At 48.0% G+C, this 107,417-nt stretch overlaps 2 protein-coding genes and 1 long non-coding RNA gene across 5 annotated transcripts; 1 reads left to right on the top strand and 2 right to left on the bottom strand.

The window, feature by feature from the left end:
• Positions 1–12,798: 12,798 nt before the first annotated feature.
• Positions 12,799–79,062, bottom strand: LOC310828243. 2 transcript variants are annotated; one of them, XR_014556773.1, is made up of 3 exons: positions 78,864–79,062; positions 17,493–17,709; positions 12,799–13,437 (listed from the first exon to the last, which is right to left on the bottom strand). It is a non-coding gene; the product is annotated as an uncharacterized lncRNA (long non-coding RNA). The 2 variants fall into 2 exon arrangements; XR_014556774.1 differs by lacking the exon at positions 78,864–79,062 and adding an exon at positions 69,261–69,472.
• Positions 71,420–77,186, top strand: DLX6 (distal-less homeobox 6). Of its 2 annotated transcripts, XM_083705388.1 has the most exons (4): positions 71,420–72,152; positions 74,072–74,265; positions 75,647–75,797; positions 76,453–76,550. In XM_083705388.1, the coding sequence occupies exons 1-3, from the start codon at positions 71,573–71,575 to the stop codon at positions 75,779–75,781; spliced, it is 909 nt and encodes a 302-aa protein (XP_083561514.1). In that variant the 5' UTR covers positions 71,420–71,572; the 3' UTR covers positions 75,782–75,797; positions 76,453–76,550. The 2 variants fall into 2 exon arrangements, with proteins under 2 accessions (XP_083561514.1, XP_083561513.1); XM_083705387.1 differs by lacking the exon at positions 75,647–75,797 and having other exon boundaries at positions 76,453–77,186.
• A 9,734-nt stretch (positions 79,063–88,796) lies between the features above and the next one.
• Positions 88,797–93,859, bottom strand: DLX5 (distal-less homeobox 5). Its single transcript, XM_083706188.1, has 3 exons — positions 93,363–93,859; positions 91,292–91,476; positions 88,797–89,701 (listed from the first exon to the last, which is right to left on the bottom strand). Exons 1-3 carry the CDS (start codon positions 93,721–93,723, stop codon positions 89,375–89,377), a joined length of 873 nt encoding a protein of 290 aa, XP_083562314.1. The 5' UTR covers positions 93,724–93,859; the 3' UTR covers positions 88,797–89,374.
• Positions 93,860–107,417: the final 13,558 nt, after the last annotated feature.

Raw genomic sequence — 107,417 nt, forward strand, 5'->3', positions numbered from 1 at the left:
CTGGACGCCCCGGTCGGACACCACACGCTCAGGTAGGCCATCAGGCGGAAGACATGCTGAAGGTACAGCTGAGCGGTTTCCTTGGCTGTGGGTACAGATGGGCAGGGGGCACAGTGCACCATCTTAGTGAAATGGTCGGAGAAAACTAGAAGGCAGGTACAGCCACGAGACGGGGGTAAGTCCACTACAAAGTCCAGCGAAACTGTGTACCAAGGACGTGGTGGAACTGGCAATGGCTGAAGTAGGCCGGGGGGTCGCCCGGTAGGGCCCTTGGCCCGCCGGCAGACATCACAACCAGCAACGTAGCGAGCCACATCAGCCTTCAGGCGGGGTCACCAAAACTCACGGCTTACCAGATGGGTGGTCCGATACCGCCCAAAGTGCCCCGCTGCTGGGGCATCATGGGTCATCCGGAGAACCTCCAGCCGCAGTGGCCCTGGCGGGATGTACAGGCGACCGTGGTGCAGCAGAAGACCCTGATGCAGGACCAGCCCCGGATACTGAGGGCTGGACCCTTCAGCCAGCTCCCGGAGTCGTTCCTGGGCCCAAGCGTCGACCCGCTGCTGTTCCCACACTCGAGCCTGCAGTAGCTCAGCCTCCTGGGTGGCCAGGAATGCAGCTGGTGGTAGGATCGTGGTGGGTACTGCTTGCTGTACCGTGTCTGCGTTGTCTTCAGGTTTCCGGGACAGGGCATCCGCCTTCTGGTTTTGGGAGCTAGGGATGTAGCGGATCCGGAACTGGAACCGGGAAAAGAACAACGCCCACCGGATCTGCCTTTGGTTCAGCTTGCGGGTGGTCTGGAGGTACTCCAGGTTCCGGTGGTCGGTTCTCACCTCCACCGGATGTCGTGCCCCCTCAAGATGGTGGCACCAGACCTCAAAGGCCACCTTGATGGGCAGTAGTTCCCGCTCCCACACGGTATAGTTACACTCCGCTGGAAGGAGCTGGCGGGAATAGAAGGCACAGGGTAAGAGTGACGCTTCAGGTCCATACTGCTGAGACAAGACGGCACCGAGAGCCGTACTGGAGGCGTCGGTCTCCACCACAAAGGGTCGAGAGGGGTCAGGATGTTGCAAGATCGGCGCTCTCTGGAAACAGGCCTTCAACCCCTGAAACGCCTCCTCTGCCTCCTTGTCCCAGGAAAACGGCGTCTTGGGGCGCAGTAGCCGGGTCAACGGGGTGGTGCGATGAGCATAATCTGCAATGAAGGTCCGGTAATAGTTGGCGAACCCCAGGAAACGCTGTAGGTCCTTGCAGTTCCGAGGTGCCGCCCATTCTCGAACCGCTGCCACCTTCCCAGGATCCATCTGCACCCCATCTGGAAAGAGCCGGTGACCTAGGAAGTCCACAGACCGCTGATGGAACTCGCACTTGCTGAGCTTTGCATACAAATGGCGCTCGCGCAAGCGCTGCAGCACGGTCCGGACATGTCCCTCATGGCGAGCCGGGTCACGGGAGTAAACCAGAATGTCATCCAAGTACACCACCACGTACTTGTCTAGCAAGTCCTGGAACACGTGGTTGATGTACCGTTGGAACACAGCAGGCGCGTTGCACAAACCGAAAGGCATAACCAGGTATTCGAACTGCCCGTACCGGGTCCCGAATGCTGTCTTCCACTCATCCCCGGCTCGGATCCGAATCAAATTGTAGGCCCCCCGGAGGTCTAGCTTGGTGAACACCTGTGCCCCTTGCACCCGCTCCAGCAGCTCCGAGATAAGGGACAAGGGATACCGGTCTGGGATGGTAATTTTGTTCAGGGCCCGGTAATCATGGCAAGGGCAGAGCTCCCCACATTTCTTCTTAACAAAGAGCACTGGCGCAGCGGTGGGCAAGGTAGAAGGCCTAATGAAACCACGCTCCAGGTTCTTGCGCAAGAAGTCCTGCAAAGCCTCGCGCTCTGGCTCTGTTAGAGAGTATAAGCGACTCACCGGTAGGGGCGCTCCAGGCTGGAGGTCTATGCTGCAGTCAAAAGACCGATGCAGCGGCAGCTGGTCTGCCCCCCGTTCCTCGAACACGTCTTGGTAGTCCCGGTACACGGCTGGGAGCGTGGGTGCTGCCTCCTTCGTGGGCGCGGGCGCTAGCATCTCGGACTGAGCATGGGAACATGGGTCTGGGAAGTGCACAGTCCATTTGACCCAGTCAATCTGAACGTTGTGAGCCTCCAGCCAGTCCATCCCGAGCACTAGGGGGAACCGAGGCATGGAGGCAATGTCCAAAGTTCGCATCTCCGGTGCTGCTGGAGACACAGGACCAGGGGCTGGGTCTCCTGAGTAATGGCACCTGAACGAAGAAGCCGTCCGTCAATTGCTTCCACCTATACCGGTTCTGGCTTGTTCCGAAGTGGCACCTGATGATGGGCAGCAAAAGCAGCGTCCATATAGGAGCGGGTTGCCCCCGAATCCACCAGAGCATGGGTAAGAATCCAGGGCCCAGCTGGAGGGTATAGACGTACCAGAACCATAAGGTGTTGCAATTCAATTGGTGCGGCCCCATTCTGTGCTGTTTGGGACCCCAGGTAGCCAGGGCCATCAGCTACTGAGGTTGGCGGTTTCCCCTGTGGCTGGCGCTTCTCAGGACAGGACCGGGCGTAGTGTCCGCTTCCGCCACAATAGAGACATAGATTCCCCTCCCGACGCCGTGTCTTCTCCGCGGGGGAGAGGCGTGTCCGTGCTGCCCCAAGCTGCATAGGCCCCTCCGATGACTCGGCTGTGGCCGTGGAGCTGCTGGTAGAAGCTGGTGCCGAGAACTGGAAGTGCCGGCGGCCCCGGGCCTGACGACGGTCCTCTAGCCGATCGTCTATCTGTAGACTCCGTTGAATGAGGGTGTCTAGCGTGGTGGGGCGTTCCATTGTGGCCAGCTGGTCCAGTATCTCGTCTGAAAGCCCCTCGAGATACTGGTCCCGAAGAGCAGAGTCATTCCAGGTCAAGTCCTGTGCCAGCAGCCGGAATTCTGTGGTGTATGCAGCCACAGTGGACTTGCCCTGTTTCAACCGCCTGATTGCCCGGTTGGCTTGACTCCCCTTCTGGGGGTTGCTGAATGCGGCCTCCAAATGATTGCAAAACCCCATATAGTCTGTCAACAAGGGGGAGTCTTGCCTGAGCAGTGGCAACGCCCACTTGGCCGCCTGGTCCTTTAACAAACTAATCAAGAAGTGCACCTTGGTGCGGTGGTCAGGGAAGTTCCGGGCTCGCCCCTGAATATACAACTTGGCCTGGGCAAGGAACATGGGAATGCTGGCCGGGGCTCCATCAAATTTCTCAGGCAAAGCCACTGGGTACTTGCCAGGAGCCGGGGCGTCGGCCCCAGGAGCCGGTAGGGCGTCCAAGCACTGCTGAAGTGCCGTAACCGCGTTGCTGAGCTGCTGCACGGTGTGAGTCAAGGCCTGGTTCTCCTGGGCTATTGCCAGCAGCGTAGCCGCTTGGTCGGCCATGGCTTCTGGCTCTTCCCGAACGCACCCCAACAAAGAGGGAGAGCGGGAGGGGGCGGGAGCAAACTGTGCTGGTCCCTGGGGGAAGGTACCGTTACCGTAGACTGAGTTCACAAGATGAGAGGCGAGGTCCGAAACAGGGAGCCGGGCGGGGAACAGGAACGCTGGAAGGTCAGAAGCAGGAGGCCGGGCAGGGAACAGGAACACTGGAAGGTCCGAAGCTGGGAGCCGGGCGGGAACAAGAATGCTGGAAGGTCAGAAGCAGGAGGCCGGGCAGGGAACAGGAACGCTGGAAGGTCAGGAGCAGGAGGCCGGGCAGGGAACAGGAACACTGGAAGGTCCGAAGCTGGGAGCCAGGCGGGAACAAGAATGCTGGAAGGTCAGAAGCAGGAGGCCGGGCAGGGAACAGGAACGCTGGAAGGTCAGGAGCAGGAGGCCGGGCAGGGAACAGGAATGCTGGAAGGTCAGGAGCAGGAGGCCGGGCAGGGAACAGGAACACTGGTAGGTCTGAAGCCAACAACGACGTTGCTCCCGCAACCTGGGACTGGGCTGACTGACCTTTATCTTCTTCTAAGGCCAGGGGCGGCCCCGGCCCCCAGGAGCCCCGCCTCCCTTGGCCTTAAGGCGAGCACTCCTGAGGATCTGACACAGGTGCAGGCTCCTCAGAATCTAGGCCTTGCCCCAGTTCAGCCGGCCCTGGAGGCGGGGACTCCTGTGCAGGCTGGGATTCCTCTGGTTCAGCCTCTGAATCGGAATCCCAGGCCATCACAGTAGAGAACAGAAGGTACAAAGTCCCTGGGACCACGACCAGAGAAGCAGGCAGGGAAAGATGCACCAGGGATAACAGACCCAAGCAAGCTCAAGGTTAACAGTTGCTGAAGCAAAGCTCATTCCTGAGCTGGAAGCTTTTATAGTCCTTCCAGGTCAAGGGAAGCCAGGTGGCCCTCTGGATAGGTGGATCCACCCTGGAGGCTGGGCTGAGAGAGGCCATCATACTCCTGCAAGCTTTCCCATCCACAGCTGCCCATAATCGCTCCTTATAAGCAGCGTCAGAGTTCAGTTCCACACAGTTCCTGATTCTTGCTTTGCTGGTTCCTGACAACAAAACAGTAGCACACAAGGAATGTTTGCCAAAGATGCAAATGCTTGTGACTCCTGGTTTTGTTTTGCCTCTCTATTTTGTTGTGAGATGTTTTATTGTATTGTAATTTTTAAAGGAAATCTTAAGGAAATCAGCCGTGAGTGCTCACTGGAAGGACAGATTGTGAAGTTGAGGCTCCAATACTTTGGCCACCTCATGAGAAGAGAAGACTCCCTGGAAAAGACCCTGATGTTGGGAACACAGATGGAGGGCACAAGGAGAAGGGGACGACAGAGGACGAGATGGTTGGACAGTGTTCTCGAAGCTACCAGCATGAGTTTGACCAAACTGCGGGAGGCAGTGGAAGACAGGAGTGCCTGGTGTGCTCTGGTCCATGGGGTCACGAAGAGTCGGACACGACTAAACGACTAAACAACAACAATTTTTTTTAAATGTACATTGTCCTGCAAGCCTTGGTCATCTTAATAATTAAATAAGTAACATTGTGTGGACTAGATTTTTATTGTTTATTTACAAATGGGACTGAGAGGGTTTCTTACCTCTGGCTAATTCAGCTACTTGGACTGAAGAATAAGGATGAAACAAAAAATACGGAACCGTCAGGCATTTACACTGAATGATGGCTCCCCAGACAAAGTCCCAGGTTTGAAACCCTGGCAATAACTATATTGTACTTAAAAACCATCTGTGGGTGGGTGTTTTTTAAAAATTATTTATATAGTGGAAAGTGTCTTAAAGGTTTGTTTAACATAATTTGATTGGTAGCATACCTGAATTCCAGGTTCTGTCTTTCATCAGTATACAAACATAAAGGAATCACACTGTAAAATAATATTTAGAGGGGTTACCTAATACTCTGAGGATTAAAGAGGAAATCCTACATTTACTCAGATGTATGTCCCTTTATGTTCAACGAAGCTTATTCTCAAGCAGGTGTGCACGGGATTGCAGCCTAAGTACCACTCTGGGGAATTGCTGAGGAATAGATGGTCCGCTTCGTACATTGATGCATACATGATGGAAGGGATGCCTTAAAATCAAGTCTTGATGAAAAGGTGTGTTGAAAATAAAATATATAACCATCCGTCAGCTTTATAAAGATCCCACTGTTTTACACCTAGAAAATGTTAGGTTAACAGTAAAGAAAAGGAGTGGATATATTGTTTACTAATTGCAATCTTGTTTCACTATTTTTACCGTATGCCTAGATCCTTGCCTTCAGTTACTTTTTGGATCAGTAGTGCCAAGATTTCTGTAGAACTGATTTCAAACTTTTATCAAACACTGAAGGCATACCGCAAAAGATTAACTTTTAAAAAATATGGGTGCCTTTTAGTAGACAACAACAGGATTTAGTAAACAACAACAGGATTTGTGTTGCCCATTCTGGATATGCTTTTGGAGAAATGGCTTGCCATTCTGTCCATTATTGCAAAAATGAAGGAAATGATGGTGACTATTCCTTCCCCCCCCCCCAATTTAAATAAAGCCTAGTTGCTGTGTCAATGAATATGAGTTTATTTAAAACACACAGAGAGAGGACCTTTTGCTTTTTTTGTGAAAGTCAAAAGTGGTCCAATTCCAAATGTGTTTAGGGTTCTTTGCAATTTATGCCATGCCTCAGGCATCTGACTTGCATCCATAGGAGCTACAAATAGGGTTGGAGGTGATGGCGTCACTTATAGTGTTGGGTTTCTGTGGCTCATCCTGTGTGACCTATAGCATATACTATTATACTACTGTATCTGTAGCTAACAGCCCACAGGGGAGACACAATCTTATGACCTACCATATTTGCTCATTGTTATTCCACCATAGGCATCAGGGTGGAGCTGGATTCACATCTAGGATGAGCATGAGAACTGCTCTTCAATGACTTGTTTCCTGCTTGGCAGGGGGTTGGACTCGATGGCCCTTGTGGTCTCTTCCAACTCTATGATTCTATGACTTCAGAACTGGAAACTCTGGCTTTCAGAAATGTCCCTTCAGTTAGTGGTTGGCAAGCATCCTTTGCATCTAGCACAGCGTCTCTGCACCATGTGATGCTGCTTGCCAAGAATTTCATGAAAGATCAGCATGTATGTTGCATACTTTCCAATATCTGGCAGCCCCAAACTGGGATGCTTACTTTTGGGTCTGGGGCTCTGCACGAGCCAGCTGATTCCCACCAGAGCACTGGACCAAAAGATGGGACATTCCAGGATCCAATCAGAAGCTGGGATGGCTTCTTTAATTCCAGAATATCCAACTTAAATTGGGGCAGTTGATATTGGTGAAGGGCCCTGAGGCTCCTGCCACCTGTTAGGAGCAGATTAAATAAGTTTGCCCCAATACAGAGTGACAAGATGACACATTGCATGGTCAGGAAGAAGAGAAGGACAGAGGAATTTGAACCCGTAGAATCATAAGAGACCCCAAGGGCCATACACATGTGGTCTCCCATCCAATTTGAAACCATCCCAGACCCTGCTCAGCTTTGCAAATGTGCTAGCAGTTTTATTGCTGCACCACTAGGAATGGTTCCAAAAGCTATCCATACTTCTCACATTCACTCTTAATCTGGTAAAAAATAATATTAGCCCTGTGGGTGAAATGTGCATACACAGAATAATTGCACCTGGTACCTGCTTTTCATACGCGGGTGGCGCTGTGGGTAAAAGCCTCAGTGCCTAGGACTTGCAGATCAAAAGGTCGGCGGTTCGAATCCCCGCGGCGGGGTGTGCTCCTGCCTTTCGGTCTCAGCGCCTGCCAACCTAGCAGTTCGAAAGCACCCCCGGGTGCAAGTAGATAAATAGGGACCGCTTACTGGCGGGAAGGTAAACGGCATTTCCGAGTGCTGCGCTGGCTCGCCAGATGCAGCTTTGTCACGCTGGCCACGTGACCCGGAAGTGTCTGCGGACAGCGCTGGCCCCTGGCCTCTTAAGTGAGATGGGCGCACAACCCTAGAGTCGGACACGACTGGCCCGTACAGGCAGGGGTACCTTTACCTTCACCTACCTGCTTTTCATGTCCTTCCATCAGAGGTTCTCCTACCGACCTGCTGTGCCAAACTGGTCATTTCAAAGGGAGGCACAAGAGGAACACAAATGACGCCGCTCAAACGCTTCCTTGTCAGAGTGGATTGAAATAACACGGATGCCATGGAACCTTTTACTTTCCCATGTAATCATTGCTATCATTACACTGGTATGGTGCATTCGGAATGCATGTCAGCCTGTTCTCTTTTTAACTCAGAGGAGAGGAGAAGGTGCTGTTATTGCAGGGTGCCTTGTGAAAAGCTCAGCAGACGGTGTTATTATTATATCTGCTGGGCGCAGCACAGAGAGCACACAATAATGCATGCTTATTAAGAGGCAGAGGAAGCATGGAGGAAATGCATTCGGCTGTTGTCAGGGAAGCCGGGGGCCTGGAGGCACCGGAGGAGAGTTTAGTACTGTAAAAAATGAAAGGGGAAAGAGAGGATGGATTCACTTTTTCCAGCTAACACCACCCAGTGGTACCATTGGAAATGGTGCAGTGGAGGCAGGGAGGCCGGCAGTACATAGAGACAGTGTCAATAGCAGTTGGAGCCAACTAATTCTAGTCTTGTTCCCATCGACCTCCCTGCTGAGTTTGACAAGGGGGCAACAATGAGACTAAGAAGGAGGAAGGTGACAAGCAGAGCTACCTCCTGCAATGGAAGTACTGTAAGGTAAAGTAAAAAAGTAAAGGACCACTGGACCGTTAAGTCAAGTCAAAGGCGACTATGGGGCTGTGGCACTCATCTCACTTTCAGGCCGAGGGAGCCGGCGTTTGTCCACAGACAGCTTTCTGGGTCATGTGGCCAGCATGACTAAACCGCTTCAGGCGTAACGGAACACCGTGATGGAAACCAGAGCGCACGGGAATGCTGTTTACCTTCCCGCCACAGTGGTACCTATTTATCTACTTGCACTGTTGTGCTTTTGAACTGCTAGGTTGACAGGAGCTGGGACAGAGCAATGGGAGCTCACCCCGTCATGGGGATTCGAACCGCTGACCTTCTGATTAGCAAGCCCAAGAGGCTCAGTGGTTTAGACCACAGTGCCACCCACTCCCTCAAATGGATGTAAGACGGCAGGCAGGCAGGGGCTGGCTCAGGGTGGACTGAGGTTCGTGAGGCAGTGCCCCAATCATCCTAAGGGGTGAGTCTCTACTACTGAAATCCAAGGTGTTAGCCGACTCTGACATCAGTAAGAACAAAGAAGCCTCACTATCAAAACAATTGCTTGGTATGATGGCTTAGGGGGTAGGCACCTATAATCAGGGAGGAAATGTGGACATAAGAGGTAGAGTTTTATAACTAATTCAAATCAGACTTGCACAAATTCTTTCAAAGAGCTTAAAGGCACATTGGGGAAAGTAGCAGCTTCCTAAGGAGCTTTAATGTGTCAGAAATGGTGCTCTGGTGGGTTCTGGTAGCTAGGGGAGAGGAAGGCCACTTCTAGCCTCTGGGTCTGCAGTTCCCTACCCCAGTATAGACACACTGCTGAAGGCTCAAATGGTCTGGCTTGGTACAAGCTAGCAGCTTATGCTCCAATTCCCCTCGCAAGCCCAGGCCAGCTAGGATGGCGTTTGGAAAGGGAGGACAGAATTTGCTGCTCTGTGGTTTGTCATGCTATCCTGAAAGAGAAGTGTGTGTGTGTGTGTGTGTGTGTGTGTGTGTAATCTTCTGCTTTCCTTCTCTGCTCTCTCCCCTCCTTCCACCCCCTCTCACTTGCTTCTGTGCAGAAGCCCTAACTAGCCTAATGAAAAACGCAGCCTGGAAGGGAGACCGCAGCTCACACAGGTCTCTCTTGGCATGACAGACTATCTCGGAGGCCTAATGTCAGCAAGGGGCTGGACGAGAAGCAGCCTTTCATTGGGTTTGTCTTACTGAGAGGAAAAACAGCTTTGTGTAATAACTTTATGGCAACTGTTGGCAGAGGATTTTGCGCTGCATACTGAAAAGGGAGACATTTCTGACCGTAACCCGACGAACCGCACTTGTTTACTCTGGCTCCCGGCCATTAGTTGTTCATAGGCTTTCTGTCTCTGCTCAACATGTTCCAGTCTTGGGGGCTAAAAGTTATTGCCAGCAGTTTCCAGGACATTCCGCTAGGCTAAGCAAAATTGCCCTAAGCAATAGTCAGAAACCACGGGGGTAGTACTTTTTAAACATAGGCCATTTTCGGAAGAAGGAGGAAGAAGGAAGGAAGGGGGGAGGGCAGCGAAATGAAAGATACTGAACATCCTCCCTGCCTGGCTTGTGGTCTCTCTCTGCGTGTTTTAGAATACCACGTAGGAGGAGAGATTAACACCCTCCATCTGAACAATATGCAGATATGTCTATGTCACACAGAGTGGCATCCACTCATGCCACTGCGGAAGCCTTGTGGGCCGAGGCAACAAGGGAGAAGATTGTTCGGTTACTTTCAGCTCCATCACAGCAGATGAGTGCCACATGTCTGGCAGGCTTGCCTGTGCGGGGAGAGATGGCTTCATGTGGTGCCTGAAATGCTGTGTATGTACGTGACTCATCCTTGTGTCAGTTGCAGTCAGCTATTTCATCACAGTAGGCCTGTGTTGCCCTTAGGAACTTCATGCCAGAGATGGGGAAGCCTGAGGCCGTTCTAGATGCTGCTAGGCAACAACTGCCATCATCCCTGACTACTGCGGGCATCTGATGGGAGTTGGAGTCCAACAACTTCTGGAGGACCTGTACACCTCTGAATACCTGTAAGGATGTTGCCTAGTGGAACTTGGAAGGAGTATTCATGGAGGAGAAAGCTATTGGTGGCTACTAGCCACAATGGCTGTGCTCTGTCTTTGCTGTCGGGGGCTTTAAGCCTTGGAGTACTGGATGCCTGGAATTGCAAGGAGGCAGAGTATGTTGCACTCAGACCCGGATTGCAGGCTTCCCATCAGCATTTGGTTGGTCCCTGTGAGAACAGGGTTCTGGATTAGATGGGCCTTTGGTCGATCCAGCAGGACTCTCCTTATGCTCTCATGACCTGAGGTTCCTTACTTTATGATTCAGCTCCCACCTAAATTAGCATAAGTTGTCACACAAAGGGCAGGGGGCGTGTCAGGGATGTACTATAGCTCTAAGGGCTTTTTTGCACAATCACAGGAGCATAGACCAGGCCGGAATGTTATGTTAATAAAATATATGCAAATTTGAAAAGAATGACTAAGGCCCCCTCCAGACATATTTTTCTTTTTCATACGTTTATTAGGATCTGTACTCATGACACTTTGGGGGGGGGTGCAATCCAACTTTCAATAGTTTGTGTCTGCAAATATTTTGGGGCGGTCACACAGCTTCCTGTCTAATTGGTGCATATCCCATAACTTCCTGCTGAAACCCCATTCCTTTTTATACCACAGATGTTCAAGTTTCTTTCAGCCCTGCTTTTGTTGTGCTTTAGCCTCTCTGGACAGCAATCCTGTGGTAGCACTGGGGACTCATCAATGAACTATTATACACTATTATCGTATCCAGAAAATGTTACAGAATGCACCGTCAATAAAACTCCACTCTGGAAGGGCCCTGTAATTGAAACAGAAGTGTACTACACTGTGGCAGAGAATACTGAAGTAACCTGTGTGCTTTCTCAATCTGCTGACTGTTGGCGGGCAACTTCAAGAGCCCTCCTGTTCTTCATCTCCAAAATGGACTTTGGCTGGGCAGCCCTTCAAATAGAGGACTGTCCACTGCATGGTAGGACACTCTAATAGGCAATACAGGACCAGGTGAATAAATGATCTGATTTGGTGTGCTGATAGCTTTTCAGTGGCACCCAGCTGAGGTCTCTCCCCCAAGTGTTAAGAGTGAACAGGCCCAAAGTATGTCTTGTTTATGCTTTGAACCTCTATGTCTTTCAAAACCCACCCCAGCCCTATTCATTGATTGGTCTCTTCCACATTCGTTGCCATCTGCTTAATGCAGCTGTCTTTTGAAGTAAAGGAAAAGAGGCTTCTCTGGAAAAGGAGAGCCAAGGCAGGGGAAATTCACCAAAAGTTTGTAGCTATTTGTGGGCTTCAGAGAAAACTGTGGAGTCTAAGCCAGGTTTCTGCAACTCAGTGCCCTCCAGATATTGTATGACTACAACTTCCATCACCCCTGACCATTCGGACTGGGGCTGGTGGGGGGGTGGAGATCAAAACATCTGGATCACCAGACTGAAGAAAGCTGACATTTCATTTCTTCCTTTCCTTGAATGTACTGCAATCAACTGATAATAACACACCAATTAAAATGTGTGTGCACCCCCCCCACTGTCCTTCCTGCAATTTTTATTGACGTTGGACATTTTAGCTTTCAAAAGTAGACAGCAGCCAAGGAGGAAAGGTAGACAGGTGGGGGGGTTGAGTAAAGCAAGTGGTCACATCAAACTGGAGGCGAGGAGAAACATTTGACACCTCCTCCAGCTCTGCTCTCTGTTTTTCATTTCCCTAAATCACTCCCGGCTGGGGATTGTATATTTTCAGTGGCCTCTCCCAGAGATGTGGAGATGGCAGGGCTCCGAACACCAGCTAAACCCATCTGAGGTGCTGCTACATATTTATAGGACGTCGGTCCATACCAAGCTTTGGGGGACTCAGATCTGGAAACTCAAGGTCGCCGTCCCCTGTTCCACCTCCCACCTCCCTGATATCCTTTCTGATTGTATTCGTGATGATTTGTGCTCAATATATTTTTATTTATTATGTTCATGTCCCACCTTTTTCTCCAAAGAGCTCAAGGTGGCATACATTGTTCTTACCCTCCTCATTTAATCTCGACAACAACCCTGTGAGGTAGGTTAGGCTGAGAGGCACCCAGTGAGCTTCATGGCCTTTGGGGGAATTTGAACCCTGGTCTCCCAGGACTTGGCTCTTATAACAAGGTGGTTATATACCTTCAATTCTCTTTTCACCTGCAAAAGTTTCCGAGTGGACATGTTGCTTCCTATTGCTGTGGGTGCATGCCCCATAGCTTCCTGCAAAAATCCTGGGATATTTCACTTCACAAATGCTACAGTTGGAAGTGTGTGTGTTTCTCCAGCTTTTGTGGTACTATAATGCAATAATATCCCTCTTTGCTATCTGTTTATTTGTTGTGTGTGTGTTGTTTATTAATTGAGGTTTCTTTTATTTTGTTTGGTGGTAATTGTTTTTCTTGTTTGTTGCAAGCCGCTTTCAGAAGCCCAAACTGTAAAAGTGAGATGTAAGCAATAATAATAGTAATAATAGTAATAATAATATCCCCCTCCCTTTTCACATTTAAATGATTTTAGTTCATACTATGAATTTATGAATGCACATTGTTAATCTGGTTTTACAGTAGCTATAATCCAGCACTAATTGCAGTGGCTTCAGTCACAGAATATACCGTAACAACTGAAAGCTTGAATGGTGCAACCAAATCTGTCCTTCATTTGCACAAACTGGTGTCTGGATTCCATTTCTCTCTGCTCTGTGTGGGCTTCCGTCTTACTGGAAGAATTATGAATGGGTGTACAACTGTTTGCAGTTACATAAATAAAGCAGACACTCTTCATTACCATTGCTGTCATCCATTTGTTGCCACATTCTCAGCAGATGTCGGTGGGTAGCATGTTTACTTTCAGATAGGCAAATAAACAAAGTTCCATGTTTTAGCTGGTGAAAATAATTTATTTATTATGAATTGTGCCTATTAATTAACATGGTGCCAGTGATGAAGTCCGGGTAGATTAGCAGGCACCCCACAAGAAAGAGACATATTTACACAGAAGCCTGCTGATTGATATCATGTCATAGAGTATCAGAAGGTTACAGTTGTGATTTAGCATTTCTGCATGATTTATTGCATGTTAATACATACATATTTGTGCATCTCCAACTTGCTTTCAATCAGCGTGAACTTCCCTCATGGCTCTGCCTTGGGAAGAGAGAAGAAGAAAACATGGATTATTGTACAAAATGCTGGTACACATTGGACCTGAGGATTTCCCTGAAGTGACCCTGCTCTTCTAATGCCCAATTCTGTGTCCTGTTCTATATATGAAGCCTTTCACTTTGTGGAACAAAAAGGGGGACATTATTTGGTGCATGGCTGTTGCAGTTTAGGGCAGGAGCTGCCAACCTGGTGCTCAGGGTCCCACAGAGACACCCTTGGCACCCACAAAGTCTTCTCCGACTGCTGAAATTAGGCTTGAATGAAGGATTGCATCTCAGGCAACAGAACAAGCTGTGGTGTGTGCCTGACTGTTGCATGTGTGTGGTGATCACAGCGCGCGCACACACACACACACCAACTAATCAACAATGTGGCAGCCAGACTGGTGACTGGGAGTGGCCACTGAGACCATATAACACCGGTCCTGAAAGACCTACATTGGCTCCCAGTATGTTTCCAAGCACAATTCAAAGTGTTGATGCTGCCCTTTAAAGCCCCAAACAACCTTGACCCTGTATACCGTCTCTACCCTCATCGTTCAGCCCGGACACTGAGGTCCAGCTCTGAGGGCCTTCTGGCAGTTCCCTCATTGCAAGAAGTGAGGTTACAGGGACCAGGCAGAGGGCCTTCTCGGTAGTGGTGCCCGCCCTGTGGAACACCCTTCCATCAGATATTAAGGAAATAAACAACTATCTGACTTTTAGAAGACATCTGAAGGCAGCCCTGTTTAGGGAAGTTTTTAATATTTGATGTTTTGTCATGTTTTTAATATTCCACTGAGAGCCACCCAAAGTGGCTGGGGAAAACCAGCCAGATGGGCGGGGTATAAATAAGAAATTATTTGTGTGTGGGGGGGTATGTAGTATGTATATGTAACTGTAAATGTAAATCTAACCCAGTTTTGAATACGCTAGCTGGCTGGGAGTGACTCTCCAAAGATACCTGAGAACCATTGGCAATATTAGTAATGATGGACCAGTGATTTTACTCCAATATAACGCAGCCACATCTATTTAATTCCCATATATATTTTATGAGGACAGTGACATAGACACAGCCTAGTAGGAATGCAAACACTTATTCCAGAAGGTCCCTTTTGAGAAAAAGTATGTGTATAACCAGTTAGAATATCATCCCGCCCCCATGTATGTATTCTGGGATCATCTCCAAATGTCATCCCGTAGGTGCCAAGCATTACAGCAGCGTTAATTCTCCCTGCGGTTCTATCACTGTGGGATATGGGATTCAGAAGCATTGGGGATTGGGAATGTTACAGATTTTGGCTACCCACAGATTACTTGGTGTCCAGTGCAGTGTTAGCAGACAGAAGAAAATTTCTGGCATTCAAGCATTATGACCTTCATCTTGAAAGGACTGAGTGGGGGATATGATGCCAGTATATGATGCAGAAAGGTGGTGAATGGAGAAAAAGGCATATTTGTGGTGAAGAAGACAGGGGAAGCTATCAAGAACATGATTATCCTCCCGCCATAGCCTAGTCTAGAATGTTGATCGTATAACAGAAAAAGTTTGCTCACCTCTGGTCTAGACATGTCACTGCGATACAATGATTGAAGCATTGAACTAGGGCCTGAGGAACCAGGTTTCAAATCCCCACTGGATGGCCTTGGGCCAATCACTATCTTTCAGCCTAACCTACTTCAGGGTTGGTGTGCAGTTAAAATGGAAGAGTGGAATCATGTCCATTTAGGAAAGGTGAGTTGTAAATGCCATAAATATGCAGAAAAACAAATGGGGATATAAGTGTCCTTAGGGTATAAGAGGTCCTGACTTCTGTGGGGTGTGAAACACAGAGCAGTTAAATACAACATTCCTAGAGTGGACATGTTTAGACATGAAGAGGGATGTTTGTCCAGCCAGTAGATAAACTTCCTGTTTCCTCCTCTGCCGGCACAAACTTCCTCTACATGTGACCAGAGGTGAGTGTGACTTTACCTGTGCAGGTAACAAAAGCACAGGACTGGCCACCACATCTCTCTCTTCTCCATTTTGCTTTCATCGAAGAAGCATCAGCCTGAGATGCTCTCTTAGCCAAAGAGGACAAAGGAACTATCTCCTTATGGGATGGATTCCAAGTGTATATATTTTGTAACTTAAGCCTGCCTTCAGGGATCCTTTTGTGAACTGAATGAAACTGTGAATAAACTATTTTATACAAGACTGTGTTGCATCTATCTTTTTAGGAGGGAATAAAAGGGGAATTACCAGGAAACTTATTTTAGAGGCTTAAACAAGCCTGGCAAAAACATTATCCGCTGTGCAAGTTTAAAAATGGGAATGTTACTCTGCTAAATTGTAGAACTTGTTAACACAAATTGGGAAGGATATAATTAAACAATATATCCTCTCCTGCCTCCCTGAACATCCCCACAACTTCAAATTCAGCTAGGGGGATAGAGTGGCTGTATTTTTGTAGTTGGGGCCCAGAGCTGTGTGGCAGAACACATACGTTACATAGAAATCATGCCAACGTTCAATCCCTTGGCAAGGAGCAGGAGGTAAGAATGACTTCTACTCTACCTGAGTCTCTGAGGAGACTCTGGATGATAGACAATACAGGGCTAGATGGAGCTGTTGCTCAGTTTAGCAGATTCTTATGTCCAGTCTGAACTGAGGATTCCTGGCTGATATGTGACTGAGATAACTCTGTCTCATAACCTACATGAATGTGAGTGTCCTGACTCTCCCTACCATCCCATGAATCCTATGATCTGTAGTTTGGCAATTCCCTGCTCTTTCATAACTCTAGGGAGAGGTAATGGATATTAAACCAATCTGGACTGTAGTGTGGTCTCACCACCCAAACCAATCCCAGGTCAAAGTCAAACACTCTGCCTGTTAATAAATGCTGGCTCTGAATCAGCTCCCTGTCACATCTGGGAAAAACTTGGTCCTTTCACAGCTGCTGACAGATGGTTTTGTCCAAAAGAGTTAAACCATAGCAAAGAAGAAGAAGAAACTTCTTCAGCCAGTTAGCTGGGCCCAAGAGTAGAGTTAAACAGGCCCAACTCCGAGAACACACAAGATATATAAAGGAATCGCCAGCAGGGAAGGAATGTGTGCACATCCTCTGCCAAAACCAATCCCACCATGGGAAGGAGAACAAACCGATGGCTTCTTTTGCAAAGACAGATTCTAGAACCTTCTAGACCACAGTGGTCTCTTCAGGCATGGACTTGTGTCAACCCAGCTATGCTGACAGAATGAAAGAGCTCAGTTCCCCTGCTGAAGGGGAGCATGGGGGATGGTGTTGTCATCATGCAAACATTTTTCCAGGGGTGTTCTCCACATAGATTCATTTATGGTCTGAGTCACTGGAATTGCTTCACATGGATCTCCATTGCCTCATCCAGTGACCCAGTTTAAACATGGACTATATGCACACAGTACACTTAAAATACAGTCAAAGCATGTGGATTTCCCCCCAAGAACCCTGGGAACTGTAGTTTACCCCTCACACCACTACAGTTCCCAGCACCCTTAACAAACCACAGCTCCGAGGGTTCATTGGTGGGAGCTATGTGTTTTAACTGTGTTTTAAATATATGGTGTGTACACAGCTTAAATGCTGTTATACAAAAAGCAGTTATCTGTATTGGCATCTTATATAGCCACACCAGGGCCATTGCTAGAAGTGCTTAAAAGGCTTGGGGCACAGGCCCATGATACAAATTTGCATAATATTTGCATATGTTGATGTCCCCCTGAGGCTCCCCTTAACAATGCCCCTGATCCACACCATGGGTAAAAGGCACTTCTCACATGAAGCAGCCCATGTTATGCAGCATTATTTGCACTTCAAAGATCCGTGGCCCAAAGGAATGCACTGACTGCGCACAAATCCTTCCCATGTATATGATACTCCAGCTACCCTGATAAGTGATGTCGGCAAGGCAGCATCAATCATGTCTGAATCAGGACGTAAGATATATTGACATTTCAAATTGCATGGCCCATTTCATTTCAGGTGACTTGCGCAAGCATCAAGGTGGGTATTTTGAAATCAATGCAGTTACCTTGGCCGACACATTAGATGCACAATGAATGAATGCAGCTTTGCTGAAAGAAATGGGAGTCCAACACACTCCTCATTACTTAGAGGACTTTAAAATATCCAAGGAATTGACTTTCCTCTGCTGAGACACTGGGAGCAGCAGAAAAAGAACATGGCAGAAGGATGCTTGAAGATTAAGGGTGTGCTGTCCAGGAACGCCAATTTCTTCTCCAGCAGCTCTAAAATAAAATAATAATATTAATAAAACAAATCTGAGATGAATCTGTTATTGGTGAGTGCAATTCAGAGAGCTTGATACATTTGCAAGCTAATTCACCCATTGTGTTAAATTGGTTTTTTAATTCTTGCTCTGCCCTGATGTGAATGTTTGAAACCCATTGGTTATTACAGGTAGATCAAAATACTTGGTCCAATCAGATTGCCTTTCAAAAAAAATTAATGCTCTTTAATGGATCTTCTGTTTTTCTGTCATCTGACTTGTAGATTTTTAATGTTGCAAGTACAGTGTAATGGTTAGAGCAGGGGTGAAGGAACTGTGACTCTCCAGGTGTTATCATAGTACAGCTCCAATCATCCCTGGCCCCTGCTCTCATTCAATTCCCAGTCATCTGAAGCGACTTCTGCTGAAGATTGTACCTTTGGTCTGTTGCTTTTGCACACAAGAAGCAGATATCCCTCCCTGGTGGACACACCAGTGCCAGCAAAAGGAGCACTGTGGATGACATGGCCTGTCACTCATAGAAGCCTTGTCATGGGGCAGCAGAAGATCAGAGGAGGCTGATACCAGATGATGTGCTATATAAGCGCATTGGTTACTCAAAATAACTCCGATATAGGCTTCCCCTACAAGGTGTTATCAGCACTTCCAGGTGTATTTCTCAGTCCCCATCCCACTTTAAGGCACCATGTTTGGTACAGGATTCACCATCCAGAGAATCATTTGCCTGGTCTACATGAGCAGAAGGCAAGATGTTGAAAGAGTTTGTGGACATTCCTAGGCTAGAATGCATTTCTACATAATATAAAACTGAAGGACCAGTGACACGATTCTGTGTCAAGCTGCACCCTGTCATTCTAAATCTCAGAAGTTAGGGTACAGGAGAGGTTGTTTGGCCTATAGAAAAGGCTCCCTCTGCCATGCAAAATCATTTCTGCAAACCAAGATAACACACACACACACTTGCTTTTTTTGCAGAATGTATACAGGTTACAGAATTCATCACGGCATGGTGATCTTTTGTAAGCACAAAGTTTCCATTGGTCTGGTTATAGCTGAAATGGGAAGAATACACGAAGCTACCAACCACCAAGTCAGAGTTTTGGTCCATCTAGCTGAGCTGACAACTCTTGGCTGACAGAGGCTCTCCAGAGTTCCAAAGAGAAGTCTTCCCCAACTTCAACCAGAGATAAGAAGAGCCTGTTCAATTTGATGCCTGTGGGAAACCCACAAGCAGGACCTGAGAACAAGAGCACTTTCTCCTTCTGTGGCTTCCAGTAACTGGTATTCAAAAGCATTACTGCCTCGGATCATAGAGGCAGAGCATAGCTGTCATGACTAGTAGCCATTGACAAGCTTTTCCTCCATGAATTTGTCCAATCCCTTTTAAAGCCATCAGTTTAACCATGTTGTCAGGACTGCCGCTAGGTCCCAGCTCACAGAGGACCAACGCCCAGTGGATGTTATATACAAAAGTCTTTATTAAAGTTTAGTTTCCATTTCCAAGCTCTGGGCGCGCAGACCCACGTCTCGACGCTAGACCGGCTAAGTCCCCTCTGACTCACTGCTCCACCCACACCAGTTTAAGATTCTAGCCCGGCTCCACCTCTTACGCTGTTCTTTCCTTCGCTGGGTCCTTCTGCCCTCTGGGGTTTCCTCCTTCCTGGACTCCTCTGACGCTGAGCCTCCTGAGTCTTGCCCCTCCCTCCGGCGGGCTTTAGGACCTGGCTCCCTTCCCGGGCTCCCCGCTGTGCCGCGCTCCTGTACATTTGAACTTGGCGCGCGCGCCCAGCCGGTGACTTTCCTTCTGACCGTTTCCCCGCTTCCTGATGTGGGCGTTGCCAAACCTGACTCCTCTCCTCCCTCTGGTGGTGAGGACACTGGTCCCGACTCCTGGGACTCCCCCTCCCCACTGCGCTCTGGTGGAGAAGCTGGTCCTGATTTCCAACTGCTGCTCAGGGACTCCCCGCTAGCCCCTTCCTCCTGGGGCTTCCCCCCTGGAGCCCCCCTCGCTCTGCCCACCGGCGCTCCCTTCTGTGAGTCCTCCGATTCGCTAGAGAGGCTTGTGGAATAACTCTGGCCACTGTCACTGCCTGCGCCCCCCTCATACTCCTCCTCCTCACTCTCCATTTGCTCCCCCTCCTGTGTCTCTCCTTCTGAACCCCTGACATCCATTCCCCCCTCGAAGCCCCCCCTTCCCCCTCCCCCTCTTCAGGTGCGGGTTCCGGGTGCTCTAGAGTTGTCGGGGTGAGTTCAGGATACAGTTCGTCCCCCGAGGCGTGCAGCCATCGTGATAAGTCCGGAAAGTCCTCCATGGGCTCGTCGACTGCGATTCCCTCCGCTTCCATCTCCTGGGCGGTGTGTTCGAAATCTGAGGCCGCCCCCAAATCACTCAAAACCCCTTCTCCCCCTGTCGCCTGAGGTGACGCCACTTCCCAGGGTCCCTCCGGCATGTCTCTGCGCCATCCCACTTCGGGTTGGTCCTCCCACCAATAAGATCCCCCCGTGCCAAAACCTGAGAGCGATCCCTCTGGGGAGCTGCCTCCCGGAGCCGAGTCCTCCGCTGACGAGAAACCCCGGAAAGTGCTGGCCGAGAGTGTGGGTGTGAACAGACAATCATCGAAAAAGCCCGTCGGCATAGGCTTGTGCGGGAAAAGTGTATGGAATTCTTCCTTGAGCAACTGCTCCTCCAATGCGTAATCCGGCACCCACCTGTTGGCGCTGGCCGGGGTGTCCTCTGTGGCGAGAAGATATTCAATCCCGTCCTCCCCCCACCTTGAGTCTAAAATCTCTGTGGCTTCGTTGAGTGGCCCCCTTCTCGGCGACCCCCCCTTTTTGGGCGCTTCCCTGAGCGGGTCTGGCGCTGTCCCTGGTGCCTGAAACCTGTGGGGCTCTTTGTAGGGTGTGAGCACTGATCTATGAAAGACCAGGTGCATTCTGGACCCCTCCGGTAGTGTTAACCGGAAGGCCACTGGGTTGATCTGCGCCTCTACTTGGTAAGGCCCTAGCTGCTTGTGCCCGAGCTTCTTCTTGGCCAACGATCTGGCCGGAACCGCCTGGGCTGCTAACCAGACCCAGTCTCCTACCCGGATGTCTTCCCCAACCCTCCTGTGTCGGTCTGCCTGCACTTTGTAAGCCTGTTTCGCCATCTCTAACTGCCTCCTGAGCTGCTCGTGGATCTCCTGCAACTCCGCTGCCACGGCCTCTGCTCCCTGCGGCTCCCCCTCCCTCACTTTCTCTAAACCCGGGAAGGTTCTGGGATGCCGCCCATTGTTGGCGAAAAACGGTGTCACCCCCGTGGACATGTGTTTCGTGTTGTTGTAGGCAAACTCGGCTAGCGGTAGGTAGTCCACCCAGGTCGAGGGCTGCTGGTTCGCGTAGCATCTCAGGTACTGCTGCATGATGGCGTTGACTCTCTCCGCCTGTCCGTTAGTCTGCGGGTGTCGCGCCGACGCCAGGCTGACCTTGACGTTCAGGAAACCCATCAGCTTTTGCCAGAAGTTGGATATGAACTGGCGCCCCCTGTCGGACAGGATGGACCGTGGTAGGCCGTGCACCTTGAACACGTGGTCTATAAACAGCTTGGCGGTCTGCTCGGCTGTGGCCACCTTCGCGCAAGGAATGAAGTGGGCCATCTTGGTGAACAAGTCTACTACCACGAGTACTGCCGTCTTGCCTCTCGAGCTGGGCAGATCCGTGACAAAGTCCAGGGCCACCCTCTCCCACGGTTCGAACGGTGTCTGTAGCGGTTCCAACAGGCCCGCCGGCGGCTGGTGTACTGGTTTGGCCCTTTGGCAGGTGTCGCACCTCTTGACGTATTCCGCGACATCCCCCCTCATCTTGGGCCACCAAAAGTCTCTGGCTACAAGGTCCACCGTCTTCTCCTTGCCAAAGTGTCCCGCGCTGGGCGCGTCGTGCAGCTGTTGCAGGACCCTCGCGCGGAGGTTGTCTCCTGGCACGTAGAGGGCTCCTTTGCGGATGAGCAGGCCGTCGCGTATTTGGAAGTCGTCGTCCCTCGCCGTGCCGCTACGCACCTCCTCCATCTTGGCTCGCGCGAAGGAGTCCGTCTGCAGCGCGCGACACACTGCGTTCAGGTCCACCGTGGCTGACGCGCATGCCCACGCCTTTGGTGCGAAAATATGCTTGGCCGGCGCCGGCGCCTCTTCTTCGAGATACTGCGGTTTCCTGGACAGCGCGTCCGCCATGATGTTGTTGTTTCCAGGGATGTATTCTATTCTGAAGTCGAAATCTGCAAAGAACTCCGCCCAGCGGATGTGTCTCTGGTTCAGGAACCTCGCCGTGCGCCAGTACTCCAAGTTCTTATGGTCTGTACGGACCTGCACCGTGTGTTTGGCCCCGACGAGGAAATGCCGCCACGCCTTGAAGGCTGCATGTATGGCCAGTAACTCCCTGTCCCAGATGGTGTAGTTCTGCTCCGACTTGCTGAGTTTCCTGGAGTAGAAAGCGCACGGCCTCCAGTCCCCCTGGTGGTCTTGCTGCAACAGGACGGCCCCCACGGCCCTGTCTGACGCGTCCGTCTCCACTCTCATGGGCCTGCTGGGGTTCACGTGTAGCAGGTGTTCCTCGGACGCGAAGAGGTGCTTGAGCTTCTGAAAGGACTGCTCTGCCTGCTCCGTCCAGATGAACTTCTTCTTCTTGGAACTGAGGGTGTCAGTGATGGCCGCTGTCTGCATGGCGAAACCTTTGATGAACTTGCGATAAAAGTTGGCAAAGCCGACAAATCTCTTTCGATTGCGTGGGCTCTTCCAGTCCAGCACTGCCCGTACCTTGGTACTGTCCATGGCGAGTCCCTTGTTGGACAGTTTGTAGCCCAGGAAGTCCACCTCCGTCTTGTCGAACTGGCACTTCTCCAGCTTGGCGTAAAGCCGGTGCTCCCGCAGCCGCTGCAGTACTTCCCTGACATCTCTCTCGTGAGCCTCCGGCGACTCCGAGAAGATGAGGATGTCGTCCAGGAAACAGACGCACTTCTTGTAGAGAAGACCCGCCAAGACATGATGCATGAATGCTTGAAAACAGTGGGAGCCATTTTGTAATCCAAAAGGCATAACTCTATATTCATAGGTACCCAGCGGCGTAAACATGGCCGTTTTCCACTCGTCACCTTCCCTCATGCGAATGAGATTGTACGCTCCGCGCAGATCCAACTTGGTAAAGATGCGACCCTTCCTCACCGTCGCCAGCAGGTCATCGATCTTGGGCATAGGGAAGGCTGAGGGCTTAGTTTTCGCATTTAAGACGCGGTAATCAACTACAAGCCTCTTTTGGGGCGTGTCCCGCTTCTTTACAAAGAATACAGGGCTGCCCCCCACCGCCTTGGACTCTCGGATGAATCCCCGCTTCAAGTTGTGATCTATGAACTCCCTGAGCTCCTGCAATTCATCCTCAGACATGGAATACAGCTTCCCCGTCGGGAGCGTCGCCCCCGGCAGGAGGTCAATCTTGCAGTCGTAGGGTCTGTGGGGAGGCAGCTTGTCCACTTCTTTCTCGCAGAAGACCTCCAAAAACTCTTTGTACTTGTTAGGTACCGCTTGCAACATGCCCAAGTTCAGCTGTGGTCCATCCTCGTGCCCCTCATCGTCCAAGTCAGCCAGGATGCAGTTTTCTGCGCAGTAGGAGGAGCCGAAGGTCAGTTGCCGCTGGTACCAAGCTAATGCCGGGCTGTGCCTATCCAGCCAACTCATTCCCAACACTATGGGCGTGTCTGACAGGCGGGTGACGTTGAAGCTGATGACTTCGCGGTGATTACCAATGCGCATCACCATTGGCGGCGTCTGCTGTAGCACTTGCTCTCCCAGTAGCTCCCTGCCGTCCACCGTGACGACGTTCAGAGGTACCGTCGCTGGCAGAAGGGCTATGCCATGTTGCTGGATGAAGTCCATGCCTATAAAATCTGCATTGCTCCCAGAGTCAATGGTAATGGGGATTTCCACAGTGAGCCCATTGGGAAGTTGAAGGGATGCGGTGAGCTGCACTACTGGTTTGGGTGGGAGGGGGTCTGTGGGCTGTAACATTACTGGGGATTGCTTCACTGACTTGTCTGGCTGGCCCCCAGTGGCTCCATTTCCAGCCAGACAGTGGAGTTTTCCTGCTGTGATTCACTCAGCTGAACTGCTTCTGTTACTGTCGCTGCGGCTGCAGTGTGCTTGTGAAACCGCTGGGGACACTCTTTCGCCATGTGTTGAGCACTGTCGCAGATGTAGCACTTCCTGGTCCCTCTAGGAGGCTTCATTTTGACTGCTCCCGGCGTTAGGGCTCCGTGTGCTGACTGAGCCTTAGCACCACCTATCTCCATCGGCTCCTCTCCCCCTCCCAGTGAAGGCAGGGATCTAGCGCGCGCCGCTTCCTTGGGAAAGGGGGGTGGTGCTTTCGTTGGCGTGCGTCCCCAATGCCCTTCCTCTTTGTCCCAAGGGCGTCCTTCCAGCCTAACCCCAATGGTGAGTGCCCTCTCCACAATGTCCTTGGTGGTTTGGGGTCTCTCCCCCCTTGCAATTTCGTCTTTCACAGCTCCGTTCAGCCCCTCCCAGAACAGATCTCTGACGGCAGACGATTCTCTCTCCCAGCCCAATACATTCACCAATGCGAAAAATCGTGAATGATATTGCCTTACAGTGGCTCTACCTTGTCTTAGTCCGTGAATCTGTTTCCTAGCGATATCCACATCAATCTCAGACAAAAAACACGCATCCATCACTTTAAGGAAGGCGCCCGCATTTTGGAGGGCTGGATCCTTATCTCTCCAGAGATTGCGCAGCCACGATTTCGCCTCTCCCCGTAAATGCGAAACAATAAATCCCACTCTTTCTTCCTCATTTTTAAAGTCCTTGTCAAGCAGCTGCAGTGCATATATTACATCTGCTCTGAAGTTAGGATACTCCTGCAGGTCCCCATTGAAGTGAGACACAAGGCTCCCTCCTCTGTTCCCCAGCCCAATCCCTTCTGGTCTGGTGGCCGGTAGCCTCTGTGTAGTTAGCACTTCTAACCTGGCTCGCAGATCCTGGCAGGTAACAGCTGCTTCCTGCTCCTTCTTTCTGGACGCCGCAATTTCTGCAGTCAGCTGCGTCACTGCGTTTTGCAGACTCGCTATCTTCTCTTCGGTAGTCATTTCCCTGGTTTTCGTGAGCTCGCGAAGCACCAATCTTCACGCCTCGCCGCTTTCCCACACTCCACGAGGTTGTAAAATTGGTGGAAAATGTGAGAGGGGACTTACTGTCAGGACTGCCGCTAGGTCCCAGCTCACAGAGGACCAACGCCCAGTGGATGTTATATACAAAAGTCTTTATTAAAGTTTAGTTTCCATTTCCAAGCTCTGGGCGCGCAGACCCACGTCTCGACGCTAGACCGGCTAAGTCCCCTCTGACTCACTGCTCCACCCACACCAGTTTAAGATTCTAGCCCGGCTCCACCTCTTACGCTGTTCTTTCCTTCGCTGGGTCCTTCTGCCCTCTGGGGTTTCCTCCTTCCTGGACTCCTCTGACGCTGAGCCTCCTGAGTCTTGCCCCTCCCTCCGGCGGGCTTTAGGACCTGGCTCCCTTCCCGGGCTCCCCGCTGTGCCGCGCTCCTGTACATTTGAACTTGGCGCGCGCGCCCAGCCGGTGACTTTCCTTCTGACCGTTTCCCCGCTTCCTGATGTGGGCGTTGCCAAACCTGACTCCTCTCCTCCCTCTGGTGGTGAGGACACTGGTCCCGACTCCTGGGACTCCCCCTCCCCACTGCGCTCTGGTGGAGAAGCTGGTCCTGATTTCCAACTGCTGCTCAGGGACTCCCCGCTAGCCCCTTCCTCCTGGGGCTTCCCCCCTGGAGCCCCCCTCGCTCTGCCCACCGGCGCTCCCTTCTGTGAGTCCTCCGATTCGCTAGAGAGGCTTGTGGAATAACTCTGGCCACTGTCACTGCCTGCGCCCCCCTCATACTCCTCCTCCTCACTCTCCATTTGCTCCCCCTCCTGTGTCTCTCCTTCTGAACCCCTGACACATGTGCTGTGTGAAGGTGCCAGGGAACTGATCTGGGACCTTCTACCTGTGCAGAAAGTGCTCTCCCATTGAGCGAGGACCTGTTCCCTGAATGCCTATGTTATGTGGACCAGTCCTTTGTCAATAGGAGCTACAGCACAAGGGCACAAGTGTCTTGTGGTGCCGTCTCCATAACTGACCCTAACTGCAGTTTGTGGTTCAAGAGCACAGCAGGAACCTTGTAGTATCTGAGACTTGCTGCTGCTATAGATGCAGCACCAAATGAAGGAGCCTCAGGGGTTTCTTGCTCTTCTTTTTTTGCAAAAGCAGCCTCTCTCTGCTTGGTCTTTTGAAGAATATCCCCTGTCTCACAAATAAAGGAGCACATTACATTGTTGATGTCAACACTGATTGGTGAAGACACCAATAAGAAGGGTGCTGCTAAGGAAAGAGAAATATTAACTGACACAGACTCTGAATCGATGGCATCTCTCTTCCTGCTGGAGGGATTTCACCTCATTTAAAAGCAGCAGGCTTTGATGAAATAATGTATTCCTCCTCACCTCTTCCTCAGCTGTGCACCCAAATGAGAAGCTATCAGCTGCACAATCTTTTCGAAACAACTCTTAAGTCAAATCACATTCAACTGGCAAACCTTTCACTCACAAAGATCCTTCAGATGGCTGATGTCTTCTGACCTACCCAAGTCAATGTAGGAGCCACTGTGCACATGGTACATCCTTTAAGAGCTAGCAAGGGGTGGAAGTCTCAGGCATCTTGGCTATCATGTCAGAGTTACATGTGGGCAAGGAGGACAACATAATTTATGAATATATTTATTTCGCAAGTTTTCCATACTGCCTGACAGCATTTCAGACACAACTGCCTGTGAGTCATTGAGGATTGAATATTGAACAATTGATGGCTGAGACATGTGCATGTGTGAATCAGTCAGGGGTGTTTTAAAAGAAGTAAAGTAAAGTTATTGCTGTAAGCCCCGATAATTTGGCTTAGAAAGAGTAAGTCTCAGGGGAAACCCCACAAGAGCCCACTGAAGTAGTCATGAGTTACAGTGGCCAAGCTATCCATGTCCTGGAAAGGTCAGAGGCAGAGTATCAGCCTATGTTGATCATAGGCATTCTTCACCACAGAGGCTTCTTAACCCTCCAGTGAAGAGAAGGTTCTAGGTAGAAACTTCCCAAAATCTTATATCTGATATGCCTGGAGGAGCACAATGATTTTGAGCATTTTCAGTCTGGATTCAGGTCCTGTCTAGGGACAGAACTGGCCTTGGTCACTCCTTTTTCTGGAGAAGGACAGAAGCGCAACCTTGTTGCTCTTGCTTGATCTCTCAGCAGCTTTCAATACAATGGACCGTTATAACCTCCTAGGACTGTTGCCGTGAGGGCACTGTTTTACAGTGGTCCTATTCCTTCTTGTAGGGACACGGGTGGCGCTGTGGGTAAAACCTCAGTGCCTAGGACTTGCCGATTGTATGGTCGGTGGTTCGAATCCCCGCGGCGGGGTGAGCTCCCGTCTTACGGTCCCAGCTCCTGCCCACCTAGCAGTTCAAAAGCACCCCTAAGTGCAAGTAGATAAATAGGTACCGCTTTATAGCGGGAAGGTAAACGGCGTTTCCGTGTGCTGCGCTGGTGCTGACTCGCCAGAGCAGCTTCATCACGCTGGCCACGTGACCCGGAAGTGTCTTCGGACAGCGCTGTCTCCCGGCCTCTTAAGTGAGATGGGCGCACAACCCTAGAGTCGGACACGACTGGCCTGTATGGGCAGGGGTACCTTTACCTTTACCTTTATTCCTTCTTGTAGGGCTGTATCCAGTAATGGCTGCGAAGCATTATGTGTCTGGTTTCCAGATCCAGGAGCTGAGGAGTTTATCAGTTCTGGAAAGAGCTGCACTGAGGAGTGACCAAGGCCAGTTCTGTTCCTAGACAGGACCTGAATCCAGACTTAAAATGCTCAGTCACTGTGCTCCTCCAGGCATGTCTGCAACTGAACCATCACTGCTCTCTTTAACACCTTACCCAGAAAATGGAAATATTTATGTTCAGGTGACAGCTGTCAAATACCTCAAGGTCTAGGAAGGCTTATTTTAGGAGGGTCTGTATTATTGCCTCCTTCAATGTGGCCGCACTGCTCCCTCATGCAGAGATGTGTTGACCACTCCCTGGACCCACCCAGCCAACCCCATCAGCTAGCCTGAAGAAGCCGTGATGGGCAAAAAACAAGAGAGCATGTCATGAGTTCAGCTGCTATAAGCACCTCATCCACATCCTCAGACCTCATCAGCTGAAACTGGTCCCTCAAAATCAGGTTAGATGTTATACAAGACAACTCACCTGACTCCCTAATAACAGCAGCATTCAAGTCAGCATGGAGAAAAGCAATTTTGCCCTCAAATGAGGCGTCCACTTACACCAAAAAAAGTGGGCAAATATATGCATACACTTTGCATAATTTATATGTACAGGTGCAAATTTAGAAGTAATTTAAATAGAAATGCAGTATGTCTCATCATAATGGAGAAAACTGGGATTACTGGGATCAGGTGACCCATGCCTGCTCAATCTAATGTCCAGCTTCTAATGTCCGGACGCCCGGATGCTGAGGTCCAGCGCCGAGGGCCTTCTGGCGGTTCCCTCATTGCGAGAAGCAAAGCTACAGGGAACCAGGCAGAGGGCCTTCTCGGTAGTGGCATCCGCCCTGTGGAACGCCCTTCCAGCAGATGTCAAAGCGATAAACAACTACCTGACATTCAGAAGACATCTTAAGGCAGCCCTGTTCAGGGAAGTTTTTAACATTTTACTGTACTTTTGGTTTCTATGGAAGCCGCCCAGAGTGGCTGGGGAGGCCCAGCCAGATGGGCGGGGTATAAATAATAAATTATTATTATTATTATTGGTGGTGGTGGTGGTGGTGGTGGTGGTCCACTTCAAACTCTCCTGCTCTTCCTTCTTGCAATTTTTATTATTATCTTAAACTGGACTTGAACCACACCTTTCTTCAACTAGAGGACTGTATTCTGACACTCCCTTGAAAGAGAGAACTGTTCTTTGTAAAATAAGAAACATGGCCACCCTATCCTCAAACTGCCTGGCAAATTATTTCCAGCAAAGCTCTAATAGTTCCAACACTCCATTGTTTTATCTGCCTAGATATATGCTGTCAGAGAAGATCATGTGTAGCTGGCATTGCTGCGTTGTAGATGACCTGGAAGCACATGCAGTACCTTGGCACCTGAGATAAACAAGCTGTTTTGTGTGGACTCAAACCCTACTCACATGTAGGTTCTGCCTCTAAGGTGTGTGTGACACAACCTCTGCCCCTAGACCCTACCCAGGTACCAAGATTTTCATTCCAAGATTTTATGTACTGAGTTGAATGGGATCCAAAAGGCAGCAGTCTGATTGGTCCTAGAACAATAGGGTCCAGAATGCAGCAGTCTGATTGGTCCACAGGAGCCACCCAATCCAGCTCCAGGTGGAAGTGAATCCGCAACCTGATTGGCCTACAGGTGAATCGCAGAATTAGCCAATCACGTGGGGCCCATTGTGTAAATAATGTATATAAAGCAGACTTTCTGGGGGAACTTCCATTCCTCCTCACCACTATGAGCTGAATAAAGAGCATGAAATCCACTCTCGACTCTAAGTATATTTCACAAGAGTTGGCAACTTTTCCACATCACCACATGAACCCCTTGATTTCTTTCTTTGCTTAACATCAGAGAGAGGAACTTGATGTTTTCGGACTCCTACTTCCCATCAGTCCCAGCTGGCATGACCAATGGTCAGGGCTGATGGGAGTTGTAGTTTAGCAACAGTTGGAGGGTCACAGGAAGTGCTGGCCCAATACATTTTGCTGCCTGAGGCAAAGCACAAAATGGTGCCCACCTTCCATGTCCAGAAGGTGGTTGTATTGAGAGCTGACTCAAACTTCAAAGCTGGCAACTGAATAGCAGAATCCCCCGGCACACCTGAGGGCTGTGGTCGAGTTTAGGAGGTGCAGGACACTCCTGCTTCTGCCCTCCAACATAGGGAAACAGCCAAGGAGGTGGTCCTGCAGCCACTCCTCTTCTTCTGCCACCTGAGGCAGTTGCCTCCCTTTGCCCAATAGTTGCACCAACCCTAGTCAAAGGTTCGCCACCCCTGCTCAACAATATGGAACAGGAATGGCCAAATGTCCAGCATGAAGATGTCAGAGTACCAGATACCTTCTATTACATGAAGCCACTATGAATGTCTACAAATGTGAGGTCGCTGTCAGTCCCTCATGCCATCATTTCTTCACTGTGTGCTCTCTTTCAAAGTAGTAACCAAAACTATTGTACCCGATCAGTGGTAGGTAATCACTGCTAAATTATAGTCTGTTAATAGAGATTCTTCACATTACAAGAATGCGTAACAAGTACTTAAAAGAATAATTTAATCTTAGAAATGATTAATGATAAGATATTTTCCTCTCTTGTCAAAACAAATGACTTGCTGAAAGTGAGACGGTGGTTCATCAACTTTTTTCGCAGGATAGTCGCAGATTTAGCCTACACATTTGGTTCTACACAGTCACTTGCTCAAATCTGCTTTCAAGAGGGAGGAGGGTTTTTTCAGTATAATCTCACCCGGAGGGGGTCAGTGGAAATAAGCAGGTTTTTCAGGCGCTTAAAAAGGCAACAACGGTATACAGTATAAAAGAGTGAGAAGCGTCTAATTCATTTTCGTCTTCGAAACTATAGATATATAATTTAAGTGGAAGGAATCAATATTAATTTAGAGAATAATGAATATGCTCTCTTTCTAGCCTGTTCCACCCCCTCCTCCTCCGCTTTTTTCTGGCTGTGTGTCTGTTGCCATGGCAATGGGGTTTGCTCACTAAGGGGAACAGCGCTGGGGTTAATTCTGCCAGTACTTGCCACTTGTCTTTGCTTACCCTGGTTTGCTTCTCTTGTGTTTTGGCTGGGTCCACCAGGGTCAGTGGTGGTTGGGTAATTTAAGACTCTGGGCCTCGCATTCTCAAAGAGAACAGTACCTCTTTAGATGGCATTGTGCATTCTGCATGACATTCTCCAGACAAATGCATCTCTGGGGATGATCAGAAAGCTTCCTGCACGCAATGGTGGCTGGTGCCCATTGGGAATGGTGATACCAGTGGTGGACTTGGGGCGCTCAAATTTCAGCGGTGCTCTGGGTGATGCTCAAGTTCAACACCACCCCCACTGCTCATGCTCCATTCTACAGCATTGATTGATTGATTGATTGATTGATTGATTGATTGATTTTATATACCACCCTAAAGCCACCTGGACTGGATGTAAGACAACAGACAGGTGGAACTGACTGAGGACAGATGGAAGTTAAGAACATAGGAATCAAGGGAAGTAATAGTGCCACTGTATTCTGCTCTGGTCAGACCTCACCTGGAGTACTGTGTCCAATTCTGGGCACCACAGTTCAAGAAGGACACTGACAAACTGGAACGTGTCCAGAGGAGGGCAACCAAAATGGTCAAAGGCCTGGAAACGATGCCTTATGAGGAACGGCTAAGGGAGCTGGGCATGTTTAGCCTGGAGAAGAGGAGGTTAAGGGGTGATATGATAGCCATGTTCAAATATATAAAAGGATGTCACATAGAGGAGGGAGAAAGGTTGTTTTCTGCTGCTTCAGAGAAGCGGACATGGAGCAATGGATCCAAACTACAAGAAAGAAGATTCCACCTAAACATTAGGAAGAACTTCCTGACAGTAAGAGCTGTTCGACAGTGGAATTTGCTGCCAAGGAGTGTGGTGGAGTCTCCTTCTTTGGAGGTCTTTAAGCAGAGGCTTGACAGCCATATGTCAGGAGTGCTCTGATGGTGTTTCCTGCTTGGCAGGGGGTTGGACTCGATGGCCCTTGTGGTCTCTTCCAACTCTAGGATTCTATGATTCTATGATTCTAGGTATAGCCCATCTAGTCCAGCATCTGGTTCTCACTGGCTAACCAGATGCCTATGGGAAGCCAGAGAGCAGAATATTAGCCCAAGAGCCCTCTCTCCTCCTCTGGTTTCCAGCAACTGGTATTCAGAAGCATTGCTGTGGAGGGAGAACATAGTCATCAGAGTTAGTAGCCATTGAGTAGGGCAGTGTCCCTTTCATCCTAATGAATGATCCTCTACTACACCTCAGATAAATTCAGAACATAAACTAGGCATTGATGGCCTACCTTAGAACATCATAGCTCTGGACGATCAGTGGTGATGACCTTGAAACTCAGCAATGTGTTGGGTACAACCAGTGCTTTTTTCTAGTGGGACGCAGGGGTACACATCCCCCTAAACATTTTGAGACTCTTTGTACTTTTGTCCATTTACTGTATTTATTTTTCCCGACTTGAACTATAAAACAGTGATTTTTCTTGAGTCAAAATGAGAGTACCCCTAAACATTTTTTTTTTTAGGAAAAGAGCACTGGGTACAACATCAGGCCAGCCTGGAGGGCCAAGGGGGTCTGTGTGGTGCCATTGTCATCTCTGTTTCCAAGAAGCCTCTTAATTTAGCATGGGCTTAGAGGGTTTGCATCTGGTATTTGGCCACAGAGACAGATTGGGGGACACTTCTGGACAGGTACAGAGTTGGGCATATTTATATGTGCTTCTGCGTGCACCTTTTTTTAAACAAAAAGACTGTACAATTGTACAATAGAAGGATTAAAATATCACACCCAAATTCCATGGCAATTCCTCTCGCAATCCTTGCACATTGCCTCTGTTGCTGAAATTCTATATCAAGGTATTGCCAGCTGTACTCTATTCAACAATAACGCCTATCTGTTTGAGTCTTCATAGGGCATTTACATGGCTGGTGAAAGCAATTACCCACCTCTCTTTTGTAGTTTGGGGGGTTCTGTTTACTTCCAAACAGATAGCTGCAATTTTCCTCTTGGTCATACTGGCTGGTGACTGAGAGAGGGTCAAGAGGAGCTGGTCTGCCACTGAGAAGTAAGTTGTATACTGTAGATATCAAGGTTCCCCCATAATCCTTCCAGAAAAAAACATTTCAGATTTCACTCGGAGAGTATGGAAACTCGCATAGATTCATTGAAGCCCTAAGGTCCACTATGGAAACATTTGAGACTGCAAAAGCAAAGTATTCTTAGAACAATTATTGTGGTTGTTTCTTGTTGGTTTTAACATAGGGCATATATGCTACCTTTTATTCTTCTTCTTCTTTTATTAAAGGAATTGGGTTTATATCTTTGAAAATCATACTATAAACACAAACTCCTTAAATCTGTGCACCAGCCAGATCTATAGCATGCCTGTGGCAGAAACCCACTTCTAAATCTCCAGCTTGCTATGGGAGAGGAAGACCTCTATCATGTGACTTTGCTGAACATAGAGATCTCCCCAAGCTAGATAATTTCTACATTCCATTCTGGAACTACAGCCTTGTTGTTTTATGAATGGACACAACACACATTTGATGACTGTCCTCCAGAAGCAAGCGGGTGCTATGAGTGAGAATAAGGTTGGGGCTGTAAGCACACTTGCTAGGGAGGAAGTGCCCTGGTTATCAGCAGTCTATCAGCAAATCAAGAGATGTGTTCAGAGAAGAATTGAATCACTAACAATCCAGGAAGTTTGCTTTTATCTCACAGCATCTTAGGCCTAGAACACATATGGCAACATTATTTTGAGATAATGAAATTAAATAGTAATATCTGATCTTCTTGGGCTGCCGCAATTTTAGCTCCCAGAGTTTCCCCTTCCTTTTGCCTTTGTCGATTGCATATGAAAGGGGGTGTTTAGTCTCCTTCAAACGTACAGCCACAGAATTGTGTGATCTCCTCTTCCCTTGGAAATACAAAAGGGTGGGCATCTTGACGTGACATTTAAAAAACCTGTCCGTGGCTCTTAGCATGTTACGTTCCCTCTCCCAAGTCAAGCTTGTCACAGAGAATGTAGAACAGCAGCTAAATGATAATGATTATTTTGAAGTGTCAGATTCTGATCTTTCCCACATTGTGCCCCATGTAGGATAAGATTTTCCTAATGCATAAACAATAACTATGATTATGATTTTTGACAATGAAGGTGTTGGGGAAATGCTATTCTTGTGTAAAACCTGCCATTTTGGGGAGGGAGAGGGAGAGTAACACCCAGGACTATATGTTTTTCATCCCCCCCAATAGAAGTCTGTGGCATCTCTAGCACCAAATGAAAAGACTTGCGGTATATTTTAATAGTCCAACACTGCATGATGATGATGATGATGATGATGATGATGATGATGATGATGACTAGCAAGCCTAGATCCCACCGGGGGGGGGGGAGTTGCCCATAATGGTCTCCCCCAGCAGCATGCTGCCCCCCTTGCCAGATTCTAGTTGGTAGGGTGGGCTACATTACCAAGTGGAGTTTCAGGCTCACTTTACATGTGTATATGCAGACACTCCAAGTGTCCCTATTTTCCAGGGACAGCCCCAGATTTACAGAAATCATCTCACTTTCTGATTTTATCACAGAATGTCCCACTTTTCCTTCGGACATCCCTATTTTCATCAGAGAAATGTTGAAGGGTGTGGAGTTATGTTACCCCCTGATCCAAGGAGATAAGTGACTATGCAACCTTTGGAAGACATCTGAAGGCAGCCCTTTATAAGGAAGTTTTAAAATGTCTAGTTTTTTTTGTTATGTTTTTATATGTGTTGGAAGCCGCCCAGAATGGCTGGGGCAACCAAGCCTTCTGGTGGTTCCCTCATTGCAAGAAGTGAAGTTACAGAGAACCAGGCAGAGGGCCTTCTTGATAGTGGTGCCCGCCCTGTAGAACACCCTCCCATCAAATGCCAAGGAGATAAAGAGCTACACAACTTTTAGAAGACATCTGAAGGCAGCCCTGTATCAGGAAGGTTTTAAGGTTTGATGTTTTATTATGTTTTTATACATGCTGGAAGCCGCCCAGAGTGACTGGGGCGATCCAGCCAGATGGGTGGGGTGTAAATCGTAAAATTATTATTATTATAACCCAGTCAGATGGGCAGGGAGTAGTAGTACTGTAGTAGTAGAGGATGTCCCTATTTTCACCAGAGAAATGTTGGAGGGTATGTATATGGGCAAGTGCACCCCAGTATTGGTTCAGACCCTGACCTAGGTATGCATTATGTTGTTGTGAAGTTGGAATTCTCCAAAGGGTAGTGTCTGCCAGAGCACATGCATTGGGATGGGACCTCCAGGGCCACTTGGAAAACATTTAATGGCCAGCACCACCCTGTTCATGATGCTGTCCCTGCCCCCAATGTATGCATGTTGGGGGCAGGACTGGCATTATTAACAGGGTGATGCTCATCACTATGCACATGCCAAGTGGGCTTTGAGCTCCATGCAGTGCAGCTGCCACTCAGCTGAGCCACATCAGCTGTAGTGGCAGCTCTGGCAGTGGGGACATGGGGTCCTGCTGGGGACTTGGCATTTGCCCCACCCTGCAGGGTGCTGGCACCAGGTCTAATTGCTGTATGTGGTTTTCAGGGATCAGATAACAGGACTGAATGCAACTGCTCCTCTCATACTAATAATTCTTCTGCTGATGTGTCCTGGGACTCTGTACCCTGAGCTACATCGCATAATTTACATGTTATTTTATTGGGGATTTAACCATGATAAGGAACACAGATAGATAGGGTATATATTGATTTCTATCTGAAGGTAACAGGCAGTTCTTATTGCTGTATCATCTCACCCAGGATGTCTGGAACACAGTGGAGAGAACTCATTGGGTGCCAGGGAATTTGTAGCTTAGAGTTCTTCTGATACTGCATAAGCTCTTGCCTGCTATAAAATTACATGGAAAATGAAAACCAGGTGCATTGAGAAATAAAGGGGAAAATGAGCAAGGGTTGTGTCACATTAAGGAGCATCCTAGCCAGCAAAGATGGTCCACTTGTGGCAGGACATCAATTTCACAAGCCAAGATCCTTTGTCCTTCCCTGCAGGCACAGTACAAATAAATGTGTTTCCTTTTCTTCCTGGAATGTTGGTGCTAAGCAATACATAGCTTTTATTACCGCACCACTCTAGTGCTTTGAAAAGAGGGCAGGGGCTCATTGAAGAAATATAAAAATGAAATAGTGGAGCAATGGGATCTAAAAGTTAAGGAAATTGCTTTCTGCAAGCTGTGTAAACTTCAATTAGGAGACAAAGAGCTCTGTTCTCTTCTCAATGCTGTGCATGCTTAGCTTGCAGTGCAAGAACAAGGGAAGAGCCAGAGCTCAGAGGTAGAGCATCTGCTTTGCATGCAGAAGAACATGGATCCAATCCCTGGCATCCTCTAGGTAGGACAGAGAGAGAGAGGGAGAGAGAGAGAGGGAGGGAGGGAGACTCAAAACCCTGGAAAGCCATTGTCTGTCAGCATACATCATGGGTAGCCAACTGCATGCTCTGCCAGTGTCGTTAGACTCCAACTCCCATCAGCCCCAGTCAGCATGGCTAATGGTCAGGGGTGATGGGAGTTGGAGTCCAGGAACATATGAAGCGTTGCCTGCTCCAGCTGTAAACAATACATAGCTTGATGAATCAAATGGTCTGACTTGGTATAAGGCATCTTCCTATGTGTCTAACCAGCTACTAGGGATGTGCAAAGCCCCCCACCCACCAGTGATGATGATGATGATGATCTTATTTGTAGTCTGTGTCTCTGACTGGTTTGCTCCAGCCATTCTGGGCAGCTTCCAACAGATATAAAAGCAAAATAAAACATCAAACATTTAAAACTTCCCAATGCGGGGCTGCCTTCAGATGTCTTCTAAAAGTTGTATAGTTATTTATCTCATTGACACCTGATGGGAGGGTGTTCCACAGGGTGGGCGCCATGACCGAGAAGGCCCTCTTCCTGGTTCCCTGTAACTTCACTTTTCGCCTTGAGGGAACCTCCAGAAGGCCCTCAGAACTGGATCTCAGCATCTAGGCTTCACAACGGGGGTGGAGATGCTCCTTCAGGTATACCGAGCCGAGGCCACTTAGGGCTTTAAAGGTCAGCACCAACACTTTGAATTGTGCTCAGCATTTGGTTTTATGCTAACATGTTATTGTTTCGTTGCCCTGCTTTCTTTGGATTGTTTTTATGTATGTGAATAATCAACAGTATGGAAATGTCTTGAATCACATTAAAATAAACAAAGTAAACACCAGGAACAAAGGATGCAGAGGCTAGGTGGGACTGACAAATGAATCTGAAATTAAATTCCAGTGACTTTGCATGGGCCCCTTTGGTAGGTTTGCACTCTAATTACTGGTTCAGACAATGCCTGTAGTTGTACAACTCTGTTTATAACAAGGCATGGTGGTAACCTGGCTAGGATCCTGTTCCCTCTTGAATCCTTGTCTTTCCCCAAGCTCAGCACAGTCAACTTCCCCTCTTCTGCTCATGAAGCCTGTCACTAAAAATTAAGCTCAGTGATTTTGCCAGTCTAAAGAGGGAAATATTGGTTGGTCATCAAGTGAGCTTCATTCTCTTCTCTAAGAATGATAAAATGGATCATCCAGGCAGTGGCGGAGGCAGTGGCGTAGCATGGGTTGTCAGTACCCGGGGCAAGGCAAGTAATTTGCACCCCCTAACCCGTGGATTTGCGCCCCCAACCCTAACCCCCAGATGTTGCGCCCGGTGCGGCCGGGCCCCCCTGCACCCCCCACGCTATGCCACTGGGCGGAGGAAGGGGGTGGGGGATGCGGTGTGCCCCAGATGTCATCACTGAGCGGGGGTTGACAAAATGAGTTTTTTTAAAAAAAAAATGGGCTCACAAAACTTTTTAGGAGTGACGTGGTGGCTTAGGCGCCTGCAGGTTCTGCGCTGCCTGAAACAGCAGCATGGGACCTGTGTCTGCCTACTGCTTCTCCCTCAGCCGCCCTACAGCTGAAGGGGAGGCAGTAGAGAGGCTCCAAGCGTTGGAGAGGCTCGCCCCGCCCCTGGCTGCAGGACACGCCCTCGCACCAGGCACCCGAGCGACCAGCTACATTGCTGCACCCAGGTGTGGTGCATAAATATCGGCTCCAAGCAAGCCTCAAGGTTTGTATAGAGAACTTGACTAGGGGACAACTGATTAGTCTAAGGGAAATGCCAAAAGAACCCATAATGAATCCGTTCCCATGAAGCAAACTCTGTCAACTGGAGCATTCATCAAAGTGTGTTTTAGGTTATATCATTGCCTTGAAATGTATGCTCATAATGGAAATGCCATTTGATCTTTCCAAGTAAAACATGACTATTAAAGTCAGCGCCCAACTCTCGCCACATGATTAAACTCGAGGTTCCATAAAACCCACCTTCTCCTACTCCCTGTTTTAGATGGTATGGGGTTGTATTTCATGACCATTTCTCTCTGGTGTCCATGTTGGTTCCGAGTACAGTGGTACCTCGGGTTAAGTACTTAATTTGTTCTGGAGGTCCGTTCTCAACCTGAAACTGTTCTTAACCTGAAGCACCACTTAAGCTAATGGGGCCTCCCGCTGCTGCCGCACCGCCGGAGCACAATTTCTGAAGCAAAGTTCTTAACCGAGGTACTATTTCTGGGTTAGCAGAGTCTGTAACCTGAAGCGTATGTAACCTGAAGCGTATGTAACCTAAGGTATCACTGTATTGACTACACAGAAAACAATAGCAGCAAACCTACCTCTTTCTTTCACAATTCCACGATAAATTATTTGAGATTTTGTAACAGACTTCGCTGACTGTCCCTATCACCATTGCACTGAAATTTAAATTGTGTACCTGTTAATAATATTTGAGGAAAGTGCATGCATTATTTTCAGGAATAAAAGCAAACTGTGCTTAATAAAAAATAATGCGTGTGACAGATATCATCTGGCTTTATTGCATGTCTAAATAATTTGCCCTCTGGTGGCTACTGGAAATGGAGGGGGGATATATAGGGTCCACCTCTACTTCATTGCATACAGGTATTAACTGGAAGTGATATGTTACAATGCTTCACAGGAATCAATATGTCACTATTATATGTCCCTATTAAAATCCTAAATGTTCTAATCCTCCTGCTGTACACTGCATTCATTTACACTGTGGTAACCTATGCAACACTGTATTTTTTAAAAAAACCAAAAACAAATAGTTGCTTATCTTCAAGTTAAAGCAGGGATGAGGAACCTGTGGCTCCAAGTGTTATTAGACTACAGTTCCCATCATCCCTGACCACTGGCCATGCTGGCTGGAGCTGATGGGAACTGGAGTCCAGAAGGCCACAGATTTCCCATCCCTGGGCTGAAGATATGCTGGTGAAAGACAACAGTCCTGCAATTTGTTATTAACTGCTGAAAATGAGCTTGACTGGTGTGTGACTTGACAGGCTGTGCGTTACATGGTGCATTAGTAGTCATTCATCTGCATTTTGCATGTACCATAGCTAAAGAATGGGACGTGGGTGGCACTGTGGTCTAAACCACAGAGCCTAGGGCTTGCCAATCAGAAGGTCAGCGGTTTGAATCTCTGCGACGGGATGAGCTCCCGTTGCTCAGTCCCTGCTCCTGCCAACCTAGCAGTTTAAAAGCACAACAGTGCAAGTAGATAAATAGGTACAGCTGCGGTGGGAAGGTAAATGCCGTTTCTGTGTGCTGTTCTGGTTCGCCAGAAGCGGCTTAGTCATGCTGGCCACATGACCCAGAAGCTGTACACTGGCTCCCTCGGCCAATAAAGCGAGATGAGTGCCGCAACCCCAGAGTCGTCTGCGATTGGACCTAACGGTCAGGGGTCCCTTTACCTTAACCTAGATAAAGAATATTTATCTCCCCTCCTCCACAGCTTTAACTTCTGTAAAACTAGGTAAGAGTAAAACTAGGTAATGTGAAGGATAGTAAATCTAGCAACAAAATAAAAGCAAGCCATTCTCAATGGCCAAAACAGGGAGAGTTAGAGTATTTACAATGAGAATTTAATTCTAGTCCTGTTTTTACACCTTCTGGACACTTCACCTCAGTTCTGTATACCTGAAGGAGCTTCTCCACCCCCACCATTCAGCCCAGACACTGAGATCCAGCACCGAGGGCCTTCTGGCAGTTCCCTCACCTGGGGCAGAGGAAGGGGGGGTGACAAAATGCAGAGAATATTTACAATAAAGACATAGAATCGTAGAGTTGGAAGGGACCCAAGGGTCATCTAGTCCAGCCCCCTGCAGTGCAGGAATCTCAGCTGAAGCATCCATGACAGATGGCCATCTGTGAAGGGAGAAACTTCCATAAACAGCTCAGTGGGAACTGAGCATGTTCAGTGATGACAGAATGCTGACTGTCACCAGGAGGGATAAGAACAGAAAGAGGAGAAATGGAAGCAAGTAGCTTGAATGCTGAACAGCAGCACCCCCACACTGCAACATTTTATTGCAGCTCCCCCTGCTTTGTCCTAATTTCCACATCAGTTTGCCAGTTTTGTGCATTGCCTCATGGGCAGTTTATAAAACAAAACTTGTTATGTTAATATTTCTGTTGTTTGTTTGTTTCATTGATGAATCACTTCCCAGGAGGCATTCTGAAGTGATTTACAGTGTAATAACATATATATTCGAGAGTTATTTATATAAAAACAGACCTACGGTTTCCAGAGTGGATTAACAATCAACCCCACAGGGAACTCTGGGAACTGTAGACTAGGGGTCTTTTAATTACTCTCAGAATCCTTAACAAGCTACAGCTATAGCTCCCAGAATTTTGGTAGCAAGCCATGACTGTTTTAAATGGCATCACGGTGCTTTAAGTGAATGTGGTCTACATTTCTAACATATTATAGAGTATATTAAGGAGGGGTACATTTCAAAATGTCCTGAGGAGCCCATGCACAAATGTAGGATGCTAACATCGCATTTAATGTGTAGATACACACATGCGCGCTCACACACACACAGAGGGGGAGCTAGTAAACCTATTTCATGTTGGGGGAGTGCAAGGTGCAGTCACAATGCCCTTCATCCGTAGGCTAATTGTCTATGCTTTGACCATGGTCCGCTTTAATCTCTCATTGCAAATGACCAGTTATTCTTCTATGCTGACATTTCCCCAGTTACCACCTGGCAATGGAGGCCCCGGAAACCAAGGTTTAGAGCTCACCAAAAGCTTATTTCCCTGCAGCGTGGTGACCGGATTACTGCTGTGATCACCCTTTACAGATCAAAGAAGGACTGGGGTAATTTGTGTGTGTGTTTCCCTGGTGCATTGCAAACCTCTAGAAATAGAATGGAAATGAAGAGCAGCACATACACACACACAAAATACATCCCTGGGAGCCTTTGCTGAGAACAGACAAAGAATACATGCTGAAATATATCTCCCATCAGCAGAATAATTCCCAGTGATGTTTAGAAATGCCTATAGCTTAATTTGTTTTAGACAAACTGACTAACAAAGCAATATTCTCGAAGCCAATTTGGGGCTGGTGATATGTTCAGCCGCCTGGACTGGGATAATGTGGCACAACTTGCTTCTAGTGACTCTTTGCCTAATGTGCCACCTAAAATTATTTCCCAGGATTGCTAATGAAAAGACTCATCCTTTCCATCACTTGATCCTCAGGGTCCCTTCCAACTCTATGATTCTGTGACCATGACATGTAGCAGTTTAGTTTAGTGGAACTTTTTAATCATGCCACCTTTCCCAATAGGGGAGACTACATTTCCAACAAGTGTGTGCCCTGCAGCTTCCTGAATAAATCTTTTTATACCACAAATGTTCTGTTTGGGGGGCCTTTTTGTCCCACTTGTGTTTTGCTCTAATGCAAGAGTGTCCCTTCAAAGGAAAACAATCCACTTTGTTGTTCTGGTGCCACATTGCATCCCACTAACTCCCTGTGCCCTGGTGTCATAGGGAAATGCCTTATAGTATTTCTAACACCAGCCTATTCCATGGCAAGAAAGAGGAGGAGGTTACTTGAACAGTCATTAGAGTGGGAGGCAAAATCTCCCATTAAAGCCCCCCAAATCCAATGGTTGGGGTTTTCCAGTCTCCCACATAAGAGACCTCAAGCAAATGTCAACAGTGCAACTTTTGCTTTCTTCCAGCAAAAGGAGAACAGCTGTTTGTTTTACCAAGGTGGAAGACTTTCAGGCTGCAGTCTCATACCCATTGACTGGGGAAGATGAGGAGCAAAGCCCATTGACACTGATGAACTTCTGGCACCAACTGAAAACAATTCTATTAGGCCTTTGAATTGGGTGGGGGAGACAAGGAGAGTGGCTGACCTGACCTGGAGATGGTGGAAGGAGGGAGGCATGCATCTGTTCCAAAATGGAACCAAACGAAAGACAGGTTCCTTCTTCTAAGTGCAATGAAATAGATGTTCATTCCAAAACCATGTGTGTGCGTGTGAAGTGCCTTTCCCCTCCACCGCAGTAGGAGGAGCTGGGGGGAAATTATTGTGGGACGTGCTCCACCTAAAGCTGTGGTTGCTGTAGTCAGTTTCACTGAGCTGTGGGTGCAAACCACATCCTGCTGCAATCCATGGCCCATCTCCCACTGAGGTTGGAAGCTTCTGCAGCATTATCACCTCATTGTGATATTTGAAGATGTGTCACCTCTAACCTAAGAGAGACATGATGGGGATGCATAGTATTATGCATGGTTTGGAGGAAGTGGACAGAGGGAAGTTATACCTCTCTTACAACCCTAGAATGCAAGGATATCCAATGAAGTTGAATATTTGAAAATTCAGGACAGGTAAAAGTACATACTACTTTACATAGGGCTCATCCATACTTTTGTGCTATGTTTCTAGACACAGGTCTTGCTCCGATTCAAATGAGGGTTTTCCCGGGTAAAGCAACAGGACAAAACAAGAAAAAGAAAACCCAACCAGATCTGGAAAGCCTAGAGCAGGCATGTCCAACAGGTAGATCGTGACCTCTGCCAGTGTCTGGTCCCTCAGTGATCTCCTTACAAAAAAGCCAAAAAAGCACACACACACACACACACACAGACACAAAACAACCCAACTTTGGCTTCCTAAAAAAAGCTCCACAGCCTTGGGTAGATCACTGCCAGTCTTTTTACGACAATGGGTAGATCACTGCCAGTACTTTTATACTGTGAGTAGATCACAGTCTATTGAGAGTTGGGCGTCCCAGGCTTAGACGAAAAGTGTGACTGAGCCCTTAGTTAAGCTATAGAACAGGCATATCCAACTCCCAAGATACTGCGATCTACTTCCACTATAATAAATTTTTTTAAAAAAAACTGGCAGTGATCTACCTATTGGATTGACCAAACTCTTGTTGAGCTTTTTGGGGTGAGCCAAAGTTCTTGAGCTTTTCTTTTTTGGAGCACTTAATCAGGATCATGCAATCGACAAGGGAGGCATCATGCTAGGAATAGCAGCAGCTGGGAATCACAGGTGGGCAGAGTGCTTTTGTGCTCAGGTTCAGCTTGCAGGCCTCCCACAGGCATCTGGTTGGCCACTGTGAGAACAGGATGCTGGACTGGAGAGGCCATTGGCCTGATCCAGCAAGCTCACCTTATGTTCTAGCAGAGGCAAACAGCATCGGCAGTGGAGTAGCCTGTAACCACCTGGATGCCATCATGATCACAAATCACCACAAATGCACAGTTTAAAAGGATGTCAGGGGGGAGGGTCTTACAGTTACTAGTTGGTCCTTATGTTTCTTATACAAGATAAGAGCCTCAAGAGCAGCACAAGCCACTGTACCTTTGCATCCTAAAGTAAACTTCGAATCACCCCAAATCCTACTAACCCCCTTGGATGCCCCAGCACTGACTCTGGTTGAAAGCATTGGTTTCACCCAACACACTTTAATATATTATTCCCACAGCCACATAGGAATAAAGGCCTGGTCTTTGCACCCACAAATAAGCTTTTGGCTACCCTAGATCATACACCCCTCCCCACTACTCCAAAATTTGCCCCACATTAGATCACCTAAATTGACATCTTAAAAAGTATTGGTGGGCACACAAGTGCATTTCTTGGGTGGAAGAGTCCCATCATGTCAAATTTCTGAAAAAGAAAAAATTATATACTCCTCTAGAATGCTCCTATCCAAAACTTGTCTTCCTTAAAAAGAATTCCTCTTGATTTTGACTTTGAGCTAACTTTCAAGAGACTATGTTTAGGACTGCTGCTGTCTTTTGCTTTCCTTTTCATTATTCAGTTCTAATTTCCAGGAGCTGACAGGTGTGGGTGGTTGTTGTTGATGTTCTGGTTAGGATTTGCAAATCCCCTGTTCCTCATTCCCACTATTACACACAGGTGCATTCAGCACCCAGAACATGCTCAGAGTCATTTTGGCCTCATGGCACAAATTCCAAATCCCCCTGCAGGTTCTTTGAGCCCAAGCTCTCGCCATAGTGCATGCACTTTTGGAAAAATGTCTTTGGTTATTTAAATATTGTACTACTTCTCCATTTCCCTACCAATTGCTCGAAACAGGTAACAAAAACCCTAAATAAAAAAAGCAGCAATGAAGTATCAATAGAGAACTCCTTGGGTATTTTTTTGTAATACTCAAATAAACCAGAATAAAAATGAATAAATCTATAGCAAGATGTTCCAGCTTTAAAGGAAGGGCCTCGGATTAAAGGGTCCAGCTCAGTTCATGAACTGATGAACAGAAGGGGTCCCCAAAATACAGCAGACTGGCTTATCACATTTTGAAATAAGTTAGCCCCGCCCCCATAAAGACTAGAGTCTACAATTGCCTACTGGGGAAGGACCTGTGCAAAAAAATGGGCCAAGCCACGCCTCTGCCTTTCTGCTCCCTCTTCTCTCTCTCTCTCTCTCTCTCTCTCTCTCTCTCTCTCTCTCTCTCTCTCTCTCTCTCACACACACACACACACACACACACACTTTACTAGGGGACATGGTTCCAACTTGAAAAAAATATGGGGGGACAGGTAAGCCCCGCCCTGCAGAATCGATCACATGACACTGTACGTGAACACCATTTGAATGGCAATGCCCATCAACTTGGGGGGGCTCTCAAATATTTTATTGGGGGGGAGAAGACACACACACCCCGCTGCCCGTGAGTAAACATGCATAGAACTGCGATCTAAGGCTGAGATTTTGTGCAGGCTTACTTTCTTGGACTCTAAATGTGCAGTCGATGAAGCTTACCTCCAAGCAAAGCTGCCTTGATTGGGTCAGAGCCATTCACACGTTATGCTCAGAACGCGCGGGTGGGTACGGGGGGCGGATGCGAGTTTCACAATTACCAACCGACAGGAAAGATTCCACCCTTTGTGAGTTGCTGGAAGCCTAGAGCCCCGTGCTAATGTGGAGATTGTGAGAAGGCAATATTTGGTCCATTTTCCTTCCGTGCCACAGACTGAAAACAACCTCCCTTATGTGTTTATCGGGGTTTACTCTTGGGCGGTGCTTTTTTCTGGGGGGACGCGTACCCCTAAATATTTTGTGAATCTTTGTACTTTTGTCCATTTACTGCATTTATTTTCCCCGGTGTGAACTGTAAAATGGTGATTTTCTTGAGTCAAAATGAGAGTACCCCTAAACATTTTTTTTTGGGGGGGGGGTAAGTGCGCGTAGAATTGCAGCCTTCTGCAGGCATCCACAACCCACGTAAGCCGGGAGACTTCAGAGCTGCTGATTCACATGTCGATCTATGGGGATCACTGGGTCAATTAGCTTTTGGAAGCCCTTTAGGCTACAGAGCCAGAATCTCTTCTGCAAGCTTAGTTGCACACGAATTTCCAACACGATCCATAAACAACGTTAAAGAGACCCTCTCCGCACACAAGCATCGTTCTCAAACCCCTGTGTATGCAAGAACCTGTTTCCTCGGAAGTAAATCCCACTGATTTTTAGGGGACTGGAGAGCAGGTAAGGCTGCAATCCTAACCCACATTGGGGGACCTGACTCAAACCAAAAGGGTCTTTATTCTCACCATTTCAAAAAACCAAAACGGTGGGCCAAGCAGTCCAAAACTTAAATTTAACTGGATTGCAGATTATTTCCAGCATCGACAAGAAAGCGTTCGGCGCAGTTGATTTATAAACCAAGTATACTTCCCCTTCCTTCGGTCACAACGCGTGTTAAACTGATTTCTGCAATGAAACTGACTAAAGAAAGAAGGACCGTAGCCTGGATACGGTATTACTGTATACGTGTATGGAACAAACAGGGGGAAACTGAGTGTCGGCACAAGCATACCCCAATCGTGTATTTTATTTTTATTTGTTAAGCTTGGAAGCCCCTCCTCCTTGAAGAATTTCACCCCTGATGTATATGGGATATCCTCCTATTTTTCCAACGCGGGTGACAAAAACCCTCTAACGTGCATAAGGAAACAATGCAAACCGCCGCCTCCATAAGACACACACACGTAGTGGGGGGGGGACCAAATTTAAAAATGGAAGTGGAAAGAGGAGAGGGGACCTCGATTTTTCTCCTCCTCTCATTTGTTTATCTCTGGATTTCCAAAGCAGCGACCCCCCCTTTCTTCTTCTTCTTTTTCTTTTCCTAGGAATTCATTTGAATAGCTTTCAAGCTGCAAAATGGAAATGTAGCGCCTGCCCTCTATTTCAGCAGCAGCAGCAGCGTCCTGGCAACAGAGCAATTTTCTATCATCAAGGATAAATGGCATCGAACAGAACATTCTGATAAAAAAAAAAGAGGGGGGGGGAGAGGAGGGGAGAGCGAGCGGGGAGGAGGGGGAGCTTTAGCCCGAGAAGACCATGATTGCTGCCCTTCCTGTCCGTCATCCCTTTACAAAACCCTCTCCTCCAAACCTGAGCCGCATGCTGTCAGAGCTAATAATGTCTTCGAAAGAAGAGGGGCGGTGGGGGAGAGCGAGAGAGAAATAGCATTCAGGCACAATGTTCCCATTTATGACATAGAGCTCCTTCCCACCCCCCTCTACCCCCCCAGCTCCCTTCTCCTTTCAAAAGAAAGGGACACAAATTTTGCAAATATATATATACTGTATACAGTATAGCCTTCTTCGGTTGGCTTGGAAATAAAATAAAATAAAAAACCCAAAGGAGGAAGTTGCAAGATGCGCCCACCCACAGCAAAACATCAAGCCCTCCACAACGGACTTTCAGGCTCAGGCTGTAAAAAAAAAATAATTTAAAAAACTATAGGATAATAATAATAATAATAATAATAATAATAATAATAATAATAATAATAATGGTGGTGGCTGTTTAAATGCATCAGGGAAATGCATGGGGAAATAAACGTGGAGAGAAAAGGTTGCGCGTGCCTTTAGGATAAGATTATCCTCTGCCCCGGTTTTTGCTGGTGCGCAGTTGGTCGGGGCCTCTCACAGCGCGCAAGGTGAGCGTCCATAAGGAGAGTCCAGGATTCCATACTAATTCGGTAATGGACTGTTTCAATGTCCCTAAAGCAGATTCTCCGCAGTTCCTGGGCCCTAAACCCCGTTGGACTGATGTATATACTTAGATAGTCGTGCTGGAGACCCATTCGCCAAGCGTTTAGTCCGGGGTGCGTTCCGGAATGAAACATACCGGTAACTCGATTGTGTGGAGTGCAAGTGGAAAGACGGAAACCGGTCTTAGTTGGATTCTTGCTCCCGAGTAAAGTGTAGGATTCCAGGCAAGCGCCTCCAGGCAAGTTATTGGCACGTTCCAGAGGAATCAGTCGAGCTTAGCACTTCCTCGCTGGATGGGACCCGGGTATTAATGAAAAAGGGTCGGTCCAACTAACAGTTCTGTAGACCAGGCTGCTAGTCTCATTCATTTCACGTGGCTCTAACTACATTCCCCCATGGATGGGATGCTAATGTTTTTCCCAATGGAACTCATTCTCAAAAATGCATACTAAGGCAGTTCAGGGTTGTTATGCGAGTTCCACTGAAATTTATGCTGGGGAGGGCGTCTCCATCCAACTGGTCTTCAAATTTAAACAATAAAGAGGTCTTTAAAAAATAAAAGTTGGTTCATAAATGGGGGAGTGAGGGGAGATAGGGACCCATCAAAATGACACAAAAGTGTGTCCAGCTGCCAAGTTATCAACACAAAAAGTTGTGGCTGGAGCGCAAATTTGGTGAAGAGTAGTCTACAGATCGTTGAGATAAAATATGTCACAGGTTATGCTGAATTGGCTCTCCAGCCCAAATAATGGCAAGATGCAAGGAGAATCTAGGACTGCATTCTTAATAACCCATAGAAGTGAATGGAGAGAGGAGGGATTCCCAGTGTCTTCACACAAGCCAGGACTAAGCATGTTACAAATTACGGTAAGCATGTTGCAACTTAGAATAAAAGATCCAACTTGTTTAACTTCACTGGCCTCAATGACTTTCATTAAAGAGGAGAAGCGGCATTAGCCTATTGCAGAAGAAAAAACAACAATGCACACATGCACACACCATGTGTGGCCAGATAAGCATGAAATGCCACTGAATTTTCTTTTCAGAGCTCCTATGTATACAAAGCAAGCACAGACTCCTTGGCAGATAACACATTCTCCCCAGCTTTGCTATGCTAATGTAACACCTAGGGTGCAAGAGTTTAAGTTGCATGGAATCCTTTTGTTTCCATTTGTTTAGGGCGCCTGCTGTAGCTGACATAAGAGCAACCTTCTGGAGTTAAGGTTTCCAAGAGAGGTGGCTGAGTTAGTCTATTGCAAGGAGAACAATAGAGAGTCTTGTGGAACCTTAAGCTAAAGTCCACTTCATCCAATGCAGTTGGCGCTGGAGACATGAGCAAGTTGGAGTTCAATGGCAGTGAAATGCAAATCCTACCATCTGTGGCAATTCAATTAGTGCTTAAATGCATGCAGAACAATCAATTCAACTAGAGCTTCAGTGAATGCAAAATAAGGACAGTGGCCTCTCACAAAAGCCGTGGTTGACACAGTCGCCTTAGCATTGCCTCTGTCTGGGCCTCAAATAATAATTTATTAAATTTGTATATCACCCTTCATCCAAAGATCACAGCATAAAACTACAAGATCAAAACACAAAATACTTAATACAGTGGTACCTCAGGTTACACTTCAGGTTACAGACTCTGCTAACCCAGAAATAGTGCTTCAGGTTAAGAACTCTGCTTCAGGATGAGAACAGAAATCGTGCTCCGGTGGTGCGGCAGCAGCAGGAGGCCCCATTAGCTAAAGTGGTGCTTCAGGTTAAGAACAGTTTCAGGTTAAGTAAGGACCTCCGGAACGAATTAAGTACTTAACCTGAGGTACCACTGTATAGCAAGAACAAGAACAAACCAATAACACACCCCAACACATTTAAAGGGATATAGGGTGCTAATCAGCCACAGGCCTGGTTGGAGAGAAACATTTTTTTTCTGCCTGGTGCCTAAAGATATTTAATGAAAGTGCCAGGTAAGCCTCCCTGGGGAGAGCATTCCACAAACAGGGAGCCACTGCAGAAAAAGCCTGTTTTGGTGTTGCCACCCTCTGGACCTCTCATGGAGGAGGCACATGAAGAAGGACCTCCAGTGATGATCACAAGTTCTGGCTCAGTTCATATGGGGAAATAAATGAACTAAACTTATTGATAAGGAGTTTTGTTCAGCTGTTGGAATGGAAGGTGGTTTGTTGGTTTGTTGGGGGGGCTGTTCTTTGTTTTTATTATGTATTTTGTGCTTTTTAATATTGTATTTTTGTGTTGTGAACAGCCCTGAGGTCTACGGATGAAGGGAGGTGTACAAATTTAATAAATAAACAAAATTTTAAAACGATGCTTTTGACTATGAAACCTGAATACTTAGTCTTGGCTCTCAATTTAATTCACTTGGTAAACCAGAAGTACAGTTGACTGTCTTAATGCCTCTAACTCTTGAAAAGTAAAACAATTATTTTCTGGGACTGGATTATTACCTAATATAGCTAACTAGGATCTCCAATTCTATGCAAAACACGTATATATGTATACATTTATTTCACACCCTTTTCCCTAAGAAGGAATCAAGGTAGATTACACACACAAAAAGAACACATAATAAACAATCAACAAGCCAGCAACTGAATAAAACAACAATTATGCAGTAAACAAACACTGCGATAATCCAATCATTATTCCAACTGCTCAAATGCAAGTTCAGTTTATTTCAGCAGGACTCCCAAGTAAGTAGGAATCCTGTAGTCCCATCACATCTATGTGTGAGCAAACGCCAATGAAATCAATGGAATCTACTTTTGAGATAACACATTAAATCTAGCTGCTAGTCCCTTTGAAGTCAATAGGACACGGTTCAGCTTCAACCAAATGTACAGAATTTGTGACCTGTCAATTCAAACACACCCTCCTAGAGACTCAATAAGTAGGGTATGTGTTTTTGTTACCTGCTTGGAATTGCAGGGGGGAAAGGGAGAAGGACAAGTGCCCATCAGGCCAGCATGCATGGCTAGTGAGCTGTGTGGAACAAGTTATGCAAGCCTCAGTTGCAGACCATGTCTGTGAACTGGAAGATTTCTAGTCCTTACATTTCACCCTGCTCTTCTGCAGAGGAGCTTGGGACATCCATGTCTCCCCCTTTGTGCTCATAACAGCTCTTTGAAGTAGGATAGGTGGACAGCTAGTGACTGGCCCAATAACACATAGGAACACGAATAGGGATTTGAAACTAGGTTTTCCCAGACACTCTGGAAGCTATACCACACTGGCTCTCAGAGGCTTGCTGTGAGGACCAGTGAAGTGGGAGTTACAGGGCATTTTAATAATAATAATAATAAGAATAATTTATTATTTATACCTCGCCCATCTGGCTGAGTTTCCCCAGCCACTCTGGGCAGCTGCCTCCATTAAAATTCACCAAAAATCAAAACACCAGCATCTGAAGCACATTTTCTAGGACAGAGTTCTAGTGAGATCTTAGTGAGAATTTGCTTTGCCAGTTTTCCAAGTGAGAAAAGCTGCATAGACACAAGGGCCTATTGTTTTTTAATGTGTATATGATTGCTCCAACTTTTATGATTTATTAGAATGAGGAAATCTATATATGAGATATGGTAATTCTTCACACTTCATGTGAGGAAGCCCACCAAAAGTGTGCAATATTTCAGCACGCATATTCTTAAATGCCATTTGCCAAGATTCCAAGACTATAGAAGTGATGGGAGGTTTCATTTTATATTATTCCCCCAGAGAATGCACAGAAGTCACGTGGCACACTTATGTTACTCAAGCTAAGCAAGGGTAGCCTTGATTATTCCTGAATGGGGAGACTACCAGGGAACCACACACATACACAATGCTCTGAGCTCCTTGGATGATGAAGAACATGGTACTAATGTAGTAACAAGAAGTACTGTTCTTTATTAAATTTATATATACTGCCCTTTGTCCAAGGATCGCAGGGCAGTTCACCATATAAAAACAGAAAAATGCACAACATTGTTGTGGTTTTAAAGGCATTTTTGAAGTCCACCCAGATCTTACCACCACCAAGAAACCCAGAGGCCAATTAACAGTGTGATCCTATGCATGTGTCCCATAGAGTTTATTCCCAAATCTCAGTGCTCCCCAGGATGGAGGCTGCAGGGACTTAGGGACTAGCTGTGAAGGAGGTCTGCTGGTGGGACGACACATGGAAAACTACTGGGGGAAGCTAGGCATGAAGCGAAGGGCTCAGTGACAGAGCACATGCTTTGCATGCAAAAGGTCCATGTTCAATTCCTGGTATCCTCAGGTAGGTCTGGGAGAGACTCATGCCTGAAACCCTGGAGAGCTACTGCCAGTCTGTATTGGCAATGGTGGGCTATAGATGGACCAAAGGTCTCTCTCGGTATATGGTAACTTCCTATGTCAACGGTGAATTGGAAGCATGTCAGGGTGTAGGCATGGTTCCACCAGGTTCAAAGCTCCCCCCACCCCCATACATTCCCTGAACATGCCCAATGGATCAGCAGAACGGTATGACAAAATGGCAGGGCAATGGATACAGCAATAAAAAAATAAGGTTGGGTTGCTCTCCCCTAGCACTATTGCCTATTGCTGTAAGCAGAATTACTTGCCTGGTCTATCTTTGGTAGTGGCTCAGCAGCGACAATGCTGAGTGATTTGCTCCGACAGAATAGATGCTTTTTCAAAGCGCCACCAATCTGGACATTTGTAGTCACACTGCATTCCCTCTCCGTTTGTTCATGGAGCTCTACCTATTTCTCTTTCTTTAACCTAACCCTTATGCTTGAGAAACGAAGACCACCCTGTTATGCTATTCTATATTAAAGGTGAAAAGATACTCCCACTTCCAAAATAATATACAACCCTGAGTCCTGGGGAAAGGTTGTAGCTTAACAGCAGAGCACATGCAGAATGTACCAAATTCAATTCCTGGCATCTCCAGGAAAGGCTGGGGAAGAGCCACGGTCTGTCGGTGTAGACCACCTTTTCAGACTCAGGACCCACTTTTCATGCAAACATGCACCCTTTTCTCAACCTTTTACCATATATTTGCATGGTGGTAGAGCTCCTGTTGCGACCCACCTTGGATCAGGCTGAGACCCACCAGTTGAAGACAGTGATGTGGACAGTATGGAGCTTAGATGGATTGATGGTCTGAATCAGCATAAGGCCTATATTTCTGGGTGTCATCTGGGTCCAGGGATCAAATGAATGACACGATGCCATCCACAAAGTGTTCAGAGAAATTCTTGATGGGTTGCAACCCTAACCTATTTTCAAGTAAGGGCTTAGCATCACAGCTTTAATTTATTGACAGTTTTGGCTAGGCAGCTGCTGTTCTTCAAAAGCACAAAGACGACTGCTTTGGATTCTTTTGTTTTGTTTCCTAAAACAAAGTGACCTCTTGAATGTTCAAGTGCTATTGCCCTGGTCTACGCATTTGTAGCAGAACGAGATGGCACCATGCTGGGGTGGTAGGATGGAGAGCTTGACATAAGGAAGTATGCAGAAACCTGACCCCCCCCCCCCGCCACACAAACACACCTGCAGTCTGAAATAGTAGTGCAGCCCACTCTACCATCTCAGCATTATCCCCCCTGTTCTCCTGCATGTTACCGCACTGAGTTAAACATTGCCTCCTGTGATGAGCTCACCCATAGGGTCAAAGAATTGTAGAGTTAGGAGGGACCACGAGGGTCATCTTAGTCCAACCCTCTGCAGCACAGAAATGTTTTGCCCAATGTTGGGCTAAAACCCATGGCCCTGAGATTAAAAGTCTCATGCTCTACTGACTGAGCTATAGATCTTAGGGAACTGTCCATGAATGCCTCACCAAACACACACACACAAACATAAACACAAAACCACAATCAGTCAGTGAGGAACATATTGCTACTAACCTGACAGGAAATAATTCCTAATTCAGGGATGGCGAACCTTGGACTCAGAGGCAAGATGTGGCCCTCCAGTTCTTTCTCTCTGGCCCTTGGGACATTTCCCATGCTTTCACCTGGCTGAAATATATCTTTAAACTGTCTTGTCTGGATGGAGCCTAGTGAGAGCTGTATGAGTGTTTACCGCGCAGACAACTTTGCATTTATTACTCCTTCTGCTTTTGCCTATGGTACCATCATAGGAGCCAACTCCTAGGGGCTGGAGCCAAGAGGTCTTCACACACACCCATAAAATATTTGAGGGGTCTCCCCCCCCCCAGTTGATGGGCAGTGCCGTTCAAATGGTGTCTGTGCACTGTGTCTTGTGATTGATTACATAGGGCAGGGCTTACTTGGGCCCACCCCAATATTTTATTCAAGTTGGCACCTCTGGGTGCCATCCACTACCGGCACATGGACCCCAGAAGAGGAAGTGTCCCCACTCTGGTCCTCTTTGCTTGCCTTGATGCACCCCAGGACTCATCTGCTCCATTTCCTCACTTTCTCTGAGCTGCTGCAACAGGCAGGTACAAACGTGTGGAAGCTATGGCTGCTTTCTAGAGATGTTGTTTTGGTCCCTGCTGCTTTCTAAATGCATTTTTTAAAAATTAGTTAAAGTATATCTAGGCCCCAGAGGGGTTCCCCTTGAAATTACCGATTGTACTGCTGAGATCAGGGGGTCAGCAAACTTTTTCAGCAGGGGGCCGGTCCACTGTCCCTCAGACCTTGTGGAGGGCTGGACTATATTTTGAAGGGAAAAAATGAATGAATTCCTATGCCACACAAATAACCCAGAGATGCATTTTAAATAAAAGCACACATTCTACTCATGTAAAAATATGCTGATTCCCGGACCGTCCACGGGCCAGATTTAGAAGGCGATTGGGCCGGATCCAGCCCCCAGGCCTTAGTTTGCCTACCCATGGCTGAGATGTTCGAACTGTGGGGTGCTCTCACATGGTAAGGATGCTGGCCAACTGCAGGAGGACTGGGGAGGGTCAAGAGTATTGGAATTCTACTAGAAGCGACCCTGTGCTAGTGGGAGACAAATAGGAAAGGGGTGGAAGGAATACTCCTGGGAGCATCTCTGTCTCTCTTGCATAACTTTGCAATGTATCATTTGGAGCAGTGCCTGCAGAAGCCAGGCTCTTGCCTCTTTCTCGATGGGGGAAGCACCATAAGGTCAGTGGCAGAACATCTGCCATGCATGCAGAAGGTCCCAGGCTCAATCCCAAGCATCTCTTGATAGGACAGAACGAGAGTCCCTTGCCTGAGGCGCTGGAGAGTCACCACCAGTCAGTTTACTGTAGACAATACTAAGCCAGATTGGCCAATGATCTTAGGTGGAAAAAGGCAACTTCCTATGCACCTGTGTTCTCACCTTGCCCTTCTCCTCCTCTTCCTCCTCCTTCTTCCAGCCCTGCCATTTTTCTCTTAGCTGGCTGGACTTGAGGAACTCTTAACTTTCCACATAGCAGTCCCTCTTGAACAACAGGCATTGCTAAATGACCCTGATACCCCCTGATTCCCCTTCCTATTTTCAATGGTTATCACAAGTTGTTCTAAGGAATGGGTTCTATCCTTTGGATCAGACACCTTGCTAGCCACTTTATAAAGCTTGTCATCTAGTATCTGAAGGATCCTCATGCAAAAGATGGAGCTGGTTTGCTCCTTGCTGCTTCGGAGGGCAGGAACCGAATCAGTGGGTGAGGAAGTGCAGGGAGGCAGATTTTGCCTAAACATTAGGAGAAACTTCCCTAAGGTTAGGTTAGAGCTGTTCGACCGTAGAACAGGCTGTGGAGGAGACTCTCCTTTGCTGGGGACATTTAAGCACCTCCCAGGGATGCTGTCGTGCCAACCCTAGATCACTGCTTGAGTTACGGGAAAGGGGATCAGAACCTTGATCCATCCAACTCCATGTTTTCTGCACTGACGGGCAGCGTCTCTCCAGAGCCTGAGACCAAAATGAACCTGGGGTCTTTACATGCTGAGCTACAAGTCCTTCCCCAAAGGCACAGCTTGGGAGAGCAATTTTGCTATTCTCTGTTGTTATTGACTTATTTGCCTGGTTGGAAATCCCTCGCCAAGTTCGCTCGCTCGCTGGTCTTCTCTCCTCCAACCTCTGTGCTTGGAAGATTGATAGGCCTTTTCCAGCGTGGCTTCTCTCTCTCTCTCTCTCTCTCTCTCTCTCTCTCTCTCTCTCTCTCTCTCTCTCTCTCTCTCTCCTGAAGCTGTCGACACCGGCAAATTAATACTACTAATTACCCCTTGGTGGAGACTAACCAGATCCTTCTTGATTGGATTTTGACTGCTGTAATTTGGAGCTGCGGCGGTAAGGACGCGACCCGGCCGGCGTCTGCGCAACATAAACCCGCTGGTGGTGACGACTGCCTGCTTTTCACGCTTTTTAAAAGAACAGGGTGTGGAGAAGGAGATTTATCAATTTTCGTGCAACCTCGCTCGAGCAGCGCTGCTGGTTTAGGGCGGTTTGCGGAAATCAGGCGAAAGGCGGCTTAAACCCGGGATCACCGTCGCTCATTCTAGCCCACGGAAAGGCTTGGAAGATGCTTTCTACACAACTCAACGGAGGGTGGTGTGTAAACCCTACAGAAGGAAGAAGCGATGAAGATACAGAACTTGGAGCTGTGGTTCTTGCATTCTCCTGAGTACTGTCTTAGGACTAAACCCCAGAGGAGCCAGTGGGGTGGACTTAATTCCGGGGTAGCCAATGTGGTAAAGAAGCCAACTCCTAGGGCCCCAGGTCCCTTCGGTCCCCCCAATAAAATATTTGAGGGGTCCAGCCCCCCTAAGTTGATGGGCATTGTCATTCAAATGGTGTGTGCCTTGTCTTGTGATAAATTTTGAGGAGCGGGGCTTAACCCCGTATTTTATTCAAATTGGTACCCTTGCAACGTGGTGCCCTCCATATGCTGTTGGATTAAAACTCTCATCAGCCCCGACCAGCCGCCAGGACTGCTGGAAATCGTAGTTCAACAATAACATGACTATCTCTACTTTCATGACTCATAGGATCGGGACACAAGAGGATGTTTTAGATTAGAAAAGGCAGGTCATTGGTCTGCCTAGTTCTGTATTGTGGATCCTGGCTGGAAAATGGCTCTTAATTAAGAGTTTCAGGCATTGAACCCGGGGACCCTTTTGGCACACAGAGCACGTGCCCCTTTCCCTTGGACTGCACATCGGGGCGCCGTCACGGCCACGTGGGCTTGCGTGCTAAGGCCATGCTCGGCTATGCATTTCTATCTAGTGGCAAGGGTTCCAACTTGAATAAAATATTGGGGGGGGGGCAGATAAGCCCCACCGCGCATAATCGATCGCATGACGCGGTGCATGCATACCTTGTTCGGCCCCCACAAATATTTTATGGAGTTGGCTCCTATGTCTGATGGCAAGTCCCAACGGGGAATATTACGTAGGATCACTCTGCACAAATTCGCGGTAGAACTGAGCGGCTCCCTTTCCAGAGAATCGCAAGGAAGCAGTGCCATAAATTCGCTTCGAAATGGTTCAGATTACAGTCTTGAGTTAGATTTCCTCTATTGCCCTTTAAAGCACAAACTTCCGCCCCAAACCAATGCCTTGGCAGGTTCGTCAATCCTCGATTATAGTCTTTCTTTCTTTCTTTCCTTCCTTCTTTCTTTCTTTTTTTTTGGGGGGAGAACCGCACTGACACAGGAATGTCACATAAAACAGACCTCCCCACTCCCCACCTAAGGAGCTCATGAGTCGGATTTACAACGCTAGTTTAGATTATAACCTCGACAGATCAGCCATTTCTAAATGCTTGCGTCCAGTCAGATGTGGATGCATTTGGGTCTTGAGAAAGAGACAGGGAGCCTCGACTAAGGAATAAAATACTTCAGGCTGCAACCCCAACCCCTCTTGCCTGGGAGTAAGCCCCACTGATTTCAGTAGGACTGACCTCCGAGTAGACATGGAACTGACGCGGGGATAGAATATGAGATCTTTAGCAAGGTCCTCCACGTCTTCTGTGGTTTGGGAAGAAGAGTGCTGTGTAAGTCGCAAGTCCACGCAGCTGTATATATTTACACCCACCCCTACCTGGCCCAAAGGATAATTCTCAGTTGTCGTCTACATTTATCCGGCAGATCCATGTCATCATCATCATCATCATCATTATTATTATTATTATTATTAAGAAATGATGGAGCATAGATCAATGACTGAACAACATTGACCAGGCACTTTCTTAAGTTCATCACACCCTTCCTTACCTCCCGGGAACTCGAGCTGACTTACACAGACTTCTAGGGCGGCCTCCCACCCCGCGCTGACCAGCCCCAAGCTCAGAATTCCTCCTGGAAGTGACCGGAAGTTCGAAACAAGTCACACTCAGAGTGGCTGCCAAAGGGCCGGCCGGCAGATCTGCGGAGGGAAACGGGGCGCAGGGGCAGACCTTGACTGTCGCCGTCCGTAACGTGTGGCTTTAATTACATGCCTTCCGGCTTAGCACAGTTACAGAAGAGGACGTAGCGCAAAATGTATTCCCGCGTGGTACACATGGAAAGCTACTCCTTTCTTCTTTGCATTTGTGGGGGGAAAGAGGGGGACGATTTCATCACCATCGAGTGCTCTATGTGTCACCCCAATTCTGCGACTGGCTTCATGGGGTCTAGGGGTGGGGTTGGAGCTGTTCATTAACAATACGTAAAAGGATAACCCCTCGCTCATTGCACGTGTCAGACACGACTGTCTATGTGACCTTGGAGGCGTTACTACGCTTGGGCCTCAGTTTCCTATTCATTTGCCATAAAAGAAGGAAGAATGAATAGATGGACGGACGGACGGACAATCAGACCAGGAATAAATTATTCTGCCATCAAAATGAAATAGTTCCCAGAAGAGGAATTAAACCCATCAGTGTAACTAAAGCCAACGCGATAGGTTGAGTCCTGTTGAAGTCATTGGAGGCGGAATGGTCCTTCATTGAATTATGGAGCGGCTCTATTCATTTGCAATTTTTTAATTAAATGTGCGTGACAGAAAGATGCTACTTTCAACATAGTGGTAGGCCTCCCTCCCGCCTCCCTCCCTCTCTCTGTGTGTATCTGTCTGTGTCTTACGTCTCTCCCCAGAGTTAATAGATAATGGATCTCTCAGTGGATCGCTTATGCGTAATTAATTTTCACTTATGTTTCGTTGTCTACTGAGAACTTGATGAAGAAGCCGCTCAGTTTATAGGGACGGAAGCCGCCAGGGATGGGGAAGCCAGCGAGTTTTGTCCAGTATAGTTAGATAATTAGAATTTCCTGGGTAAAGAAATGCAGGGGCGAAAGTGGGGGGAGAAGCCACGGCAACTTCGTTAATTAAATCAACTCCAACAGAAACATGAAAACTTCTGCCTCTGTCTCTGTCTCGTGTGTTTACTACCAGCCCATGCCACGCTTGGTAAATGTATTCTTTGAAGGTAAGAGTAAATAATTGCCTTTAGCGCAACAAGGGGAAGCGACGCGGAGGCTTTTTGAAGCTCGCTAAAAATAAGCTACAAGAGAAAGCGAAAAAGCTGAAGGTGGAGGAGAAAGAGGGAAGGAGGCCATCGCGATAATTTGATGCAATTAAAGTGTCTGCCTTCATTTGCCGAGGCGATCCTCGCTCTCTCTGGCTCTCGGAAATGCTCTTGGAGATGTGACGAGAGAGAGAGAAGATCCGGCCGGTGGGTCGGTTCCTTGCAGCTAGAAGGAGTTCGCTGCTGGACCGTCTGAAATATTGATGGACGGGGCTGCAACTCGATCGGAGATACAGGCAGGAGAGCGCCGCGTCTCTGCTTAAGGAGCCAGCTCTGAGAAATTGCAGTCTTCGCTCGCCGCCCCGCTTTAGAAGGGATTAGAAAACGAAATACGGAAGAAAAGTCCATGGGTGCTGGTTGTTGCGCTTTTGCGCGCGGACGCAATTCTCTGGCTAGGGCCGGGGCGCTCGATCCGAGGTCTTTTTTCCCCTCAGAAGTAAACCCCACAGGTTCCGATGGGGTTGTAGGTTGAATCGACCCCGCCGCCCCCACTCCACTTCCTCCTCTCATCTTTCCCTTTCTCATTTCAGCAAAGCCAAAGCAAACTTGTGGGCAGACAGGAATCCACCCAAGCGCCTGATCCCCCTGGCACATTCCGAACTTGGAAACGGGCCGACCTTCTCCCATATAAAATAAGATGAATAAGACAAGATTTGTAAAAGCACATCAAGAAGTACGACACAGCCAGAATAATGGGGCCAATAAATCATCGTGGAAAACGTCTTGTTGGTGAATTGGCCTCTGAATTGCTGCTGCGGTCCTGATTTTAATTTCCACTGAGTCCTGAGTTCCAACGTGGGCTCAGAGAGAGACTTTGGTCCAGACGCTCCCTCTGGGTTCTAACCCACCTCACAGGGTTGTTGTGAGGGCATAATGGAGGAATGCCAGGCACACAATCCCAGCGGTTAAAGGCAGGATTAAAATATAAATACAGTTGGTGGTAGTGATTTATTAGTAGCAGTATTTAATGTTTAGTAGCAGTATTTAATATTATCAACAGAAGAGCAGCAGCAGCAGCCATCGCCCTTGGAGCGATCCGTAACTTGGAGAAGCTAAAATGTTTGGAATTAAACTGATGTGGAGGAGAGCAGCAGCCGAAAAACTGATCCGTGGAGGGAGAAGGGGTGCTGCGTGACTGCATTGGATTTGAACCACATCCTGAGCACACTCCTAGAAAGTCAACCCTCATAAGTAGGAGGAGGAGGAGGAGTATGGATCCCGGCCAGAGACTATTGAGGTTTGGAGTAAAGATTGGAAGGTACCAAACAGTCCCCAGTTAAGGAATCGCTCAGCTTTTAAGGCGTTTGTCTCTGAAGCCAGAAGAAACCGTTCTGAAACAGTATCTCGAATTAAGACAAGGTGGTGGTGGTTTAAATAGAAGCAAGGAAAGCGAGGATCTTAGCAGGCTGTTATCCTAAGCAGCACTGCAACGGGGGGAATAAGGCCAATTGATTTCTAAGTGAGTATGCTGAGGATTGGGGGCGGCCTTAGGTGCCTTCAGGATCCAGATGAAGGGCAGCAGCACCGCGCTTGGCAGATGTTGTGAGGACAGGACGCGTTCACACGGGGAAGCTGCTGCCTCGGATTCCACCAGAACATGCGCATCAAAACAATCCACCACCTACTGCTAAACTCCCGAGACTCTGCACCCTGATCATCCCACACCCCCAGTTTAGTTCCTCACCCACCGGCTTTTACACCCCCACCCCAGGGAAAGTCATTGTTCCTAACCCCGCCCCCTCTCCCGCAGGGCTTTGAAAGCGCTCGATCGCCTCCCCAGCAGCACACATTGAACCCATCTGGAAGAAGGATCCGGTTTAAATTACAGGACAAATCTGTACAAGAGACAGTGGCTGGGTCTCTGTGGATCGTTCCCGTCTGCCTTCCATTATTTTGACCCAGGGTGCTGTGCAGCAAATGCTGCGTGTGTGATCCATCTGTGTAGGCTTTCCTCCCTCCCCCCCCTTCTCCGTTTGCTCCCCCCCCCCCCGCACGCTCTCCGCCACTTCCTTCACACTAGCGGTATGGAAAGCCCTTGACGCCTGCCAGTCTGTTATAATGCTCGTGGGTTTACAATCCAGAAAGCGAGGAAGGAGGAGGAGGAGAAGGAGAAAAGAAAGTGTGTGTGCAGCGGGGGTGCGGGGGGGGGGGTGCGCGCGGTGGAGAGCGTCTTCTCCCCTCCATCCATTCTCGGACTGGCAGCGTTTAACTCCCTGGCTTCTCCTTAAAATAGCTCGCTTTCATCTAGAGGAGGTGACCTCTTTTTGTGGGATCCTCTGCTTCCCACTCGTTGGCTATTAAGGAGATGACAATATGACATCCCGGCAGAAGACGAAGAGCAAATGTGTTTGGGGGTAAACAGGGTTGGGGGAAGCGCTGGAAATGTGATCAGAAGATGGAGAGGGGGTTTGAGGGGCGGGAGGTTAGCCTGAGAGGGAGGGAGGGAAGGAAGGAAGGAAGGAAGGAAGGAAGGAAGGAAGGAAGGAAGGAAGGAGAAAAACTTTTAAGCAAATGCTTGTATTTGAGAATAGTGTCAAATTTTAGGAGGTGGGCAAAATAATAATAATAATAATAATAATAATAATAATAATAATAATAATAACAACAACAACAACAACAACAACGATGATGACGACGACGAAGGATTTAGGCAGGTGCCTTTTCATTCAGCTCGCACTTCTCATTCACTCCCAATTAGCTCTCTCCTACTGATGCCAAGAAAGTGGCTTGCTCGGATGGATATTAAAGGTTGGTAGAGGGAGAGCTGCCTTTCTAGACCATCGCGCCAGAAGGACTCGCGATTCCAGCGCTTTTTCTCCGCAGGACAGAGAGATGTCTCTGAGGCATCTCAGAAGCTGGGCACGGGTTAAGAAAGACACACACGTTCAGGGATCTTGCGCCTAACAAGTGAGCTGTACACGTGCACTGCGATCCTATAGAGGTCTGGTGAGATGGAAGTCCCGCTGGGATCGATGGGACTTATTTCCAGGGATGAGATGGCGCAAGTTTTGCTATATAATCCCAAGCACTGAGAAGTGTGTATCCTGGTAAAGCACTCTTACTATGAAGTAAGCTCCACTGAGTACTGTACTACAGGAATTACTTCTGAGTGAACGTCCTTAGGATGGCGGAGCAAATACACCATGCATACGTTAATATCCCCAGAAGTATCCAGCCAGCCAGCCAGCCAGCCTTATCTCTCTATCAACCTACCTACAGAGTGGGCTATGTCCCAGGAATCGCGTCTTTGTGTGTGGATTGACTTATATTATCCGTTCCCCTCAAACCCTCAGACTGGGATTCTTCCAGATTCAATGGATTCTGAGGAGATTTTAGGTGATACCCATTTCGTTATTTTCCTGCGTTTGAGGTCTGACTCTTTAGGGGATTTTTCCTTGAGAACAAGACATTGTGTCACAATCTTATCTGCTCTGAGCCTGTGGCATAGGGCGAGCTGTAAATCAATCAAACGAAGGAAGGGAGAAAACAGATATCAGTTATCTGTGTACACACAAGCCAAACTTTAGGGGTCAGCTGAAAGGGATCAGTTTCAGGTATTCGCGCGCGCTCTCCCTCGCTCTCTCTCACGCATATAACGGATTAAATCAGAATAAGATCAGAAAGCATAGAGTTCCTTACTCCCCCTCTCTCATTATTTTAAAGGAAAACAAAAGAAACTTTTCCTCTTTTTGAGCCCATTTTAACATGGTGTGCGTGTGTGTGTGCTGTGTATATTCTATATCCCTAAATACATACATACATATATATATATATATATATATATATATATATATATATATATATACAATCCTGCACATGTCTTAATCAGAAGTAAATTCCAGTGAGTTCATAGAGGACAGCAGTTTAAGCCTCTTTTCTCTCTTTCTTCCAGACACTGGGGCTCCAAGCTTGTTACCTGGAAGTAACCTCAGGGGACTTACATATGCGTAAGAGTGCAAAGGACTGCTGTCTCACAGCCCAGTCCTATCCGTGTTTATTGCGAGTCCCGTTCAACATAAGCCATGTTTAATTCCCATCAAATATGACCGGGCTCAGTTTACAAAGCGCTCAAATACTCAAGTAAACTGTTTGCCTTTTCATGTCGAGATTTTTTTTTGGGGGGTGGGGGCTGTCACGAGGGGCTGGATAGATCCACTGTAGACAGTGCCAGCTGTTCTAAAAATTCGTGAACAAGACTTTGGTAGCAGCCCTGCAACCCCTACTTTCCCGGTGCATATATATATATATATATATATATTTGCTTTCGTAGATTTTCACGGGTACAGGAATGCAGGTTTTGGTGTCCTCGGGTGTCTTCCCGTGTAAAAGACACCCCAACTTTTACACGGGAAGACACCCGAGGACACCAAAACCTGCATATATATATATATATATATATATATATATATACACACACACAACCTTGAAATGTTTTCAAACATATTTTGCTTGGTTTTAAATTGACACACACACACCCAAAACTAAAAAGTTAAATACATAACTGCATTGCACGCATGGGTTTCTGAAAAGCCACCACCATCACCAGGAATCTGGTGGAACCGTTAAGGAGGAACAAATGATTTCTATATTGAAAACGCTCTTTCTAACCCGCCTCTCAGGGCGCATTGCCTTGCAAGGCGGTGTACAAAATTGTGTTAACAAAGCAGAACGCTGGCGCTCACATATCACAGGCGCTCAGAAAATAGGCAGTAGCAATTAATGCATAGAAGTCAACAACAATGTGGGGGCCACACATATTTTTTTTTGCGGGAGTGAATCTGCCAGATGTGAAGCCATGACTGAAAAAACCCTATCCCATGTATCTCTTGGTAGTACCTACAGTGTAAGCTTCCGTGAACCATATGTCCATATCAACATTATTCTAGCCCATGAAGTTTTCATCATAATACAGTTTGGGATATTTGAAGGCTCGCAAGACTCCATTGTTTTTGCAGTACACGGTTACCTTTTAAAGAATATATGTATAGATGCCCTCAAAGAATGCAGAGCGCCATCCGCGCTGCGGGGATTTATTTATTTGCTTATTTCACTTTACACCCCGCCTTTCCACAATCGGTCCCCAGGGCGGCTAACAACAATTCAACATAAAATAATGCAATCAAGTTGCATGCAAAGGGAGCTGCTTCCATTCATTTCAGGACGCACGTTTTGGTGGGTTTCTCATCCTCCACCACCCCATGCCCAAAAAAACCTTGTATGAGATAAGCTCAAGCGTCCCCCTCCCCCCAAACTCTGGTCTATAAACCCTTTAAGCAAAGGAATAAAATATACTGTGTAAGATGTCGCGTTTGACAGTGGAATGAATTATATGAGCGACCCAGTCGATGCTACCAGGCGTTTTGGAAGTGTGTCTGATTGACTTTCTACCGACTCCGCATAAATCACTCTAAAAATAGGACCCCCGTTTCCTGTTGTTCTCGGAATGTATCTATTAACAAAAACTCGGGAAGGGGAGGAGGCGGAGAAAAGGGAACACAGACCGTCCCTACTACCGAGTGTTCACACGCGACAGTATGTGCGCAAGTGGTTTCGGTGCTGCGCCTACTTTTCCTAAGTACAAAGCGGTCTCTCCGGGGTTAGGAAAATGCGTTGGGGTCCGAGTTGCATCAGGAGCTAAGCTGGTTTGGAAAGGTCCTTCCATTGGCATCAGTGGGACCCATTAAATAGAGCTTTGTGGTCGGCGGCTGCCAGGCAGATTCTGTTCAAAGACACACACATTTCCCTGGGTTGCAGATCGGGACATCTATTTACTTCCAAATTTCGCGGCCATCGAGGTCGATTTCTTCGTCATCAAATACTTCCAACCCATACTTCTTTCTCATATTCAGGATCCACCGGGTCTTAAGCTCCCGGTATGAAATATGCTATGCGCAGGAGAAATAAATAACTTAAAACCCACTGATTGCATCTGTCAATATCCTGCGCGCATCTGGCGGAGGACGAGGGGAAGGGCGGAAATATATTGTTTTTCTTCCAACAAATTCACTCTTAGGAGTTGGGAAAGAAGCCTTTTCTCAGTAGCTCCTTGCAGTATCAGGAGCGAGCGGGATATGTGCGCGAGAGTGTCTCTCTGAGTGTGCTTTAGGTGAAAAATCCATGGCGAACGTTTGCGTGGAAGGGAGGCCCATCACTGGTTTCAAAGAGCGCAGTGTGCGTGGATCACAACAGTTTTACACCCTCGATCTGACACACATCATGTAGACCTTTCCTATTTTTCACTGGGTTGTGTGTGTGCGTGTGTGTGTGCAGTCCCACTCTTTGAAACCGACTGTTGCTCCCAAGATAAATATGTTCGCGATGTACTGGACTCGCTGCGAAAGTTCCATCGCGACCCACGAGGAGAGGCGCGCAGCGCGATCCTAACCACTTTTCATCCAAAATAAGTCCTAAGAGAGTCACTTACGCCCGAGGAGAGAAAGCGTGCTTTGGATTGCGGCCCTAAGAAGCCCCTTGCTGCATCCAGCACCAGGCTGCTTAAATATAAGGGAGCCAGAGGATTTGGCTGCAGTAGGAGGTCCGTAACCCAAAGCAAACACCGTTCGGCCTTGATTCCGGATTTTCTACAAGGAAAGGGGGACAACTCTCTTAGTTACAGAGAGACGAGAGGAAGAGACCACGGCTGTCTTTGTGTGCATGTGTTTTAGGCGGGGTTCTACTGGTTTGGAGACTACTCCTACGAAACGGCCTCTCCCGCTTCATTATCTTAATTCTAGAGGAATCTCATTTGAAGGACAGCGAAGCAATTTGGGGAGGGGGGAGCTACCGAGATGTTGAATCAATTTCCACAAAACAAGAAAGGCCTGTAGAAGTAACTTTGCCACACCATTTTATTAGATGGTTTCCCGTAGAGCCTGCCAGCTTAGACTATAAGGAGCTCAATGGACTAATAGCCTCTCTCCAACTTAAAGAATATTCTTGCGTCCTTAAAGCCAGAAAGACCTTCCAAGCAAATGTGCAAGGGGGGGTTGTGTGTGTGTGTAGATCTTATATTTTACAGGTTTGAGGGCCTCGCTTTTGACAGTTTATGTTCAGTTCCTTACAGCCACTACCCCTCAAAAAAATTAAAAAATTAAAAAATCCACGGGAGAGAAAGTTGCCGGCTTTCTCACACGGTGCGATTTATTTCGAGACCCGTGTAAACGAACACCAAGTTATTCCTGCGGATTCAAAGGCTACTTATACAGGTCTAATTTCCTTAGAATGAACCTTGTAACTGAGCTCGTCTTAGCAACCAAACACCCTCCCCAAGTCAGGCTTTTCCTTGCAATGAGGCCTGAGGAAAGCCGCTGAGGAAGCCAAGGCCATGAGCTTTTCGTAGTGATGGGATGAGCGGAGAAGGGAAGGAAATGGTTTAGAATAGTATCTCTGTGCTTATTCTGTGTGCAATTTCGCTTAATGGCTTTATCTCTACAACTTCGCTGAACTAGCGAGTGGTTCACAACTAAGTTTTACTCAGCGTAGACCCAGCGAGGCGAGTGAACATGCCTAAGCTGTGTCCAGGAAATTCTGTAGGTCTACTCTGAAGTAAAAACTTAGTTGAATGCCATCCAGCGGGTCTGAATGTAACAGAACCACAGGCCAATCTCACCCAGTGAAAGTGCAGTGCTTGTGGGGCCATATAGTGAACAAGGACAGGATCTGAAATAGGTCCCTGCCGCGGTGGGGGCTCTCCCCTAGTAACCGTACTTTAAAGGGTGATAGCCTCGATTGGGAAACAAACCCTTATTTATTTAGGAAGAGCTTACTCTGAGTATGTCATACTAAATCCTTGATTTCAGGTGGGGAAGACAGAGGATCTCTCGGCTTCGGATTATCCTTCCGGCCCCTTTACATTCTGGCCTGCTAAACCGAAACGTTTCCCTTCGGATCTGGCTAAAACAGAAAGACGGAAATTAAGGAACGGGGTGGGGGGAGGAGGAGATAAGAAGTAACAGGGAAACGTTGCTTTCTGTATAGGCCATAAATGCACAGCGTGCGTCTTTTGTGGAAAAATCGCGGTTTTCCATGTGGGTGAAGAAGGAGGGGAGGGGGGAAACCACCCCTCGCTGTCACTACTTCACCCCCCCCCTCCACAGCTAGGCCCCGGGTTCCTCAACTTCGGGACTAGCGAGGACAGCTCCACCTACCGCCACTTCTCCCCGAGAACGACCTCGCCTTCAGATTCCCCAGGGGCTTCCTCCGCACCCTCCCTGGAAGGTAACGAGAGGTTGAACCAGGTATCCCTCCGGGATAGGCCTCGCCCTTCCTTCTCCGCTGGAGAACTGGCACCCTGTGGGAAGAGGGGACTAAGGGATCGATCCGAGGGTGGCTGGGGAGATCAGCAGCAAGAGATCTCCCACACAGGCTAGGGGAATTGAAGTTCGAAACGGGCAGGAGGCACATTTTAGCTGCGTCCCCCCAAGCGCCGCTCCCTAAAGGTGTGAGGGCCTCTTTCCCAACAGGATCCTGAAAACAATAAATATTTACGAGCAGCAGCGAGGCTCCTCGAAGTCAAGAGCCATTCACACCAGCCAATGGGAGCCTCGGAAAGTTACCGCCAGCCTGATGGATTTGGATAATGGAGCAATTGCCAGGATGAGACCCGGGGAGTTCAACCAGTTAGGGGTGGCAAGAGGAAAACCCCGGTGAGAAAAATCGTTCGGGGAGTTTGTCGCTCTATCATTTATCCATCCATCCTAGACACATTAAAGAGAGGTCGGCGCCACCTGTGCGGATGTATTAAAAATCGCCAGGCAGATTTTGCCAAGAGTTGTGTTTGTCTATAGGTAGAGCTGCGTAATGTTAACAAGAGAACCGAAACATCAACAGAGCCAAAATAATAGCAACCGGTCTGCTTTGAGGTAAGAGATTCGTGCTCACAACCATGCTAGGTGTGCCTCGACACCTTGATGCTGTAGTCTGGGTGCCGAAGAAGCTCAGAACAGGGATAGCAACATAGGTAGAATGATATCTTGTATTTGGGGCAATTCCACCGCAGGTGGGTGGGTATGCAACCTTTCGAGCTGCACCGAGTTCTTCCGCCTGGTGTGTAGCTTAGAAGTTGGCGTATTTCTATATCAACAGAGTTGGACCAATAAAAGAGATCACCTTACTATGTGTATGTGTGTGCATAGCGCGTGTATGTGTCTGTTACGTCAGTGATGGAACAGAACAGATAAAGGATATACATCTTGCCGAGCATTTTAGAACAAATACAGAAAGGTTCCCATTCAAAAGAGGCGAATGAATAGATGGATACAAACGATAATTCTATACACATTTCTATATAGGGATTCGTTCCCTTGGATATCACAAACTCTCAAAGAAATAGGGGGGGGGCAGTTTACCCATCAACATATTTGCCTGGTGAGGGGCTTATGGATCTCGCAGCCTCTTCCCCCGCCCCGCTGCACGCGCGCGCGTTTCTCTCCTGATTTTATTTCCTTGAAAATAAAACCGCTTGACGATTTCATTCTCATATCATCTGCTTTAACAGAGGTTCGTGTGGCAGACCACAAACACATATAAGGGCACAGACGGATCCTGTGCGAGTTCACTCCGAATTCATTGCCAGTGAGTTCAAATGCGGACTTACCCTCAGGTAAGCGTGCATAGGAATTGCCATCCTAGAAACGCACCGGGCAGAGCTTTTCAGAGAGAGAGTGAGAAAGAAAAATAAATAACACCGACAACAGAAACTCTCCCTAACCTAGTCCTCTCTCCACTCCCCAGTGTTTTCCGAAAAGCAAAAGAGAAACGCGACTGTTCTTGGCACCTGCAGAAAACCGCTTCCCCGACGGTTGTTAACAAGAAGCTGGAGGGTATAAAGCAATAAACCTGCCAAATCTACCTGCGCGTTAGTTACACCCTAGGAAGAAAGTCTCTCAGGAAACTGGCAGCAGAACGCTAGTTGGACCTTCGCTCAGCTCTCTTAAATATTAAAAATCGCGCCACTCCATAGCCCCCTCTCTCTTTCTCTCCACCACCACCCCAGTTCTTCCATAGGACTAGGAACATTTTTTATTTTATTTTTTTTAAAAAAGGGCATTGGAGATTTGTAAATGCCCGTCTCGGGTTACCCTATTCGAGTGTCGGAGTATGACTCTTGTTAAGAACTCCGCGAACAAGGCAAGACACTTAGAGCTGCATTCAGAGTTACTGAACCGACTCCAGAGGCTCCAGGAGTTAAACGCCGAGAAAGAGGGGGGAGGGGGAAAAGAGCCCATCATCTCTGAAAGAGGCACACATTCCCCCCCACCCTACCGCACACACTCCCTGTCCCGTGAACAAGTTACCCAACAACAGAGCGGTGATCTCTCTGCCTTACCCATCTCAAAGCGCAACCAAACCTTTTGAACGCAAAGCGCAACGCGCAAAATGGCAAGATCCGTGGGATTCTTAAGAGCCAACTATTTGCTTAAGGTTTGTCATGACCTGGCGAGAAGGAAGGCGGTGGGGGGGAGGGGGGAAGGAGAGGGAGAAAGAGAGAGAGAGAGAGAGAGAGAGAGAGAGAGAGAGAGAGAACCTCTTCTTGATCCTTCTCAATGCCAGGCCTTATTTTTTTAAAATAAATACTTGCCAGATCTGCAACAAACAAATCTCGTAGCAATGTCATATCACACGTCCCCTTGGTCTGGATAAATTCCCCCCCCCCCCCACCTCCAGGAGAAAAGTTGCCGATGTAGGGAAAGCCGGCAGGTTTATCAGCCTCTCCAACTTTCTCTAGCTTCTTCTCTCCCCCACCCTTGAAAGCGGTCTGGTTTTTCCCCCCCTACCTGACTCCTCTTCCGTAAATCTCCAAAGATCCTAATGTTTCCCTGCTCAGTGGACGACAGATTTTTTTTTTGCCTAAAAAAAGAATGCACAGGCTGACTTGTCCCCCAGAACGAGAACGAGATAGATCCGCTGGCGTGTTGGTTCCAACTTAATGTCTTTCCCCAGTCCATCTTTGCGAGAGATGTGGCGATACCACCTGGATGTTCTGTTATAAATCCCCTAGCAAATAATAAATGGATTAATAATAACAAGGTATGAGGTTCTTTTTATAGAAAAAAATGGGAGAGAATTGAAACTAAATGCGGCAGTTAGACAACCATTTTGATAAGAGGATAATTGAGGCGACACTGGTGTATAATTAGAGGATAATTTATGCTATATCCACTTTTATTCCACCTCCCAAAATAAACCCAGTCCATAATCATTACAGGCAAATTGTTCTGAATTTTATAGCTGCAATTTGAACAAAGTAGTGCAGTTAATCATGGGAGATTTTTCTCTCTCTCCTTTTTGTGTATTCCTGATTAGAAGTCTAATTGCCTCCTTTCGGAAAGTAAAAATAACTGCGAAGCGACTCTATTTTTATCATTAACAATGTTGACAATAAAATAAAATCAACTGGAATTGTAATCGAAAGGCAAATTTAGGGTGAAGGCACTTTTCCTCGGGTAGTTTATATTGCAATCAAGATTTGCCAAACCACTAACCGCATGTCTCATTTGCATATATTTGAAAGCATTACAGGAGCTTCTGTTTTCAATAGGGGGGGAAATGTATTACTGACAGATCTCTGAGGATTCGCCCTCGGAGCAGGATGCTGAAAAAGCAGACACTATTGTACTGATCCAAGGACAGCGCTCCGAAAAACGAGTTCGCGCGCGCGCGCGTAGTGGGTGTTTGTGTGTTTTAAATGAATCCTTCCCCTGGGCACATTGCATCACTCAGGAAGGAACCCTGCTAATTTTGTCCAGAAGAACTCTGAGTTACCATCCAGGATTCTAGACCATAATTTACAGTTCTTTACTGGGCACCGCTTTGGCTCTGAATGCCAAGGCTGCACAGTGTTGTTGTGAATCCTAACCGACACGTGCGAGGCAGCGATAGCCTGCGATGCAACGACAGTACGGAAAATAAATGCACATTCTTCTTTTTAATTGGGAACCCCCCCCCATAGCTCATTGGAAGGGTGCTTGGCTTTGTAAAAGCGAGGGTGCTACTTTAGAGCGCAGCTTTGTTGTGGTTGTGTGCGGCGCAAAACACGCCCGCGCGCACACACACATGCACCCCAAGCGCCTGCCTAGCTAGCTAGCTGGCTGCTTCTCGCTCGCTGCGAGCTCTGAAGTTGTGCAGAAGGTGGGCTCGCGCTGACGCCAGTAGAAGTGCCCGGGCTGGGTGACGTCACGGGCGGAGTGACCAATGGGGAGGCGCTGCCCTTTGGAGACCAACCATTCGACTTGTGGCGTTTTCTCTCTTTCCACCTCGCCCCCCCTCTTCCCGCTCCCGCTGTTGTTGTGTGTTGTTGTGCGCCTTCCCCTCCCCCTGCTGCCTCAAGTCGAAAAGCAGAAGCACAACTTTATGAAAGAGAATCCACCTTAAAAAGAAAGGGGGTTATCTCTCTCTCTCTCTCTCTCTCTCTCTCTCTGCTTTTGCCTTAAACTCCCTCAAGGTTCCACCCCCCTTAATGAGGGGGAAAGAAATTACCAAACCAAAAACCTAATAACAAACCCCAACCGGAGAGAGGGAGAGAGAAGGGGAGGGTGCGAGAGAGAAAGAGGGAACGTGTGTGTCTGAGGTATATATAAAAAAAGCAAAAGCCCCCAAATGGAGGGAAAGAAGAAGCGTGAGGGAAAAAGCCCCGGGAAGGACTAAGTCTGCCGTTCTCTTTCTTTCTCTCTCTCTTTCGGGCCCCCCTCCTCCTCCTTCCTTTTCCCTCTCTCTCTCTCCCTCCCCAGCGCCTCTCACACTCCTCCCCTCCACCCCTCCCTCAGTTAACAAGGCCCCTCTCCCCCTATTGCTCTCTCTCTCTCTCTCTTTCTCTTTCTCTCTCTCTCTCTTTCTCCCCCTCTCTCTTTCCCCCCTCTCCCACCTCTCTCTCTCTCTTTCTCCCCCCCCTCAGCTTTCGCTAAAGAAGAAGAAGAAGGAAAAGCGCGCCGGGGGGGGGGGGAATAGCGCGCGAGCCCCGTCGCTAATTCCCGCCCGGCGCAGGCTAATAGGCTCCCTCGAAGGTGGCGGGAGCGCGAGGGGGGCGACGACGACGACGACGACGCCGAGTAGCCGGGCTGAGGCGCTCGTCGCTGGCTGCCCAACTTGGATGATGACCATGACTACGATGGCTGACGGGCTGGAGGCGCCGGACTCGTCCAAATCCGCCTTCATGGAGTTCGGGCAGCAGCAGCAGCAGCCGCCTCCGCCGCCGGCGCCTCAGCAGCCGCCTCAGCCGCCGCCGCCTCAGCCGCCGCCTCCTCCAGGGGCTCAGGCGCCCGGCGGCGGCGGCGGCTCTTCGCACTCGGCGCAGCAGCAGCAACAGCAGCAGCAGCAGCAGCAGAGCTCGCCGGCGGCGGCCATGGCTGGCGCGCACTACCCGCTGCACTGCCTGCACTCGGCGGCGCCCGCCTCGCACTCGCACCCGCACCACCAGCACCCGCACCACCATCACCACCACCACCACCACCACGCCGCGCCCTACCCGGCCGGCCCCGCCGCCGCCGCCGCCAACTCGTACAGCCACCGCTCGCTGGCCGCAGCCGCCGCCGCCGCCGCCGCCTACCCCTACGTGAGCCACGCGCAGCACAGCCCCTACCTGCAGCCCTACCACGCCGGCGGCGGCGGAGGAGGAGGCGGAGGAGGAGGAGGAGGAGGCGCGGGCGGGACGGCGAGGCCGGACGACGCAGGTGGGTGACACGGGAGGCAACGCGTGACGGAGCGTTCCCACGAGACGGGCGCGGAGATGCCCGGGCCGAGCCCCCGCGGCCGGCCCGCTGGCTCCCGGCTTCCTTTGTCTCTCTTTCCCGCATGCCCTTCCTCTCCCTTTGTCTCCTTTTCCTGCTGCACTTCCCTCGCTTTCCCTCCATCGCCTGCCTCTTCTTCCTCCTTCTCTCGCCACTTTTAACCTTCCCTCGGAAGTAAGTTTACAAATCAATACGCAAGATTTCTTAGGCGAGGGGGGAGGTGTTGCTACTTTGCATGGGGATCCCTTGGCTCTCTCCCGCTCAGATCTCTGTTTGATATGACATCTCCTCACCCCGATCCCGTGCAGGTTTCATTGGGAGGGTAACACCCCCCCCCAAAAAAAATAACAACAACAATTCGCTTCCAGAGGACTTGCTTTCCTGTAAGCGTGGCTCGGATTTCGGCAACTCTTTCCTGCCTTCCCTTTGCGTGCTCCGGATCCTGAGTTTCCCTCTGGGATCCATCCACACGCGTGCCTGGACGCAGGCCGCCGGCCGACGCGCGTGGGGATGCTCAGGCACGTGTGTCGTGTTTCGGGGACTCCGAGGCGCTGCCCTCCACTTGGAAGCTGCCCATGGACTGTGTGGATTGAAAACCTTAAGCGAAGACCGTGCTGGCTTTCTTCTGCGATAATTTAGCCGTCCAGAGGAACAGGAGTGGTTTTGCTTCTTCCTAGGATGTTGTTTGCCTAGCCCGCGGATGCCCTCTCCACGACGGTGGTCTGTGCACGACGAAGAAATGCGCTTAGAAAGAGCGCCCGGGCCGTAGCCCATCTCCTGCTACGGCGGGCTACTGCCAAAGCACTGCAGGCTTCTTTGGGGAAGGAATTGCTCTGCCACGATTATTCCCTCTTTGTTGCTTTTGACGCAGGGTGATCAGAGAGAGAGAAAAGAGAGTCTAAAGCAGGGATAGCGCCCGAGAGAGCCAGGTCAGACGCTGGTGACTCCTGTGTCGTGTTGTGTTGGGCATATACTACAGAGGAGAGGTGTGTGGTGTGTTGTTTTTTTTGCCTGCGCGATTTTAACACATCTTTAGCCCACCGCCACTGCGCCTAGAATGACATTATAAATCCCGTCCGTGCACCCATCGGATGGCTAATCTGCAGTAAACGTCTCGAGAAACAAATGGCAAGTCGCCGAGGGAAGACGCAGCTCCGCGTCCCTTCCTAAAATCATTTGCACCTGCACGTTGGCTGTGGAGATACGTCTACAGATCCGAAGCAGAAATGCTACCCTGCTTGTTTGCTTATTCCTTGAGAAAATGCTGAGATTGGAGATAGATTCCTATTTAGGAGATGCAAATTGTGTGTGCAGTTCGAACACATTCCAATATTAAATGAGACGCTCAGGTAGCATGAACTCTGCGCGCGTCTTTGTGTGTAAAAAACGACGACAGGTCTTGGTAAGAGAGATCAATGCAGTGGCCACAAACTAGGCAACAGGGTGCATTTCAGGTTCTCGGTTAAAAAGAAGCAGTTTTGACATGGGCCAGGGAATTTCTGGAAATAGCAGTAGTTTCTGTTTGAGCGAAGTACTGCTTGTATTAAGAGAGCGTCATGAATTTCCTAGCACGCCTGGGTAGCAAAACTGTCAGGAAAGCGGGTAGATCTAGCAGGTCAAAGTGAATCATCCGCCACAGAAGGTTGCCTGGAGGATTTGTCGGCGGCCTGACCTTCTTATGTATCACCCCGTGCATTTTCTACTCTGTTAGTAATGGCACGGAATTGGCTTTGTCTCTGATTTCCCACCCCACCCCCACCTCCCCAACATGAAAAGCACCCAAAACAAAACCCGGGGTGTCTCATAGAAGGGCTTCGCTGTGCTGGACATCCCCCTTCAAATGTGCTTTCTTTTTATTGCAGATCAACAGAAAACCACAGTTATCGAAAACGGGGAGATAAGATTTAATGGGAAAGGGAAGAAGATCCGGAAGCCCCGAACCATTTACTCGAGTCTCCAGCTGCAGGCTTTAAACCACCGCTTCCAGCAGACCCAGTACCTGGCGCTTCCCGAGAGAGCAGAGCTGGCGGCATCATTAGGACTAACTCAGACACAGGTAATTCCCGGGGAAGTCCAGCGAGATCCCTGAGATCCTGGGCTCCGAGAGAAGGCCAGGCCAGGCCAAAATCAAGCAGACAAATCACTATTTCCATTGGCCAAAGGCTAGGAATAAAAGCGAAGCTCAGCTACCCAGGTCGGTGGACTGCAAAAACATGGCCAAGTATGCGTTGGTGAAATATCATTCTCTCTATTATTATTATTTTTTCAAATTCAGTCTGTTTTGATGGTGCATTGAGAAAGGTTTGAGTTCACCACTCCAGAATCTGGGCATGCACCTACTTAGTTACAGCCCAAATCTGAAGGGGATAATAAGCACTGAGGTGGAAATAAATTTATACATAAAACAAAAAAGGTTGTTGGGGGCCCAGAGAAACCTCCTCCCCATCCTTTGCTGATAGAAATGGAAATCTATGAAAATACGGTGCACAGTCTCTAGGCCCGAAGAAAGCGCACCTTCCCTAGTAATATTCAATAGTAAATTATCCTGGATGAGTAACTGAAATTCAGTGCTTGCCCTTAGGCGAAATGTACAAAAGGTGATGATAGAGCTGACGATCAAAGGGAAGCGTGTACAAAATTAGAGCGAGTTAAGCCACAGTTAAATGTGGTTGGTGCGTTCTGGCTTTCCCTGCAGATTTAAACCTGAATGACACACGAGGTTGGAAGGAAAACGATTGATTTGAATTCATGAATGCAGAAAGGAATAATAATTTAAAAAACCAAACATTTTTTGTGGCAGTTTGTAATCTTCCGGACAGAAAATAACAAAAACAACAGGGATAAACCATGTTCATTTGATCCGCTGGGGGTTGCCAGGAATGTAGGCAAAGAGGGGCATTTTGGATTTGGTGCCTTATTGTGATATAGCGGCGACCTTGAAGGCAAAAGAAGACAGGAGGTGTCTTTAAAGAGCAGCATATCACCACCACCACACATATTTAATGGCAATCCGAGCTTTTAGAGCACGTAAAGTGTGGTACAGAGAAAGGACACTGTCACCTTCCCAGCTGGGATGTTTGCAAAACGCTCTTATTAGAATGACACCTAGCTCTCTTACATTGCTGCAGAAGGCTTGTTGTTCTTGTTGCTGCTGCTGCTGCTACTGCTGCTTCTTTTTTTGTTTTCTTCTTTTAAACTTTCATCTACTGTTTTTGTTTTATTAAATTTTCAATGTATGTAAGGCTCAGTTTTGTTGGTTTTACGCCACTGGGATGATTTCCGCGATAAGCTACAGATCACCACCTTGCTCAGGGAAATAGATCTACTCTACTGGCCCTCTCCTCTCCTCTCCCCCCCCACCCCCACCCTCACTCTACGAATTGGGCTGCTCTCTCTCTCTTCCTTTTTCTTTTGACTCACGTATTACTTCTTTGTAGGCCAAGCTGGAATCCAACAAAACTGACGCGTTTTGGGATTTAAGCCAATTTAGACCCCCCTTGAAGGTGCAGCTGCAGACGGTTTTAGAGCCTGATCTTAAAACTCGTAAAAGTGGAAGTGGCACCCCTTCCTAAGCACATTTACTTGGAAGTAAGTCCAACTGATTTCGGTGAAAAACTTCTGAGTATGTGTGGTTAGGATCTCGCCTCGGTCCCATCGAGATCAATGGCGCCGGTGATGGCTCAGGGCTTTAGCGTTGTGGCCCTCTCCAAAAGGACGGGGGGTGGAGGGGAGGTCTCATAATACAGAGGGAGGCTATGGGTAGGATAGATTGCCTCCTCTGCCCTGGTTCCCCTCCCCACTCGGGGTCCTAAAACTGTAGCCGTGTCTTGACAATTATGCAGTAATACATTATATAGGCCGGCGATGGGTATCATATCCATACACGCACGCAGGTTCTCAGTCTACGTAGGTTGCCCTCAATGGACGCGTGAAGAAGGAAAAATGAACGAGACTCACGCATTGTAACTGTCCTCCCAGAAGGAAATGGCCTTTCCAAACAGTCTCAGCGCAGTTTACTTAGGCAAGTCCTAATTGTGGGTGATTGAAACAATGGCCATGGAAGCGGGGAGGGGAGATCATGAAGTTCATGCCACGGAGGGAGAAGAAGGAAGGAAGCTTGGATAGACAGACAGATATAGATACATGGATGGATTTGAAACTGTCTATTTGCCTTAAGTCCCCCACCTCACCCCACCCCTCCTCCCCCAGCAGACCTCTCATGCCTTCTGCCTTTCGGTTGCAGGTGAAGATCTGGTTCCAGAACAAGCGCTCCAAGTTCAAGAAACTGCTGAAGCAAGGCGGCAACCCTCACGAGAGCGACCCCCTGCCGGGCTCTGCCACCCTGTCTCCGCGGTCTCCAGGTTTGCCTCCTGTCTGGGACGTTTCAGCCTCTGCCAAAGGAGTCAATATGCCTCCCAATAGCTACATGCCTGGTTATTCTCACTGGTACTCTTCTCCACATCAAGACACAATGCAGAGACCACAAATGATGTGAACGGGGCCAAGAGAAACAGCTCGCCGGAGGAGCCGCTGTCTCCAGCGCGGCCTTGCCAAGCTGGGCGGGGGTGGGGGGAGCAGCGCAGCTCGCGGGGCGCTGGGTGAATCTGGAGTGTGTGGCAAAGGAAGACAGACTTGGGGCGGCTTCGCCTTCGCCTTCTCTTTAAACCTCAGCGATTGATCTTGAGCAGAAAGAGACCATTTGCGTCCTGGCCCACGTCAGATGCTCCTCTTTGGGATATTTCCTTTGGGACTTGGAGGCACCAAACCTCTCTGGGAGTACAAGTCGAAAAGCAAAAAAAATTTACAGACTTTTCCCACCAAGTCCACGCAGCAACTTTAAAACAACAGCACACGACAAAAATAACAAAACTTATTCAATGAAAAAGAAGCGATCCTATTTTTATTCACTAAACCGAGATTGACAACAACAACAAAAAGATTGGAAAGGGAGGGGCGGAGAAAGGGATTTTTTTTTTTTAAGGGAGAAGATAATACCGTTTGGGGCGGGGGCGGGCGGGCGGAAAAACTTTTTTTCTAGTTTAATTAGGACACTTCAACGAAGTAAAATCTGCATGCTTTCTCGGAGTGGAACCGGCAGCTGTGAGGGCGAATCCACTATATTCTCTCCCACATCCATAAGTCACTTGAAACTAAGGAAGCACCTGAAAACTGACCAGAAGTTCTCCTGCGCATGCCCCCTCCCGTAATGAATTGGAGCTGTGCCCTCATTCATTTCGGTGGAGCTTGCAGAAGAAAACTTCCCACCCCCTATGTATTATTGCCGCAGGAGAAAGAGATTGGGGGGGGGGAGTAACATACATACAAAAAACCCCCAAACAAACCCCAAAAGAAAACAAAACCGCACCCCACCCTGAGGCTAAAATCTCTTTCACCCACCTGCCCTCCCTCCCTGGCTGGCAGCTCTCTCTTTCTCTCTCTCGGTCTCTCAGCTGCCTACCCAGCAACCTTGTTGTACATATTGTTGAATTTTAGTTGTATATATACTTTGTATGTTTTGTCTCCTTTCATATATAGAGTAAAAGCCACAAAATGTCAAGAGAGTCCTGCGTTACTCTACAGCTTTGGAAAGGTTATCTTCCCCCGCCTTCCCAGGAACCACCCACGATTTAAATCCTAAATGCAGTCGTTTGAGATTTATTACTCGGCGGAACAGTCCTCAGTAATCGTGCTTAGGATAGCAAGCCTCCTTTAGTTCACATACAGAGTACCACTGACTTTAGCAGGGCTGCTCTAGAGTAGACGTGTTCTGCATGGCCTGCCTGCCTAAGATTTATACAGACAGAATATAATATAATATAGTAATGGTCAGAGATGTGTGCCCATGTAGTTATCTATGCCATAGATGTATCACGCCAGTCGCTAGATAGATGCTTATGACATAACACACGCGCGGGCACCAGTCGTAACATCGCATCTGTTTTGCGACCTACCTATCTGCCCGGCTAACCAGTAAAAATTATTTTGTGCAAAGGAGACTTGCTTTGGATCTGCAAGCCAATTTGCACCCTCTGAAACCAACAGCATCAAACTGGCTTCCTCTTAATCGACTTGGGTCCCCTCCGGATTCTCTGCCACGCAGAGAGAATTCTTGGATTTCCAGAATCCCGCGGAATTTTCTTTTCCGTTTTCAACCCTGGCGGCGTGAAAGCTGCCCTCGAACTGCCTTTTGGAAGATTTGGCAAAAAGTCAAGAGGTTGCCTGCTTTTGTAGGTGGCAGAGGGTGATGGTCTCTCACCCCCCCCCCCCGCAACCCCACCAGCTCTCTCACACACTCCTCCGCCAAACAGACTACCTAGCGCTGCGTAATAATGTTCCCCAGGTCTCTCTCTCTCTCTCAGCGCTCCCTGGTCCCCATTGCCGAGTCCAGGACGAATCATATCCTTCTTAGGGTGGTGCAAAGGCGAGAAATCATGCACCACGAAAAGCCCCTTTCGTCACACAAGCAGGATGCCCCATACTGCGAGAATTAATGGCTAGAGCCCTGGGCATCCTTCAAATTATGAACCTTGAAACCACTGAGCCATTTATCAGAAGTCAATGGAGATCCTCAGAGTGCTCCGTATAATGACAGCTACATACAGTCGTGCAAAAGGACAGTCACTATAATTAGACACAAAAGCCAAGACTACTTACCAATATACCAGCGCCGGTTTTTTGTTGAGCAACTTCCACGCTCAGTCAGTCTTCAGAATGGCTTAAAACCGATCAAGTCTTGTCATTTTCTACCATTCGCATTGTTACATTAGGAGGAAAAAATGTTTTCTTTTCTTTCCCCCCCCCTCCTCGTTCCCACTGTGAAACTTTGGGTTCAGCTCTCCCCAGGATCAATTGTGAACAAAGCCCCCAGCTGCAGTGCCATCCAATTTGAGGCAGACATTGGGGACAATTTAAGGTTTTTATCCATAAGAAGGTTTTTCCCCCCATTCTCTTAAATGCAGCCATAATTAGAGTAATTTTTCATGTAGCCCGCTGATTACAGCGTTTTTACCGTCAAAGATAATTACCTGTAATTTTCTTCCACTTTTAATACTAAAAAGCCATCTTTATTTAGATTCAGGAACAGGAAAGGCGAAACAAAAGAGGGAAATTATTCTGTTATTCATACACAAATTGCAGAGACGTAGGACCTAAAATTGAAAATTAACCAAAATTATAATGCTATGAAGAATGGAAGAGGCTTCTGAGGTACAGCTGGTTGTGGGGTTCACTGAATTATTCAGATTCGTGTTAGGGAGTGAGAAAGCTATCATACATTTAAACCGAGGGGTAGCCCCTTCCCTTTGTAGGAAGAGCCCCCAAGACTTTCTGATGAAGGAGAATCCTCCCCAAACCAGTGGAACCACAGGAAAAATGGGGATGCTGCGAGCGAAGCCACAAAGCCCGTCAGATAGGATGCAGATCCCAGTTCTCAGCAACGCTTCCTGGGAAGTGAGTACCATTGAGATGAATGCGGCCTTCAGTGCCAAGGGAGTAAATATGTTCAGGATCAGGGCAGAGTTAGAGGATGGCAGGGCTCACGCTGATGAAATCAGGGACAGAGCTGTCGTGATTTTGAGTATCTTGGACGGCAGATTGAAATCCGCTGAATTTCTAGTATGTTGGCTTAACTGGAGGGGCTTGTTTTATTTATCCGGCCTTACGCATCACCCTGCACAGCACACATACATCTCTCAAACTCCCCACCCCCATACACACGAGCAGTGCATCCAGGATGACATGTTAACCTTTCACGGGTTAGTTCCTCCCATTTCACTAGATCTCGAGGGCTTGGTCCACTTTTAGTCTACCATCAAAATCCGGTTCTTGGTGGGAGTTGATGAGAAGGGTCCTCATCTGTCTCGTCTTCCCCCTCCCCATTCTTCTGTCTGTTGTGTAGCAGCGCAATCCTCTAGCGGGCTCTACTCAGAAGTCAGTTCCACCGCTTTCAAATGGGACTGACTTTCAGGATTGGGACAATCGGTTCTCTCCGACTTCCTCTGAGCAGTGTATAAGGAATCGCGCGCGCCCTGTGTGTGTTAAAAGCCGGAAGGACGATTTGCTCGTTTTTCAAGGGACGTTTAGATAAAGCAGGGATCGTGGAAGGTGCTTGCAGGAAGGGCCTGGCTGGCGGCTAGCTGGGGAGCCAGAAAGGTTTACCTGTCTGCTGCTGAGGGCGAGGGACGCCGAGGCCGAGGCGCTCGAGAAACAGCGTCATCTATAGATAAGAGTGGGACAATTGTGCCAGATTTGAGAAGGCTTCTCAAAAAGGGGTTCCTTTTAGGGCTTCACCAGAAAACTCTTTGCAGCTAAACAGAGGACACCCCCAGACCCGTAAATTCCTCACATTTCTAATAATAATGGTCCCACTTTCAGATAAAGAGGAAGGGGTACCTGGGGAGGTAATATGGGGCGCGCGCACTGGCTTGTGCGTTGGCATAATCCCTCTTCCATTGAAATCCAAGCCAAAAGGCCCGTGTAGATCCGGATTGTTCCTGAGGAAGCGGAGCCTCAAAAGCAATAAACAACCCACGCAGAACTGGAGTGTTTGTTTGTTTGTGTGTGTGTAAATGTTCTGAAGTAGAACAGGGAAAGAAACTGGCGGAACTCAGCCAGGCCAAATTTACAGCCCCTTTAAACCGAGAAGAGGTTCTCCAGTCTGTTCAAGCAACCTGGATTTTAACTCCCTCACTCCCCCCCCCCGCAACACACATCCGATTCTCAGCTGCATTAGAATGAACGGGTTGCTTTGCGAGATGAGACCCTGAAAAGGCTCGCAGAGGAGGCCAAAGTAGAAGCAGGGCGGTGCGCCATTGAAATACATGGGATTTCTTTCCCAGTTTGGTGTGTCTCGGATAAAGTAGGAGCGGAAAGTAGAATCGGTATTTCGGCAGCCTGATTGCTGGGCTGGGTGTCTAGCTAAGCTGTAATCGACATACCCCTCTTAAAAACAAAAAAAGGGGGGGGGACACACTTGCTTTTAAGAACATTTACCTAGGGGAAATCCCGAAGGGGGTTTCACAGCCCTATTCTTTACTTGTCTGCTCCGAAACGTCCCATGAATGGGATTTACTTGTAAGTAAGCGTGCAATATCCATTCAGACTTAGGGAAGATGGAGCACACACGCACACCAGCTAACACAGTGAATCAGACCACTTTCAAGCAATGGGACGACTCTGCATTAAACATGGAAACCCAGATTTCGAAGGGAAAACACCATGGAGTATTTCTTTGTCATTCTCAACCGGGAGTTCCCAAATGGCACTTCACTGATGTTGACAACATAGCGAGTCCAACCCCCCCCCCAACACACGTTCACCGGTTCGTTTTCGAGACAACACCCCCTTCCAATATACACCCCCCCTTATTCTGAACCTCTACGTGAGTCACTGAAAATGTGGGAATCCTGAGCCGCCCACCCAAACCGCAGAGCGCCCCCCCAATAAAAGCTACAATAAAAGCAGGCAAACAAACAAACAAGTAAATAAATGTGCGTCCGTGTAAACTCCCTTATCGAAAGGTCTAAGTAAGGAAAATCGAGAAATTAGAATGATCAGGGTTTCCTTTTTCTTTTCTTTTTCTTTCTTTCTTTTTTGCAATAAAAATAATAATAATAAAAGTAACCATCATTAAAACGTGAAGAGGTACAGCTGATGGGATATGCGGCAGCAGTCGAGGAGGTTTAAAACCGAACAAAAAAAAACTTACCCCCGTGCAAAACCTGTTAAGCAGAGATGAGGGTCTAAGGAAATCTATAGTGGAGAGAGAAGCAGAGGAGAATATTTTTCTGAGTCTCAGGGCAGAAGCTCTTTCTCTATATTCTTGGTTGACTGAGCATATCCAGGTGTGAAATTGTTTGCACACCCCAGCACCTCTTATATTGCCAGCAAAATTAGCTGTTATTACTGTCACTGTTTAGTGATGGTTAGCTTGATAAAAAAAAAACACCGCTGTAATCAAGACCTGGCGCATCTTTGCAAATTACAGATAATTGTAAACGTCCAGATTATGATAATAGCATCCTAATCCAGCCTGCAATATAATTATTACAGAGTGTTACATCTGAAACTGTCCAGTAGGGCTAATTCGGCCATTATTTAGACCTCTCTCTCTCTCTTTTTCTCTCTCCTCCTTCTCTCCTCCACTACAAATGGGTTGCTGAGCTGAAAATGTACGATTGTAATTTCACGGGGCACTCAATGAGTAATGATAGAGGAAGAGGGGGGGAGAAATACAAAAGTGAAATGTGAACGGGAGCGATCAAATCAAAATCGGGAGGGGGAGGGGGGAAAGAGCGAGAAAGAGAGAGAGAGAGAGAGCCTGGGTTGATTCTGGTGGAGGGAGGGAAGGGGGGGGGAGGAATAAGAAGAGCGGGAATTAAGAACAGAGCAAATCAGGGGACTGAGGCGAGCCAGAGGAGGCTTCGTTGTGCATTCAAGGGCTGTTGGTCCACCCCCCCCCCCCGTTTGTGTGTTTGTGTGTAAGCGCGCGCGCGTGTGCATGAAATCCTCCTCCCCACATCTTCTCATCTCTCTCTATTTCGCTGCACCGTCCCCCCCCCTTCTCTCCCCCGGACCCTCCGCCGGTTAGCGAGAAGGAAAGGGAAGAGGGCGTACAAGTCCCATGCTGGAAGTGGCACAAACTGAACCATACGTGGAACCAAATGTCCCTGGTTCCGTTTTTTGTTTAAAGAGAGAAAGATCCCTGCAGGATCAGACCAAGCGTTCATCAAGGCCACTATCCTGTTTCCAACAGCGGACGGCCAGACACGCCTCCGGGAAGCGCAGGAGCAGGCCATGGAAGTATACGCTTACCACGGCTGTTTGGCCTTCAGGACCTTGATTTCCAGAGGTATAGCTCTCTTTTTCCGGTTAGGCATCAGGGTTTGCTACAGACCACAAGGGAATTCCCTCAACCCACTGATTTTTATTTATTTATAACCAGATCCCAAGCACACTGGATTGTGGACCCATTTATTTCAAAAGGGACCTTTGCTTCCAAGGGAATATCCCTACGGAGATCGCAGGGAGATCCGAGGGAAAGTGGCTAGGATCGGCTGTGAACCTCTGAGGTTATGCTCTTTGTTTAAAAATAAAAGAGAGCAGTAGTAGCCGTTGTTGCTCTTGTTGTTCTTAGAAGACCAAATTCGATTTCATTGCGCGCTGTCTCCACATAGTGAATGAATATTCCTTTATTTTCCTCGTTCGCATTTACTCATTGGACAAGCCCTTGGGAACCCCAAAGGCAATTAGCCGGGCAGGTTTTTAATTGCAATTAATTAAACCAAGCAGCCTGTCGCAGATTAATGCTCTCGTCTATTGTCTCTGGTGTCTGATAAATGCACAATGCAAACAGAGTTTGCTTTGGCTGTTCCGTATTGGAACCATCAAAGGAGGTACTTGATACACGCGCTCTTATGCATATTCACACATACACAGCGACCCTAAGCCACTTAGACGTAGAAACGGTTGGAGAGAAATGTGTGTGTGGGGGGGGAGGATTATTTAGAAATTTCTAATCGGGGCTGTAGACTCGCTTAGTGTTCCTGAACAGTTTCCTAGCGAGTAAAACGCATTTCGTATCTACTAAGGAAGCGAAACAAGGTTGAAATCAATAGGCCCCTTTCCAAGCAAATTGACCATCCTATCTATGCTCATTTCCCTGGGAGTAAGCCCCATGGAATCCAACGGGGCCTACTCTGAGTAGACATGAGTGGGATTGCACGGCAGTTATAAACTGATGGCGATAGACGCAGGCGTGGCAGTAAAACGGGCAGAAGAAAGTGGATATATCACAGCATCGTGAGTCGTGGAACTGATTTGTGGAAAGGTCAAAAGGCTAGGTTTGGGGGGAACGGGCAGAGGGTTCTGTCGGAGAATCGGTATCCCTCCCCGCAAAACTAGTTTTTGGGTTTGAACGTGGGCGATCGGTAGCCCGGGAGGTGAGGAACAAAACTGGCAATGACTACTAGGCCCTCCTTTGTGCTTCATGGACTCCAAATTCCCGGATCCGAGGAGTTTCCTTGTGTCCTTTCCCCCAACGGGCCCGCTCTTTGAGCGGCCTTCATTCTCGGATGTCGGAGAGGAGGTTCCTCGGGATGCTGGAGTGTTTGGGGTAGAGAGAAGCGGCCTGCAATCCTGCGGAAGAAGGAAGAAGCGGTGCAGCTGCGGGAGATGGAGAAGCAGCGAGCCAACCTGTCCTTGTCTTCTCAGGCGGAAGACCGGCCGAGTTCAGCCAGGACTTGCTCCCCAGCAAAGCGAGCGTGTACAGGATCACAGCCACAGAGAAGTCCCGGGGAGGCCAGAAAAATGAAACGCGCTTCTACTGCATTGATTTTCAAGAATGCCAGAGCTGGTATGTTTCTTCTCCTCCCACCATTAAAAAAAATACACCACCCAGTGATGCCCCCCCCAGCACAATTTTGTCTCGCTTTTCCACCCCTCCTACTCTTCCTGCGATCAGGTTCGGGAGAATGAAGAGTTAAAAAGAAAACCCGCCGCCCGCCAGAGAACCCACATATATTGCAGACCACGAAAGCTGGAGGAAGCTGGCAAGGGGTTGTGTGTGTGTATAGAATGAGCCTCTCAGCCCAGCAAAAGCATTAAAAGGCTCCGAGCTTGTTAAAGGTGTTTTCATTTGGTTAAAGGTCGTAATATCTGGCATTTGGCGGCTGGCAATAAAAAACGCGCCTCGGGATTGGGGATTGGACCCCCGAAGGCTTGCAGAGCTGGGAAAGATGTTTTAGGCCCCAATAAACAAGCAAATAAATGCAAAATGATGATGATCTGCGGCGACAGTGGATTTTTCAAAATACGCGCCTGCGCACGATCCATCCACCTCTCCAGGAATGACCCTATAAAGCAGGTTGTTGCATTCATACGGGTTGGCTCTTTTTACACACGCACACGTGTACTGCTGCTCTGTGGAAATGTACCTTCGTGCTCTAATAGCACTCCTTCCATTTAACGCACCACCACTGCAACGTGATAGAGAGTTGTGCCAGATATTTACTTCTATATTGAGGGGCCCAACTGCCCACGCCAGAAAAAAAGAAGCAGAAGTGAAGCAGTGTGCGGGTCTATTCCAAAGACACAGAGCTCCGCGTTAGAGGTGAAGAAGGCAGGAGGAAGTTCCCGAGTGAAGCATCGCATCCAAACCGCAATTAAAAAGCTCTCACTTGAAGCTGAACCGATTTTAAATCTCCCAACAGAAGCAAATCCAGGGGTAACTCAACTGCTGCCAGCTTTCACCCGAAAACTTTTGCTTCAGTTGCGCTCCTGGGAGGAAACGGCTCGCGTTCGTCTGGCTGGGCTCTGCGCGGAGCTCTTTGGTTTAAATTAAAAGCAATGTTCGACGGAGACTATGCTTTCGCTGCGGGGTTATAGATGGGGTTTAATTAAGGTCTCCCGCGGAGGAGGTGGAGGGGAAAAGAAACAAACTGTACAGCAACAACAAACCAAAAAAGAGTTTCTAAAGGAGAGTCACAGGTCAGGAAACTCATCCCCGCCATGCCAGCCTGAAAGCGCGCTAGGGTGGGAGACGTGACCCAGGGCGGCAGAGAGAAATCGCAAAGCAAGCGCGCGCCCGCGTCTCAGAGAAAGAGGCAGAAGGACAAACAGCTTCTGCAGACCCGAAGGGGGAAAATTCTGTGTCTTGAGCTCCAAAGAGGTTCTCAAACTCCCATCGCCTCGGTCTTGCCCAGCTGCGCGGTGGGTCGCGCTGGTGGAGCGCGCCTGACCTTCCCTTGCCCAGAGAAAGGGAGGGAGAGAGCGCGCGAGGGTGGGTGCTCCTGTGGGTGGTTTGGTGGGTGAACCTCTGGGTGGAGCTGGAGCCCAGAGGAACCAGATCAAGGCAGGCGAAGTTTGCGGGCTGCTCTCTCTCTCCGGTCTGTGTCCCTCTCGTAGGCCCTTGCGGCGCAGCCCTGGAGCCATCCGGCACCCACAGGAATGCGTCTCCTTCTCGGCTCTCTCTCCCTCTCCGCCCGCCCCGCTGTGGCTCCCCAGCTCCACTTGGAAGCGAGGGCGAGGAAGGAGAAGGGAAGAAAAACTTCTTCAAAGGTTAAAAACTACCGAGGACACTTGATTATATCCTTGCCTTAGGGTGGGAAGGCACGACGGAGCGATTCCTACTCTCCCAAAAAGTATATGTGGATATAGTGTGCGCACACACACACGTATATACAAGCCCACATATGCACGCCTGAGTGCAGTGCCCTACATGATTACGTTTGTGCCCACAGCAACAATAGATTATGGGGAGTCGACTTCCCCAGAGCTTGACCTTGGGGACTGGGAAGAGTTCAGTTCCTTCTAGATAGTCTCCACATCGTGACACCACTGTCTGCTCCAAGGAAAGAGGGGGAGAGAGATCATGAGGACTAGCGCCATTTTTAGACGCGAGGCGGTAATGAAATCCCAGCCGTGGATACTATTGAAACCGAGCGGCGTAATGTCCACGAGGATCGAGGGCAAGATGGACCGGACCATAAAGAAAGAGAGAAAAGGTTTTTCCGTTGTAAAAACCTCACCCTCCCAAAAAAACAACAACCAGGAGACACAGCCAGATTTGTCTATAAAAATCCTTCTGTCCCCTGAACCAGGGCTTAACGCGTAGCAGGTTAATGAGCCAGGCACGTTGAGAGCAAAGGCAAACTCTGAGAGGAGAAGGTGATAGTTGCAAGGGGGGTGGTTCTGTTGCAAAGGAAAGAAAAAGACTGCCGAGCCGTAGGAAGGGTTATTTTAATAGAAAGTAGGCCACAGAACAGGCCAGAGTTGAACAGTAGTAGAAACAGGGAAATCCCACACTGAATGCTGAACAGATCAAACGGTGCAGGAGATGTATATATATATACCTGTTCTGCTAAAATAATACTCATGAAAAGCACTGCAAAAAGAGTGCGTGAGTGCATATTGAAAGAGATCTTTTTATGGGGGAGGGGAGGGTGATCTGGAACAAGCTCTCTTCTTCTCTCCCCCTCCCCCCCCAACAAGAAAGGAAAGGTTCGGCTGCGGAGGGGGGAGAACAATGGGGCAAGGCGCGTGTGGCTTGGAGCTCCGTTTACACGCGCACACACACCGAGTCGCGCGCGTTCCAAACGAACAAATATCTTATTCTAATATATATGTGCACAAGATAATGTTCCACAAAACCTATTACTGCCCCCCCTCCAAAAAAAACGGCTTAGCTCTCTCTCTCTTTCTGTCTCCAAATTAAATTAGAAGGGGAGACCAAAACCGAAAGAGGAGAAAGAAACGTGGGGGATGGGAGAGAAAGGCAGAGACTACCAGAGACAGGTAAATTCGCCCGAGGCTACAAAGCGTGCCTTTTCAGGTTTTTGTCTCCAAACCCTGGAACATCTCTTACTGAAATCAGCAGATGACAGGATGTAATTTTTATGGTGGTGTTTTGGTTTTTTTAAAGTTCTAACCCTCTCTCTTTTTTAACAACAACAACATTAAAAAAAAAAATACAACCCAACTGTTATTCTTCGGTGCTGTATCTCCTGATGTATTACTTTCTACTTACAGACCGGGTCAGGGTTCCCAATGCATTTTAAAATATTTTTAAAAACCAAAAGGTGCTTATTCCAAGCCTGCTCGGAACCCTTTTCTCAATTTGCTCCTGAGCCAAGCGGCGATCCGGAAAGACAAAATAATTTTTGGGTGGGGAAACAGGGGGTTCTTTTTGTTTTCCAGGCCGTACGGGGGTTGGGGAGAGAAGCCAGCTATCTGGTCTCTCTCCCTTCGAGCATTTTGCTTCCATCCCGCAACGCGGGGACACTGCGGGGGCTGCGATGCCACGTGCGCATGGCCACACGGGGTCCCTCTTCCTTTCGCTCCCCATTCTCCGGTCGCCCTCGGGTGGCTCGCCCGGAATTTAATTTCGGGATTGGGTTGGAGGAGGGTGCGGAGTTTCGGCGAAGAGGAGGAGGACGTCAGGAGCGAAGGAAAAGATAATGATCGCCTTCGCCTTCGCCTTTGAAAAGGCTCCTCGGCTAACAACCACCCAGGCCCCGTTTTGCAAATCGCCTTTGTGTTCCCAACCCGGGGAAAAAGAGAAGGAATCGAGATGGGAGGGGATGGTCCACATTTTAGTCTTCTGCCCTGTTTAGCAGCTTTTTTTTTTTTAAAAAAGCAAATGTAATTTGTATAATTAGACGATGGGATGCTGGCTTTCTCCCAGATAATTGCTTTTATAGTAGAGAGAAGCACACAGAGCGATTTGCAACCCCCCCCCCCCGCCACTTCCCAGCGCTTCTTTTCATCTCCAGATCATTTTCGTTCGAGGGTTAGTCGCTTTTTGTATAGTTGGGGTGGGGGAGGGGGAGGTTATGATGGAGGCTTTAAAATAGGGATGCTTTAGGGGGGAGTTATTTTGTACGTGCCGGGTTCTATAAGCCCAGTCCAGCATGTTAAACGACTACCCAGCCTTACAGGTAAATTGGTGAGCCGAGGATCCGGCCATATGGGGCAATCTTCCCCCCTCCCCACAAATAAAATAAATCTAAAAGATGGAGCAAGGAGTCTGAGATAACACACAACCTGCCCCCCCCAGTCCCTTTGACAAACGGAGAGAGGGGAAACGCGTCATATTTTTCCTCTTTCTCTTCTCCTGTTCTCATGGTGGAAATAATTTTATTTATTCAGAATATACAGTTTAATTCCTTCTATCTACACTTATGTACAGGGTTAAAATGACATTGTTGGGAGGGGAAAAATGAAAGTCTCTGGGGAGAAAAGGTTGAGGTCATCAGATTTCTCAAGGCACCTTTGAAAGTGTCCACAGTTGATGAAGTAAAAAATAAGCCACCATTCATTTCCCCCTCCCTCCCCCAAAAAACAACCCCAAAGTCCGTCTGTGTCTTTTTTTTTTTTTTTTTTGGTTAAAAAATAAAAATCAAAAAGAGGGCGGGAGAAAATTTCCTTTGAAATGCAATAAGTTACATGCAGGAGCTGTACACATTTCATCCTGTATAGTGTTTTTTCCCCCTTTCCCTGAAAAAAAAGGAAAACCCGAAACAAAAAACAAAACAAAAAAGAGAGTCAACCATATGCATTTTTTTCCTTTTATCAACAAAACGCCAAGTGTCCAAAAAAAAGTAAAGAGTTTTAAAACGAGGAAAGAGGGTTTTTTTGTTTGTTTGTTTGTTTTAAAAAAGAATCCTATTCTAGTAGATTGTCCCAGAAGCCAGAGCTAAGGGGTGCTGTAGAGAGCCGTGGGGCTGCAGGTGACCACTGAGAGCGTTACCGCTGGAATACCAGGACGAGGAGTTCTCCAGGTAAGTGGCGGCGGGCGACGGGTTGGAGTTGGCCCCGTGGGCGTGGGGATGGTGGCTCAGGGACCTGGCGCTGCCCTGCGGTTCCCACACGGCGGGAGACTGCGGGGAATTGCAAGCCATGGGGTCGCTGGCGCTAGGGCTGTGCTCCGGGGGCATCTCGCCATTCTTCATGATCTTTTTGATCTTCGATCTTTTGTTCTGAAACCAGATTTTCACCTGAAGGAAGAGGGAGGGGGGGGAAGAAGAGGGAAGTGAAGGAAAGAAAGAAAAAGAGGGAAAGAAAATAAATAAATGGGTGACAAGAAAGAAGGAAATAAACCCTTTTTAAAAAAAACAACCCACGGACGTTTATTTGGACGCCTTGATTTCATTCTCGTTTTTGCTTCAAAAGCACAAGGAGGTCTCCCTCTAAATCTATGCATCCCCCGTGCGCGCAGGTCAGTCCAGGGGTCTGCTATGTGTTGGACTCCCAAGGAAACGATTTCCATGGAAACGGCAGGGACGGTGAAACAGGCCCCGAGGATTCAAGTGGCACTTGCAAGGCGATCCTAGAGGGGAGCCGCCAGCAATGGAATCAAGGAAGATCCCAGAGTCTAGTTGCCCCATCTACTTTAATATTTACAGTAGTGATCACCATGCGCTCACGTGCTAGATCGGGCCTCTCTCGGGCCATCAGAAAAGCTCTAAGGATGCTAAAACCCAGACACTCCTTGGCCTCTGATTTTTTGGACATCAGGCCTGCCTCCCTCCCCCCACCAATCCTGCGGCAGCTGCCTAAGGGATTTCTTTTTTTTAATGAATATTATTCTCAATTAAAGAAAAGCAAAAGGAACAAAGGCTAAAGCGGGGCGGGGAGCCTAGAAGACACGATGGCTGTCTTGATTATGGTCTGCCAAGGACCAGCAGCAGATCCTAACTCCTACATTACTCAGTGGGTGAGTGCGCGCACGAGTGCTTTTGTTCTCTCTGCTGTAGGTTTTGTGTTCCCAACGCAACAGCCTCCCCACACCCGCCCCAGCGCAACAATACCAGCCCAATCCCGAGATAACACAAAAGACTCTTTCCCCCCTTTGCACCGAAATGGTCTGACAAGCAGCCCCTCCCGGGTCCAGCTGCACTTTGCAAGCTCCTAACGCAGGAGATCCACCCACGTGCGGTTTCCGCCCCCGCTCCAATCTTTTGTGCGGCAAGATCGAGAGAGAGAGAGAGCGAAAGCCTCCAGCTACAGTTAAACGAGACACAAAACAAAAATACTGCGCGTCGTCAACAGGGCGAGATGCAAGGCAGGCTCACGGTCTTCTCCGCCGCAATCCGCGAGGCTGGTGCGCCCTTGAAGATCTCTCTCCCCCGATCCTCACCAAAACAACTGACCCCGCCACCCCACCCCGCCCAACCCGGCCCCATCGGATTCAATCTCATTAACTTTTCTAAAAAGTAAGCAAATGCTTGCGTGGAAGTTAAAGGCCATTGCAATCTTGCAAGCAAGATTTGGGGAGAGAGCTGAAGAGAAGGCACCGCAGAGCAAAAGACTCCTGCGCGGTGCGCCCTCTTGGCCTTACCCCAAGGTACAAAAGGAGAAATAACCCGAATTTGAGTGTGTATATCTATACATTCTGTATACATGACCAGGGAAATAAGGCCCCTCAGAAACCTGGCGCTCTTCTTCCAGCAGGAATTCTTGCAAAGAATTTACATAGTATTTATGTCCAGTGAACGGGTGGATCCCGCTCAAGTAGGAATTATTGCGAAGGATCTGGATAGTTTTTTTATGTTCAGGGTCGCCCTTCCTTCCCACCGTGGCCTTACCTGTGTCTGCGTCAGGCCTAAAGACGCGGCCAGCTCGGCTCTTTCCGGCAGGGCTAAGTACTGGGTTTTCTGGAACCTCCTCTGCAAGGCCGCCAGCTGAAAACTGGAGTAAATAGTCCTTGGTTTGCGCACTTTCTTTGGTTTGCCGTTCACCATCCTCACCTCCGGCTCAGCCACCTCTTTTTCTAAACAATCGGAGCGGGGAGGAAATCAGAAAGGAAGCTTAGAACTGGGGCAGAGGACGCCAGCGGCAGAATACAAGAAGGAGCGCGCACCTAGGTGGACAGGCCAGGATCGCAGCCCTGAACCCGACGTGGCGGCCGCGAAGCTGACAAACAAGCGCGAGAGACCCCTGGAAAATTGGGACGTGGGAGGGCGGGGGGAGAGGGAAACTGACATGGTAGGAACAGCCGTCGTGACTATTTCTTGCAAAGGGAAGACTGTATGTGTTTGGGAGTGAGTGAGTTTGAGAGAGGATATAAACAGCACCCAGGTTTCCACCGAAATATTATTTTATATGTTATTTCCCCAAGGGGTATTTGGCTCCTCGGTTTTCGTAAAAGAGAGAAGAAGGGACCCAGGTTAGATTTTACCATTTTGTCTTCCCGTAATTAAAAAACCTAACAAGCAGCAAAGTTCCCGGGCGTTTTTAGGTCACAATCCAGTGTCTATTGATTTTTCATGCATGGAACAAGCAGACAGTCTCCCTCTTCCTCTCTCCATTTGAATGGAAGCCTCATGAATTCAGCCCAGCCCAAGCTCTGCAGACTAGGGACACGCAATTTTGAGGTCTAGGGAGTTCAAAGGCCGCATCGCCACAAGAAAACGGTTCTCCTCCGTTTCAGCCGAAAGTAGCCAAATCCGGCCCAGACAGAGAGCCGATTATTCAGAATAATCTCGCCGCCGATCGGGGGTTGGTGGGAGAGAGAGAGAGAAGCGGCACAGATGCGTCTGGTTCCTTTTACAAATACTTAACGCGCCACTGGCATTTCCCCTCGCCTTTGATGGGAGCGACAAACAACCTATCTCAAGAAATGTACACTCACGCGCAAGTAGGGGAGGCAATAGGGCGAGGGGGTGGAAGCAAAAGCATTTCTCATTCATATATATTCAGACTATATATATAGTCTGAAAAATTAGAGCGTTTGAAACACAGCAAAACATGAATTTGAGAGAGGCTTCGTGAATTCAGCTGAAATTGTTCCGGGATCGCATTGGATAAGCGTGTTCCACAGCGGTGTTTTTGTTTTGTTTTTTAAATGAAGGGGGGGGCATGGAGGAGAGACGAGGATTTGAGCTGTTCCTTCCTAGCCCTGGATTTCCCTGAGTTTGCTTCTTGTGGAACCCACACGGAAACAGTTTAACCGCGCGTCTCCGTGTGTGGGATTAATCCCTCATTCCATTTTGGAAGCTAATATTAGCAAGACTCTTCGGGCGAGGGCTGTTTTGGTGGGGGAGGGGGTGGGGAGAAAGAAAGAAGGCACGAGATCAGATCCTTCCCCTTCCCTCTCCCCACAAGTTTGCTGCGTGTCCCCCCCAAAAACTCGGCCTGTCTTCGCGGGGTGCCGCCGACGTCGCCCAGTCCTTTGCAATAAAATCTTGTGTGCAGGAGGGTAGAAATTTTGCCAGTACCTACCCCCTTCCCGCCACAGCTACTTACCGTGGCTTTCTATTACACACACACACACACACACACACACACACACACACACACACACACAATGTCGGAGCCCCTGTTCCCATTCCCCTCGATGTCTTGCCTCCCAATCCGGAGTTGGAGACAACAAAGAATCCAGATTGAATGGTTTCTCTTTCCGCCTCTCTCTGGCTTTTCAACCGGGAATGAGGCAATTTTTCTGCACGGCGGTGGAAGGAGAGGCTGTGAACCTCCTTCGTCGCCCCCCAGCCCAGGGTGGGGAGAAAAAAATCGGGTGGGCTGGGGGTCAAACTGTCCGAGTAACCAAAAGGGTCCTCGGTGACCCCCAGATCGCGAGGAGGAGACCCCTCCTCGGGCATCTTCCTAGTCCCCCGCCCCCTCCTCCAGCCCTCTCTCCCCGTCGGCGCCTCTCACCTGGCTGGCTGGCTGCGCTCTGCGCCCGGTTGTACGCGCCGCCGTACTGGTGGTAAGGGCTGGCGTAGCTGTAGTCTGCATAGGCTTTGGCTGGGTAGCTGGCGGCGGTTCCGTTCATGCCCTGGTACTGGTACTGGTAAGGATGGAGCGCTTTGCCGTAGGAAGCCGACGAAGGCGAGCAATAGCCGTGCGGGGCTCCTCCGGGGGAATTGTAATAGTCGGGGTCCGTGGCGGACGACTCGGGCAAAGTGGGCGACTCCTGCGGCGGGTGCCCGTGCATGGTGGCTGCAGCCGTCTGAAAAGGACCTTGGAAGTCTCCGGATCGGATGGCTGGCACTCTTCTGTCAAACACTCCGGTCATAGTAGTTGGCTAGGCAGCAAGCAGGCGGGCGGGCGGGCGGGCGGCTGGGTCTTCTAGGCAGCCATGGCGGGGGGGAGGGACCGAGGGAGGAGGCGGAGGAGGCGGCGGCGGCGGCTGGGAGCTCTCTGGGGCTGGCTCTGGCAGACTGCTCGCAGGGAGCGGAGAGGCTTGGTTAAATCCTTAATTGCGCTCTTACGCACAGCGGGGTGGATTGGGTTCCATTGGCCAGAGCACTCCGGAGCAGCAGCGACACCCTAACTCGTCCAACTAGTTTAGCACAACAAAGCGCTCTGCTTTTTTCATTCTTTCCCCCTTTTTTTAAAGTTCCATTCAAGCTCCTTAAAAAAAAAAAAAAAAAAAAAAGCAATACGAGCAGCACCATTATCTCGGGGTTCTCTTCTTCTAGCCAGCAAGGATGGGAATTTTGGGCGTTAGGGAAAAAGAAAAGAACCGTCGAAGTTTGTGCAATAGGAAGACGATGGTGCACCAAGCGTCTATATGTGTGAACGCGTGACACTCGTGTTTCAAGATGCAGATGCAGAGGAAGGCTGACAAAAGGTGGCTTAGTCCAGGGGTGGAAAGATGTCGGATGTTCTAGGAAAGTCCCAAACTTCTCAGACAACCAGCGTCCCCTGATCAGGGAATTTATGGGCAATTGTTAAATAGGAAGGTTGCAGCTTTTCAATAACGCATGTGCCAGGATATAATGGCTGTAGAATGCAAATAGGACTGAATCCTGCTTTGTACTCAGCCATGGATAACACTGGTGAAAGCTTTTGAACCTGTCCCTCAGTTTTCCCGTCTGCAAAATGGGGATAAGAAACCTTGCCTGGTTTCTCTTCCAGATCAAGGAGCTCTGTAGCCTACAAATGCTCAACAGACGACAGTTAGTGACAAATAATCATGACAACATACTGGGGATGCAGATCCCACTGTCTTTGGGACTAGTGCTCCGGATTTCCACTCCTTAATCCGGAGTGATCTTCGTAAATACAGGGAAACTTCTGAAATGAAATCAAGGCTAGATGGAGACCGTGTTCTGAACAGAATGCTCTGCTATACTAGTCTTTGCCTTAGAATACAACATGCGCGTTGTCTTGGAAGTAAGCACCATTTACTTAGGTGGGACTTATTTCTGAAGGAAGCACGCATGGAACCTAGCAATATGTGATGTAACGTACTTCGGGATCCCTCCTCAGAATATATAAGCCCCGAATAGCTTACAGTGCTGGGGAAAAGTGTGTGTATTGGCAGGCCAACTGATAACATGGGGCCCGTGAGAAGTGGCTAAAAGCGACTCATATATGAAATACACCCTACAGTCCTTGAATTGCCCACTTTGACACAGTAATCGAACACCGGGAGAGGAAGGGAACCATTCAGGACCTTCTCAAGCCTCTTCCAACAAGTGAAATGCACAAGACGACCCACAACATAACCATCCTTTCGCTATGGTTTAAGCAAGACTGCTGAACTAAGAGGTGTGTCTCCCAGGAAACCTATGCGAGTGCGCCTGCGCATTCAGTGGGAACGTTCCTTTGAGAAATACTGTATGTTGATCCGGGACTTCTGGCTAATTATCCCAATATTCTTTCTCTCCTCCAGCCCACCCCCCTCAGATTCATACTTTTTTTTACTGCCTCCCGCACAGCACACCGTGAACTGAATATCCCAGCAGGGCTGGATGTATCTTTGAAGAATACGTGTTAAACCCAGTGATGGGGAAATTGTGACCTTCTAAACGTCGGTGGACTCCAACTCCCATCAGCCCCAGCCAGTACGGCCAATGGTCAGGGACGACGGGAGTTGGAGTCAACATCTGGAGGGCCTCAGGATCTCCCCCACCTTCAATTCATGTTCATAGTCTCATTCATTCGTTTAGGACAGGCTCAGGCCATTTGGTCGGCTGGAAGGGCCACATTCTCTCCTGGGCAACCCTTTGGGGGGCCGGATTCCAGCGTGACCAAGGTGGGCGTGGCCAAACACACAGCACTCTCCATCTGTCATCTAGGCTAGCTAGAGGGATCGTCATAATATAAGGACATAGGCAGATCCAGTGAGGCTGAGTCCCAGGGCCGGATGGTGAGGTCTGGAGGACCGCATCATGCTTCTCCCCGAGTTTCTCATCTCTGGAGGGGACAAACCCAAGGAGCTCGTCTTTCCCCCAGAAATAACCCCGAACGCCTTTCAGAGTCTCTTGCGGAGGGGTGGGAGACAGAACGGATGAAGAAGGTAGGAAGGGATGAGGGTTTCCTTTTTTTTCACTAGGCATCAGGCAGGCAGACAAATCCAAGGCTGTTTTTCAGTGGCCTGGAGTTGTCGCTTTTCCTCCAGGCTGTTTACCCTCCAGATTTAGACTGTTTGCTCACTCAAGATCTCATAGCCAGCTGGGTAACTCTTGCGACTCTACTGTGTGTGTGTGTGTGTGTGAGTGTGTTGGCTTCCAGCGTGTCTGTTTGCTTTGGAAATGGCCGCAGCTCTTATAAAATCACATTAAGCAAATCCCTTACAGTTTAATTACAGGAATCACTTTACCCAAATCAATGGCAAATAACTTTTTTTATAACACACACACACACTGATGGGTGGAAGCGGGGCCCATTCACGACTGGTTTGGTGGCGACGGTGTTGTATGAAAATGCCCACTTGTCAGTGTTGAGTAGGAACGATGGTCTTTTGAAAGGGTGCGTGTAGGCAGGAGAAGGGTCAAGAAAATCGCCAAGGCCACAAATCAAGGCCGAGGAGGCCCCTTGCTAGACTCCAGCTTCCACCATTCCTGTCACCTCTCCAAGTGATGTGTATTTGAAGAGGCCTGGAGGAGAGCTGCCATATGGGAAGCCTGAGACAAGAGAGACAGATCGAAGAGACACCCACCCCAAGAATCTACAGTTCCCAGGACCCTTAACAAGCTACAATTCCCAGGATCATTGAGGTGGGATTGGACGTGCTTTAAATGCACAGTGCGGGATAACAACCTATATAGACCTGGGAAAAGTTACTGTTCTACCCGAGCTATAGGGCGTTCGTCGTCTTTGCAAGACATGCCTCGTTTAATCCAATCGATTCAAAGCACAGCATCTCTGGCTACTTCGCTCCCAAGGACTGGAGCTTCGGTCCTGTCGATCGTTTCAATGCACCCCACCTTCAGACACATCTGCTTGGAGATAAGCCCCACCGATTTATGGTTTTAGCATGCCAGTCCCAAATCAATTTCAGATTAAACCTGTAACCTTACTGGAGCAGTAAACCCCAATTGATAAAAGAGGACTTCCTTCCACGTAAAACATTGTATTGAATCGTGTACCGATTCAGAATAGCGTGGTGCTTTGGTTACGCTGTAAGAAGTAGGCTGCAATCCTGCACACACTTTCTTGGAAAGTAAACCCCGTTGAACTCTGTGGGGCTGAATTTTCGGCGAGAAGGAGCACGCTCTGGGAGTTTCATTAGGAGCTACTCCGGATTAAGTGTAGTCATTTGCCATAAATTACTTGGACGGGGATTCCTGTGTAAGGATTAGAAGTTTGATTTGGTTTGTAGATTGAATGAAAGCGGGGAGTCCACCAAGCGATGATGATGAGATGCTTGATTTGACACGTGTAAGCCACCCTTCCCTGTCCCAGTCTCTCGCCATCCTCCCCACCCGATTTCTGGACTCTCTCCTTCGCTGGTTTATATTTGGCACATCCGGAGCGGAGAGTCCAGGGAGCGTTCAGCAAGAAAGCCGGAGCCGGTTTGGTCCGTGCACAATCTGCTCATTGTTTAGGGCTCGGGGATCCGGGACCAGGGAGGTGGGGGTGGGGGCGGTCGGCTGGCTGGCTGAAGTGGTCACGGCAGGAGCCTGTGGCGGCGGCACTCGGGTTGGAAAAAGTCTTCAGCTCAACCCCAACCTCAACCTCGTGTTCTGCTGAGTTTGGAGTTTCTTGCAGCAGCCGCCTCTCCTTGCTACAAATAAGGATGCCGCGCGGGGCAGGAAGGAACCTCGGTGCCATCCCAGCGGCATGACACGTAGGAAGAATGGGAGTCATTCTTTTCCTTGGTCTTCTTTTTTTGGAGAACTTCTGATTTCCAGCATCACCAAAGGCAGCGAGGAGCGGCTGAAGTCTTTACTAGGAGTGCCATCTTGTGGCTGAGAGGCGCGCTGCTCCGCGAAGGGGTCTGGAGAAGGGGCCGGAAGTTGGGGACTCAATCCGCGCGCAGGTTTAAAGTAGCCCAAGGAGACCCTCGCAGCCGTGCTCTGCGCGCAAGTGTTGCAGGTCGGATCCGCAGGACCCGGTGACGGCCTGGTCAGGTTAAACAGAACCTCACGCAATTGCATGCATGGACCAGCAGAGCCATAGGAAAGGCCACTTCAGCTTATCCTTCTTCCCTAGAAAGGCAGGACGCAAACCATCAACTCCCAGGAACAGCAACAACAATACATGGGACACCAGAGAAGATGCTGAAACGTGGAGCGAGGTTTCAGCCACTCCATTATGCCCCCTCTCTGTGCAGCTGCCTCCCCCATCTCTCACCCACCCGCACCAGTCAGTCAGCTTTCTGTAGTCTCTGAGCCTGCTCATTCTTCACGAAGCTGCTCCTGGTTTCAAGTCCCCCATCCTGGCAACACACACACACACACCTGCAAACCATGAGCATTTCCAAGGCTGCTGCTGTCTGCCCGCAGTTGTGGGTGGGTAGTGCTATTTTGGCTACAGAAGCAACATCAGGGTGCCAGCAGGGCCGGATTTAGGTCTGATGAGGCCCTAAGCGACTGAAGGTAATGGGGCCCCTTTTAGGTCCAGCTGTCCTTCGTCAGCAACAAATTGTTGCTGTTTTTTGTGTTGAATATGTGCTATATGGTAATTTATGGACCAAATAGGTATCTAAAGCCATTTGCACATAACAAACAATGTATTTTATAAAAGTAATTGTTGAACTGAAATACAATTAAGAAGTATATTAATTTGTTGTTTAGTCATTTAGTCGTGTCCGACTCTTCGTGACCCCGTGGACCAGAGCATGCCAGGCACTCCTGTCTTCCACTGCCTCCCACAGTTTGGTCAAACTCATGCTGGTAGCTTTGAGAACACTGTCCGTCCTCTGTCATCCCCTTCTCCTTGTGCCTTCAATCTTTCCCAACATCAGGGTCTTTTCTTTTTTTAAAAAAAACATTTTTTATTGCTTTTTAAAAATACAAAAATACAGAAAAAAGAATAAAGAGTGGTTATAAGAAAATAGGATATAAATAACAAATTTCCATATTCTTTTTCCAACTAATCTATAGGACTTCCCCACATCCTCCGAACCCTGCGTTCTCTGTCTTATAAAACATCAGCAATTTGTTAACTTATTTCAAAACTTATTGTAACTTCCATTTTATCATGTTCCCTATTTTCAATTTTACTGTAACTCAATTCTTATATGTTTTGTATTAAACACAATAAAGTTGTTTCATTATTTTACCTCTGAATTCTTGTGTCTTAATTTTCCAACATCAGGGTCTTTTCCAGGGAGTCTTCTCTTCTCACGAGGTGGCCAATGTATTGGAGCCTCAGCTTCATGATCTGTCCTTTCAGTGAGCACTCAGGGCTGATTTCCTTCAGAATGGATAGGTTTGATCTTCTTGCAGTCCATGGGACTCTCAAGAGTCTCCTCCAGCACCATAATTCAAAAGCACTGATTCTTCAGCGATCAGCCTTCTTTATGGTCCAGCTCTCACTTCCATACATCACTACTGGAAAAACCATAGCTTTAACTATACGGACCTTTGTCGGCAAGGTGCTTTTTAAGATGCTGTCTAGGTTTGTCATTGCTTTTCTCCCAAGAAGCAGACATCTTTTAATTTCGTGACTGCTGTCATTATCTGCATTGATCATGGAGCCCAAGAAAGTAAAATCTGTCACTGCCTCCATTTCTTCCCCTTCTATTTGCCAGGAGGTGATGGGACCAGTGGCAATAAAGAAGTATATTAATAGTGAAATAATTATTAAACTCTAACTGTATGTAGGTTTTATTTGTTCTTTATCTTATATTTTGGAAATGTACACCCAGTTTCCCCCCCCTTTAATTTTTTTGGGGACCCACAAGAAAGTGGGGCCCTAAGCTATAGCTTGTTTAGCTTATATGTAAATCTGGCACTGGGTGCCAGTTTGAATAAAATATTGGAGGGGGGGTAGGTAAGCTCTACCCCACATTACCACATGACATGGCATATTCACCCCATTTGAACGGCAATGCCTATCAACTTCGGGAGGCCCCAGGCCCCTCAAATATTTTATTGGGGAGAGGCCAAAGGGACCTCAGCCCCTCAGAGTTGGCTCCTCTGGCAACAACACTCGCCTGGACAGCTGGACATGGCACTTTTCCGGCACCCATCCTGTTGGCAGACCAACTCTGCGTGTCAAAGATGTCTGTAACCATGACGTGAAGGCTGGCAATATCAACCCTTTCATGTGGGAATCCCTTGCAGATGACTGCAGTACTTGGAGACAGGATCCATATCAGCGACCAGAGGAGGAATGACTGTGCGAGGAGGGCAGAGAGAAGAAACTGCTCCCACAAAACATGTCTCTCCCATATCGGTCTCGACAGCCACAGCAGGCACTGTAACCTTCCAACAGTTTGACTGCACCCCCAAAGGCGAACTCCTCCATTGTCTCCCAAGGCACAGAGATGCCAACAGACCAAGTTACATACTGGCCAAAAGTGGGCAGGTCCCTGCCTCCAAGGAGCTTACCATTTAAACTAGACAATGGGAGGGGGAAATGAGGCAAGGCAGGGAGGGGATACTGAGAAAGTTACATATGTGCAGTTAAAACACACTGTTGCCCTTCTGCAACAAAACTGCCTTTTTGTGGCAGGAAATGCATTGAAAAGTGTGGAATGAATGGATGATGAATGCAAAGATGTATAAGCACCCTGCCAGCAAAATCAGGGTGTGAATGCTCACTTAACCTCTCCACAAATGAACTGAAACACATGCTCAATAATGACCAGACCTCAAGGGCCTTCTCGGTGGTGGCGCCTGCCCTGTGGAATGCCCTCCCATCAGATGTCAAGGAAATAAACAACTATCTGACTTTTATAAAACATCTGAAGGCAGCCCTGTTTAGGGAAGTTTTAAATGTTTGATCGCTTTGTTATTATGTTGGGAGCTACCCAGAGTGGCTGGGGAAACCCAGCCAGATGGGCGGAGTATAAATTATTATTATTATTATTATTATTATTATTATTATTATTATTATTATTTTCTTACATTGGTTTGAGACACCCAAATTAGGCAATTTCTTGTTAAAATGAAAGAAATGAATCTCTCTCCCGTCCCCAGAAGCCAGTGAAGGTATAAACCAAAGGGAAGGGAAGAGAGCCTGGTCACTGAGCAACAGGCTTCAGATGAGAGCTGGAGATACTGAGGCAAAGCAGGTGCTGGAGGGGAGACAAGCATAAAAACAGTAAAAGGCAAATGACCCTTGAAGGAGCCCTCCCTTTGCTCAGCAATATTTAATTGGTAAAGAATGGGCACCCCTGGAAGTCACTTCTTTTTGAATTTGGTAGCCCTCCACACTCTAATGTGACAGACTATGGCTTTTAGGACAAGGATGGGCAGAAAAGGTGGAAATGGACATCCTGGTTGATCTCTGGGTGATTTGCACTAGATCCACAAGGATTTATGACTCCTGATAATTTTAACAATTGCAAAAACAATTCCCCCTTTCACACTAACTTACCTTGCTGAAATGATGAAAACTTGGCAGTGGTTTGCCAGGTGACAGAACAAAGAACTTCGTTCAATTTTGGTAAGGTAAAGGTACCCCTGACCATTAGGTTCAGTCACAGACGACTCTGGGGTTGCGGCGTTCATCTCGCTCTATAGGCAGAGGGAGCTGGCGTTTGTCTGCAGACAGCTTCCAGGTCATGTGGCCAGCATGACTAAGCCGCTTTTGGCGAACCAGAGCAGCGCACCGAAATGCCTTTTGCCTTCCCACTGGAAGGTAACTACTTGCACTTTGACGTGCTTTCAAACTGCTAGGTGAGCAGGAGCTGAGACCGAGCAACGGGAGCTCACCCTGTCACAGGGATTTGAATTGCTGACCTTCTAAATTCCTAGGCTCACATTTCTCTAATTCTAAGCCTATGTACTTCACACCCGGCTCCAGTTGGTAGATCTTGGAGATGTAGGGGGGGGGGGGACCCAACGCAGATCTTGCAAACCTGATGTCTGCCCACCTCTTTTTAAAGGATAGTATCAGGTTCTGGGGGTAAATCCTTAGTGCAAATTAAGGAACTCCCCCAGTCAGTGAGCTATGTGTTGTCCTCTTGCGTCTTTTGATTTGTGGGGATTTCCTATTCTGTTAGAGGGCGATATTTTTAAAGAGAAAAAACACACAAAAGGGGGGAAAGCTGAATAAAAGCAAAATAAAAAAAGCTCACATTTACAATACAGTACCCAATTTACACGTATAGTTGGATATATGCAATTTAAATGTCCAGATAGGATCCAAACTTAATTGATGGTGAGTACCTTTCCAGGCTCGAAGTTTAAGTCTCTTAGTGACCATAAGTAAAACCCATTTTTGTTGCCCAGCTGTTAGTCCCCACACTACTGTACATCAACACCCACAAATATCAAAGATTCTACCAAATCAAGATTAACACATACAACAACTTCAGACCAAAAAGGAGATACCAATAGATTCAAATGATATACAAGGTGGAGAATTACCCCAAATAAACTTCTGAAAATAACACACAAATCTTTTGAAAATATGCTCAGGGAATGTGTAGTCAAATACGATTCAGTACATATATTACTTCTGGCAGTTCATTAATCTTAAGTGTGTTGACCTTAATACTAAGCTTAAGGAGGACACACCTTTCCACATCAATGGAGATTCCTTTTATTAACTTATTTACTGTATATCTAATTTAATCATATGAGAAGTATTTGTAAATCTGTGAGTAAGTCCTTCATAGCCTGTGAACCTTCCACCCCATCGTAAATTAATACAGTGGTACCTCAGGTTAAAATTTTAAAAGAGGATGCTGTTAAGGTGCTACATTCAATATGCCAGCAAGTTTGGAAAACTCAGCAGTGGCCAGAGGATTGGAGAAGATCAGTCTACATGCCAATTCCAAAGAAGGGCAGTGCCAAAGAATGCTCCAACTACCGCACAATTGCACTCATTTCACATGCTAGCAAGGTTATGCTTAAAATTCTACAAGGCAGGCTCAAGCAGTATGTGGACCAAGAACTCCCAGAAGTGCAAGCTGGATTTGGAAGAGGCAGAGGAACCAGAGACCAAATTGCAAACATGCCCTGGATTATGGAGAAAGCTGGAGAGTTCCAGAAAGACATCTACTTCTGCTTCATTGACTATGCAAAAGCCTTTGACTGTGTTGACCACAGCAAACTATGGCAAGTTCTTAAAGAAATGAGAGTGCCTGATCACCTCATCTGTCTCCTGAGAAATCTCTATGTGGGACAAGAAGCTACAGTTAGAACTGGATATGGAACAACTGATTGGTTCGAAATTGGGAAAGGAGTATGACAAGGCTGTATATTGTCTCCCTGCTTATTTAACTTATATGCAGAATTCATCATGTGAAAGGCTGGGCTGGATGAATCACTAGCCGGAATTAAGATTGCCGGAAGAAATATCAACAACCTCAGATATGCAGATGACACAACCTTGATGGCAGAAAGTGAGGAGGAATTAAAGAACCATTTATTGAGGGTGAAAGAGGAGAGTGCAAAATATGGTCTGAAGCTCAACATCAAAAAAACGAAGATCATGGCCACTGGTCCCATCACCTCATGGCAGATAGAAGGGGAAGAAATGGAGGCAGTGACAGATTTTACTTTCTTGGGCTCCATAATCACTGCAGATGGTGACAGCAGCCATGAAATTAAAAGACACCTGCTTCTTGGGAGAAAAGCAATGGCAAACCTAGACAGCATCTTAAAAAGTAGAGACATCACCTTGCCAACAAAGGTCCGTATAGTAAAAGCTATGGTTTTCTCAGTAGTGATGTATGGAAGTGAGAGCTGGACCATAAAGAAGGCTGATCGCCGAAGAATTGATGCTTTTGAATTATGGTGCTGGAGGAGACTCTTGAGAGTCATATGTACTGCAAGAAGGTCAAACCTATCGATTCTTAAGGAAATCAGCCCTGAGTGCTCACTAGAAGGACAGATCCTGAAGCTGAGGCTCCAATACTTTGGCCACCTCATGAGCAGAGAAGACTCCCTGGAAAAGACCCTGATGTTGGGAAAGATGGAGGGCACAAGGAAAAGGGGATGACAGAGGACGAGATGGTTGGATAGTGTTTGCGAAGCTACCAGCATGAGTTTGACCAAACTGTGGGAGGCAGTGGAAGACAGAAGTGCCTGGCGTGCTCTGGTCCATGGGGTCATAAAGTGTCAGACACGACTAAACGACTAAACAGCAACACCTCAGGTTAAGTATTTAATTTGTTCCGGAGGTCCGTTCTTAACCTGAAGACCACTTTAGCTAATGGGGCCTCCTGCCGCTGTGCCGCTGCTGGAGCACGATTTCTGTTCTCATTCTGAAGCAAAGTTCTTAACCCGAGGTAGTATTTCTGGGTTAGCAGAGTCTGTAACCTGAAGCGTATGTAACCCAAGGTACCACTGTAATGCTACCTCTGGACTTTCGGTCCGCTTTAACCCAGTGATTTCTGTTATCTCCTTAATTACCCTTTGCCAGAAAAATTGAACATATTTACACCCCCAGCACATGTGAACATAATTTCTGGTTTCCTGGCATCCCCTCCAACATAACACCAAATATTCCTTCTTTATTTGATTTAATCTGACTGGTGTTAAATACCATCTCCAAACTAATTTATAATAATTTTCTTTTATTCTTATAGAGGTTTTGAACTTTTTAACGTTCTCCGCCAGACTGCTTCCTTCTCGGTCTCTATCACAGCACCCTTTTTATTTTCCTGACCTCATTCCTACATGGTATTTAGACTTCATTAGAATACCATAAGGCTCCATGAGGGCTCTGGGTCTGGGAAGCTTAACTATTTGGCTAAAAGAGTACCGGCACATTTTTATTCATGCCTACTCTGAAACCAGTCCTTTGATTCCAATAGAACTTGTAGAGGATTACAGGCCTACATTTCACTATTGGAGGTTTCTCTGTGTGTCTAGAAATGATCAGACCCTGTCTGGCTTGTGAAAAGAATAAGGAACATTCAATATGAATACAACAGCAGCCTTATTTGGGTGTTCTTTTTCTTCACACGAAGGAGAGTGGGGCATGCTGGAGAGCCCCAACACATTGGGTACATTGGGTACATTGCTTTTCCCTTGTTTACATCACTCCACGAGTTGAAGGACCAGCTCCTTCAGTTCAGAGCCTTCGGTACTCACGGCAGCTCTCCAGGCAATTTCAAATCCTAATTTTCCAGGATTCTATATCCATAGCTGTCAACCATCCCTTATTTGGGGGGAAACTCCCTTATCCCAGCGCCGTGTCCCGCTGCTGTCCCTTATTGATGATGTCCCTTAAATTTCCCGGGTTTCAAAGGAATCAGCTCCTCTCCCTCGCTCCCTCCCTGCTGGCCAGGGAGGAGGGAGGCTCCAACTGTTTTGCTTGGCTGCGTTGCTCACCCAATAAGGAGTCTAAGAATGACTGGGGGGGTGGAGCTTGCATGCTTTGTGCTGATCAAATCGGCAGCATTGCCTGGGGACTCGCCTTTGCTCAGCGCTTCCAAGAAGAGAAGTGACTGTGGTTTTCCTTGCTGCATCCCCTTTGCCGGGTTGATGCGCTGTGGGAACCACCGCTTGAGGCTTCGTTTGGCTGCTGGCTGGGCTTTCTGCCTTTGGCTCGGAGGGGATGGATACGTCATCGATGGCCCACTCACCCTTGCCGGGGAAATGTCTGTCTGGAGCGGGGGTACATGGTGGGAGAAAAGGAAAGGAGCTGATTGAGTACAATGGCGGGCAGCGATCTCATGGGAGTGGGGGCTTTTGGATTTGTTTTGGAGGCTCCTTCCATTGACTGTTATGGGGGAAAGGAAAGGAGCTGGTTGATTAAAATCCCTTATTTTGGCTGCTGATCCCTTATTTTTGAGGCTGCTGGTCCCTTATTTTCAAATCTGTAAGTTGACAGCTATGTCTATATCACCCACAGAAGCTATATGAGTAGGCCGGGCTTTCTGCTTCAGAAGCTATCCTCCAACTCATGAAGGGCTTTCGGGAAAGGGGAGGAGAGCTAGTATGCTCATCCTCACTTTTCCTCATCACATAATGGGGAAACCTCAGGGCTGGGACCAAATGTGTCCTTTGGGATTTTCCACAGGCCCCAGCCCTCACCGGCCTATATTTGGCACCTTGAATGTTTTTGGTCTGCGATGCATCACTGAGCAATGCTTCTTGCTTGCTCTGTTGGACGGAGGACACAGAGGGGTGTGTACAACCAGCCAACTGTGCAATTTTCATTCATTCATTCATTCATTCATCTGCTCACTTTTGTCTCCAACCAAGTCCACCGCTGGCCTGTCTGTGTGTCCCTCAGAAGATAGCCCAGAAAGGAATTTGTCCCTCAGCCTGTAAATGGTTCCACACTCTTGATGTAAGGGATTTTGAACACCTGAGTAGGGCTGTAGAGTCTTCAGAATAGAAGGAAATATAAACATGAAGTGCAACATCATAATTATAAGAGAGCTCTTTCCATATTTTCTTTTACATTTTTGTTACATTATATAATTTGTTAAAGTGTGTGTGTGTGTGTGTGTGTGGTTTATTTTGACAAATCATCTTCCTCATTTTATGATGTGGCCTTTGCATAACTTACATGAGTTTGCCAGGCTTGATAGAGCATATTAGAATTTATTTGCAGTTTACTTTGCTTTCATAAAAGCATTTGGGTTGAGAATGTGATTTCTTTTCTCCTTAAAGTGACTTTATTTTTATTATTATTTATTATTATTATTAATAATATGGATTATAACAAGTTCTTTTTTGGGGGAGGAGAGAATAGATCATATTTTGTTTTAAAAATAATAGTGCAGAGAATAATTTGTCAGTTAAATCAATCACTGTGTGTAGCGAAAGATGTTCTCCCAGAATGAAATAGAGGAACAAATGCTGTCAAAAGAACAAGGGGATTGTTTAGCAGGTAGGATATATAATCTGAAATTAAATAAAAAGAATCTCTCTCTTCTCTCTCTTTTACACACACACACACACACACACACACACACACACACACGAGTCTGGCAGCAGCACACTGCAATATGTTCTGTGGCCAGAAACTGAGGCTATAGTCATTTTACATCAAGTTTAAAACATCCACAAAGAGAGTGCAAAGAGAGTGACAGTGAGCTCAGCCACTCAGGTGCCATTTACCCCTTCTCATGCTCATTGGCGCCACAAACTGAAAGCCTGCATCTGAGTGGCTAAGCTTGCTGCCACTCTCATTACGCAACCCCTGCCCACAATCAGATTGGTACAGTGGTGGCTGATGCCCATTGGGGCAGGTAGGGTGGAGAGCAGGGAGACCAACAGTAGGTGGAGCCAGAGACAATGTCGAAAACAGCCAACTAATTCTAGTTCTGTCCCAGTCCTCAGTTTTATAAGGGCAACACTAAGAATAAGGAGAAGAAAGCTGACAGCTAGGGTCACCAACAGGCTTGACATAGTAAGAAGACAGCCAGATGGGGTTGACTGAAGTTGGTGGGGCAGC

This window comes from Podarcis gaigeae (genome assembly GCF_964106915.1).
Source record: "Podarcis gaigeae genome assembly, chromosome: 12".
Lineage (NCBI taxonomy): Eukaryota > Metazoa > Chordata > Lepidosauria > Squamata > Lacertidae > Podarcis > Podarcis gaigeae.

Coding starts and splice junctions, on each gene's coding strand:
- DLX6 (XM_083705387.1), top strand. CDS start 71,573: ATGATGACCATGACTACGATGGCTGACGGGCTGGAGGCGCCGGACTCG. Junction 72,153..74,071: donor GGCGAGGCCGGACGACGCAG/GTGGGTGACACG, acceptor TTTTTATTGCAG/ATCAACAGAAAACCACAGTT. Junction 74,266..76,452: donor TAGGACTAACTCAGACACAG/GTAATTCCCGGG, acceptor TTTCGGTTGCAG/GTGAAGATCTGGTTCCAGAA.
- DLX5 (XM_083706188.1), bottom strand. CDS start 93,723: ATGACCGGAGTGTTTGACAGAAGAGTGCCAGCCATCCGATCCGGAGAC. Junction 91,477..93,362: donor GAGCGCAGCCAGCCAGCCAG/GTGAGAGGCGCC, acceptor CCGATTGTTTAG/AAAAAGAGGTGGCTGAGCCG. Junction 89,702..91,291: donor TAGGCCTGACGCAGACACAG/GTAAGGCCACGG, acceptor CTCTTCCTTCAG/GTGAAAATCTGGTTTCAGAA.